The sequence below is a fragment of the Pituophis catenifer genome, unplaced genomic scaffold, assembly GCF_029215685.1.
Source record: "Pituophis catenifer annectens isolate HBS135680 unplaced genomic scaffold, rPitCat1.0.hap2 SCAF_10, whole genome shotgun sequence".
In the NCBI taxonomy this organism is placed as follows: Eukaryota; Metazoa; Chordata; class Lepidosauria; order Squamata; family Colubridae; genus Pituophis; species Pituophis catenifer.
This window is the reverse complement of record NW_027256890.1, coordinates 8,063,426-8,204,745: the sequence shown is the minus strand read 5'-3', so window position 1 is coordinate 8,204,745 and position 141,320 is coordinate 8,063,426. Positions and strand designations below refer to the sequence as shown.

At 44.3% G+C, this 141,320-nt stretch overlaps 4 protein-coding genes across 5 annotated transcripts; 3 read left to right on the top strand and 1 right to left on the bottom strand.

Annotated features, from left to right (window-relative positions):
• Positions 1–6,911: 6,911 nt before the first annotated feature.
• On the top strand, positions 6,912–30,441 carry DGCR8 (DGCR8 microprocessor complex subunit). Its single transcript, XM_070950356.1, is given in 15 exon segments — positions 6,912–7,079; positions 10,804–11,849; positions 13,575–13,734; positions 14,510–14,652; positions 16,605–16,887; positions 18,176–18,373; positions 19,152–19,253; positions 20,457–20,555; positions 23,629–23,711; positions 24,084–24,184; positions 26,626–26,732; positions 27,259–27,386; positions 28,150–28,191; positions 28,193–28,264; positions 30,312–30,441. Coding segments are annotated over 14 exon segments (2,337 nt in total). The 5' UTR covers positions 6,912–7,079; positions 10,804–11,114; the 3' UTR covers positions 30,396–30,441.
• Positions 30,442–36,453: 6,012 nt separating this feature from the next.
• Positions 36,454–52,667, bottom strand: TRMT2A (tRNA methyltransferase 2 homolog A). Its single transcript, XM_070951585.1, has 12 exons — positions 52,499–52,667; positions 49,803–50,399; positions 48,989–49,097; positions 47,022–47,203; positions 44,700–44,814; positions 43,607–43,722; positions 42,495–42,606; positions 41,521–41,643; positions 40,792–40,867; positions 40,258–40,374; positions 38,598–38,694; positions 36,454–37,107 (listed from the first exon to the last, which is right to left on the bottom strand). Exons 2-12 carry the CDS (start codon positions 50,384–50,386, stop codon positions 36,753–36,755), a joined length of 1,986 nt encoding a protein of 661 aa, XP_070807686.1. The 5' UTR covers positions 50,387–50,399; positions 52,499–52,667; the 3' UTR covers positions 36,454–36,752.
• A 149-nt stretch (positions 52,668–52,816) lies between these two features.
• On the top strand, positions 52,817–63,850 carry RANBP1 (RAN binding protein 1). 2 transcript variants are annotated; one of them, XM_070951587.1, is made up of 6 exons: positions 52,817–53,218; positions 55,364–55,500; positions 56,423–56,580; positions 56,934–57,062; positions 59,535–59,600; positions 60,981–63,850. In XM_070951587.1, the coding sequence occupies exons 1-6, from the start codon at positions 53,204–53,206 to the stop codon at positions 61,100–61,102; spliced, it is 627 nt and encodes a 208-aa protein (XP_070807688.1). In that variant the 5' UTR covers positions 52,817–53,203; the 3' UTR covers positions 61,103–63,850. The 2 variants fall into 2 exon arrangements, with proteins under 2 accessions (XP_070807688.1, XP_070807687.1); XM_070951586.1 differs by having other exon boundaries at positions 52,819–53,218; positions 60,978–63,850.
• A 4,766-nt stretch (positions 63,851–68,616) lies between these two features.
• On the top strand, positions 68,617–137,138 carry ZDHHC8 (zinc finger DHHC-type palmitoyltransferase 8). Its single transcript, XM_070950761.1, has 11 exons — positions 68,617–68,986; positions 115,317–115,438; positions 120,219–120,376; positions 123,740–123,912; positions 124,050–124,152; positions 125,658–125,749; positions 128,000–128,132; positions 130,150–130,255; positions 130,970–131,079; positions 132,311–133,347; positions 135,241–137,138. Exons 1-11 carry the CDS (start codon positions 68,883–68,885, stop codon positions 135,425–135,427), a joined length of 2,325 nt encoding a protein of 774 aa, XP_070806862.1. The 5' UTR covers positions 68,617–68,882; the 3' UTR covers positions 135,428–137,138.
• The last annotated feature ends 4,182 nt before the right edge of the window (positions 137,139–141,320 follow it).

Below are 141,320 nucleotides of genomic sequence, written 5' to 3'. Positions count from 1 at the left end.
ACGTATGTCCGAGGGGGGAACCTTTACCTAATTATTTGGAGTGCCATATAGGCCCTTTTCAACAGATGTATATAAACTGTGCAGTTGGCTTTTAGCTGTCTGGCACCTTTTATTTATTCTCGTGCTTCCCCTGCTTACTTCTAAATGACAGCTCCCATGTTGGCCCAGCATGAGGTTGTTTGATCAATTGTTTTCAAATGTATAATTGATCCGCCTAAAACACTGCCAAAGAATTCTCCATGCGGGCATTCCTTTTAAATTGTTTAAAAGAACTGAGCCTTGGGCTCACCGTTCAAGATGAAAACGAAGGGAGGTCATAAGAGCATTAAGAGATACAGCCCAGGGAAAAGTTTTATCATCTGAGAGTGTGTGGTGTGCTTTTTTTTTCCTTCCTCCATTTGTGTGTGTCTGTGTGTGCGCTGTGTGTTGTGGAGCTAGGCAAAAGAGCAAGATTGAAGCTGGCAAAATGGGGGGGAAAAAAAACCCACAATCACGGATGGCTTGAGATTTGATGCTCCTTTCCTTGTAGGCCTTGAAAATCAGGGTCACCCAGTAGTAAGGTGAACGTTTGAAGTAGGTAAAAGACAATTTTTAAGTTTCATTTATTCGCATTGGAAGCATCGCGATTAAAATAAGGCATGCTATATCACAGAAAAAATACCAAATAACAAGATTAAAAAAAAAACCAAAAAGGTGCAAGTTAAATGCATCTCGCCCAGAGGTGAAGACGTACAGGTAGTCCTCGACTTAGAACAGTTCATTTAGTGACCATTCAAAGATACAATGCTCCCCCAAAAAAGTGACTTACAACCATTTTTTCACACTTAAGAACCCTTGCAGGTGTCCCCCACGGTCCTGTGGTCGAAATTCAGGTGCTTGGTCGTAAAAATGGGGCAAAATTCACTGGACAAATGTCTCACTTAGCGTCAACAATGGGGGAGTGTCAATTGAGGTCATAAGACGAGGACAACCTGCATTCACAGAGGAAGAAATAACAACTTATTATCTTTGGAGATAAACCTGCCTTCCCCAAAAATAAGCCCACCGGTCTGAATGTAACACGCAACCATCACCTCAAGACCTCGTAGCCTTCGACTAACCCCCCCTTTCCTACAGGTAGTCCTCGACTTATAACAGTTCATTTAATGACTAGTCCGAGTTACAACAGCAGTGACTTTTTCACACGACCGTTGCAGCCTCTCCAAGGTCCGGTGATCAAAACTGAGACTGACTCATATTTATGACGGCTGCGGTGTCCTGGGGTCACGTGATCCCCTTTTGCGACCAACGTCCATGGGGAAGCCAGATTCACTTAGCGACCTGTGTTACTAACTTTAACAACTGCAAGCGAATCCCTTAAAAAGATTTGTGGCAAGAAAAGTCATAAAATGAGGCAAAACCCACTTAACAAATGTCTCGCTTAACAATATAATTTGGGGGGGGGGCGGGGGGCGTCCATTGTGATCATAAGTCGAGGACTACCTGTACAGTTCAGATGGTGTGGAATGATGCCCCTCTTCACTGGCCCATTTGAACGGGGAAATTATAAACAATTACAATTATGCCTTAAATTAATTAAAATCAGCCGGAAGTTTTAAATTTCTACCTTTTGTAACTGAGGAACAAGGGAAATCACTGACCGGAATAGGTTGCTTCATTCATTCTTTCTTGCCCACCCACCCCTCTCCCTCTATCAAAATATTTTTTCTGGCATTGCTAAATAAATATTCCAGATATCCTTTTCTGGATTCTGAACATACCGATGAGGGCAACACAACTTGTCTGGTTGTGTTGCATTCTTGCAGTTGAATTAACAGACCAGACATTATTTAAAAATTAGTTGGAAAATGGCTCTAACATCAGCCGAGTCCTTCTTTGTCTAATCCTGGGTTTGTTGAAGGAACCACACATGGAATCGCAGAGTTTGCTAAGGGATGAACTAGGTTTTACAAGTCATAATGACACCCCAGCCAAGGCTAAATAAGAATTTGTGTGATGGGCAAATCTCATCTGTCTTCTTTAACAGATTAACAGAGTTGGAAGGGACCTTGTAGGTCATCTAGTCCAACCCCCCAAGCAGGTGATCCTACACCAACAAATGGCAGTCCAGTCTCTTCTTGAAACCCTCCAGTGATGAAGCTCCCACAACTTCTGAAGGCAACATCTGTTTCATCAGAAGTTGATTGTTCTGTCAGAGAATGTCTCATTTCCAAGTTGAATCTCTCCTTGTTCAGTTTCCATCCATTCCTTGTCTGGCCTCAGGTGCTTTGGAAAACAGCTTGACCCCCTTCCTCCTCTCTGTGGCAGCCCCTCAAATATTGGACCACTGCTTTCATGTCTCCCCTGGTCCTTCTCTTCACTAGACTAGCCATGCCCAGTTCCTGCAACCGTTCATCGTATGTTTTAGCCTCCAGTCCCCTCATCATCCCGGTTGCTCTTCTCTGCACTGTTTCTATAGTCTCAATATCTTTTTTATAGTGTGGTGACCAAAACTGGATGCAGTACTCTAGGTGTGGTCTCACTAAAGCTTTATTGAGTGGTATTAGTACACCCCCCCCCCCGATCTTGATTGTATCCCTCTGTTAATGCAATTTAGGATTGCATTGGCTTTTTTGGCTGCCGCCGCACACTGCTGCCTCATATTTATCTGGCTGTCCACTAAGACTCCAAGGTCCCTCTCACGGTTAAGTGGGAAGATGTGGAGAGCTAAATCCTGGCTTGTTCGGAAAGGATGTAACTCTGTAGCACTCCATGGCACGGGGTTATGAGTAAAAAGTCTTGATGCTACCTCACATTCAGAAACCAAAGCAAATAAAACCACCTCTCCTTGGTGGTACAAGTGTTCAATCCTAAAATAAACTTCAGGAGAGCTAATTTTTGAGGGTTTTTAGAATGTGAGGGACAATTCAGATATTTTAGGGAACACCCCCCAAATCTGCAATCTGGCTTGGTTCACTCCAGAGGTGAAATGTTACCGTTTCGGATCAGTTCATGTGAACCGGTAGTAAAAAATACTACCAGGTCAGGCGAACCGGTAGTAAAAAATGCTACCAGTTCGGGAGAAACAGGTAGTAAAAAATGCTACCAGTTCGGCTGGGTGACGATCAGCTGGGTGACGATCAGCTGTGACGTGTGATTTATATTAGCTAGAAACATCAGATTTTCTGCTTTTTAGCTAATCTAAATCATGTGGCACAGCGGATTCCCCACCCCCCATCGCTATTCTACTTACCTTTGCAGACTCGGAAGGCTTCAAAATGTTCCTTTTTTAGCGCTGCACGGGTGCACCTCAGGCGCACATGCGCTCGCAAAGCGCGCACTTGGTAGCAAACTCACAGAACCAGTAGTAGCAGACTTCAGAGGATTCCCCGCTGGTTCACTCAAGTACAAACTACAGGTTGGAGTCTGGCGCGCGATTTATTTAGGGACGCCAATTGACACACGTAGCCAGGGAAATAACGTTTGAGATAATTTTTTGTACTACATGTAAAAATGGCAGCCGACTTAAGTGTTACCTGGAATACAGGTAATCCTCGATTTACAAAAATTCTCATAGCAACTGTTTGAAGTTACAAAAGCGCTAAGGCGACTTACGACCTGTTCCCATGCTTATGAATATCCCGGCGCATCTCCACAATCATGTCATCAAAATTGAGCACCGTTGGTGACTTTCCCAGGCAGCTTCGAACAAGCAAAGTCAATGGAAGGGGAAGCCGGATTTGCTTAACCGCTACACTGATTCGCTTAACAACAGTGGGGACAAAAAAAAAAAAAGGTCATAAAATCAGGCGCCACTCACTGAACAGCCTCCTTGCTTAGCGACAAGACATTTTGCTCTGAATTTGTTGTAAACCGAGAACTACCTGTGCGCTGCCTATTGGAGAGGCTTTTGAGGAATTTTTGCTAAAAGGGTAGTTTAGCCTTTAAACTCAGTTTAATTTAAACTGAAATTTTGGGGTTGCTCAGGGTCACCAAAATATGACTTTTTTAAAAAAAACAAAAACAAAAAAAAATTTCCACTCCTTTTTGAAGCTTGTTTGATATTGTCACATTCGCCTGTATGCAAATGTAGCCAATAAACCGATTGATAACTTGCTGCTGTTGTTGCATTAATTAATTCGCCTGAAGGATCATTGGCTGGGTCTGAGCCAGTGGTGGGGTGCTACCGGTTCCCATCGGATCGGGCAAACCTGTAGCGGTGGTGGCAGGCTCCGCCCACCTGCCAGAAGCACCGCGCGTCCGCGTATGAGCGAACCGGTAGCGACGGGATTTGGAACCCACCCCTGGTCTGAGCAGAGGTGGGTTTCGAAGATTTTTACCACTGATTCGCCCCATGGGCACAGAGTTGCTTCATGCATGCACCTTCCACGCATGTGCCCGCCTCGAAAACATGGTTAAATAGGGACAGGTGGGCAAGCCCACCCACAATCTCCACTATCTTCGGGCGAACCGGTACGAACCGGCTGAATACCACCACTGGGTCTGAATTTTTCTACTCTCCCATGAAGCAGGTTCCCCAGCCATCTTTCCGTTGATGGAAAACTATTCATCATCCAGAGCTAAAGAAGCTTCTTGGATGAGAAGTGAAACATCTCCAAAGAAAAACCAAGAAGTCCCAGTTTTCTCTTGAAAGAGCACCTTTGGGACAACCTGGAATCTGATTAGCCTAACTTTTCCCATCTCAGTTGCTTTCCTGGCTGGCTGCAGACCTCTGATTTCCTTCCAAGGTAACGGATCACAAAGCTTGATAGATTTGATACCCTTTGAGTGTGTCATCTCCACCTCTACAACTGTCTGGTTTGGCTCTGCAACCCAACAAGAGAGGCACAGACTTCAGAGGATCATTAGAACTGCAGAAAAAACCATGGCTACCAACCTGCCTTCCATGGAGGACCTGTATCCTGCACGAGTCAAAAAAAGGGCTGTGAAAATATCTACAGACCCCTCGCATCCTGGACATAAACTGTTTTAACTCCTACCCTCAAAACGACACTATAGAGCACTGCACACCAGCACAACTAGACACATGAACAGCTTTTTCCTGAAAAAAAATATTGATGCCCCTTCCTCCCAGCAGCCAAGCTATTTTTAATAAAACAAAATAAACAAGCAGTTATTTCACCTTATAATGTGATTAAGAAGCCAGATCAGTCTTGTAAACGCCTGTTTGCCTGCTGCTATTCAGCATACATCGGGTTCCAAGGAGGTGACGGATAAGAGATTTCATATCCACCGGTGGAAACCTTTAGACTCTCTAGCATTAATTTTACTACGGAGGCAGTGTTTGAAAATAAAAAGGGGGAAATAGGTCCTATCCGGGGAGGAACCAGGCTCCTTGTCAAAATGAAAATGAAAATGAAAATTAATTTTCATTCACCGCCTCTTATTTTTGGTTCTAGTGTATGAGAAGTTAACCACCATTATTAGGCTGTGGTGGCGCAGTGGTTAGAATGCAGTATTGCAGGCTAATTCTGCCCACCGCCAGCAGTTCCATCCTAACTGGCTCAAGGTTGACTCAGCCTTCCATCCTTCCAAGGTGGGTAAAATGAGGACCCAGATTGTTGAGGGGAAAGAGACTGACTCTGTAAACCGCTTAGAGAGGGCTGTAAAAGCACTGTGAAGCAGGATATAAGTCTGAGGGCTATTGTTATTGTTCTTCCTTTTCCTCTTCCTTCCTTCCGATTGACTCAGCCTTCCATCCTTCTGAATTCAGTAAAATAAGGACCCAGATTGTTGGGGGCAAGAGGCTGACTCTGTAAACCACTTAGAGAGGGTTGGAAAGCACTGTGAAGCGGTATATAAGTCTAAAATGCTATTGCATAAGTGCACCAACATGCCTACCGTCCCTGTCCTAGGATTCCTTTTTACTCTTACTCTTTTCATGTATTTATTCATTTATTTATTGGTTTGATTTATATGCCACCCTTCTCCAGAGACTCAGGGCGGCTCACAATAATAAAAACCAATTTATTTATTGGCTCGATTTATATGCCACCCTTCTCCAGAGACTCAAGGCGGCTTACAATAATAAAAACACAATAATAAAACCAATTTATTTATTGGTTCTATTTATATGCCGCCCTTTCTCCAGAGACTCAAGGCGGCTTACAATGCGTTAAGCAATAGCCTTCATACTTTTTGTATATACCTGCTTGGTAAGGCTTTCGCCCCCCCCCCAAGCGGTGTTCTTTTTTATACAAAGTCAACTTATTGCCCCCCCACAATCCGGGTCCTCATTTTACCTACCTCGGAAGGATGGAAGGCTGAGTCAACCTTGAGCCTGGTGAGATTTGAACTTGCAGTAATTGCAGGCAGCTGGTGCTACTTAACAGCACTTTAGTCTGCTGCGCCACCAAGGCTCCTTCAAATTATGTTTGTACTTTTACCTGTTATCTTACATATGCTTGACAAAATAAAAATAAATAAATAAATAGCTCAGTATTGGCAATGCTTTTTCACTCCCATCTGCTCCATTCTAGTGATCTGCTCATATTTTCAGTAATCCCAGGGTTGGAGTGTTCCAACTGGACGGATTCATACGTGCATCCTTGCACACTTCATATCTCTTGATGATGATGATGATGATGATTTATGAAAGACTGGCTTCCTATTGGCGTGTCAGCTGTTTTCCAGGGCTTGACCGACAGCCGTAAGGCCCACCCCCTTTCCTCTTGCGTTTCTTAGTCGCCCCTACTACCAACTTCTTCGGGCCCCGCCCTCCCGCCGCTCCTATTGGCCGCTCTTCCCCGTCCGTGGCTTTTATTGGCGGCGGCGCGCGCACGGAGGCCGCCGCGTCTCCGCGGGCCCAATGAGGGAGAAGCGCGCGAGGCCGCTCCTCGACAGCCGATTGGCCGGGAGGCGGGGAAAGGGGCCGGGCCGCTTCTCTGCGGCGGCGTGAGGAGACGTTTAAAGATGGCGGCGTCCGCGCGAAGGCGGCTTCACTGAGGCGGAGAGAAAAAAACCGCGGCTTGAGGAGGCGAGAAGGCGGCCGCTTTCCTTCCCTCACACGCCGGTTCGGAGCTAGGCGGACGCGGAAGAGACCCCAGAGGAGCAGCTGAGACCGGGCGGGCATGGCTCAGGTGGGTGCCTCCGTTTAGAGGAGGGGGCTGCCCGCCGGAGCCTCTTTGACTAGGCCCCGTGGCCCTTGGTAGGCCGAGAAGCAGTGATTTCCCCCTCTTCCTCGTTTGATTGACGGCTGGGGGGCGGGCTCAATGGCCACGTGACCTGCCCCAGACTCTTACGCCCCTCCCCCTAATTGGGAGAGGGGGACGAAAACTTGGGGTGTATTATTATTTTTACTACTACTACTACTATTACTATTATTACTATTACTATTATCTTTATTAAATATGAAACTCAGTCAACAACATTCAAAAATGCATCTCAAATACCATTATTACTAGTTATTATTAGTTATTTATTTGTCAAACACATAAGATAACAGATATAAGTATAAACATGATTATGAATACAAGATAAGGATATGAGTAAATTCTATGAGATCTTTAAATGCTTTAGGTGTATGGGGAGGTGAGGAGGGGGGTTAAACCTCTTCTTTCCTTTTTAGGGCCACAACTGTATAAGATTGGTGGGCTTGGCCCAAAAGTCACCCCACGGTCTGCAGGGTTCCAAGAGGTTTTGAGGAGTCCCCATCCAGGATAGCACTTCCTGGTCAAAATGGACCTCTGGGAGGGTGGGGGATACAGCTGCCTTCCTGGTTTTGTTTGGGGGGGGGACCTTCTTTCAGGGGTGGGTCAGATGAAAGATAACTGGAGGTTGATTGTTTATTTTTATAGAATAGAATAGAATATAGAATTGAATTGAATTGAATTCTTCATTGGCCAAGTATGATTGGACACACAAGGAATTTGTCTTTGGTGTATATGCTCTCAGTGTACATAAAAAGTAAAAAAAGATACATTCATCAAGAATCGTAAGGTACAACACTCAATGATAGTACAAATAAGTACAAATAGGGTACAAATAAGCAATCAAATCATACTAGAAACAATATAAATCGTAAGGATACAGCAACAAGTTACAGTCTTGCAGTCCTAAGTGGGAGGAGATGGGTGATGGGAACAATGAGAAGATTAATAGTAGTGCAGATTTAGTGAATAGTTTGACAGTGTTGAGGGAATTATTTGTTTAGCAGAGTGATGGCATTCGGGGAAAAAACTGTTCTTGTGTCTAGTTGTTCAGGTGTGCAATGCTCTATAGCCTCGTTTTGAGAGTAGGAGTTGAAACAGTTTATATTTTTATTTTGTAAGATTTATCGCCTGCCCATCTTACCCTGGGTAGCACACAATCTTATTTGTACAGGGGGTCCTCGACTTACGACGGTTCATTTAGTGACCAAAGCAAAAACGACACTGAGAAAAGTGATTTATGACCATTTTTCGCACTTAAGACCATTGCAGCATCCTGTGTTCATGTTATTTACTTGACAACACTCATTTATTTGCCGGTTGCATGGTCCCTGGGATCATGTGATACCCTTATGTGACCTCCTGTAGAGCAAAGTCACTGGGGAAACCAGATTCACTTAACAACCATGTTACTAATTTAACAACTGCAAGTGATCCACTTAACAAATGTGGCAAGGAAAATCATAAAATGGGGCAAAAGTCGCTTAACAAATTTCTCATTTACCAATTTTGGGCCCAATTGTGGCCGTAAGTTGAGGACTACCTGCATTGCTCTCCACCCTTCTGTATATATGTATTAAATTTATTGGTGTTTGTGCTTTTCTCCCGGATTCCTTGTAATTGGGGTTAAATCATGGTGCATGACATTAATGGAGTCATTGCAAGATTCTCATAAAAGATGGGAAGGGAAATTGATTTTTTCTCATCACCTCAACTGTACAATTAGTGTCTGAGTCCTGGAAAGAGGAGACACCTCTGTCCAATAAAAATCAGACCTCAAAGGGTGTGGCACCATTTTCTCCTTTGGAGCTGTAGGCATTCTAATTTTTTTTTTCTAATTTTTATTTTCATTTTATTAAATGAAAAGATACAACATCAAGAAATTAGTACATGAGGGCACTGCAATCCGGTTTAGAATACAGGGTCTCATGATGGGGCATTATGCTTATCTTTATTCTAGGCTAGCCAAATTGTAAATAAGTCATTTCCAGTTTATTTAGATCATGGCACATGATACATGGACTTGCAATACATATTAACATTTCCCCTAGATTAAAATAAAATAAAATATGAATGTTACAAAGATCTGTATTCAAATACCAATCTAAGCCATCAATCTAAGCCATGGAAGCACAGCAGCATTTATATGAAAAAAATCAGATATTGAACTGGTCTATGTCTTCCTGTGTATTGATGTTCAGCAACCCATTTGGCTTTCCATTGGGAATGGATTTTAAATTATGACATTGATTTCCAGTGTTTATCTGATTTTGCAAAAGTAGCAGCAAGCAAAAATTTAGGAAAGGGAAATATTGCACGCATGATAGAAATGATTTTATGTGACGTGAACAATGCAATGAAAAATGACTGAGAAATAAGGATGAGTGTAGTAGTTGAAGGCATCAGCCTGGAAACTGGAAGACTTGAGTTTTACCATGCCTAAGGCACAAGGCCAGCTGGGTAACCTTGGGCCAGTCACTTTCTCTAGTCTCATGGAAGAAAGCAATGGCAAATGACTTGCCAAGAAAAATGCAGGGAGTTGCCCAGGCAGTATTTGAGAATTGAACACAATTGAGCAAAAGGAAAAAAAAAAGCTAGTACAATACATTTCTAGTAGCTGCAGAGCAATGTCTGTGTGAGTAATTCGTAGAAAAAGCACAAGCTTTTTCAGTCGTGTAAAATTCTTTGCCTTTCAAAGAGAGCGGTCCTTTTTGTTTTTGTTTCTATAGTTCAGTGATGCTTTTTTTGGGAGCATGCCAGGTAACCTAGTTCAGTTCTGACTGTTTTTTCTTTTATCAAAGCAGACAGCCTGTTTAAGCAAGTGACAACTTTGTGGCAACAAAGTTTACAGATTTATTCTGACAAATTTTAACTTGGTTCAGCTTGCTTTCATATATCTGCTTTTCAACCCAATCAGCTGGGCATCATTACACATTTGATCAAGTGGGTGTTGCTTCATAACAATGTATCATCTTGCACTAAATTTTTTATTGAATACAATCTGAAATAAATCTAACGTACTTGTTCATCTATTTGCTTCTATCTAGCTGTTCCACTCCTTTGAATTCTCAAAGGAGGCTTATCAAAGTTGAAGATGGCATTTCCCTGAAAGACCATCATCCTTGCCTGCCACATGTAACTGTCACTCCAGACCTTGTAAATATTATAGTTAAAATGAAACTTATGGAAGCTGTACTTATGCATGAAATGAAAACAAGTCCTCATAACCATACTCCGTACATCACCATAGTTTTACCAAGGATGTGTTGACTATAATCCATTGTTAACTTAGAACTAGGAACTTCAAGAGAAATGAAACATTTCATTTTGCTTTTTAGCCATAAGTCAATAAAAGAAATGCAGATAATCCTCGACTTATAAACACAATTGAGCCCAAAATTTCTGTTGCTAAGTGAGACAGTTGTGAGAATTTTCCCCATTTCACAACTTTTCTTGCCATAGTTGTTAAATGAATCACTGCAGTTATTAAGTTAGTAACACGGTTGTTAAGAGAATCGGAATTTCAGTGCCGTTGTAACTTTCACTAAACAAACTGTTGTTAAGTAGAGGACTACCTGTATGTTATTCTCAGGATTGGGTAATTGGACTGTACTTCCTAATATGAGCGATTGACAGTTGACATTTTTCTTTGCAGGCTGAAAGAAGTCAAGAAGATCTACGACAGCCAACGGAAGAAGCTCTTAACTCGGACATCAGCTATTTAAGCTGAATGCATTGTGATTTCCAGTAATTGAGACAGTGATTCTGAAAGCTGTCCACATTAATGAAAAGAGCAATGTAGTCAGCTTAACTGAATCATCAGTGTTGCCTTTTGAGTAAAGCACGACCAATCCTCTCTGGAGGGATTTCTGCATGTGAGGATCATAGATTCCTACAACCCTTTTGTTTAAAACTTGGTGGGTTTATTATTTCTTTTTCCCCTTCCCCTTTGGGTAAGTTTTAGCGATGGAGAATTGTGAAAACACACCTCCCCTTCCAAAAGAGCCAGCCAGCACTGAAGTGAACATGGAGAACCCTTCTTGTCCCCCACCACTGCCTCCCAACGAACAGCCTCCACCACCTCCCCTGCAAACGTCCAGTGACGCAGAGGTAATGGACGTTAGCTCTGGTGGTGATGGACAGTCAGATACCCCTGCTGGGGACGCCCACGCTGGCAACGGGACGCAGCTCCTCACCAAGGGATCTTCATGCTACCAAAGTCGTCTTATCATAGATCCGTATAGCGACCAAAGCCCAAGAACTGCTCGCCACGCGCCCTCGGTTAGGAAGTTCATTCCCGATCTTAAGTTGCTTAAGGATGTAAAGATTAGTGTTAACTTTACAGAGAGCTGCAAAAGTAAAGACAGAAAAGTGCTATACACTGGAGCTGAGCCAGATTATGAGGCAGGGGCAGATTTAGGGATTCGCGGTGTCAATGGGGATGTGCATGCTTGCCCTCTCGGTGGGGGTAGTAGTGGCGGCCTGGCAGCTCAGGTAGCCGGCGAAAAGGAGGAGACCAAGGATGAGGACAATGGGGTAGATCAGGAAAAGCGAGTGGAATATGCAGTGTTGGATGATTTAGAAGATTTTACAGACAATTTGATGGAAATAGATGAAGAAGGAGGAGGAGGAGGGTTTGCATCTAAGGCGATCGTTCAGCAAGACAAAGTGGACGAAGAAACCTTGCACTATTCTTACGAGGTAACTAGAATTTTTTTGTTGTTGTTTTTGCAGAGTTTGGGTTCAGGAAGGAAATTGCAAATATAGGAGCATTTTTGCAGCATTTATATTAACTGGGCAGGGGGATGAGGTAAAGGAAGAAAATCTTGGTGGGACAAAATTTGGGCTTGAGGCTTAATTGTAGAGAAGATACAGATAGTCCTCAACGTACGACCACAATTGAGCCCAAAATTTCTGTTGAGACATTTTGAGACAACTGTTAAAAGTGAGTTTTGCGACCTTTCTTGTCACAGTTGTTAATAATAATAATAATAATAATAATAATAATAATAATAATAATAATAATAATAATAATAATAATAATTTTATTTCTATACCGCCCTTCTCCTGAAGGACTCAGGGCGGTGTACAGCCAATTTAAAAACACAGGACACAACAATAATTAAAAATTAAAATAATTAAATAGATTTGGCCGATTTAAAACCCCAAAAATTTAAAATACCCCAATTTAAAATTATTATGTTGATAGCCCTGCCTGGCGGAACAACAGGGTCTTCAGTGCGCAGCGAAACACCCGGAGGTCAGAGATCTTACGTATTTCCGGGGGCAATTCATTCCACAGGGCTGGGGCTCCCACAGAGAAGGCCCTCCCCCTGGGTGTTGCCAGCCGACATAACTTGGCTGATGGCACCCTGAGGAGACCCTCTCTGTGGGAACGGACTGGTCGGTGGGAGGCTATTGGTGGCAGAAGACAGTCTCGAAGGTACCCGGGTCCTATGCCATGGAGCGCTTTGAAGGTGGTAACCAACACCTTGAATCGCACCCGGAAAACCACTGGGAGCCAGTGCAGCTCGCGCAGGAGGGGTGTCACGCGGGCACAATGAGTTGCGCCCATAACCACCCGCGCGGCCGCATTCTGGACCAGTTGGAGCCTCCGAGTGCTCTTCAAGGGGAGCCCCATGTAGAGAGCATTACAATAGTCCAGCCGGGAGGTTAAGTGAATCACTGCAGTTGTTCTGTTAGTAGCCCGGCTGTTAAGTGAATCTGGCTTTGCCATTGACTTTGCTTGTCGGAGGGTCGCAAAAGGGGGAAATCACATGACCCTGGGACACTGCAACGGTCATAAATATGAACCAGTTGTCAAGTGTCGGAATTTTGACCAGGTGACCATGGGGATGCTGAAATGGTCATAAGCGTGAAAAACAATCATAAGTTGCTTTTTTCAGTGCTGTTGTGACTTCAAATGATCACTAGACAAATGGTTGTAAGTCAAGGACTGACCTGTAGTTCTTGGTTGGCAACCATTTTCGGTCACAAGGAAGATGAAAAAAGTAACTTAACAACCAAGATTCTCACAATTAGCGCCTTCACAGGTCTGGAAAGCAAAGGAAAGCTGAAGGAAGATCATAAGCCAAGTTGCAGATTCAATATCTGCTTCACTTAACTACTGAGTTGTCTGTCCCTTAACTTAGTACCAGCTTCACTTAACCACTGAGTTGTCTGTCCCAGTTGTGGTTGCTAAATGAGGACTATCAGTAGAGCTCATCAAAGTAGCTGCATTAAAAAATCACCAAATCTTCCTGAATTATTACAGAGCTACTGAGCTACTTACCGCTGCTTGAAACCTGCCACTTTGATACAATCTGAGTCACTTGGGCAATTTATAGGTCTCTGCAGCCGTACCTGTCTTCCCAGTTAGTGAGGAGAATATGGGGCGTGGTATCTACCTGACAGTATGTTTTTCAGGATGAATTTGATAATGACGTGGACGCTCTGCTGGAAGAGGGCCTTTGCGTTCCCAAAAAAAGGAGGATGGATGAGAAATACGCAGGGGAAAGCGACCATCAGTCGGACGGAGAAACCACCGTACAGCCCATGATGACCAAAATAAAAACTGTTCTTAAAAGTAAGCTGTTGCAACTAATCACGCACCTAGTTGCCTTGACCAGCTCAGTTTCTCTTAAGAGGCTGGCTCTCTTCCTGTACACATCTAGCCCAGAACAACTTTCATTTCTCTGAGGGAGATGGGCGGTTAAGGAGTGTGAAAAATAAATAATACATTTTGGGCCACACACACAAGAAAACACCAGAGTTGTTTCGGGTGCGAGCAAAACCACTTGGCTCATGCAGTTTTTATTTTACAGGTAGAACAATTGACCCATGGAGGATTTTCCACACACCCTTAACTGTCTTAGCCATTTTCTCTAAAACGGGGGTTTCCAACCGTGGCAACTTTACGACTTGTGGACTTCAACTCCCAGAATTCCTCAGCCAGTCGTGCCTGGTGGGGAATTCTGGTGAGTTAAAGTTATCAAGATTGGAGAGTCCCGTTTTGGAGAAAAAGAATAGAATGGAATGGAATGGAATGGAATAGAATAGAATAGAATTTTTTATTGGCCAAGTGTGATTGGACACACAAGGAATTTGTCTTGGTGGATATGCTTTCAGTGTACATAAAAGATACGTTCATCAAGAATCATAAGGTACAACACTGAATGATAGTCATAGGGTAGAAATAAGCAATCAGGAAACAAGTGTTGATAAATTTCAACTTCAACCTCAAGCTTCCGGCTAGTTTGATGGTTTAACCAGGAAGACGGGAGGCACTTACTGTATGTTTCAAAATAACTATTGAATGATTTGGGCACTAAGCAGTGCCTCAGTGTGCTTCTCTTTCCCAGGTCGTGGTCGCCCACCTACAGAACCGTTGCCTGATGGATGGATCATGACATTCCACAACTCAGGCATCCCAGTGTACCTCCACAGAGAGTCTCGTGTGGTCACCTGGTCCAGACCTTATTTCTTGGGAACAGGAAGCATCAGGGTAATAATGTCTTTGGGTTTCATTCTTTTAGAAATATGAATAGGCGTTAGGCATTCTTGTAATTATTAGAAGCGTGGCTGACTGTCACTGAATTTCATTCTGTAAAATCCGATTTCATCTTATTTAAGACATGAGCTACTATAGGTATTCCTCGACTTATAACCGTTCATTTATCCCAAAGGTGCTTTTTCTCAAGAGGCAACTGGACCTTTCTTGTTTTTAAAGACGTTTTGCTTCTCATCCAAGAAGCTTCTTCGGCTCTGACTGGATGGTGGGGAATGGAAGGATTTTATACTCTTTGCAGAGAGCTGGTCATTTGCACTGTTTTTGAAAGTTGTTGAGACCCCTTGGAAGGTCTTGAAAAAGCACCTTTGGGATAATTATGATCTGGATGACTGAGAATCTCCATAGAAACTGTTCACTGAAGGACTGTGAAGTTACAATAGCTCTGAAAAACGTGATTAACAAATCGTTCCTTAAACTTCAATAGGGGAAGATGGATTCACTTAACAACCTCCTGTTTCACTTAACAACTGCCTGCCTTCTTAACTATGGAAATTCAGGTCTCAGTTGTGATCATAAGTCGGTGACTATCTGCATGTTGGTGAGCCAAGCTAATTATGAAACTCAAGCATCACTCAGAATAATATGAAAAAAAATTGCCTTCCTGCCCTTTGACTAAAAGATCTATTTTGAATTGTGGTTACGTTCCAAAATAAAAATTGCTTTATAGGTTACTTAACACTAAAAGCTTGACTCGTTAATAAATTAGAGGATCAATATTTTCTTATTGATCACCTTTCCTTAAACATTACGCATAACTGATTTATAGAGTTCTCTTCCGCAAGAGGGAGTGAGGGCCTCTAGCTGAAATTAAGCCAAAGAGCATAGAATGCTGTTTACCGTATTGTTCGGAGTATAAGACACACTTTCTCCCTCCCTAAAAGAGGGTGAAAATTTGGGTGCGTCTTATACACTGAATGTAGCCCCGCCAACCAGCTGGCCCCCACCCTTTGACCTCTACCTCCCAGCAATTTACCTCCTTACAGCAAACAGCCACTTTCAGCTTCAGCACAGCCTGATTAGCACAAGCAGCTGATTGTCCATTGGATCAGCCTCTCGGCCCTCAGCTGTTTCAGGCTACAGGGATTGCCATAGCCTATTGCCGTGTGGGACTCCACGGTTTGCTGCAAGGAGGTAAATTGCTGGGAGGCAGATTTTTTTTTTCTTGTGCTAATCAGGCTGTGCTGAAAATGAAAATAAAACTAAAGCAGGCTGCTTGCTGTTTGCTGCAAGGAGGCAAATTGCTGGGAGGCAGAGGCAGATTTTTTTTTTCTTGTTTTCCTCCCCAAAAAAGGTAGGTGCGTCTTATAGTCCAGAATATCTTATACTGCAAAAAATATGGTAGTTCTTGGATACGTTTCTGCTATTTTAGCCTTCTTGGAGGCATCTGGCTGCAGTGAAAAGTGAGAATCTAAAGCAGATGGAAATACGGTCCTCTCCAATTCTTTTACGGGGAAACATTGATAAGAGAAAAGTTGAGAACTTATGAGCACCCTATGTACAACGGTAATATATGATGGATGGCTTTGACTTTAAAAATTACTGAAAATACATTGGAGCAATTAGGTACACTTTCCGTTTTGATACTTCCAAGGTGCATTTTTTAAATTCATTGCTTCTCACAAGATTTTTCTTCTGATAGTACAGAAAATAAGTAACTTAAAAGGGTGTAAGTTGCTAGAGAGCCTGGTGATTTTCTAACAAGCATATAAAAACACTTGTACAAAGCCTGTTGCATTTGACTTCCCTGTTTTGCTTTGTATAACAACGCTGATTCTCAGAGATCTGAAGCATTGCTGGTAAAGACGGGGGCACTATATATGAGGGAATTTATACATTGGTTTTGTTGCCCTGCTCTCTCACCTTTGAACTTGCAAACTGTGTTGCAGAAACACGACCCTCCTCTGAGTAGCATTCCTTGTTTGCATTATAAAAAAATGAAAGACAACGAGGAAAGGGAACAAAGCAATGACATCACCCCAAACAGGGAGGTTTCCCCTGTAAAGCTGACGGAAAAATCCCTGGAACTGGATTGTCAAACGGAGGAGCCAGACTCTACGGCAGCCGATTCCGGAACGTTGGATGAGAAAGATCCGTCTGGGGGAGATGCAGCCCAAGGAGCTTTGGGACAAGTGAAGGCCAAAGTCGAAGTGTGCAAAGATGAATCAATAGGTGAGGACCTGTCGTTTTATCTTTCCGAGGTGGGCCACATCCCGCCAACTCAAATTAGGCATCAGTGTTTCTTCTTCAGTCAACCAGAGATCTTGGCTGTTGCTTGGGTACATTAAGTGTCACTTTAATGTACATTATAAGTAGAACAAGAAGCAATGGATGGAAGCATATCAAAGAGAGCTCCAAACCTAGAAGTAGGGAGAGATTTTCGGACAGCGAGAACAATTAATCAGTGGAACGACTTGCCTGCAGAAATTGTGAGTGTTCTGTTAGGAGACCGGACAGCCACTTGTCCAGAATGGTATAGGACAGGGGTCAGCAACCCGCGGCTCTGGAGCTACATGTGGCTCTTTCATCCCTTTGCTGCGGCTCCCTGTCTCTGCCCCAATTTTGAGAGGAGCTTCCAGTTAGGGGGGGTGAAAGCAAGGCGCACCAGGAAGAGACTCTATGGCAAGGGGCAGGTTTTCCAGTCACAATTGATAGTTAGGACAGGTAGAGGAAAAAGGATGTCGCGCTAGGTGGAGACTCTATGGTGGGGGGAATCGGACTTCCGGTCGGCTCCAGAATTGAATGGGGCGCTTCCGGTTAAGACCTTTGTGGTTCTTTGAGCTTTTAAGGTTACCGACCCCTGGTATTGGATCTCCTGCTTAAACAGAGTGTTGGACTAGATCACCGGTGTCAAACTCGATTTCATTGAGGGACGCATCAAGGTTGTGTTTGACCTTGGGGGGCATGGTGGGTGTGGCCAGGTGGGGCGTGGCCACCTCAACATCAATTGTGTCGGGGCACCTGTGGTGACCTGAGCACTCAGCCAGCAAAAATGGGTTCCCGAGCTCCGTTTTCGGCTGTGACGGCCTCCTGCAACCCTCTGCCAGTGAAAGTGGAGCTCGGGAGGGCTGCCTTCAGCCCTCGCAAGCTCCATTTTTGCTGGCAGAAGCAACGCAGGCGGGTCCTTCGCTATTTCCATGGTAGCCCCGGGGGCCAGATCTAAGCGCTCCGCGGGCGAGATCCAGCCCCTAGGCCTTGAGTTTGACACCCCTGGACTTGGTCCCTTCTAACTCAATTACTCTGTTTTCTTTTTTGTTTAACTGCTTGTTTGCGGCTGTGATGCAAAGAGACGTAAGCACAATTCTTTCTCAGATAGTTCCATCTACAGGTAGTCCTTGACTTAGACTGCATTACGATCATAAGCCCTGAGGTCCGTAAATCAGGTCACTCCCCTAACTGACCCAGTTGCGCTCTCAGTTGGAAGCAGCACGGCATGGTGACGGTTGCTTTGTTCCCTTAGATATTGAGGATTTCCGACACTATCTGGAAAAATGTTTCGATTTCGAGCAAGTCACGGTGAAGAAGTTCCGAACATGGGCGGAGAGGCGGCAGTTCAACCGGGAGATGAAGAGGAAGCAGGCAGAGTCTGAGAGGCCCATTTTGCCAGCCAATCAGAAACTCATTACGTTGTCTGTCCAAGATGCGCCCACAAAGAAAGGTAAGATGGTTGTCAGAATTGTGAAGTAATTTAAAGCCCTGAGAATTAGCCAAAGTTCTACGTGGAACTGATTTTATTTGTTTGTCCTTCCAAGTTTTGTCTTCCATTCAAAGTTATCTCCCCAGATATACTTACAACTCAGGTGTACCAGCCACTTTAGGCAATTTGCGGCATCCCACAGTCACGTGACCCCTTTGTACAATGTTTTTTTTTTGCCAGAAAAATAACATTTACATTGTGAGGTTTTTTTGGGGGGGGGGTCAAAAATGCCCCATAAGAAACAGTTGGTTTGCTGTTGGTGACTGCCATGCTTGCTTAACGACCACTGCAAAAACAAAAAAAAAAGTTGTAAAGTCCGGTTGGAATCATGATGACCCACTCTGCGACCGTCATGACTTACGGAGAGACCCCATTGTGGTCATCAGTGGAGGACTACCTACACCGAGTGTTGGCAATCCTGGAAAATGCTGGTTTTATTTTCGACTCATTGTTAGGATAGTACCGCTGCACGTACTATGGGATTGGTATTTATTCTGTGGGGCTTCTTAATGAAAGCCGTTCTCATCCTCTAGCTCAGTGTTTCTCAACCTTGGTAGCTTGAAGATGGGTGGACTTCAACTCCCAGAATTCTCCCAGCCAGCAGCGCTGGCTGGGGGACTCTGGGAGTTGAAGTCCACCCATCTTCAAGCTTCCAAGGTTGAGAAACACTGCTCTAGCTGTTACTAGTGAACATTTCAGAGATTCAAAGCCGCATCTGTGCGATGTTCTTCTTTTCCAGAGTTTGTTATTAATCCCAATGGGAAGTCTGAAGTTTGTATCCTTCATGAATATATGCAACGAGTGCTGAAAGTACGGCCTGTTTACAATTTCTTTGAATGTGGTAAGTCTTCTAATATTTATCTAAAGGAATGATTCTAAGGGACAATTACCAGGAGTGCTGCAGTAGATCTAAAGATCTAAGGTTGAGCTGTGTTTCAGGATCCAATCTGGGTCGTTCACCAGGACCAGAGGTTTAGTCTTCTGAGCTTTCAGACTCGTGCTGAAGCTCATCTTCAAGGAACTTCTCTGTACCGGAATGTGTGCTTTGGGCTATTCTATATTCTAAGACGCTGAGCTTTTCGATCGAAAGGTCGGCAGTTCAGCGGTTCGAATCCCTAGTGCCGCGTAATGGGGTGAGTTCCTGTGACTTGTCCCAGCTTCTGCCAACTTAGCAGTTCGAAAGCATGTAAAAAAATGCAAGTAGAAAAATAGGGACCACCTTTGGTGGGAAGGGAACAGCATTCTGTGCGCCTTTGGCATTGAGTCCTGCTGGCCACATGACCATGGAGACATCTTCGGACAGCGCTGGCTCTTCGGCTTTGAAACGGAGATGAGCACCGCCCCATAGAGTCGGGACCGGCTAACACATACGTGCGAGGGGAACCTTTACCTTTATGTGTAGTATTTATGTGGTGCCTGGTTGTATGTGGCCTGTTTTTTGGGTGTTGTTGGCCGGCTATTAAGTCGTTGGCTGTTGTTTCCTCAGCTCCTAAGCATCTAATAATCTGGTGGGAAATCAGCAATCCTGTTGATTGATTTCCCAGGCTTCAAAAATTTCCCTGGCTATTTTTGTCCCTGCTCGGCCAACAATCTTAATAACAATACTATGCATAGAATAGCCCAAAGCACACATTCTGGTAGAGAGAAGTTCCCTGAGGATGTGGCTCCAGCACGAGTCCGAAAGCTCAGAAGACTAAACCTGTGGTCCCGGTGACTGATCCAGATTGGATCCTGAAACATTATCCCGGGACACGTATATATTCACCTTCATTCTTGAGCTATGTTTGTTTGGGTTTTTCTGGAAAACTATAAAACCTCCCGTTCTTCCAAATATATTTACATTCAAGAATGTTAACACGATGCACAGTGGAGGTGGAATAAAGAAACGGTAACATGGTTCGATATAAAGGAAACAATCATGGCTTGTTCTTTAACTGAATAGCTTTTGTAAATCGCCAAGTATGCTAAACACCAGTCTCTCGGTCTTCTTGACAGGGTGAGATGGGACTTCAGATATTTTGATTTTTCTCTCCTCTCTTTAAAGAGAACCCAAGTGAGCCTTTTGGAGCATCAGTTATTATTGATGGAGTGACTTACGGAGCAGGGACTGCCAGTAGCAAAAAACTTGCCAAGAATAAAGCTGGTAAGTACAGCTATCTAGATCAGAGCTCCACAACGTTTCTGGCTTTGCAGGCTGGTGTGGGGAGGGAGAGGATGCTCACAGGTTGGGGACCCCTGATCTAGATCTATGGAGGATTAGTGGAGTCAAGAAAATTAGCATGTTTGTAATGTTAGTAATTTAAAATATAAAATGAATAAAAAAATTTAAAAAAAAAAAAGAAAATTAGCATTCTCAGCAAATGGGTGCATCAATTCTGATTCTACATGCAATTTGTGCTCTCATCAGTGTTTGCTGGGCTATCATAGAGAAATTGACAAGGGTGATTGAAATCCAAATCACACGAAGTGTTAATACCACTTTATAATGCCTTGGTAAAGCCACACTTGGAATACTGCATTCAGTTTTGGTCGCCACGATGTAAAAAAGGTGTTGAGACTCTAGAAAGAGTGCAGAGAAGAGCAACAAAGGTGATTAGGGGACTGGAGGCTAAAACATATGAAGAACGGTTGCAGGAACTGAGTATGTCTAGTTTGATGAAGAGAAGGACTAGGGGAGACATGATAGCAGTCTTCCAATATCTCAGGGGCTGCCCCAAAGAAGTCAAGCTATTCTCCAAAGTATCTGAGGGTAGGACAAGAAGGAACGGGTGGAAACTCATCAAGGAGAGAAGCAACCTAGAACTAAGGAGACATTTCCTGACAGTGAGAACAATTAATAAGTGGAACAACTTGCCTGCAGAAGTTGTGGATGCTCCAACACTGGAAGTTTTTAAGAAGATGTTGGATAAAGTGTCTGAAATGGTGTAGGGTTTCCTGCCTAAGCAGGGAGTTAAACTAGAAGACCTCCAAGGTCCCTCCCAACTCTGTTATTCTATTTTATTCTATTCTATTTTATTCTATTTTATTCTAAATGCAGTGCAGGTAGTCCTCAACTTACAACCGTTCATTTAGTGGCTGTTCAAAGTTACAATCGCACTGAAAAAAAGTGACTTATAGCTGTTTTCTCCACTTAGCGACTGTTGCAGCATCTCCATGGTCACCTGATCAAAATTCAGAAGCTTGGTGATTGTGGTGTTCTGGGGGGGGGTCACGTGACCCCCTTTTGCGACTTTCTGACAAGCAAAGTCAATAGCGAAGCCAGATTCACTTAACAGCCGTGTTAACTAAGTTCACAGCTGCAGTGGTTCACTTAACAATGGTGGAAAGAAAGGACATAAAATGGAGCAAAATTTGCTTAACAACTGTCTCACTTAGCAACAGAAATGTTGGGTTCAAAGGTGGCCGTAACACGAGGACTGCCTGTACCACTTTCTCTAAAGGGCTAAATTCTGGTTTGTTTGTTTTTTACTTGTTCCATTCAAGATTGTGATTTCAGATGAAAAGAACCCAAATGTTGCTTGCTGTTTAAATCTCTGTGATTTAAGTGATTCAAGTAATACTGCAATTTGCAGCAAGACAGTGTGCCACTTAAGCAGTTCCATTCTGAGATTCGCAGTCTGTCTGGGTAGCAACTAAGGGAAGGATTGTTCTGCCATTAGCGTGCATAGAATTGGCAGTAGAGCTGAGAGAATTTAGCACAGATATATCTGGGATTTAATGGGACGCAGTGGCTCAGTGGCTAAGATGCTGAGCTTGTCGATCGATAGGTCGGCGGTTCGAATCCCTAGCACCGTGTAATGGGGTGAGCTCCCGTAACTTGTCCCAGCTTCTGCCAACCTAGCAGTTTGAAAGCATGTAAAAAATGCAAGTAGAAAAATAGGGACCACCTTTGGTGGGAAGGTAACAGCGTTCTCTGCACCTTTGGAGTTTAGTCATGCTGGCCACATGACCACGGAGATGTCTTTGGACAGTGCTGGCTCTTCGGCTTTCAAACGGAAATGAGCACTGCCCCCTAGAGTCGGGAACGACTAGCACATATGTGCAATCCCTTTATCTGGGATTTATTTTCCACAGGCTTTCCCCTCAAAAGATGGATTATGCAGTATGGGAGAAATGGTATGAATGGATAGATAATAGAAATAAGGAATGGAAATGTACATAAAGGTACAGAATGTTTAGAAATAGAATGTATATAATGTACTGAATATTGGTTCTAGTTGTATGAATAATATCAGATCTGTTAAATATGTAATAGAGATATGTAAAGAGAAAAAATGCAATTAAAAAAAAAAGATGTTTCTGCAACTTCACCACCCAGAGCCCCCTCTCTGAGAGAGAAGGGCAGTTAACGAAATACAACATACAAATAATAAATAAACTTCCCAACTTGGAAACCTTTTCACCATACTAAAAACAAAGGAAAATGGGTCTGAAAGGCGAAAGCAGAGCAGTATGCTCAGTCCCTTAATTGGGTAGACCAGGTTGTCCGGATAAAAAGCAATATTTTCCCTGGTGTAGCCAACAAAGTGAGGAGAGCCCATGGCTTAGAGGTTAATACATGTACCTACTGTATTTTTTGGAGTATAAGATGCACCTTAGTTTTTGGGGAGGAAAATAAGAAGAAAGCTGATTGGCAGGTGGATCAGCCTCCTGAAATACCCCCAATCAGCTGTTCCCAGAGGTGAATTTTAGCAACAGGTTCCTTGGTGGTGAGCTCTGTGCCTTGCTTTTTTTTTTTTTTTTTTTTTTTTGCTTTTTTTTCTGCTTCTGAAACTCCATTTCAGAAAAAAACTTTTTTTCCTGCCTCCAAAAGCCTCCAAAACAGAGCTTCAGAAAAAAAGCCTCTGAAGCTCTGTTTGGGGGCTTCTTTCCTGAAGTTTCGTTTCTGATGCTTTTTTCAGCCTCTGAAACCTTGAGAAGCTGGGTGGGGCTACATTCAGAGTATAAGACACACCCAGATTTTCACCCTCTTTTTTGGGGGGAAAAAGGTGCATCTTATACTCCAAAAAATACGTTAATATGCAAGCAGCCCGGGATTCGAATCCCAGAAAGGGTATGACTAGCTGACGAGAGCTAAATAGCTTGAAATAGGTCTATACTAGTCTCCCTTTATTTCTTTGTCGGTAAAACATAAATTCGACGAATTGTTCGATGCATGTTGGCATTCTTGACAAAATGCACACGTGGTTTTCACTCCTAGTCTCTTTTTTTTCCAGCCCGAGCTACTTTGGAAATCCTCATCCCTGATTTTGTGAAGCAAACCTCTGAGGAGAAGCCCAAAGATAGTGAGGAATTAGAGGTACGTTCACAGCTGAGTCTTCACATGTTAAATTCCTTTAAGCCTTCAGCTTCTTTGCTTTAGATTAGTAACCCTCATCATAAATGATATCATTTGTCCTTTGACTCCTTCTGTCAGTGGAAAGAGTTACCGTATTTTTCGGAGTATAAAACACACCTTTTCTTCCCAACTCATGGTTCCCAATCCCAGCTCCTAGCAAAATCGGTGCGAAGCCAAACAGTTCCTTTGTTCTGCTGTTTATTTTGTTCTCTTATATGTTTCCTTGTTAGTTTATCTCTTAATACTGCAACCACAGAACGACGAGAGACCTCCCTGCAAAGCTTAAAAAGTCCTTTCTACTGTTAAGTGACTGTTTTACCTATTTTGTTGTAGTATTTTAACCATATCAGTATCGAGGATTCACGGGTGTACGAACTGACCAGTAAAGCTGGACTCCTGTCTCCATATCAGATCCTTCACGAGTGCCTTAAAAGGTGAGTTTTTGCATGGCTTACGTGATCTATCCTTTGAGGAAGGCTTCATTCTTTTTATGGAATAGCCCCGTCTGTTCTTTTTTCTCTCTTTAATCTGGGAGAACCTAGAAATGGTTCCTAAAACCTGATGACTGCTTTAGGAATTAGTCTGCCTGGGACGTGGCTGTCGCGTTCTTAACTGCGTTCCCTGCGTGAACATGATTGCCTGCCAGTGTGCGGTTTTAAAAGACATGCTGGTACTGGTGCAGGGAGGTTGGAAAATGGCTATTTCCTATACCCGCGACGGCGAACCTGTGGCACGCGTGCCACAACTGGCACACAGAGCCCTCTCTGCGGGCACGTGAGCCGTCGCCCAGCTCAGCTCCACCGCACATGCAGGAGACGCGCACGCATGCGCTGGGGTGCGCGAGAGTGTGCCCCCCCCCCCAACGGCCCGTTTTTGGTCCTAGGAGACTGCAGGTGTTTCAAGTAGTTTTAATCAAAATGCAGTTAAAATGCTATACAAGCCATCGAGAATATAAACAGATACATACAACAGGAACAGGAGGTGCCTCACAGGAGCAAATAGAGGTAAATCCTAGAGAGGCAGGAAATGCAACACAAAACAATGGAGATGAATGCTAAACAGGAATAAAGCTGCATGGAAGGCAGACATAACACCTGTAATGGCAGGGAGGCCTACTAGGCCCAAAACGGGGCGGGGGAGGGGGGGTCGTGTGCACATGCACGAGGGGGCCCTGCATTGCATTATGGGGTGCCAGCACGTACATGCGCTTTCGGCACACAACAACAAAAAAGTTAGCCATTACTGTCCTATACAGATGGTCTTTGTCTTAACTGTTCATTTAGTGACCTTCAAAGTTACAGCGGCACTGAAAAAAGTGGTTTATTATGGTTTTTCACACTTATGACCATTGCAGCATCCCCATGGTCACATGATCAAAATTCAAATGCTTGGCAATGGACTTGTATTTATAACGGTTGCACTGGCCCGGGGTCACGTCACCTTTTGCGAACCTCTGACAGGCAGGCAGTGGGAAAGCCAGCCACTTAACAATTGTGATTCAACTTAACACCTGTGGCAAGAAAGGTCATGAAATGGGGCAAAGTTCACTTAACAACGGTCTTGTTTAGCAACAAAGTTTGGGCTCAATGGTGGTTGTAAGTCGGGGACTTCCTGTACATTTTGCTCACAATGTATGGTGGGATCCTTGTTGCTTTCTGAGCTTGGTAGTTTTCTTCAACTGATGATGTTCCCTAGTTTGGTAATGAAACGTCGGCAAAAAAGCCACCAAGGACCTCACAGTTCAACCCTGAGATCCAAATATTAGCTTTTGTTGGTATCACACCATATTGCATGTCCAGTTGGGATTCAGTGTGGGATGCTGTCCCTTCTTATGGCTGAAACTCATAATTATTAGAAATATCTGTTATATTTAGAGCGGACATCCAAGAAATAGACAGATGGAGATTTAAAAGAAGAATTTGGGAGGCAAGTCAAAAAAAAAAGCATAGCAATTAAAACTATTGAAGCGGACAAGAGATGATGGATAGATGATTTTTAATTATTGTTGTTCTGATTAGCCTTTCCCTCTTCCCCTCTTTCTTTTAAAGCATAGCAATTAAACTATGAAGCGGGCAAGAGATGATGGATGAATGACTCCTTTCTTTTTTGTTGTTACTGTATTGAGTTGCTTCTACCCCATCCCTCTCTCTATTCTTTTTTTTCTTTAGGCAGGTGTCATGATTAGAAGTAAGACAGGAAAGAAGGAAGTTTTGTAATAAAGGGTGACATGAAGGGTGACATAAAAGCTAGAATAAGTGATAGAAATAAGGGGAATATTACTGTATACATTTTTATTTTATAAAATGAAAGTAAGTGAGAAAATGTGGAATAATTGAATAATGATAGACTGTAACTCAACATAGATGTGTATTGTTATTAGAAATACATAATAGAATAGAATATAGAACAGAACAGAACAGAATAGATTTTTTTATTGGCCAAGTGTGATTGGACACACAAGGAATTTGTCTTAGTGCATACGCTCTCTGTACATAAAAGAAAAGGTAAATTGATTAATGATTATGTTTAATCTGATCAGTTTCATTTGTATTGGAATGTATGGCGCCCAGGTGTCACACTGTTTGCACATTGATTTGACATTTTTATAAAAAATAAAAAACGGAGAAATATCTTTTATAGATGGGGGCTAGGCAGACTCCAGAACTGGGATAATTTGCTTACCATATGCAGTAAAAACCAGTAACATTTTTGTCCTTTGAAAATTATGAACACTGTTTTAGCTGAAGGTTATTTTATGTTGGCATCCAGATTTGATGCAAACATTTTTTTAAAAAAATTGACATTTTTAATCAATAAACCCAGACTTTTTAAACCCTGAGAACTTCTAACTAACAGTATTTAATTTGTCCTTCAGAAATCATGGCATGGGTGATACATCCATAAAATTTGAAGTGATTCCTGGCAAAAATCAGAAGAGTGAATATGTTATGACTTGTGGGAAGCATACTGTGCGGGGGTGGTGTAAGTATAACAGTTACTAAGAAAATCTATGGAATATGTGTTTATTAGATTTATTGCCACTTTCCGTCCGGTGGTGTTGGTTTTCTTATTTAACCAGTCAGAATTTCCTATAAACTGATCTCTTAATGATAAGACACTATCATTTTAGTTACGTTTTTAAATCAAAAACAGAAGTTATTTATATTTGAGTACATCTGTATCAATGCTGGAACTGCAATGTTTTGTAATATTTTGAATATGAGTTTGTAATGACAAGAAGAACATCATTTTGGCTACATAACTTAAATGCTTTCCCTATCCTGTACACCCATAATTGTTAAGGACCGAAGTTGATAATTTAATTGGTAGCCATTCCCTTAAAAATTGCAAATTTCATATATATAATGTACAAACCATTCTCCATCGTAGAATCATCTTCTTTAAAAGTATGATCCCTCGAGGCAGCGGTTTTTCCTCCAACTTCTGTGTCCAGCTCCTAAAAGTTTACTGTATGAGTGTGATGTTTAAACTTGCCTTGATTTTTCAGGTAAGAACAAAAGAGTTGGAAAGCAACTGGCTTCCCAGAAAATTCTTCAGCTGCTTCACCCACATGTGAAAAACTGGGGTTCTTTATTGCGCATGTACGGCAGAGAAAGCAGTAAGATGGTTAAACAGGTAAAGCATTTTTATGTTCTGCCTGGCCTCCGGATTAAATAAGGAGATTCTATTGAAAGATGTCAAATTATCTCTTGTCCAGGATTACCGTATTTTTCGGACTATAAGATGCTCCGAAGTGTAAGACACACCTAGCTTTTGGGGAGGAAAACAAGAAAAAAAAAATTTGCCTCTGCCTCCCAGCAATTTGCCTCCTTGCAGCAAACAGCGTGGTCAGCTTCAGCACAGCCTGATTTAGCACAAGCAGCTGATTGGCGGTTGGATCTGCCTCCTGGAATACCTCCTATCAGCTGTTCCAGGCTGCAGGGATTGGTGCTGCCACCTATCACCGACGGGGCATAAAAGGAACAGAGGCCGAAAATGAGGCGCACGGAGGCGGCAATAGGTGACGGTGGTGATGGATAGCGGCAATCCCCGCAGCCTGGAAAAGCTGATAGGCGGTATTCTGGGAGGCAGATCCAACCGCCAATCAGCTGCTCGTGCTAAATCAGGCTGTGCTGAAGCTGAGCAGGCTGTTTGCTGTTTGCTGCAAGGAGGTAAATTGCTACGGGGCAGAGGCCGAAGGGTGGGGGCGGGGGGGCGGGGCTTCAGTAACATTTGCTGTATAAGATGCCCAGACATTTCCACCCACTTTTTGGGGGGGAGGAAAGTGCGTCTTATACTCCGAAAAGTACAGTAATTGCTTATACTGAATTCAGAGGGTTTTTTAAAAAATAGGGTTTAAAAGGACCATATTAAAACCCTTTAATTTCCTTTTGGGTAGGAAACCTCCGACAAAAGCGTGATAGAACTTCAGCAGTATGCCAAAAAAAAACAAGCCCAATCTGCACATTCTGAACAAGTTACAAGAGGAAATGAGAAAATTAGCACAAGAAAGGGTGAGTAGCGTCTTGGTAAGCTCCCTGGCTGCTTTCACCATACAGGACAGGTTTATGGTTCTGCTTAATTCATGAGTCTCCTGATTCTTAAAACATGAAGGTATTTAGAAAGTCCTTAAGTAAAGCTTTTTTTATTAGATTTTTTGTTGTTGTTGTTGTTATTTTCTAGAATATATTACTAGGACTGCTAAGAATTTCACAGGATTTATTGTTTTCACAAAGTATGATAACCAGGCTGGTCTTTGTCCTTATATGAAACGGTAACCATAGGAACATAGGAATTCTCCCTTTAAGATGCGCTTATTTTAAAACACCACTTTCCTCCTTCCCATACAAACCCAAGCCGAGTTCTCCAACTCGGATGTGAACAAAAACAAAATTCTGACAGTATCGAGAGCAGCCAGACTCCTTTTCACAAGCAGCCAGTTCATCCATGTCCCTTTAGGCAACCTTTGTTTTCAAGATAAAGTTGTTACAATTTCTGTTTTAAATTTACCTAGCAACTTGCGCCGTTGGCTCCTGAGGTTAGAATGTTGGGCTGACGGATGAGCAACCTCACGTTTGAGACCCGTTGCTGCTGTAGGGCGGGTTGAACCCCTGTCACATGCTCTTGGCTCCCACCCACTCAGCAGAGTGAAAGTGGGTGACCACAAATAGAATAGAATAACAGAGTTGGAAAGAACCTTGGAAGTCTTCTAGTCCTGATTAGGCAGGATACCCTACGCCACTTCAGACAAATAGTTATCCAACCTCTTCTTAAAAACTTCCAGTGTTGGAGCATTCACAACTTCTGGAGGCAACTTCTGTTCCACTGATCAATTGTTCTCACTGTTAGGAAACTTCTCCTTAGTTCTAGGTTGCTTCTCTCCTTGATTAGTTTCCATCCATTGCTGCTTGTCCTGCCCTCAAGTGCTTTGGAGAAGAGCTTGACTCCCTCTTCTTTGGGGCAGCCCCTGAGATATTGGAACATTGCTAGCATATCACCCCTAATCCAGGGGTGAAATGCTCCCTGTTCGGGCCGGATTGGGCGATCCAGTGGCGATCGTGGCAGGTGGTTCGGAGAACTGGTAGCGATGGCGGTGCGAGGCTCCGCCCACCTGCCCGGGTGTCGTTACTTCCTGCGTTTAAAAGGTTTTTTTTAAAAAGGCTCTGACGATCGCGCGCCACAGCTGTGATCATCGGAGCCTTTTTTTTACCTTTTAAAAGCATTTTTTGCAACCTATTTGCCCCAATAAGTTGTTAAAAAAAATGCTTTAAAAAAGAGAAAAAAAGTTGATCACGGCCACCCAGTCACATTACCCCCTCCCACCCACCAAGCCACACCCACAGAACCGGTAGTAACAAATTTTACCTTTCACCACTGCCCTAATCTTTCTTTTCATCAGACTAATATAGATTAATAAATAGATTAGTGGGTACCATTTCAGTGGGCAACTTCACAGGTATGCGAAAGGAGACCCCTACTGGGCACCCCCCACCAATCAATGGTGATGTCACCGGCAAATCCTTTCACCACAGAAGCACTTCGATGTTTCCGATAAGGAAGTATTAAGTAGGATAACCTGGAGCAAAATCAAGATATTAGTGTTCTGTTCAGGGAACGTTTGAAAGTTGGCATCCAGCGAGGATGAAGGATATGTATAATTATGTATATATGTCTTCTTAAGTTTTTGCGGGTGTGTATATGCAAAAAATTAAAATCTCGGGTGTTTTCCCACGTCATGTTAAATAAGTTAGTTAAAATGTTTAAAATTCTGGTTAAAATCTTAGCTTAAAATCTTCTAAAAATCCTTACAGAGCACTCTGCAAGGTCCTTTAAAACCTTAGCTAAAATCCTCCCAGTACCTTAAAAGTTCTTCTTATAGCAACGTTTCGACAGGCTCACAACCCTGTCATCTTCAGGCTCTTATCTAGTTAAGAAGCTGTGGGTGTGTTGCGAGGTCGGAGCTGTCGCTTTTCTATGTTTGCTGCTGCTGACGTATGCTGGTTAGCCTGTAACTCTATATATGTGTATGTATATATATATATATTTTTTTAATATTTCTAGGAGGAAACACGAAAGAAACCCAAGATCACAATTATAGAGTCTGCTCAGCCTGGCAGTGAGCCTCTCTGTACTGTGGATGTGTAATGAGAGAGATTCGGAATTGGAGCAATAAAACAAGTGGCGAAAGTTAGGAATGGTTTTCATGTTTTACTTTGTCAACGGTTTGAAGGAGAAATGGGTTTGCTTTGGGGGAAACAACCTAACCGTCAAAGCTGCTTCAAACGTGCATTGTGTGTTTGCATTAGGGTTGATAATGCTAAGTTTTGTGTGTACTTCTCGAGATGTTGTTATTCAAGGGGGGCCCAAAAATCTACCCGGCCATACGTTTATAGAGAAGCAGAAAGCAGGGTTGTTCGCCTGGGCAAACTCACTCCCCATCCTTCCCAAAAGCTTAAGGATTAAATGCAGAACGTTCATTTTAAAGAGTGGAACCAATGTGTAACCCAGCATCGCTCGTCGTGCTTTTAGGAACACGACAGGCGCTTGTTTTCTGAAAGGGTTTCTTGTGTTTCTGCACAAAAGAATTAAGCGCTCATCGCACCCTTTTGACAGCTGCATTGAAGGAAAGACACACAAATGTGTGTCGCTTTATGCCCTGCTGAGGTTAGGCCAGTTAGGATTGCTTCTCAGTGAATTTTCGCAGACTTGGGATTTTTTAGCATGGATCCAGTGATGATCAGAGAACTAATTGCAAACAGCTCTGAGGTTTCCATGCTTTTCATTGTTCCATTTAAAAACAAAGACGAACATAGGAAGCTGAGATTGTAAGGTATGTTTCGGTTTCTCTTAGATGTAAACAACAAAACTTTGGCATAAAGGTGAGCCAAGCATTGCACTACTCTGCAGCTTAGTAGGGCTCATAACCATGTTTTACCAGTTTTAACTGTGAATGTAAGCAGCAGTGTTCAGTAAGGTTGCATATTTTATCATGTCAGTTAAAATTGCAACGCCTAGCATTTATTCCCCGCCAGGAAAATCACTCAATTTCTTTCAAGTTGGGGGGGGGGGTTGTTTGTTGTTTTTTTTTAATGTTGACTGCCTTTTTTGTTTTTATTGTCTGTTTAGTACTTGCAAATCTGGCTTTGGGAACTATTTGAATGTAAAGTGAAATACATCAGAGATGTATCTCGAAAAAGACCGAAGTAAATTCTGTTGTTGAAGTAAAGAATATGAAGGTGTAAACATTTTCTGCTTAAGACAAACCCTGTTTGGTTCATGGTTATGGAAGGTTTGAGAAGCAAAAAGTACTGTGAAATCCATACCATTTGATGATTCCCCCCATCCCCCAATAAATATGGAGATTCTCAATCATCCAGGTCAGGGGTCTCCAAAGCTGGCTGAGGAATTCTGGGAGTTGAAGTCCACAAGTCTTAAAGTTGCCACGGTTGGAGACCCCCGATCCAGGTCATCTTGTCCCCAAAGGTGCTTTTTCAAAAGGCAACTGGACTTTGTTCTTGAAGACATTTCGCTTCTCGTCCAAGAAGCTTCTTTAGTTCTGACTGAATGCTGGAGGATGGAATGACTCTCAGAGGGAGTGCTAACCACCAGATGACTGCAAGAAAATATAAATCCATCCATTCTCCAAACGTTCCGTCAGAACTGAAGAATGAGAAGCGAAACGTCTTCAAAGTCCAGGAGCCTTTTGAAAAAGCACTTTTGGGATATCTCCCCCCCACCCCCCCAATAAGATTCTCCCAAAAAAACTAAAAGGAAGGATTGGTGATCCAATATCCCATCGCCAAACTTGCATAAGCAATGGATACCTGGTTTCACGACTCCTTGATGTTCCTTAAAAGCAAGCAATGCTAGCAACCTTTTCATGCTCATGAACAACATGACTTGCATCCAAGGGGCTGCTAATCTGAAATGCAGAAAAGCACCAGTATCTCAAAATATATACTGTTCCCCCCAAAATAAGACATCCCCTGATAATAAGCCCAATCGGGCTTTTGAGCGCATGGCAATAAGGCCAAGTGCTTATTTCAGGGTTCAAAAAAAATATAAGAACAGGGTCTTATTTTCGGGGAAACACACACACACACACACACACACACACATATTTATTACCATGTTCTGTATTTGCTCGCTCAGCTTCTTGTCACTCGCCATGACCGTTTACCACGTTCATGGCTGGTTGCACACAGTAATCTTTGAATCAGGATCCAATCTAGGTTGGTCACCAAGACCAGAGATTTTGTCTTTTGAGCTTTCTGACTCATGCTGGAGTCCATCTTTCAATATTTGAAACCTCTGAATAAAACGTTGCATAATAGCATTTATCTCTGCAGGAGGCAGATTGCTTCAGTTGGAAGCTTGTTCCAACAGAAATCTTGGTAGGAATAAAAAAAAAAAAATCCAATTGCGTAACTGTTAAAACACACTTGATATTTGCAGGTATTTCTGGGGCCCTCAGATGACATTTTAGCCCTGTAGAATTTTATCCCATTTATTTCCCTCCCCAAGTCACAATTTGCCACAGAATGAAGCATGACATTTAAGTGTCTGATTTCTGTTCTTCAAACAGCCAATTTCTCATTTTTTATCCTAGTATTAAAAACACCACCGATCCAAGGGGAAGTTGGATATTTTTTTTCTATGCAAGATTTCTTACTTGGGCAGGGAAATTGCTTTCTTTCCCCAAATTTAGAATGTTTTGGTTTTTTTTGCAGGTCCTCTTTAGAATATCATAGTTGCCTCTTTTCCAGAAGCATTTTTGCTAACGTCGAGTGTATTTGGTTTTGGCCTTACCTGTGACCACTGCCTTTAAAAACATCTAGATGTGTCATTGTAAACCAAAGGCTAGTATAAGAACATTATGCATTACAGGCAGTCCTCAATTTACGACCACAATTGAGCCCCAAATTTCTGTGGTTAAGTGAAACATTTGTCAAGTGAGTTTTGCCTCATTTTACGATCTTTCTCACAGCGGTTGTTAAGTGAATCATTGCCTTTGGTAAGTTAGTCGCTTAGGCAACCTTAAACACTCAAAGAGCCATTTGGACCCGTTTCCCACAGAAAAGAAAACACCGGGAGCCACAAAACCCTTCCCGTGCCTGACTATTTCTTGAGCGGCCACAAAACTAGCATATGTAGTCGAATTAAACGTTCTGTTTTCTTCTGAAACTTTTCCTTTCTTGGATTTATCCATGGTTGGCCTACCGGGGGTTGAAAAGCTCAATAAATCGCGTGCCGGTGGGTGTTGCATATTGATGGTTGTGACACATATTTTGAGTGACAGGGAGCCGCAGCAGAGGGGTAAAAGAGCCACATGCGGCTCTAGAGCCGCAGGTTGCTGACCCCTGGCTTAGGCTAAGTGAATCTGGCTTCTCCATTGACTTTGCTTGCGAGAAAGTCGTAAAAGATGATCACATGACCTCATGGGGAAAAAAAAAGCAACGGTCATAAGTCTAATATAAATTTATTTAAATGTATATGCTGCCCTGAGTCTCCGGAGAGGGGCGGCATATAAATTTAATAAATTAAATAAATAAATGTAATAAATAAATAAATATGAACCGGTTGCCAAGCGTGTGAACTTTGGTTACATGATCATGGGGATGCTGGAAAGGTAAGTGTGAAAAACGGTCATCAAGTCACATTTTTCAGTGCTCTTTGGACGGTCACGAAATGAACCATTGTAAGTCAAGGACTACCTATATTTTAACAAGTGTCTTCGGCAAGACATTTCAACCGTGCGCAATAACAGCTGGGACAAACCCCCTTCTCGTTGTCATTCCTGTGAAGTGTTTCTCGTCCTTGCCGGTGTTTTACTATAGTTTGCGACATGTAAACAGTCTTATTATATGCCGCAAAACACAAGCTATTGTGAGCCACCGTCACATCCATTCATTCCAGCTTCTGCATGAATCCCTATGCAGTCTGATAAGATATTCAGAACTTTCTCACAGTTCCTTGATAAACTTGTGGTTTTTTTCTAATCAAATCACTTGGGATTTCAGTTTTGGCAAGGCCTTAAAATTATTAAAATCCTCAGGGACGCGGTGGCTCGGCAGCTAAGACGCTGAGCTTGTCGATTAGAAGTTCAGCGGTTCGAACCCCTAGCGCGCCACATAACGGAGTGAGCTCCCGTTACTTGTCCCAGCTTCTGCCAACCTAGCAATTCGAAAGCACGTAAAAAATGCAAGTAGAAAAATAGGAACCACTTTGGCGGGAAGGTAACAGCACTCCGTGCACCTTCAGTGTTTAGTCATGCCGGCCACATGACCACGGAGATGTCTTCGGACAGCGCTGGCTCTTCGGCTTAGAAAGGGAGACGAGCGGCGGAAACGACTAGCACACGTGCGGGGGAACCTTTACCTTTAAAATTATAGCTGTTTCTCTTTCTTCCCTCTTCCCCCATCTCCTTTTAACCCTCATTAAATCAGTGTATTTCTCTGGATGGGCCTGTTTTTCATTGCACCGTCCTTCAAGAAAATAACTTGCTTTTTATTCTTTCCTTGAGAAATGTGGGAAAACTCTCGAAATGATTGTAATTGAAAAATCAGATGCTATCCATTTATAACGCCAATAAAATTTCAAGTCCGGTTCCTTGGATTCTTAACTGCTGCGAACAAATCTGTGTTCTAACATTGCTCGTACTTACAGAAGTATTTCACTCTAGCTCTTTTTCCATCGTATATACTAATCTATTCTTGGTGATGGTGAAAACTGAAATAATTTCTGTCTGCCAGTGGAAGTGTTCCAAATTTTAAGCTGGCCTGTCTGTCAGTCCTATGGAACCATTTGCAGTGATTAATTGCAATATTGTATTTTGAAAATGAATGTGACCCAACTCAATGTTAACCGGGTGCTGTATGAATTGTATAAGTTGAGTAATACAAGTGGTTGGCTGGTTCCCTTTATAAAGTCTTATTCTTTGAGCCTCTGTGTTACGACTTTTGCGTCACTTGTATGTTTCCCCCAATTATTAGTTTTCAGCAATAAAAGTTTGATATTACATATAAAAAAAAATTCATTATCTGCTACTGCTAATCATAATTTCTCAGGCTGTCAGACCCACCCCAGTCTGATCCCTTAGGGAAGAAAAACCCTCGACTCCCATTTGGTTGAAGTGAACCAAATGTTTTACTAGTTGCAGTAAAGTCAGGTGGAATCTGAGTTTCCCACACAATCAATACCGAACGATTTCCTTCAGTCCCGTCTTCCTCCCCATGACCAGTCCAAATCCAGCCAATGCGATGCCGCTGGGATGTTTTGGGAACGCTGAGGTGTTTGGGCTAGTAATTTTCCAGAATCGGGGCAAAAGGCCTTGAAAAACCAGTTCCACCTTGATCTGCTTTCTTAGCTGTGATCTTCTCAAATTTCCATACACAAATGCATGCAGTTTTATTGCCCGTCTGTGTGTCCCTCTCTCTCCTAGTCCAGGGGTCCCCAAGCTTGGCAACTTTAAGACTTGTGGACTTCAACATAGCTGGCTGGAGAATTCTGAGAGTTGAAGTCCACAAGTCTTAAAGCTGCCAAGTTTGAAGACCTCTGCCCTAGTCCTTTGATGGCAGGGCGCCAGCGTGGCACCAAGCCGAAGATTGTGGCTTGGTGCTCTTGTACCAAGAGAAGCGGCTTTGAATCATGCAGCCCAATTTTCTAGGGAGGGTGATGTGATTGGCAGAGGAAATATCTTTCCACCTGCATGTGAGTGAAGAGAGTTAAAAGTATATGTTTTTAGGGCAGGAGGGGGAATCCTCTTAAAACAGTGGTTCTCGTAAGCGGGCGCCTGGGAGACGACAGGGGATCTTGTGAAGGCTTGAAAAATGTTATTTAACTCTTTTAAGTCTTGGGGGTCCATGGTCACAAAAGGTATTTAAAGGGGCTCTTGAGGTGAAGCAAAGGATCAGGACCACTGTCTTAAAACGTTTCCCGTTTTCTAAGTCTCCTGGAGGTGCTGTCTTTTTGAGGTTCTTTAAACCACATTAAATAAAACTAGGAGAGTCAGCATTTAACCAAGTAGAACTTAGTACACACAGTTCTTGACTTGCAACCATGTCGCAAGGTCACTCGCTTTGCAGCCATATGATGAGTGTAACGGGCATTACGGTTGTACATCAAGGATTTACCTGGATTGTGGCAAATACAACTTTGATCGTATGTTAGGCACAAAGAAAGTTTATAAACACAAATGCACCCAATGGCTTTAATTCGTTTAGTACGCAGGACTCTCATCCCGTTCGCTCCATGATTTCAAAAATACACCATTACAAAAAAAAAAAAAAAAAAAAAAAAAGTACAGTCTGAAATTGTATCTTCAGGCCTTTGCTTCCAACAGTCCCCCTTAAACTATTGACATACTTCAAACTTGGTACTTTTTCAAAATTTAAGCAGAAGCTGGCTGGGTAATGAAAGGAAGGGGAGGGGAAGTGGCCAATCTTTTTAAGATCGGGAAGTAAAACACAGGTCCTTTCTGTGCTGGGTGGGCCACAAGAATTACTAACTGGGACTTCCCATCGCTGTTCTCGGGAGGGAGTCTGTGGTGTCAGCCTCGAGAGAAGTTGTTTCTGGGGACTTCACATCTGGAATCTCCATCGATTTCACACCCGGAGTCTCCACCGATCCCGCATCCGGAATCTCCGCCGATCTCACATCCGGAGTCTCCACTGATCTCCCATCTGGAATCTCTGCTGAGCCCGCAGGGGCGTTACTTGCTTTGCTGTTTGGATACTCGATTCTTTCGAAGAAGAAAAGCATCTCGCAGTGCATGGTGTGGGGAAAAAGATCTACCGCCGTTGCTTTGATAACCCGGAAGGGGCTGCCCTTCACGCGGTGAGAAGGCGCTCGGCAAAGGCTACGGGAGAGAGGAAACACAGTATGAATCTTCATCCTTTTATTTGATGACTTGAGGCTGCTTCTTTCACTTGTGGCCCCACCCCCACCCCACATCGCTGGGTGGACTGGTTTCAATTCTGTCCATCTGGAGGGGCGGGGGGGGGGGTAATGTGAATCAGTAATTCGCTCATAGCAACCTTCATAGGCGAAGGAACAGCCCAAATTAGGCTTTCGGGGGAAAAAGATTAATATTTGTAGACTCCCAACCTATACGGTCCTGAAAGCCCCCTCTGCCTTTGGGCAGGTTTCCCCATTGCTGTGGGTAGTTGCCCTAGGGCAGGGATGTCAAACTCAATTTGATTGAGGGCCACATTGGGGTTGTGTTTGACTTCAGGAGGCCATGGCCGGGGATGTATGCCCAACCCTCTCCCAGCTAAAACGGAGCCTGGGGGAATGCAAACAGCCTGCCTGGGCTCCATTTTCAGCCACAACGGCCTCCTGGAGCCCTCTGCCACCTTAAACAGAGCTTGGGGGGCTGCGCACGGCCTCCCTGAGTTCCGTTTTTACTGGCAGAGGGCTGCAGGAGGCCGTTGTGGCTGAAAAAGACTGAGAGGGCCACGCACGGCCCCTCCCGATCTCCATTTTCGCTGGCAGAGGCATCGTGGGCCGGTCCTTTATTGTTTCCAGGGTGGCCAGATCTAAGCACCCCGCGAGCAGAATACGGAGCCTGCGGGCTTTGAGTTTGATACCCCTGCCCTAGGGCCTCCGGGGAACAAGGGCTGTTTTTGATATTGGATTGGCCTGTGGAAGGGATAGACCTGTGATGGTGAACCTATGGCACGCGTGCCAGAGGTGGCACGCAGAGCCCTCTCTGGGCACGTGCGCGCCATTGCCTGCTGCTCTTCTGGTTTTCACCTGGTCTTTGTGGGTGCTGGAATGCCGGAAAATAGCCTGAAAATGGCCCGAACACACCTTGAAAACTGCCCAGAAAATGGTCAAAAACAGCCAAAGAACAGGCATGCGCATCTTTGGGTTTCCACTGCTCCAACCCACGCAAAGACCAGCACTGGGGTGCCGGAGCGCCAGAAATCCGAAGACCAGCTGGCCAGTGTGCGCATATGCTCTGGCCAGCTGCTTTTTTAAGTTTCTGGCACACACACGCACGCATGTTCCAGTTTGGGCACTCTGTGCCGAAAAGGTTTGCCATCACTGGGATGGACCATAATCTGCCACTCTGGTCCAATTCGGGTTGGCAGATGTGGTCGGTGTTAGTCTGGGGTATCCATCATGGCCTGTTCGCCTTGGGAAAGAGATCCTTCTGGACATAAAGACGGCCGATGACGTAGCCCACAATTTCATTTAGCCACACAAGCCCCTTCGCCTCATCAACGCCCCCTATTTGGGGGGGGAGGGGGGCTTGACTAGGTTGGAAAACACGCAGAAGAGCCCTTCATCCTGCAGTGGATAGACAGCGGCTAAAATGACGGAAATGATGATTTGTAGACTCACTCCACAAAGTTGTTCATAGCAGCTCGAGGGTTGCAGGAGACGTAAAGTAGCTTTTTCAAGTGCTCGGCTTTTCGGATGGCGAGGATTACTTTGGAATCTAGAAAATTACACCGTTGGATAAACATCAGGCTGTTTTAGCTGCCGCCACAACTCTGAAGAAAAGGCAGGTTTTTTTATCCCCCCGTCAAGAGAAAAGGCAACAATGCAAATAAAACGACAGTTAATGCCAAACGAGGGAATGTTAAAACTCCACCGTTAAGAAAGAAAAGTAGGAAAGAGCAGACGGTAATTCTACAGATCCTTTTCACCAGGAAAACGAAGGCTTAACTTCGTTCAAAGTTACCCTAACTCGCTTTGCCAGCATCTCCCTATTCATCCCCCAAACTCAAAAAGGCAAATTTGGCATTCCCCCGCCCTCCCAAAAGTAGTAAGGGGCAAATTAGAAGACCGTTTACCGATCAGACAGAGCAGAAAACTGGCAGAGTGGCTAAATAACCTACAAGCAAAGAAGCGGTTGCTTCTCAGACACAATCCCTTTTTGTCTTGCCGCACCACGTTTTCATGCACCGTTGTGTGAATTTAAAATTCTACTTCCGTGATGGCGAAGCTATGGCACGCAGAGCCCTCTCTCTGGGCACAACACCCGCCAGCCAGCCCAGCTTCACCGCGCATGCGTGCATGCCACCTGCCGGCCAGCTGGTCTTCGGGTCTCTGCCGCGTATGCACAGGGCCTTCCTCGATCTCCGCAGTTTCTCCCCCCAGCGTGCGCTAGCTTTCTCTAACATTTTTGCCGCCTGTGCCTTCCTCAATCTCCACAGGTTCCACCCTCCACGGCAGAAATGCAGGAGAAACTGAGGAGATTGGGGAAGGCATGGGTGGCAGAAATGCAGGAGAACGAATCTGGAAGCCAAAACAGGGTGGGGGGGGGGCATGCACCATGGGCGCATGCGTGGGGGTGTTCTGCCCCAGCTACGGACCCCAAAGAACACAGCACACACAGTCTGTTCAAACCTTAATTTACTAAATAAACCAGTCTGTGGAACAACAGCTGTTAATTAACTGCATTAACAGCCGCCAAGAATTCAAAGAATAACTGAAAGCTTACTGTGGTTGGCAGAATGCCCAGAAGCAATTTGCAGGAAGCTGATAAGACAAGACACGAAGGTATGTGAACAAAGTTGTTCCCTGCAAATTGCTTCAGTCGGCATTCCTCCTTAAATAGGCTAAGGGAGTGGCCAATTAGCCCCAAGCCTTACTCTTGAGGAGACCTCCTCCTGAGGAGCCACTTCTGCCTTTTGGCAGCTCTGCGCACCCGTGCATCGAGAAGAGGGTCCTCCTCTTCTTCCTCTTCATCCATGGAAGCTTCTGGAGGTTCTGAAGGCCCTGGCTGAATCCCCACCTCTGGCACCACATCTTCTCCAGCCTCCTCATTGTCTGACTTGAGCGCCAGCTGAACAGGCTGCTGGCGCAGCACCACATCAGCCTCCTCGCTGTCTGAATCAGCTACTAGCTGCACAGGTCGTGTACGGGGGCGCTTGCATTGCATTTTGGAGATTGGGGCACGCGCATGTGCATTTTGGGCACTCGGCACCAAAAACGTTAACTATCACTGTTCTACTTAAATACGGCCCTGTGGCTCCCCCCCCCACTCCCCACTTACGTAAACCTGCTCGTGGGGGATCCACAATTGTAACTGTGTTGTGTAGCGCTAACGTGTTCACGAGGTGAGGAACAAGCTCTTCAGCTTTCCCACAGTGGAATTCAACATTCATCAACCCTGAAAGGGGAGCAAAAAAAAAAAAAGAACACATTTATATTAAGGTCTTAAAATCAGAAATATAGTAATACCCACGCCACAATTCCTCATCTGCAGTTGGAAATCTACAGTTTGTGTACCGCAATGGTTCCCAACCTTTTTCTTCACCACAGATCCCTTTAAATACCTTTTGTGACCACGGGGCATGGCCACGGACCCCCAAGACTCAACTCAAGATTTAAATAACATTTTTCCAAGCCTTCCTGAGCCCCGTGACAACATCATGGATCCTGTGCGAGGGTCTCCATGGACCACAGGCTGAAAATCACTGGTGCATTGTACCTAAGAACCGAATGCTATTCTCGCATTTGGTTCTGCTAGAAATCTTCGGAGTTGACGAAAGTGAGCAAGAGGTTTCGACATTTATTATATTTTTACCATTCAGCTGAGCGTTTGCTTTGGCATCTTCAACCGCTTCTTGGCAGAGTTCGACTCCGATAACTTTCTTCACTTTCTACACGATAAAAAAAAAAAAAAGCAATAACCGGTTAACTCTTTGCTGGGTATGAGCATAACGATGGCAAAAAAAAAAAAAAAAAGTTAGCAGAATCGGGTACGGCTCACTTCACAACTGCCTGGCTTAGCATTGACAGTTCCAGTCCTGATTGTGGTCGTAAATCTAGGCCAGCGGTCGGCAACCTTAAACACTCGAAGAGCCACAAAAGTCCTAACCGGAAGCCCCCCGTTCAGCGGTGAAATCCACTTACCTTCACTACCGGTTTGGGAATGGGAGCGCGCACGCTTCTTCTGCGCATGCGCAGAAGGTCAAAACAGGACATAATGATGTCCCAGTGGGTGCTACCGGTGCTACCAGTTCGTGCGAGCTGGATAGATCCGGCTGGATTTCACCACTGCCCCAGTTCAATTCTGGAGCCGACCGGAAGTCCGGTTCCCTCCTATAGAGTCTCCTCCTAGCGTGGCATCCTTTTTTCTCTGCAGACCGGCGACAGGGAGCCACAGCAGAGGGATGAAAAGAGCCACATGTGGCTCCAGAGCTGCGGGTTGCCTACTCCTGGTCTAGGCCTACATACTAAGCGGGGGGAGAGGGGCTGTGGTGTTCCTGCTCCCCCTTCCCCGTGGAAATAAGAAGCCAACCTGTTCCTTCACCTGTGCAAGAGATATGCCAATTGATCCAGTTCCACAGCAAACATCCAGCACCGTGGTTTCCTGGTTGATGTCGGCCCAATCCTGAATGGTTGAATACAGAACTTCGGCTGCCTTCGTGTTCACCTGTGGAGTCCAACATTATTCTTGCTATTAACTCATCTAACAAGCAGGGAAGAAGCCACTGGCAAAAATCTCAACGGGTTGAAGTCAGTTTGACTTGCCGGAATATCGAATTAAAAGTTACAGTGAAAAACTTAATACAGCTTTGCATATTGAAAAGCATAAAAGCCGCATTTGGACTCTAGGGGGAAAGAAGGAAACGACAGGACTTTTACAAGAAAGTCACAATTTCTTTTTATCTCCGCCACCCACCAACACAAGTATAAAATGAGAATAGAATAGAATGAGTTGGAAAGGACCTTGGAGGTCTTCTAGTCCAACCCCCTGCTTAGGCAGGAAACCCTACACCACTTCAGACAAATGGTTATCCAATATCTTCTTATAAACTTCCAGTGTTGGAGCATTCACAACTTCTGGAGGCAAGTTGTTCCACTGATTAATTGTTCTAACCGTCAGGAAATTTCTCCTTAGTTCTAAATTGCTTCTCTCCTTGATTAGTTTCCACCCACTGCTTCTTGTCCACTAGCACTCTAGATTTATTTTACTTACTGACATCATTTAATAGCTAGCGAGAAGAATGGAGGGCCCTTAAAATGCAGATCGCTGAATGCCGATCAATGCAAATCTCTTTATTTCAATTCTTCCTTTAAATCAGCTCGTATAATTTCACCCTTTAAAGTTTTAATGTACTGGGAGGTTGACAGTTAATTCCGACAAATTCTTGTCCTCTTTTCTTTGGGGTGGGGGGGAGAGACTAGGAAAATGGGCAGCTCCTCCCTTTTCCTAAAAATTTACTTCAAAAAACCATCCATTAATCCCAACTGCAAATCCAGCACAACATCGTGAAAAATTACCTGGAAAAAAGCATGGGGCGAAATCCGGAATTTTAACCCCAGAAGATCTTCCTGTATGTACTTATCACCAGCGATGTTGTTCAAAATTAAATCTTCCCGATTCGGTGATTTTCTGGAGAGGGAAGAAGCAGGAAAAAAGGGTTTTTTGGGACGGCCATCCTTGCATCCGCAAATCATATTCAACTATGAAGATCACGGATAAAACAAATCAGGGCCAGAAAACGGTTCTAAGCTGATGCTTGAACTTATTAATGCAATGATTCTTCAGCTGCCATATTATAACAGCACAATTAAGTCATCACAAATAATGTTCACATATTAATGAAATGGAAGAGCTTAAAATGTTCCCATTTTATTGGGCGATGGCTATTTAGCAACGCTCCCAAGGGACTAATAGACAAACCAGGAAGCAAAAATTCCACTAGTTAACATTTCATTCTAATCTATTTCCAGCCCCTCCTGACAGTAACTAATTACTCTGACAGTAAAGCAGGGGTGAAATGCTCCTGGTTCGGACCGGATCGCCTGATCCGGTAGCGATGGAGGCGGGTGGTTTGGAGAACTGGTAGCAAAAATTCCTGCCCCCACTCCCCCATTGCCCAGCTGAGCCACGCAATCATCAGAGGCTTTTGCCTCTGATGATCGCGCGACTCAGCTGGGATCATCAGAGGCTAAAAAAAAAAAAAAAGCTTCTGCGATCAGGCAACTCAGCTGGGATCATCAGAGGCTATTAAAAGCATTTTTTTTTACAACCTCTTCAGCCAGAGGTTGTAGAAAAAATGGTTTTAAAAGTAAATAAAAAAAAGTTGGCCACGCCCACTCAGTCATATTAACCCCCCCAACAAGCCACGCCCACAGAACCGGTAGTAACAAATTTTACATTTCACCACTGCAATAAAATAAATAAAAATTATTCTTGGATCTTGGGGGGGAAAACAGGTTGGGTTGCCCTCAGTCTACAGTCTTTTTTTTTAATGAACCTTGACATTTTTCACTAAATGCTTAGCATTTTGAACATTTAGCTGTATTTTATAGCAGTTTATAGTTTCTCCCTTGTAGGGAGGGATGGCCTCCCATGTCCGACAACCCTGAAAAATATCTTTTGTCGTTACCTCTGGCCTTCTTCTACAAAATATAAAGATGTTATGCCGCTGCCTTTCCCGGGACCTTCTGTGAAGTACTTAGCCATAGAGGATTGCAATGTAGCACGTTCTTCTTTGCTTAATTTCTACAGATTCCCCCCAAAAAAAGCACAAAAAAAACAACTCAGAAAGATGCTGAGATGTCTTAAAACAGCACAGCAGGCTTCAAAGAAAATGAAGAAAAATGAAGATAACATCTGAAGCAGAGCTGACATTTTTAGATTAGATTAGAATAGAATAGAATTCTTGTTTATATTTCTGAATCTTATTTCAATTTCTAAAACTTCCCTACCTTTTGTTATTACTTCATATAATATTCATTAAATCTTTAATTATTACTTCATCAAATTTAAATCTTTATCTCTAATCTTAAAAATATACCAATTTAACAATTAAACAGAGTTCTTAATTCAAATAATGCAACGTAATACAATTCCCAATTATTTCCCTAAATTCTGTCTATTTATCAATACCTAAAAGCCAATTAAATACGTCTTATTTAATTAAATCATAATCCTATATCGTTTCAATTTTCTTTTCTTTTTTGCTTAGATAAATGTATTATTGAAAATATTCAAATTATTACAATTGTTATAGGTATTTAAACGATATCCCAATTATTATAGCCATCAATTTTCTCAAATAATACCATCCAACATCTTAATAAAAATTAAGGAAGATAGAAATGAGAGAAGAATATGTTACAGATACTTAGAATTGAAATATGGATTGAAGCTAAAATTTTTGAAAATTAGATTATGTAAAAAGAAAATATATTAATGGACATAATGAGAATAGAATTCTTTGTTGGCCAAGTGTGGTTGGACACACAAGGAATTTGTCTTTGGTGCATAGGCTCTCCGTGTACCTAAAAAGATACATTAGTTAAGAATCATAAGGTATAACACTTAATGATAGTCATAGGCTACAAATGAGCAATCAAATCATGCGAGGTAAAATTTCTCTGAGGAAACCATGCGGTCAATCCAAGAACAATTAGCAGTTTCCTGAGACATCAAAAAAGCTGCCAAAAAGATGATAGAAAACAAATTTTTATCATTACCTGTGGGTTAAAATAGGCAATTGCCATGACGTGGCCATTCGAGCTAGTACGAACTGTGAGCTGTTTCCAGTGTCCTTCGTAGGTTTCTGGGCTATAAACGCCGTAGGAGGTTGACCTGTAATTTACAAATCCTTAATTACTAAATCAGGACATTGTAAGGGCAACTGTTGATAGGGAGCTGCCCAGCATCCCATGTAAGATGAAGAGCTGGCTGTATAAATACCGATAGAAGAGATTTTTTTGTAGTTCAGAGTTGAATTGTGGGGTCCTTGGGGCTCTCTGAGCTTGGTGGTTTTCTTGCAGATGTTTCATAACCCTATTAGGTAACATCTTCAGTGCTGTGCAGGGCAAGCCACTGTATATAAACTGAGAGCAAGTCACTGTATATATAAAGAGAGCAAACTCCACGCCTTTTTTGCACTGATCAGTGGTGAAATCCACTTACCTTCGCTACCAGTTCGCGCGCTCGCTCATCTTCTGTGCATGTGCAGATGGGTGGGCGGAGCTTCCTGGCACTACTGGTTCGGCGACTTGGATAGAACGGGGGGGGGGGGGGGAGGATTTCACCACTGGCACTGATGATGTTACCTAGTTGGGTAATGAAATGTCTTCAAGCAAACGACCAAGTTCAGAGAGCACCAAAGACTCCATGGCTGTATAAATGTTTTTTTTTTTTTTGAAAAAAAAAATCTTTGTTAATTCTGGAAAGAGGAGAAATGAGACATTGGCTGGTTGAAGACCTTAATAAAAAATAATTTCCATCCATTATTCTTTGTCTGGCCTTCGGGTACTTTGGAAAATAAATTGACCCCCTCCTCTCTGTGGCAGCCCCTCAAATATTGGAAGACTTGCTATCATGTCTCCCCTGGTCCTTCTCTTCTCTTCACTAGATTAGCCATGCCCAGTTCCTGCAATTGTTCATCTTATGTTTTAGCCTCCAGTCCCCTCATCATCTTTGTTGCTCTTCTTTGCACTCTTTCTAGAGTCTCAACATCTTTTTCATAGTGTGGGGACCAAAACTGGATGCAGTATTTCTAGGTGTGGTCTTACTTCTACAGAGGAACTATTGAGTCTGTCATCTGCACCTCTATAACTGTCTGGTTTGGTTCTGCAACCCAACAAGACAGACACGGACTTCAGAGGATAAGTAGAACTGCAGAAAAAACCATGGCTACCAACCTGCCTTCCATGGAGGACCTGTATACTGCATGAGTCAAAAAGAGGGCTGTGAAAATATCTACAGACCCCTCGCATCCTGGACATCAACTCTTTCAACTCCTACCCTCAAAACGACGCTATAGAGCACTGCACACTAGAACAACTAGACACAAGGACAGTTTTTTCCCGAATGCCATCACTCTGCTCAACAAATAATTCCCTCAACACTGTCAAGCTATTCACTAAGTCTGCATTACTATTAATCTTCTCATTGTTCCTATCACCCATCTCCTTCCACTTATGACTGTATACCCGAACTTTTTTGCTTGCATCCTTACAATTTATATTGTTTCCTAGTATGATTTGATTGCTTATTTGTACCCTATGACTATCATTAAGTGCTGTACCTTATGATTCTTGATGAATGTATCTTGTCTTTTTATGTACACTGAGACCATATGCACCAAAGACAAATTCCTTGTGTGTCCAATCACACTTGGCCAAGAAAGAATTCTAATATAATTCTAATCTAATCTAAGCCTTCATAGAGTGGTATTAGTACCTCATGTGATCTTGATTGAATATCTCTGTTAATGCAATTTAGGATTGCATTGACTTTTTTAGCTTCCACTGCACAATATTGGCTCATATTTAATTGGTTTGTCCACTAAGACTCCAAGATCCCTCTCACAGTCACTGCTATTAAGCCTGGTTTCACCCAGTCTATATGTGCGCTTTGTTTTTTGTTTTTTGTTTAAATTTGATTTATATGCTGGCCTTCTCCGGAGACTCTTGCGTTAAGCAATAGCCTTCATACTTTTGTATATTTTATACAAAGTCAGCTTATTGCCCCCACAAACTGGGTCCTCATTTCACCTACCTTAGAAAGGATGGAAGGCTGAGTCAACCTTGAGCCTTGGAGAGATTCGAACCAGCAGTAAATTGCAGGCAGCTGTGTTAATAACAGGGTGCGTAGACCACTGTACTATCAAGGCTTTCTTGCCTAAAGTGTAAGATTTTACTTTTCTCTACGCTGAATTTCGTTTTTTGACAATGTATACAAACTATATTTGTCTATCGTGCAAGAGCCAAAGTTGGAGAAACAAAGTAGAAACCTCAGGTAGAAGAAACATTCTGAAAACTCATTAACAGCAGACGGCTCACCGTATGTAGTCCTGGAATGCCCTGGCCACCATTTTTGCCTCCGTGGGAACGTGGATGGTCTCAAAGGGTTCCACAACAGCGCAGGAACCCCCCTTGTATTTGCCCAGCCGGAAGCCGACCGTTTTATCGTCTTGATTTGGGCCTAAGCCAATCAAAAATTCACATTTGTTGCGGTACTCGGTCTAAATGCAAAGCAAGGCAACATTCAGAACAGAGCCATCAGGGACAAGGCAGGTTGCCCGGGGTGGTACAAAACGAATGCGAGGAGCGACAATCACAACCATCATGAGAATACAGGCAGTCCTTGGACTTAAGGTAAGGTAAAGGCAAAGGTTCCCCTTGCACATACGTGCTAGTCATTCCTGACTTTAGGGGGTGGTGCTCATCTCCATTTCAAAGCCGAAGAGCCAGCGCTGTCCGAAGACGTCTCCGTGGTCATGTGGCCGGCATGACTCAACGCCAAAGGCGCACGGAACGCTGTTCCCTTCCCACCAAAGGTGGTCCCTATTTTTACTACTTGCATTTTTTTTAATGTGCTTTCGAACTGCTAGGTTGGCAGAAGCTGGGACAAGTCACGGGAGCTCCCCCCGTTACGCGGCACTAGGGATTCGAACCGCTGAACTGCCGACCTTTCGATCGACAAGCTCAGCGTCTTAGCTACTGAGCCACCGCGTCCCCTAAGCAAGAATCTCTATAAACTGGCTAATGCGGAGATATTTCTGGGCCACTTCAAGGCTTAGCCACTGGGCCAACGAATCCCCTTCCTTGGACTTAACAACTGTCCATTGAGCCTGGAATTACGGTCGTTAAAATCATGCCGGTTTGTCATTTCACGACCAACCCAACGTTACCATCTTTTATATGGAGGTCGTTAAGGGAACCACCCTGGCTGTGAGGGGAATTACAGAGAAGCTTTGAGAGACTAAATTGAAACAAGCCTGGAGAGCAGACCAGTGCTAAAATCTAAAACCCGAGCTACAAGTACCTTATTTTTCGGACTATACGAACCCCCACAAAAATGGGCCGAAAAAAGCCCCCAAATGAGGTGAAAAAGCCCTCAAAACAGACCAAAAAAGCCTCAAAACAGGCCGAAAAAAGCCTCACAAAAGGTCTGAAAAAGTCCAGAAAAAGTATTGAAAACAGGCTGAAAAAAGCCTGGAAAACGGGCGGAGGAAAGCCCCCAAAACAGGCCAAAAAAACTGGAAAAGGCCCAAAAAAATGGCCCCAAAAAAAGGTAGGCCCAAAACATTTTTTTGTTGTTTTTCTCTTCTAAATTTAGATGCATCTGATAGTCCGGAAAATACAGTATTTTCTCTTATTTCAGGATAATATGGTATATATGATGCTCATTATTCATGCAAAAACAACACACACACACCCCCTACTTTTATCATGTTTTCCTATGTACAGGTAGTCCTCGACTTACGATCACGATGGAGGCCAAGATTTGTGTTGCCAACCGAGACATTTGTGAAGTGAGCTTTGCCCCGTTTTATGACCTTCCTCGCCACAGTTGTTAAGTGAATCACTTAAGTAGTGGTTAAGTTAGTCACACGGTTTTTAAGAGTGATTTCTGGCTTCCCCCATGGACTTTGCTTGTCAGAAGGTCGCAAAAAGGGGATCCCAGGACCCCCGAGACTCTGCAATGGACATAAATATGAATTTATGAATTTTGCTCACCTGCAGCCATGGGGAATGCTGCAACGGTTGTAAGTCACAAGTCTCTTTTTTCAGTGCCGTGGTAACATCGAGCGGTCACTAAATGAACGGTTGTAACTCGAGGACTACCCGTACTACGGTCACTAAACGACCGGCCCTAAGTTAAGGACTACCTGTATCCATTCAACCCTTTACGCGTCTTAGCAACTACTCAGTGCGAAGACCAAGACTGAGTAGTTACGTCCTGCGCTTTGCTTCCTCTGACTTTGATGAAACGGGTATCGCGCGAAACTCCTGGTATGCATGACCTGTAATGGGGATGGCTTCACTCCCTCCAAGGGACAACAAAGCCCATCGTGCTTCTCCTTTTGCAGGAACAACCATGGGAGCAGCGCTCGGTTGTTGTTTCCCATGTCCCTGAAATCAAAAAGTTAAAAAAAAAAAGAAGTTTATTAGAGATAAGAAAACGACTAAACCAAAATCAGGGCCCTGTATTCTGCCCCAGCTACGGACCCCAAAGAACGCAGCACATACAAAGTCTGTACAAAACTTAATTTACTAAAATAACTCAGACTTTTTCAAACAAAGGCTGTTAATAAACTTTCTTAACAGCCTACAAGAAATCCAAAGATAAACTAATCACAATCTTAGTAAGGTTGGCAGAAAGCCCAGAAGCAATTTGCAGAGAATCCAGACGCGAAGGAGAATGAACTAAAGTTGTTCCCTACAAATTGCTTCAGTCGGCGTTCCTCCTTAAATAGGCTAAGGAAGTGGCCAATTAGCCCCAAGCCTTTCTCTTGAGGAGACCTCCTCCTGAGGAGCCACTCCTGCCTTTTGGCAGCTCTGCACGCCCGTGCATCGAGAAGAGACTCCTCCTCTTCGTCCTCTTCACATAAGGGAGCTTCTGGAGGTTCTGAAGGCCCTGGCTGAATCCCCGCCTCTGGCACCACATCTTCTCCAGCCTCCTCATTGTCTGACTAACTGCTGGCGCTCCTAAAAAAGGCATCTTTTGAGTTCGCTTCAGAGGGTTTGTCATGTTTGGGGAGCTGGGTCAGAACATGGAGAAGTTCAGCAGGATCAGATATCTACCAGGGGAATGAAGCTTCCAGAAAATCAAATTACCTGGTCAGTTTCGCCAACACTTCTTCACACTGCTTCCTCTTCTTCACCAGCTGGTCTTCGTAGGGCATGGCCCACAAAGGAGTCACCACATCCGCTATCTGCTTGCTCAGAGGCTCCTCCTCGCCGTCTTTGGATGAAGCCGGACGCTTGGCTGACAACTCTTCGGCGCCTTCCTCTCTCTTCCTCTTCTTCAAAATGGGATCCGCTTTTGGTTTGGCCAAGCGGACGCTCAGGTTCCGGTTCTTCCACCGGACCCCATGGAGAACTTTCATCGCTTTGTCCCTTTCTTCCTCGCTCTTGAAGGTGACGAAAGCAAAAGTCTGTTTCCCCATCAGTTTTATCTTATGCGGGTTAAGTCCGTATTTGGCAAGGAATTTCTTGACTTCGTTAAAGCCGATGTATCTGGGGAGATTCTGAAGTTCTACCTTGTAGATTTCCGAAGTGAACAAGTCCTTTTTAATGTACCTGTACATGTTGGAAGTATCTGAAGGGTTCTCCGTATTTGTTTCTTTGGTTTGGATCGTCGACTCCGGAGTGGTACATTTTGGATCCACCGAGCGCACGCAATCCTCGTTTTCTTCCATTATTTCAGCCTCTCTGTAAAGAAAAATTAACAGATTTGACTCCCTCACAGCACTAAACCCTGAACCAAATCACAAGGGAGATCATTTGAGGCAGGGGTGCTATTCAGCAGGTTCTGACAGGTTCTGGAGAACCGGTAGCGGAAATTTTGAGCAGTTCGGAGAACCAGCAAATACCACCTCTGGCTGGCCCCAGGAGTGGGGAGGGAATGGAGATTTTGCAGAGATGTTCCCCTGCCATGCCCACCAAGCCATGCCCACAGAACCAGTAGGGAAAATTTTTGAATTTCACCCGATTTGAGGGTAAAACTAATTGTCTTCAGAAAACGTAATAAACCACAATTAAACTGGCAAGGATTAACAGAGAATCTTTGTGACTCTTAGCCAGAGTTATGTAATAAAAATCAGCTTTAAAATAACTACAAGACATGGAGTGGCTCAGCAGCTGTACTCTATCATCATCATCATTTAACAATCCCATAATCCCTTGCGGCGGTAGTCTGGGTAACTGAATGGAGCTGAGAGTTTACTGGCCGGATGCCTTTCCTGTTACCAATGCGGAGTTTTGTTCAGCAGATATATTCTCATGGTGCCCAGAGAGAGAAATACCTGCCTCTACCTAGGACAGTGATGGTTAACCTTTTCAGCACCAAGTACCGAAACTGAAGTGTACACACACACACGCCGGAGCACTGAAACCCGGAAGAGAGCAGCTGTCTGGCACGCATGCGTGTGACGGAACCCGGAAGAGCAGCTGGCGACGGCTATAGGTTCGCCATCACGGGCCTAGGATCAAAATCCCGGCTCATGATTGTGAGGCAAGAGTTCCACCTCTAGGCCACTGCACCACTCTTAGCAGCTGTACTCTATGTGAAGTATTAAAGAAACAGGAGACAACTTTAACAAACTTATCCTAGCAAAGCATTAACCAGATAACCAGCAAAAACACAAGAAAGCAGAAGCTGAGGGTTGATCCAGAAAGATCTAAGAACATAGACTCACAGGGTTGGAAGGGATCTCGGAGGTCTTCTAGTCCAACCCCTCATATCATCCCAGTCCAATGGTTAACCAGTCTATTTTTGAAAAGCTGGGAAAGTGAGTTGTTGTTAACGCCCAGCTTCAACTACAATTGGCTGGGTTGGGTTGGGTTGGGTAGGGTAGGATTTTTTATTGGCCAACTGATTGGACACACAAGGGATTTGTCTTTGGTGCATATGCTCTCAGTGTACATAAAAGATACTGTGAAGTTTCCGAAAGATGCCCTAATTAATTCATGAGCCATGAGCCGAACTTCAAAAGAAATACAGTCATTTATTAGGAGCACCATTTCGGCAATATTCGGATGCAGTCAGAACTAATCCCACGTAGATTTACATTCCCCTATGACCCTGTCTCTCCCCTCCTTTCTGGCCATGTCATAAATCACATTCTCCAATTAACCCCTTTGGCTGGCTGTGAAATCCAACACCCTCCTTCTGATTGCGGTCAGGAAGAATGTATGGAATGCACTTCAGTTAGGGAAATCAATCGGCTCTATCACTTCTCCCTCCCTCCTGCTCATGGCAACTTGAAAGCTTTGCAAGTTGACAGATACCTTCACCAAGAATCATAAGGTACAACACTTAATGATAGTCATAGGGTACAAATAAGCAATCAGGAAACAATATCAATAGTAAGGATACAAGCAACAAACTTATTAGTTTTGTGCTATTTCTGGGTGTCATTTTGAAAAAAAGTTTTTGATTCCTATTGAAATGCTGGCTGGAGAATTCTGGGAATTGAAGTCCATCTTAAAAGTTCCCAAAGTTGAGAAACCAATAGGGTTCTTGAGCAGGAAAGGCGAGGGGGGGGGGGGCTCAAGGAATACAATTGAACAAGTTGTTTTTCCATGGGGAGGGGGAGGGGCTTAAAACTACATCTCCCAGAACTCCCTGCGCAGAGTCTTCCAATTTAGCGCCCTCTAACCGAGCCTCCTACAAGCGGGGGCATTCCTGCATTTGCAATCCATCGACATCCGGAGGGCGCCAGGCTGGGGAAGGTTGCAGGGGCGGCCCTATGTTGGGCCAGAAGGCCAAGGAGCTCCCCCACACTCCCTGCGTGGAACTTTCCACTCACCTCACCGGCCGCCGGGCCCACTAGGCGAGCGGCCCGGAAAGACCCAACTCGAATAGCGCAGGCGCAGAAACGAGGGCGGGGCTTCTAAAGAGGACCGGGCCGGCATGACGCCGCGTGCGCAACGTCGCTCTGCCTAGCTTCGGCTTTTTGGGTTGGTTGGTTTTTTTTTCCCCCCTGGGGGGAAAGAAAAAAAAAATCCCCGTATGTGCATTCGTGCGCACGCGCGTGCGTTAGGGTGAGCGTGCCCCACCTCCACGCAGCGTCGAGTTGAGGGCGGGGGGCTTCGCGCGGGGGCCGACGGGAAGGAGGGCGGGAAGCGCGCGCGCGGCGTGAGGCCTCCCCGCGCTCTAATAAGACCCCGCCGTTCCTCTCCTTTTCCTCCCCCCCCACTAACCACCCCACGCGAGAAAGTTCGTTCCTCACCCGCGGGAGAACGGCGATAAAGAAACCGGGCCCCGCTTGGCTTTATATAGAACAAAGCCATCGAGGTTAGGTAGGCCCAGGCTTTTTTTTTTTTTGTAAAAAAAAAAAAAATTCCCGTCAGCCCTTGCGGCGGCGGCAGCAGCGCGGTGGGCGTGTCCGCAGCGTCGTGTGGGCGGAGCCAAAGGCGGCGCAGCGACGGAGCTCGCGGCGGGAGAGGGCAGCGGAGGCGGGAAGCCGCACGGCGACGGGGAGCGAGCCCAACGGGGGAGCGGCAGCCCCACCATGGCCGAGACGAAGGTGAGGTGAAAGCCGAAAGAAGCGGAAGGCGGAGCCGCTGAGGAGGGAGGGGGGGAGCGGAATCTACGCCGTCGCCGCCGCTGCTAGGCCCCTCAGGCGCGGGGCGGCCTCCCCTCACGGACCTCAAATGGGGGGGCTCGGTCTCCCCCCCCACTTAATCTTCTCTCCCCCCCATCGAATCTTATTACCCCCCACCTCCCGGGAGGCTTCCTACCGCGAGCGCCGCCTGGGACTTCATTTCCCAGCATTCCTTGCCTTTGCCGGCTACGGCCGGGCCTTCGGGGAGTTGTAGTTTCCCGGCGGGTCCTGCGGCCTCGTGCTTTGCTCCTCCCTCCCTCCCTTCTGGAGCGGCCCACTGGCCCCGCGGGGAAGGGGGGGGAATGGGGGAAACGGCGGGAAGGGTCCGGATCGCGCCCCTCCCCCTCCCCCCAAAAAGCCCTGGGTGGTCTTTTAGTTGCCCCCCCCCCGTGGCTTGTGGGCGGGTTTGTGTGTTAATTTTTGGCATTCCGAAGCCTGCCCCTCCCCCACAAAATTCCCGCCAGCCAGCCCCCCCCCCCTTCCGAGAAGAATGGCCTCTTCCCTACGAGGGTCTGTCTTCCCCTGGCTGGATATCAAGGCAAACCATCCCTGACCCCCCCCTCCAAAAAAAAAAAAAGTGATGCCCGCCTATTGTTTTCTGCCAGGAATCCCCTTCCATGCATGACCCCAATAATTATTGTTATTTATTAAATTGGTGATTATTAAATTTTCTTTTTTTTAAAAAAATAAATACAAGTTTTTTATTTATTTTTAAGCAAACAAGTAGATCCTTAATCATTCAGCGTTTGAACATCTTGAGTACATATTTTGTGTCTTCTACTCCCTCCTCCCATCATTTACTAAATTTTCATGGCGCTCATTTCCCCCCCAAGAGGTGATGCTGCCCCCACACACACATACACACACACATAACAAGGGTCCAAATTTCGTACAACTACTCCTCTCCTGGTGCATTTTTTTAAAAAAGAATATTAAATTTCTATGCCTGTCTTAAACTTTTGCAGACATTCTTGTGGCTTCCTAGGTTCGCCAGTGTTTTGGACTCAAGATCCCTTTTGCCTTAAAAAAATGATGGGGGAAGCTTCGGTTGATCTGGGTTACATCTATGGAGGTTTTATGTGTTGGAAATTTAAACTGACAAAGCATTAAACGTATTTATTTGGCTTCGTGAACAGCAGGAAAATGGTCGTGGTGGGGGGGGCCCTCAGGCCACCCATTGAGATCTGCTGGGCTAAACAAACAGCAGTGATTCCCTTAAATCAGGGGTTTTCAGGTTTCCAGGATTGAAAATGTTTAAGAAAGCAGCAGGTGTCTTTGGGCCTTCAGACTTTGATAAAACCAGATTGCTGTAAAAAAAAAATTGCAATGTGTGAAAGTCACTGGGCATCATTATTTGTTTCAAGGTTGTATTTTTCCTCGAGTACAAAATAAAGTGCAGAGAAGGTTCAATTTTGGAGAAGGAAAACCTTCAGGTTTTAAAGTCCTCATTTATATAGTAGCCATCAAATTCCAATTAATCTGTTCTCATTCTTGGTTTTACAAACCAAATACAAGGGAATGCACAATTAGTTTATACTTTTATTTCTCTGCTGACCACTGCCAAAGACTCCTGGATAGAACCTCAGCTTTTTGTGACAGTTAGCATCCTTTTATTGATGTTTTTATATACTCCTTTTACAAATCTGTGGGGTGGTTATTCCTTGGAGGAGGGAGAATGTTCACCAGCCGATTAGGGTATATTTTTAATAGGGTTGGATGTCAATTGAGCACCATATATACCTATATTTAGAGGTGTTGCAATCTGGCACTGGTTTTTTTCTGAAGTTTAGAAAGTGATAAGGTACCTAAAAACATTCTAAAGTTTAGAAAGTGATAATAATATAACTAAAAACGTAATTTGGAGATTTCTGAACTTTGTTCTTTTGCAGTTCTGTTGACTCCCACAAAAAACTGCTGCTGCCGTTTTCAGAATGAAATAGGATTAAGTTAGCTTTCTAATGAAAGGCAGACAGGTGTGCTTATAAGACTGTCTACCTTAATTTTCTGAAATGATCTTCTCTAATAAGCCTGTGATGCATTTCAAGCTTTTTTCCTCTAACACTGCAGGATGCACACGAGGAGCATGACTCAGCAACTGACAATGCAGATGATTCTAACCACGACCCGCAGTTTGAGCCCATCGTTTCTCTTCCTGAGCAAGAGATCAAAACTCTGGAGGAAGATGAGGAGGAGGTTTTCAAAATGTAAGCTCAAGCTGAAGCTTTCTGCAATTAAATTAGCAGACTCACTGTCTTAACTTTCAGGAAATAAACTTTCCAGGTGTGAAACTGAAGTCCCAATTCTGTGGGAAATGTGATTGTGTGACAGGCTTAATTTTTTAACAAAATGAGTTGTTTAGATTCAGTGATGGAACTCTAGGACAGGAGTCCCCATCCTGTGGGCCGCAGACCACTAGTGGTCTGTGAGGGGTTTGCAAGCACACATGCATGCCACACGCACAAATGGAGCTGCATGCTTCCTGGCTGCTCACGCAGAACCTTTCCCCCCTGGCTGGAAACGTTGGGCTCGAGGACAGTAAAGTAGATGGAGTTAGCAGACATGACAAAATTGATTCTCTAAATTAAAGAATTTACCTAGTTTTGTTTCTACTTGGAAACCACTTCTGGACTTTCTGCTCAAAACGGATGAAAATGAAAATTTGAATTTAGGTTTTGATGATTAAAACGATTTTGTAATTGATAGAAGTAACTCTTAAAGTTCTGAAATTTAAAAGGTCAGTGTATTATTTTTTTAGTCTGCTGCACTGAAGAAAGTCAGAAATCATTACTTTTTTGCATGTTTCTCTCTCCTTTTCTTATTTTCCTAACTTTTGTTTCATCTATATTTTATCTCATCATGACATAAGCTTAATTTAAAAAGTGTTTGAACTCCATTGTACCTGACTGAAACTGACTTAGCCATCCCAAAAGTAAATTTTAAAGACATTTTATTTCAAAGGTGTTTCTCTAGAGGGTTTTATCAAACTATCACTTTCAGGTTTGTGTTGTCTGTTGAAGAAAATTAGTTATCTTAGTGATGCTAAAAGATCCTAATTCAGTATAATCTCTGGCATATTTGTTGCCATTAATTCCTCTTTTTTTGTTTGCATTTTATTTTTTCATGAAGGCGAGCAAAACTTTTCCGATTTGCATCAGAAAATGACCTTCCAGAATGGAAAGAACGTGGCACTGGGGATGTAAAACTCCTGAAGCACAAAGATAAGGGGACCATCCGACTCTTAATGAGGAGAGATAAGACTCTTAAAATCTGTGCAAACCATTACAGTATGTAATTTAGTATTCTTCTAATTAAGTTTGCTGTATATGTTGGTATTGTAACAACAAACTCTTTCAAATTAATAGCTTTGTTCGGCAACGATTGTAGAAAACTATGCAGGGCCCAATTACTGTATTTGGAGTTATAAGTTGGACTGTTAGAAACTGAATAACAGTGATAACATTATGAAATATATTCAACAATATTTTAAATATGGATATAGACAATCGGACAGTCGTTCTTTTCTAGACAGACTTTTTGATCTTCCTTACTGGTTCTTCACAGCTTTATAATATTGCTTGATCGTTTGTATTATCTTGCTGTATTACCTGTGCCTAACTCCTCCCCTCCCTCATTTTAGTCACACCTGTAATGGAGTTGAAGCCCAACGCGGGGAGTGACCGGGCCTGGGTGTGGAACACACATGCTGATTTTGCAGATGAGAGTCCTAAACCAGAGCTTCTGGCAATTCGGTTTTTAAATGCAGAAAGTAAGTTCCTTGTTTTGGAGAAATTGGACTTTTTAAAAAAGTGGTCTTCCTCTCCTTGTGGTTTAAGGAATGATGGGAAAACCTCACACACTGTTCCATGAAATCTGTTCAAGGTGCCAGGAGAGGAGACTCAAATTTTTAAACCAGAAAGGCATCCAGTGTATTAGAGGGCTGTTCTGCAGGAAGCCAAATCCTCGTCCTGATAAACCCCTTTTATTTAATTGACAGTGAATTCCTCTCCACAAAGTCTTTCCTCTCCCACAGTCTTCCAAGATAGTTCACAATCACCGACCTTTATCAGCCCTGGAGTGTGACCAGGCCGATATCTTTCAGACGCCGCAATACTTGGCAAGAATGCAGGAATGATCTAACTGTCTCCTGCAAACTCTACTCCCCTTTCGCTCCTCTTTTATTCCCTCTGGGAGGGGCCCTTCATCGTCCACCTGTGGCCTTACTCCTGAGTCAACCCTTGTTCTTTAGCTGTTCCCTTCGTCTGGCAATTCCGCACACTGGGAACAGGCTCCAGCTGTTCATCTGCCTCACTGACGTCTGACTCCAAAGGCAATTGATAACTGGCATCTGGCCTTGGCCTCATCTCTACCTCCGATGCAGAGCCCTCGTCAGAGCCTTCCCCAGACTCCAGGACTGGCCCATGTTCCTTCCCAACCTCCTCACTGTCTGGCTCTGCTGGCCATTAGCGGGCCACAACAAGGGTTATCAATGGTGTGATGCATAGGTAGTTGTTGACTTACGATCACAATTGTCCCCAAAATTTCTGTTGCTAAAAAAACCCAGTTGTTCAGTGTGCTTTGCCCCATTTTACAACCTTTCTTGCCACAGTTGTTAAGTGAATCGCTGCAGTTAAGTTAGTAACACGATCGTTAAGTCAATCTGGCTTCCCCATTGACTTTGCTCGTCAGAAGGTGGCAAAAGTGACCACATGACTCCAGAAATGCAGACACAGGTTAACAGTTGGGAGGGACCTGGTAGGTCATCCAGTCCAACCCCACCGCCCAAGCAGGAGACCCTGCACCATTTCTGACAAATGGCAGTCCAGTCTCTTCTCGAAAGCTTCCAATGATGAAACTCCCACAACTTCTGAAGGCAAGCTGGAGAAAACTGCAACCGTCATAAATACATGCCCGTTGCCAAGTGTCCAAATTTGGATACTGTGACCACGGTACAATGGTCGTAAGTGTGAAAAAATGGTCATAAGTCACTTTTTCCACTGCCGTTGTAACTTTGGTCACCAAAAGACTGGTTGTATGTTGAGGATTACCTGTATCTCCGAAATTTGCAAAAGGATGAAGCAAATACGGATTCAGAGAGAGATTTCCTGGGCCTCAGCCTGTGAAGTTACAAAGCTTTCTCCTGCTGAATGAATTACAGGTAGTCCTTGACTTACCTTGACTTTATTTAATGGCTGTTGTTAAAGTTACAACATCACTGAAAAAGGTGACTTATGACCGCTGTTCACACTTAACAACCACTGCAGCATCTCTATGATCATGGGATCAAAATTTGGATTTTTGGCAGCTGGTTCATATTTATGACGGTCACAGTGCCCCAGTCAGTGGGGAAACCAAATTCACTTAACTGTGTTACTAATTTATCAGCTGCAGTGGTTCACTGAAGAAAAGTCGTACGATGGAGCAAAATTCACTTAACTGTCCCACTTAGCAACATAAATGTTGGGCTCAATTGTGTTCCAGTTGATGGAACAGAAGTTGCCTTCAGAAGTTGTGGGAGCTTGAGACTTTTAAGAAGAGATTAGACTGCCGTTTGTCCGAAATGGTGTAGGGCAGTGATGGCTAGCCTTTTTGCCATCGCGTGCCACAAACGGGAGTGCGGGGTGGTCACACGGGTACGTGCCCACACCCATAATTCTATGTGCCCTGCCCCCCCACAACCCCCCCCTGCTCCTCTCGCTTTTAGCATGTGATGGCCTGGTGGGCCCGGTAGGCCTGTTTTTTTGCCCTCCCCAGGTTCCAGAGGCTTTCTAGGAGCCTGGGGAGGGCAAAAACAGTCTTCCCCACCACTCCGGAGGCCAGAAACACTTCCGGTGGGCCCAGAAGACCCAAAGCGCATGCGTGCTGGAGCTGAGCTAAGGCAACGCTCGCGTGCCCACCAATATGGCTCAGCGTGCCACCTGTGGCATGGGTGCCATAGGTTCGCCATCACGGGTGTAGGGTCTCCTGCTTGGGCGGGGGGTTGGACTAGATGTCCTTCAAGGTCCCTTCCAACTCTGTTAATCTGTAAGGTTGATCTTACCCTTGTTTTAACCCTTTGCTCTGAGACTTAATTTTTCCATCGGAAAGGCAACAGGGCTTCTAAAAGGTGAAATTTGGCTGAAATCGTATCCACTGCATGCGAATCTTAGCCTGTGGTCTGGTGAAGCACATGCTTTCCTAGGTGTTTCGAGTTGCTTAAATCCACTGCAGCTTGACCTGTAATTTTGCTTCTTTCAAACAGATGCACAGAAATTCAAGGCAAAATTCGAAGAATGTAAGAGTGAAGTTGATAAAAAGGGAAAGAAAGGTAAGATGTTTGTATTTGCTTGCTTCTGAAAAAAAGGAATATTGTCCTTCAAGAGATCTGAAGCATTTCTGCAGAAATCCCTAACCAGACAAACAAGTAGGGAAGAGATTAAAATCTGCACCACATATTTTATAGAAGTGTGTAAGATGTGTATAGACTTCGTATGTGTTACCTAGAGCAGGCCTGAGAATTGTGCATTCCATTGAAGGGAGATAATTTCTCTCTCTCCTTGCTTGGCCTGCCATTTAATATTCATTTTGTGCCAATTCTTGATTTTGCTTCTTTATTTTTCCTTATTGGAAAAGAAATAATAGAACCCTGTTGTCCTTAATCATCCATTCTTTCACATTTAGTCGTAGGAAATACATTCAGGATTTGTCTTGGGGAATATCCGTCCTTAATGTCAATTGTCTTTTATTATTGTTAGCTCAACTTTATAAAAATATTCCAGTATCATTTAACCAAAATGGAATAAAAAAAAATCAGTGGGCTGCTATTCAACATGGTACAAGTAGTCCTTGACTTACAACCTGTCCTCACACTTGCAACCATTGCAGCATCCTCACAGTCACATGATCAAAATCCAGGCACTTGGCAACTAATGTGTATGAGTGTCCTGGGATCACATAATCAATGTTTGCAACTTTTTTAGCCGGTTTCCAACAAAGACATATTTCCTTAACGATTAAAGCAGGCGGTCATAAAATTGGGTGCGATTCAATTAACTTCCTTATAATGGAAGAATTATAGTCATAAGTCAAGGAATACCTGTGTCTATGAAATCAGGTACCTTTAGCTTTAATGGACAGAATGATTTTCCATCTGGTCGAATATGGTAGGAAACTGAAGCAATTGTTTTGAGACTTGAGAGCCTTACAAATGAAACAATATTTTTGTGTTTTTATTAATTCCGAGGTGTTGAGGCCCACAGTATTCTGGTCAATAGGTTTTCCATTTTCATCTGTATCGGCAGGCTCACTCTGCGCGTGACTACAATAGTTACAGTGCTTTTTAAGTCTGCTAGAGTAGCAGTCCAGAATAAAACGAACATTTCCTTCCTTGTGGATTTCTGTTCCAGTTGTCTTGGCACATCACATTTAATTCTTGAACAGATTTTTAACTCTTAAAACTTGTGAAAATGCTACGCTTTTAAGCAATTCTTAGATATTCAGGCAAAGCAAATTGGAAAATGTATATATTTGAACCACATTAGCAAAAGGTTCTCGTGTTATGTTCAGTTTTTGGCGTATCTCTATATCTGCAGTTCAAACTCATTCGTGCATTTAATACAAAGACATTGTTTTCCTGCCGCATTCCATAACCTTGTTTCCAGCTAATGCCTATTAAATGCTAATGGTCTACACCGACATTTTTTAGCAGAAACAGACAAAAACGATAGCGCTGATAAAATTGCTGAAAAATTAGAAGACCTTTCTGTAAAGGACGAGTGCAAAGAATCGGAGAAGAAAGAAGACAAGGAAAAGACTGAAGAAAAGCAATAAATCATTTTGGGCCTTGTGTTTTTCTTAATTTTTTTTTTCTTTTCTTTTTTTTTCTTAATTTTTACAAGGGACTTTATAAAGAACTGTATTCTAATGTTTGTTTTTTTTTCTAAGCTTTTGCCCTTTTGGAAGAATTCTCCAGGAAAAAAAAAAAAAAAGATCCATTCCCCAGTCATGAAAATGTACTGTGCTAAAACTCACTTTTCCATAGTGGAAATACTTATTTATAGTCATCCAGGAGAGAGAACAAATAAAGCTTTGGAAACGGTATGAAAAAGGACAGGGTTTTCTATATACACTTCATGTGTGGCTGCCCTTGTGACCTTGGGTTATATGTTTTGGGTGCCTATTTTAGGTGAGGTGTAGTGTAACTGAATTCTACTGATTGGAGGGGAAAAAAAGAGTAACAAAGATGTTTTCTGATGCATTTGTGGCTGAATGTTGTAATGACTGAAAGGAGAAATGTTATGCTAAAGTTCCTTTTCTTGTAATTGAGGTTTGAGTGACCTTAAGTGTTCTTGCGCAGATTTATTAGGAGAAAAACGGCATGTCCCTTAGAATCTAATGTCATCCCACAATGGCCTATGACGTATTTCAAAATATTGCTGTTTCTTTTGGTTATCCTTGGCAAGCCAGAAAGGCGGAAATAATATCTTTTTTAATTATTATCAAAAGCGGGAGATGTCCAGCGAATGCGATTTTTTTTTTAAAAGCTGTTTTGAAGGCCTTTCTCCTCTCTCCCCCCCCCCCCCCCCCCCGAAGAGCAAAAATCTTTCTTTGCAAATCTGGACAGGCTCTTCTGTGTAAAAAAGGGGGCAGAAAGTCCAGTTCCTTCTGTATAACAATTTTCAGTATAAACTCCCATGTAGGTATGAAGACAAGTAATAACATTTTCTGTTGCTTTGCTGTCTCGATTATAGCGTTTTCATAGTGTGTTCTGGGGAAACGGGGTGGGGTGGGGTGGGATTCACCTTTTTTTAAGATAACTTTTTGGTTGTGAGAAAAAATAATCACCTTTCTTACTTAACGCCACCGGGGGTGTGGTGGGGAAGCACTGATGTCTGCATTTGCATCCGTTAGTCGACATGATTCCCTCATTTGACAATAAACTTTTGGGTAACAAACGTTTTCGTTGTGGGCTCCCTCCTCATTGTCACTGATACTTCAAAGAATATCCTGTTTAAGATTCACAGCCCAAGGACACCCCTAAGAGACCAAAAATGTTCTGTATGATGAGCTTCTGCATCTGTAACCGTGGGCTACGCTCACCCAACCTAGTATGTTGTCGCTTTTCCATCCTCGTGGCAAAATGGATTAATAATTGGTGTTTGGAAATGGGGTGGGGGGGAGAGAGAGTTTTTTTTTACTTATAACTCAGGCTTTCTCGGTGTGTGTATGTTCTGTAAGCTGTATTCCCTCCTTGGCCCATTTCTCTTGACGGTAGAAATCTCCCCCCAAAAGTAACACAGGTGGTCTGTCCTGCATATAAGTTGAGAGTGCCTGGTCTAGCTTCTTTCAAAAGATTCAAGTTCTCCATGTCAGCTTATTCTGGTGTTCCTCAACCGTGGCCGCTTTCATGAAGATGTGCGGACTTCAGCTCCCAGAATTCCCCAGCCAACCTATGGAATTCTGGGAGTTGAAGTCCACACATCTTCCGTGTTGCCAAACGTTGGTTTACATGCTCGCATTGAGAGAGTGGCTATAAAACATTCCTTTTCTCTTGTTTAAAACAACATGCACAGTCGTCTTGTCATTACTTTAATTAAAAGCTTTTGTTCAATTAACAGCAGAACTGTTTGAACTCTTCCATGATCTTTTTCTGGAATGTTTTAAGTATTTCCTTGATAGTCTGTCTCTCCCTCCCCCCAATCATCATTACATTTTTATGGATGTATTAGTTTCTTCCTGTAGTATTGTAATTTTTTTTATTTTTTATTTTTTTTGCGTTATTATACTTTGACTAAGGCATGACTGCAGGTAGGGAGATGCAGAAATACCTCAACCAGTCCTACAGACCTGTCAGTATACCCAACAGTAAAAGTAAAAAGGGCATTCCTTGAACGATTATTTTTCCAGACCGAAATCACTATAAATGATTTTATCAAAAAAGAGGCACTGTTCACCCGGCTAACTTTGAAATAAATTTAATCTTCATCTTTTTGTTTTGCTTAATTCTTGTAATGTAAATGGCCTGTGTGTGTGTGTGTGATGGGGTGGGGGGAGGAAGCTACAATTTGGTGTGTTGTGTTTTTGGTTCTTAGAACCGTCGATCTCTATGGTCTCAGGATAACTTGTGCGTGTAAACTTGATCTGCCCTTTGAGCTATTTAACGACTGTATTGTAATTTCTGGGACATAAAAAGTGAATGATGTGCAAAGAAGGGAAGAGCACCTGTTGAATGTGACTCTTTAGTGCAGCTCCTCATCTGTCACTTTGGGTTGGGATGGGGGGGACGGGGAGAAAGGGAACAATTGCATCCATTGTTGCTGTGTGTAAATGTGTACTATGCAGGTTGCCTGTTCTGTTCGCTCCCTTTGTAAAATGCAAAGCTTGTATGTGCTTTTTCCAAGGCCTCTTCTCCTTGCAATTTTTTTTTTAATGGTGGAAACATGTTCTGAAAGAGAAACGAAGCCATACCGACAGGATTTATATAGTGTTTGTTTAACTTTATATATTAAAACAAAACGATGTTTCAACGATGCTGTGTAAAAGAAACCAGGAGTATAAAGTAAGATGCTACAAAAGAAATACGTGCCATCTTATTTTTAATTGGAAATCGGATTGGTGTCTTGAGTTACTGCAGGTTGAAGCTTATTAAATCAATACCCTGGAATGCACTGCAGCAAACTTCTGTTTCTCACAGTCGGCCGCTTGGCTTGTACGAGTAAATAAATAAAGCTGCAGTTTTTTATCATTTGCACTTCTGCAACCCTGTCTAGGGAGCCAGTTTGGAATACAGGTAGTCCTCGACCTACGACCACGATTGAGCCTAAACGTTTACATTGCTAAGTGACACAGTTTAAGTTTTACCCCGCAACCGTCATAAATATGAGTCAATTGCCAAGCCTCTGAATTTGAATCCCAGGGATGCTGCAGCGGTCGTAAGCGTGAAAAACAGTCATAAGTCCCCTTTTTCAGTGGTGTCGTAACTTTGGTCACTAAATTAACTTGTAATTCGAGGACTACGTGTAGCACTAGGAACCAGGAGGTTGTGAGTTCTAGTTCTGCTTAAGGCATGAAACTGACTGCGTGACCTTGGGGCCAGTCCCTTTCTCTCGAGGAAGGAGAAAATCCTTGCCAAGAAAACTAGGGACATGTCCAGGCAGTTGCCAGCAGTTAATACACAAACACACACACACAAACCTTTCTAGGACATTTTTGCCGCCTTAGCAGGATTCCTGAAACGAATTTGAAGAATGGCTCAATATTGTGCACAATAATAGCAAAATAATGCTAATGGATGGGTTGTAAATTGCCTAAACTGCATTGCAACATAAATACAATACATAGACATTAGTAAAGTTGGGGTGGATCAGTTGGATTTATTCCCTAAATCGTAACCACGTAAGCTATTTGAAGCTGTTATGAATAATTCATCTCTTTGCATTGTAACGAAAGCAAATTTGGACAATAAAGGCTACAAGGTCCTTGGTAAAAAAAAATCTGAGTGCCTGCAAGATACGCACATTAGCCTTTCCACTAAAAACCTGAAGATAATATATATATGACCGTTTCTGATAAAACAGGTGAAAACAAAATATTAAGGGGTCTGATAAAGCGTGCGCAGTTGCATCAATATGATTTTGCGATAATGTTCACTGCAAGCTGTGTTTTCTACAGTAACTTTGTACAGTATTGTACAACTTCATGCTGTATTGGCAACCGAGTTTGCCAAGCACCTTTACTGCTTAATCCCAGAGACGGCGTGTTGGAGCAACAAAGCAGATCTGAAGAAGAGTATGACATTGAGAACGTGGTTTTATTAGCTGGCTACCTCAGCTTTTGAAGATAATACAGCCAAACCTTAAACTCGGTCCCCCATCATCTCCAGAGGAAGAACATTCCTAGCTCTTGGTGGCAAGATTATCAATCAGATTTATTTGCGGCCTGTCTCACCATGGGCTACTCAACAACCATAAAAAATGAAATAAAAAGGAAGCTAGATAGGTAAAGATAGTATGATAGATAAAGATGCTCCAGAGGACAATTGTCTTGCTCAATAAGGTCCGGTAGCCCTGATGATATCTAGTTTGGAAATGAAACTTCTGCAAGAAAACCACCAAACTTGGCGCCAAGGACTCTACAGTCGTCCTTTACAAACCCTCCTCCCTACCAGCACTGATGATGTTACCTAGTTGGTTAATAAAACGTCTGCCAGAAAACCACCAAGCTCGGAGACCACCAACGGCCCCAGGTAAGTTGATAAGGTTAGATCGCACGTACATGTCTAACTTGAGGAAAAGACCCACCGAGTTGGCAATACTGCTTTGATACCGTTACGTAGAAGTTAACCCAACTTTTAAACTTACGAAATCAATTAGATGGACGAGGGCGAGAACCTTCATCGCCTAGCTAAGCCCCAACCGGTGATGATGCATGTCAGAGTGAATCATTTAAAGAGGCAAGCCAAAGACCTTGAATTCACACTTGAATCATGGTGATGATATCATCTTGGCAAGCTTCACCATCTCCCATCATCTTGGAAGCTTTCGGACTTCCCCCATCTACTCGGACTTCCTGCTACTCTTTAAGTATTGAATTGACCCTGATCTGGCTTAACTTCTAAACCCAGTGAAAGTCACCCCAGGGCCTTCAGGCCTGTGTGTATGTATGTGTGTGTGTACGTACACTTGGAAGATTGGCAGGTTACCTCAAAAAGAGTGGCAGGGATGGGAATTTAAGGGATCCAGTTAGGACAACTGCAGTTTCAATCTCCCTCCCCCCCCCCACTTTTCCCCAGAGTTTTTGCCTGAAATCTGCTTAGAAGGCCTTTGCATACTTCGAATAAGTATGTAACAAACAAAATGCATATGTTTATAATTGGCCGAAGGATAAAATGGATATTACTCAAGATGCCGGTATTGGAAAGCTGTAAAAATGTAACTTTTAAGATTTTAAAGATGTAAATGTCGAATAAACATACTTTTAAAATATATATATATAAAAAAATAAACCCTTTTTACTAGTGATTTAAATCGTGATTTAAATCAACTTGATTTAAATCAAATCCACCCTGACTGAAAGGCTATTTTTTAAATTAGTACCGGTAATACAGAGCCTGTTTCATCAGTGCTGTTCTCAAGTCCTGCTATTTTATCAATAAACATTTAAATATTAATAAATATGTATTTATTTATATATTTTAAAAAAAGAAGGCCTTTGCAATCAAATTGAGGTGGGGACATTAATCCGACCCCTGCCCTTCACTCCATCAGGTTTGTTCCTGCACACTAGACAAAAAGTCATCTCCAAAGCAAAGCGCCAGCTGTTGCATCACGGGTGCAAAATTGCGCGTGGATTATGCAACGGGCCTGGTAGCTCAACAGACTAAAAGCATTGTGATTAATACCAGCTGTCTGCAATTACTGTAAGTTCAAATCTCACCAGGCTCAAGGTTGACTCAGCCTTCCATCCTTTCTAAGGTAGGTTAAATGAGGACCCAGTTTGTGGGGGCAATAAGCTGACTTTGTATAAATATACAAAAGAATGAAGGCTATTGCTTAGCGCATTGTAAGCCGCCCTGAGTCTCCGGAGAAGGGCGGCATATAAATCAAATTTTTTAAAAAAGCGAACACATCTGTACGTGTTGTAGGCAGACCCATCTGGGAGACAAGTTTGGGAAGGCAGTGGTGGCAACCTGCCACTTCTGGAACTTGCTCACCATGGCTTTTTTCTCCCTAACTTCCTGCCAACGGCAATCGAAAAGGACTTTGAAACCTGACGTGGTCCACAGGTTGTCTTCCTGCGGGCAGATTTCGGGCAAATGACCACGCTGAAACATAAAGCAAGGTTCAACTTTCCAACTCCGTCCGTGAAGGGGAAAAAAAAACAACCTCCAATTGTGCTCCAAACAGGATGCATTGCAGTATTTTGCAACAATGGTTAGAATGGATGCAAAAAAAAAAAAATCAAAACAAAACAAAAAATCTGTTTTTGCTTATGGGTGCACTGGAATCCTTCACATTTCTGTCTGGGCTAATTAAAGGCAGGTGCCTGTTTTGGTTCCCACCCTATTCTGTGGCACACAACCAGAAAGACAGCGTGGACAGAAGGCCCATTCTGAAACTGCAGCCCTGAGCAGAAATGGCCCTCACTTCCTTTGCAACCCCTTGCAGCTAAAGGTGGGAGAAATTAAGGTAATCGTAAAATTCACCTGTTTATTAATCCTGGCTGACTACTTAATGCAAGCTGAACTCTGTTGCTAGGTCCGCCTGGGTTCTGTAGATAATTTGGTCGTGCTATTTATATATCAACATTTATGTAATACACAAGGTAATTCGCACCCTGTGCATACACCCACAAAAAACCCTAAATCGAGCAATCTGCTACCCCCCCCACCCCGTTTTTTCCCCTGGAATTGTCAAGCTGAAGCCAAAGGGTGTCAACCATAAAATAGAGAAATAACATTTTTTCAGAGTACATGAAGAAAAACAGGAGAAAGGTTTAAATGCAAGGCCAAGAGAGAGGGTTTTTTTTCACACCTGATCCAAAGTGTTCATTCTTCTCCCCTTATGGCGCTCAACAATTGTGGGAGTTGTAATACCCCACCCATGGAAAACACAAAAATGTGGGGGTTTGTTTTGGGAGGAGGCTTGTTGACTGTATAAAAAGCTGAGATGGAGCAACGTAGCATCAAATAATGTTAAGGTCTCAAGTTCTCCAGAATCCCCCCTCTTTGGAGCAAGCTGGATCTGGTGTGGAGCTGTTATGTTCCTCTTCCTTTTTCTTCTTTGATTCATTCTTGGCCCTTCGGACTTCACCCACTTGGAAGGCCGTCCACATCCCAAGGGGAAATCTTCTCCTTCACCCTCCCAAAAACTTCTCCCACGGCCAGCGGGGCGAAGAAATCGGTAACCCTTTCTGCCTTCTCCTCCATCCTCCTCCTCCTCCTTTCCATCTGCTGGATCTCTCCTTCGCTCTGCCTCTGCGCCTCCCCCGGGTGGCAGTTCGGTTGCAAAGATGCGATGGGATCTTGAAGGATCTCGTCTGGAGAAGAAGAAGAAGAAGAAAATGGAATCCGCTGCAGCTCAGCCGCAAGAGAGCAGGCCTTCAGAGCCAGGAGGTTGAGGAGGCATCTGATGAGCTTCAGGCGTTTCCTTTTTTTCCTCTCTATGGCTGCTTCCTAAATCTGTTTCCAGCACCATCATCTCCATCTCTCTCTCTCTCTCTCTGCAGTGCTACCTTAAGGGGTTGGTTGACATCAGCCAAGTGGGATGGCTTATGTGGGTTGAGTTTCCTGTGCAAAAGAGGTCAGCTGTTATCCATCCCTTTTCCCCCTCCCTCCTCTCTCTCTCTCTCCCTCCCCCTTTCTGTCTCAATTTCCCCCCTTTTTTCTTTCCTCCTCTTCCTACCCCTTTTTCCCTCCCCTCGCTTGATCTCGCTGCAGTGCAAGACCTTCATCTCGGGGGCTTCCCCCACGCCCTAGTCCTCTCTCCCCCCCCTTCTCTCTTTCTCTTTCTCTCTCTCTCTCTCTTTCTCTCTCTCTCTCTGGCTCTCTCTCTGGCTCCCCAGTGCCTCTCGGATACTCTGGATTAACGCACAGTGATGTATAATCCACAGAATGCCCAGCAGTATCGGAAAAAGATTTAAACCGACAAAATACATCCCCGTCTCTACCGCAGCCGCCTTATTAGTGGGGTCAACTTCGCTCTTTTTCGTCTTCACGTAAGTCCAATGCAGCTCTTTTCTCTCTCTCTCTCTCTCTCTCTTTTCCTCTTCCCTCCATCCACCCTTCCTTTAAAATATATCTATATATAACAAGGACCTATGGAGGTTTCTAACCCTCTAGGACATGGGACCGGTGAGGTGCCAGCACCACCGGATTGCTCCAGGGGAGGAAGATTTTTTAAAAAAAGAAAGAAATATATATATATATATATATTGGCTGAGAATACGGTGCAGGTTTCTCTCTCGGGACTGATGCTATTTGGGAAGAGGGTGGGGAAGATTTTCTGACTTTGTAAGGCTTCTCCGGCACGTACATCCTTTCTCATTGAGAATGATTTTGCTGGCCTTTTAAAAAAAAACAAAAACAAAACTGAATTATTGCGGTCAATTTTTTTTCACCCATCCACAGCTTTTCGTTTGGGGTGTGGTGGTGGTGGGGGGGGGGGGTAAAGAAGGGTGTTTGAGCTGTGTTATTTTAAGTAAACAACCTTCTGGGAAGTGGGGAAGCTTGGACGCAGTTGAGCCGCAAAATGAAATCTTGGGTTCCTTAGGCTGTGCCAGCCTGATCAGCAGGCCTTCGAGCCAAAAAAAGGCACCCAGATTTTGTTTATTTTCCCCATTCCCCATTCCCCATTCCCCATTCCCCATTCCAGCCTCCCCTCCCCCATTTCCCACCCCCCTCCCCTGTCTTCGTTCTACCCCATCCTTTTGCAACAAATTTCTGGTTAAGTTGGGGAGGAAATCCTTTAGGAGACCCCCCGGGTGGTAATTGGGGAGGGGGAGGAGAATTTTTCCAGGATCTGGAGGCACAAAACAGCTGGCAGAGCTGTTTCTCCCCGACTCATCATTATTATCAGCCATCACCATTTTAACGGTGGAGAAGTTTAGTTCTGCTTTGGAAATCCACCACCTCCCCAATGGTTTCCCCATCCCCCTCCCCACTTTCCCATCTGGGTTTCAAAGTTGGACTCTTAACAAAAAAAAAGAAAGAAAGATGCAGCCATGAGTTGGCTTGGCACGAAAACGAAGGATTCGCTTTGTAATTTTTGATTTTTGCAAAACGTTTTGAGTTGGAAACTTCCATTTTAGCAGCGTTTTTGAGCTGCTTTAGATTTGTTGATAAGTCCTGCAACGTTCCTCGTGAAACGATTACGTTCGTATATAAACTCTGAAGGCCAGGTCTTCAAAATGGACTGAGATTAATATGTGTGTGTAATGTATGTATAATATGTGTGTGTGTGTGTGTATATATATATATATACTCGTTATTGTGTGCCAGTGTGTTCACAGGAAAAAAGTGACAATAAAGGTTATCTTATAATTCTAAGGGGAGATTAGTGTGCGCCTCTCTCTCCCTCTCTCTTTATCTCTCTCTCTCTGTATCTCTCTCTCTCTCTCTCTCTCTAAATCTCTTTCTATATATATATCTTCTGTGTGTGTGTGTGTATCTTTCTCTGTATCTCTCTCTATCTCTGTATGTCTCTCTGTGTATGTATCTTTCTCTGTCTCTGTCTCTCTGTCTCTATGTCTGTCTCTGTATCTTTCTCTCTCTCTGTGTATCTCTCTGTCTCTGTGTATCTTTCTCTCTATATATATCTCTGGCTCTCTCTCTTTCTCTGTCTCTCTGTGTGTGTGTGTATCTCTCTCTCTGTATCTCTCTGCCTCTCTTTATATCTGTCTCTCTGTGTATCTCTGTATCTCTCTCTCTCTCTCTCTCTCTCTCTCTCTCTCTCTCTCTCTGTATCTCTCTCTCTGTATTTCTCTTTGTGTGATGCTCTTCATTTTCTTCTGATATTTTATTTTTACTTGGTTTGGAGTGGAAATGTTTGTTTGTTTGTTTGTTTGTTTGTTTGTTTGTTTTCTCGATTTGGACTGGGCTGTATCTTTGTGGATATATTTGTGGACCGATTTCCAATGCCTTTTTGAAGCCCTTGTAACTTGATCCTAAAATGGCATGTCAGCTAGAAAGATAAATGCTGGCTATCTCCGCTCCTCTAATGGGTTATTAGCCTGTTTGTGTCTAGCAGAAATGGCCTAGATTTGTCCTGGACGGCAATGATGGAAGGGGAAGTGTCGTTGAAGGACTCGGCCAGGCTTGGTGGAGGAAGTGAAGGATGGGGGGAACAAGCAATGGAAAGAATGTTCTCTCTTCTTTAGCATCCCCTTGCTCAGGTGTACTGCCTCACCTCCACTCCGATTTTCAGTCATAGAACAGTAAGGGGGGGAAGAAAGGATGTTTAGTAGATTTAAGCTTCTGTGTCAGGATAATAATAATAAAAAAAATCCCCAAGAGGTTGTTCATGAAATGTTGTCTCTAGGATTTTTTTCCTACTTGCTTTTTTAATCGAGTTTTCTTTCTCTTTCTTTCTTTCTTTCTTTCTTTCTTTCTTTCTTTCTTTCTTTCTTTCTTTCTTTCTTTCTTTCCTTCCTTCCTCCCTTCCTCCCTTCTTTCTCTCTCTCTCTCCCTCCCACTTTCTCTCTGCCTCTCTTCTTTCTTTCTTTCTTTCTTTCTTTCTTTCTTTCTTTCTTTCTTTCTTTCTTTCGTCTGTCTCTCTACCTTTCTGTTTGTGTTTCTGTCTCTCTCTCTCCATTTTCTCTTTCCTTTGTTCCTTCTTCCCTCCCTCCCTCCCTCCTTCCTTCCTTCCTTTCTCTCTTTCTTTCTCTCTGTATCTCTACTTTTCTGTCTGTGTTTGTCTCTCCATCTTCTCTTTCCTTTGTTCCTTCTTCCCTCCCCTCCCTCCCTCCCTCCCTCCCTCCTTTCTTTCTTTCTTTCTTTCTTTCTTTCTCTCTCTCTGTCTGTCTTTCTCTACTTTTCTGTCTGTCTGTCTTTCTGTCTCTCTCTCCATCTTCTCTTTCCTTTGTTCCTTTTTCCCTCCCTCCCTCCCTCCCTCTCTCTCCCCCCCTTTCTTTCTGTCTGTCTGTCTTTCTGTCTCTATCTCCTCCCTCCCTCCCTCTTGTTTCCTTTTCCTTTAAATGGCTGGTTGATTTGTTTCTGAGTTAATTGCATACTTCACTTTCGCTGAAACCTATTGTCCCAGCTCTTTAAAATAAAAGTAATACATATTTTTACAGGAATGAATAAGCTATCTGAACCAAAAGCAATAGTTTGCAACTTGCAAAATAGTAGCCAAGTTACATGTTTGTTTGTCCTCCCTTCCCATGGGGGAAAAAAAACATTTAAGACCTGTGTTTATTTTAAAAACGTGAGGGCTAATATTTATGCACAACTTACTTTTTATCTACTTTTTAGTTAAAACAGTTATCCTTGCTCCAAATATGATTTCTCTATGGGCCTTCTCAATATTCCTTGGGGATCTGTTTTGTCAATGTTTTCCTACAAGATTCTTTTCGTGGTCGAGATCTCTGTTGCGTGGATCTAATCATGCTTCTGAGTTGTACAAGAGTAGATTTAGGGTTTGGTATATGCCTCAATTATTTTACGGGGACTGTTTGAATGGTGGTTTGTGCTTTGTTTATTGACATTTAATCAGAGGTGGGTTTCAGCAGGTTCTGACCAGTTCTGGAGAACCGGTAGTGGAAATTTTTATCAACGAGTGTATTTCACAGGTTTTCCAGCTCCTCCTCTGATGATGATGGTGGGGAATTTCTCTATTTTTCTTCTATTTATTTTATCCTACTTACACTGACCCTCAAGAGGCAGGGAGGGATTATTGTAGAAGATCTGTTTTGTCCCATTTGGGACTCAACCGATATAGGTAGCCAGATGTTCTTCAGAGGGAACTCCACTCATGGATCTGGAGACCTCCTGGTGCCAATCCACCATCTCAGATGGAGCCCGTGTCTTCAATTACTTTCCAACTGTGTGTTTGTTTATTTAATCTATATCCTGCTTTTATTAGTTTTATAAAATAACTCAAGGGGGCGAACATATCTAATATTCCTTCCTCCTATTTTCCCCACAACCACACCTGTGAAGTAGGTTTTGGCTGAGGATAGACGGACTGGCCCAAAAGTCACCCAGCCAGCTTTCATGTCCAAGGTGGAAACTAGAACTCACTGTCACCTGGTGATTGGCCTAAAGTCCCTGTAGTACAGTGGACTAAAGCACTGTTATTAACATTCAGCTGTCTGCAATTACTGCAAGTTCGAATCTCACCAGGCTCAAGGTTGACTCAGCCTTCCATCCTTTCAAAGGTAGGTGAAATGAGGACCCAGATTGTGGGGGCAATAAGCTGACTTTGTATAAATATACAAAAGTATGAAGGCTATTGCTTAAGGCATTGTAAACCACCCTGAGTCTCCAGAGAAGGGCGGCATATAAATTAAAGCAAAAAAAAAAAAAAAGTCACCCAGTTAGCTTACATACCTAAGGCAGGACAAACTCGTCATCACCTGGTGATTGATTTAAAGTCACCCAACCAGCTAAGGTAGAACTAGAACTCACTATCACCTGGTGATTGGCCCAAGGTCACCCAGTCAGCTTTCGTGCTTAAGACAGAATTAAAAATCACCATCTCCTGGTGATTGGTCTAAAGTCACCCAGCCAGCTAAGGTAGAACTACAACTCACCATCACCTGGCAATTGGTCTAAAAGTCACCCAGCCAGCTAAGGTGGAACTACAACTCACCATCACCTGGCGATTGGTCTAAAAGTCACCCAGCCAGCTTTCATGCCTGAAGCAGGGCTAAAACTCACCGTCCCCCATCTCCTAGCTTGGTGCCTTAACCACTAGACCAAACTATGGATGTGAAGACTGTGAAAGAACTCAGAAAGGAGCTCAAATCAACATCCTATGTACACCCTCCCCCCAATTTCGATGCCTAGGAGACCACCAGGAGAATGACAATGCTGGCTTCTCTCTACAGACCCCACCAGCCCTCTTCCCCCCCAAAAAATAAATAACTAAATTTAGGAGAACTATTCCTGACATTAGCTCCAGCTGCGGTAGAAGCATAATTTATCCCGTTGGCGACTTCTCGTCCAGCTACCTAACCAGAGACCGAGGTTTCCACGGTGGGCCAAAATAGCAGGCTGACGATCAAAGGGGAAGGGTCAAAATTCTCAAAGCCTCCTCCTCTCCACCCCCCCCCCACCCCACCCTCCCACCCCGGTCGCTGCCTCTTTACTCCTCAATGGTTGTTTTTTTCCCCCCTCCATTCCCTGCATTCAAAGCTGTCTTCTCTGGTATGCTGGACCACGCTCGTTCAACTATATTGGGAATATTCCATTTATAAATAGAAGGAGCCATTTATATGAAAAATTCTCTCCAGCGCAGATTCTTCCTCCTTTTCTTTCTGCCAAACCATGCAGTCCTCCAGTGCCAGAGAAGGGGAAGCTAAAAAAAATCCTTAAAAAGCAAGCAAATTTTGCCTTTTGGCCCGGTGATAAATCCGCTGTTTTATTTGCCCGCAGAGATTGATTTTAACCTGTCTTCTTTGGTCTGTCTCATCAGGACATTTCCCCCTTTATTTGCAAGACGTTTATCGCCCCTCCCCCAGTAAAGAAATTACTCCCAAAGCTTCACCAGAATAGAATAGAATAGAATAGAATAGAATAGAATAGAATAGAATAGAATAGAATAGAATAGAATAGAATAGAATAGAATAGAATAGAATAGAATAGAATAGAATAGAATAACAAGAGTTGGAAAGGACCTTGGAGGTCTTCTAGTCCGACCCCCTGCTTAGGCAGGAAACCTTACATCACTTCATACAAATGGTTATCCAGCATCTTCTTAAAAACTTCCAGTGTTGGAGCATTCACAACTTCTGGAGGCAAGTTGTTCCACTGGTTAATTGTTCTGTCATTTAACCTTCTCCTTAGTTCTAAGTTGCTTCTCTCCTTGATTTGTTTCCACCCGTTGCTTCTTGTTCTGCCTTCAGGTGCTTTGGAGAATAGCTTGACTCCCTCTTCTTTGGGGCAGCCCCTGAGATATTGGAACACAGCTATCATGTCTCCCCTAGTCTTCTTTTCATTAAACTAGACATACCCAGTTCCTGCAACCGTTCTTCATGATCTCCTTGATGATAGTACCAGGGTTAAAAATGATGCAAACTCTGTTTTTCCATCTTTGGGGGTGGAGGGATGTTCTGTAACCGTATATTTTAATATTTTTCTCCCCCTGTGTAAGGTAGGCAACCATATCAGGCTTAAGCATTTCGGCTTGGAAATTAAGCCTGTTTTATTTTTCCCAAGCAGCTAAGATGTACTAATGCATAAATTCTATGTTTACCAACTTAGAAGCAAGCCAAGTCTGCATTGAGAGATGGTCAAAAGGGTTTTTAAAAATGGCAGCCGAAATGATGCCATTAAAGCTGTTGTGTCTATACAAACTAGATAGCAATAGCCCTTAGACTTATATACCGCTTCATAGTGCTTTTACAGCCCTCTCTAAGCAGTTTGTAGAGTCAGCACATCAACCCCAACAATCTGGGTCCTCATTTTACCCACCTTGGAAGGATGGAAGGCTAAAGTCAACCTTGAGTCGGTCAGGATCGAACTCCTGGCAGTGGGCAGAGTCAGCCTGCAATACTGCATTCTAACCACTGGGAAGGAAGGAAGGAAGGAAGGAAGGAAGGAAGGAAGGAAGGAAGGAAGGAAGGAAGGAAGGACAATAGCAATAGCACTTAGATTTATATACCGCTTCACAGTGCTTTTACAGCCCGCTCTAAGCAGTTTACAGAGTCAGCACATCACCCCCAACAATCTGGGTCCTCATTTTACCCACCTCGGAAGGAAGGCTGGAAGGCTGAGTCAACCTTGTGCCTGGTGAGATTCGAACTGCCAAATCGCAGCAGCCGGCAGTCAGCTGAAGTAGCCTGCAGTCCTGCACTCTAACCACTGCGTCACCGTGGCTCTTTATTCATTGCTTTGTGTTGGCTTTTTTGACCGTACCCTGTCCTCTTAACTGTGTGTTCCAGCAGCGGCACAACAGGCCAAACAAGAAGTGCAAGTATTAGATACCGTCAGTTCGGTCTAGTGGTTAAGGCATCAGGCTAGAAAACAGGACATGGTGAGTTCTAGTTCTGCTTTAGGAGCCAGCTGGGTGACTTTGGGCCAGTCGCCAGGAGACAGTGAGTTATAGTCCTGATTTAGGCATTAAAGCCTGCTAGGTGATTTTGGTCCAATCACAAGGAGATGGTGAATTCTAGTCCCCACCTTAGGCATGAAAGTTGGCTGGGAGACTTTGGGCCAATCACCGGGAGAGAGTGAGTTATAGTCCTGACTTAGGCATGAAAGTTGGCTGGGAGATTTTGGGCCAGTCTCTCTCTTTTAGCCCACCTCACCTCACAGGGTTGTTGTTTTGGTGAAAATAGGAGGAAGGACATGGATTAGATATGTTTGCCACCTTGAATTATTCCTAAAAATAATGAAGGGGGGATTTAAATTAAAAAAAAAAAGGAATAGCAATGCAATTTAACAACCCACCAAAGGATGATGCAGCTTTCCCCTGCTGTTGTACCGGTATATGTACGAAGAGACATTGAGAGATTTGCAAATTCAACTTCATTGCTACATATTTATCCAATCATCTTCACCGAATGGAATATTGAGATTCTTAAGTAGTCTCCTAACCATGAGATGACATAATCTTGATCTCTGTAGAATTGAAGGACAGGTCATTCCTTTTATAATTTACAGTTGATATGTGAGGGTTATTATATCTGAGCTGTACCCAACTTTGTACCCACATTTTTTATATTGTGGCAGAATTGCACATTTGCTGATCTTACCTGGACTGATTGTAAACGGATCTGCAGCCTAAGATGGATCTAAGAAGAATCTACTTCTTTGCAGCTTCCCATTTTGTAATGGTATATAGGGGAATGATCTTAAAAGACCAGGCGAAGAGATGCTGCCTAGGGAATGGTCAGATAAGAGGCAGAGAGCCCACAGCTGCATAATGGGTGGGGAAAGAGACTCAGAAGGGACCCTCCCTAGTTTCTTGGGATGTAAAAGAGAGGGCTGTAATACTATGTGAGAAAAACCTTGGGAGCTGGGGAGATGAGATGCTGCCTAGGGAATTATTAGATAATGGACAGCATAGCCCTCAGCTTCCTAATGGGTGGAGAAAGAGAGTCAAGAAGGGACCCTCCTAGTTTCTCGGGCTGTAAAGGAGACGGCTATAATGGCAGGTGGGAAAGACCTTGGGAGTTGGGGCAGAAAAAGAGAGGAGAGAGGCTGCCTAGGGAGCAGTCCGATAAGAGACAGCATAGCCCACAGCTACATAATGGGTGGAGAAAGAGACTCAAGAAGGGACCCTCCCTAGTGTCTAAGGATATAAAGGAGACGGTGAGAGATCTGTACTTTCAGACTTGCAAGATTCTGTTAATGTAGCCTTAGAGTAAATTAAATTTAGCTCATTTGGTATGTTCCCTATCTTGCAAAGGCTGACCAATCTGACCTTGTGATTTTCCCTGCTCAAGAGCCGTCCCCTTTCATCAGGTGGATCTGAAATTGCCCTTGCATGGAAAGGTTGCTTTCCCAAGAAGTAACATTTGCTCTCTTGATCTGCTTTCTGGTGGGTATTTACAGCAGTTGCCAGTTCTTTTTGAAACTAATTAGCAGCGCTTCTAATTAAGTTAGGCCCTGTAATTGAAATTACAGAGTGCTGTGTCAACAGAACATCCAGAGTTTACAAAACCCAAGCTCATCAGAAAGATCTTTATCTTTAGACTGTGTAAGTTTTAAAACAGTGGCTGTTCGTTAACACAATCCCTAATAAAGTTTAAAAAAAAAAAAAAAAGCTTGGCTGATTCACAAAATCTCCTTTTCCTTCCATGACCTGAAATAGCACACTCCAGGAAAAAAAATTATCACTGTATACTGGCTTACGGCTCTCAGCATGTTTTTTAATCTCTACACCAGTGTTTCTCAACCTTGGTAGCTTGAAGATGGGTGGACTTCAACTCCCAGAATCCCCCAGCCAGCAGCGCTGGCTGGGGGATTCTGGGAGTTGAAGTCCACCCATCTTCAAGCTTCCAAGGCTGAGAAACACTGCTCTACACCTTTTGTTGTACTGGCTGGAATTTCTAAAAATGGCAGTCTGACAATTCTTAAGGAATAGAGATGCTCTTTCTTTCTCAGGGGCACAGACCCTTCTGGACCGGACCACTTCAGTTTGGAAGAGGGGGCTCTAACCTTGAGCCGCATTCAGGGTTGGGCTCCTGGGGGGTTCGCAGGGGTTCGGGAGAACCTCTAGCTAAGATTCTGTGCAGTTCGGAGAACCCCCAAATCCCACTCCTGGCTGGCGCTCCTCCCAGGAGTCCCCATGCGGCCCGTTTTGGATGCAAGTAAGTGCAGGGCACATCCGGAGACTCAGGGAAGGAGAAAAATGGGCCTACTGGAAGTTCAGGAAGGCCAGAAACGGGCCCATTTCCAGAGGTCCTCCGGAACCTGGGGAGACCATTTTCACTCAAGAAAAGCCTCCGGAGCCTTGGGAGGACAGAAAGCCCGCCCCCTGCTGTGGTGCAGGAGGCTGAATAGGCCACGCCCACCATGGCCACACCCACCATGGCCATGCCCACCCAGCAACCGGGCAGAGAACCCCTTGCTAAAATTTTTGAAGCCCAACCCTGGTCACATTGTACAAAAAGGGCAGCTTAAGATGAGCAGAAAATATGAGAAAAGATGTCGAGAGGCCAAAGAGATCACACTTGGAATACAGCATCCAGTTTTGGTCGCCACGATATAAAAAAAGATGTGGAGATTCTAGAAAGGGTGCAGAGAAGAGCAACCAAGAGGATTAGGGGACTGGAGGCTAAAACATGCGAAGGACGGTTGCAGGAACTGGGCATGGCTAGTTTAATGAAAAGAAGGACCAGGGGAGACAAGATAGCAATCTTCCAATATCTCAGGGGCTGCCCCAAAGAAGAGGGAGTCAAGCTCTTCTCCAAAGCACCTGAGAGCAGCACAAGAAGCAAAGGATGGAAATTAATCAAAGAGAGAAGCAACCTAGAACTAAGGAGTTTTCTTGATAGTGAGAACAATCAGTGAAATGACTTGCCTTCAGAAGTTGTGGGTTCTCCATCACTGGAGGCTTTTAAGAAGAGACTGGACTGCCATTTGTCTGAAATAATATAGAGTTTCCTGCTTGAACAGTGGGCTGGACTAAAAGACCCCCAAGGTTCCTTCCAACTCTGTTATTCTGTTATTGCCATCCAACCAACAATATATTTCTTTGTTGGTTTTTTTCTTTCAATCGAGACAAAGGCAACCGATAGGTTGATCTTGTAGCCTTGAAGTGGCCCAGAAATATCTCCGCATTAGCCAGTTTATAGAGATTCTTGCTTAGGGGACGTGGTGGCTCAGTAGCTAAGACGCTGAACTTGTCGATCGAAAGGTTGGCAGTTCAGCGGTTCGAATCCCTAGCGCCGCGTAACGGGGTGAGCTCCCGTGACTTGCCCCAGCTTCTGCCAACCTAGCAGTTCGAAAGCACGTAAAAAAAAAATGGAAGTAGAAAAAATAGGGATCACCTTTGGTGGGAGGGCAACTGCGTTCCGTGCACCTTTGGTGTTGAGTCATGTTGGCCACATGATCACGGAGGCGTCTTCGGACAGCGCTGGCTCTACGGCTTTGAAACAGAGATGAGCACCGCCCCCTAGAGTCAGGAACAACTAGCACATATGTGCGAGGAGAACCTTTACCTTTAGAGATGTTTGCTTCTCAACAACAAACTGCCTCCCTCCCCAATGGTTGGGATTGAGCTGATCTGACCAAAAATGATTCCCTGGTGAGATTTCTTCTTCATTTCCTGCAGGTGTAGACTTGACTGGTGTTTCTGGTCCTGTTTGCTAACCACCAAAGTAATGATTAGTGTAGATTAAGCCACCAAAAGGCCATGATTAGAACAGCCATTCATCCTCCAGCTTTTTCCAGCTGTTGGCTTAAAGGTTTAAGACAGGAGTCTGCAACCTTAAACACTCAAAGAGCCATTTGGAACCATTTCCCACAGAAAAGAAAACACCGGGAGCCACAAAACCCTTCCCTGTGCCTGACTATTTCTTGAGCGGCCACAAAACTAGCCTATGTAGTTGAATGAAACGTTCTTCTGAAACTTTTTTTTTCTTGGATTTATCCATGGTTGGCCTACCGGGGGTTGAAAAGCTCAATAATCACGTGCTGGCGGGTATCGTACATTGGCGGTTGTGACACATATTTTGAGTGACAGGAGAGCCGCAGCAGAGGGGTGAAAGAGCCACATGCAGCTCCAGAGCCACAGGTTGCCAATCCCTGGTTTAAGAACACTTTAATGCTGGCTTGTTTAAACATGAATCGGTCTCCTTCTGCTGGGGCCGATTTGATTTTGCTGAAGATTCTTGTCTGTCACTTTCTCACAAGCTTCCGCATCGCATCTTCAAGAGGATGGCTCTCAAGATCTGGACTTTTGTAATCTCTCCAAATCCGTCCATGGATTTCTTTTTTCACCCAAAGGATTCCTCTGTCACAACACGAAGATAACACTGGGTTTTAAGTAGCACGAAATAAGGTTTTAGTGGTTGGTTTGTTGGGAGAATAAAAACAAACGGCGGCCAGTGATTTCGGATTTTGCGAGAGGAAATTTGAAGGGTTAGTACAGGATGGATGCGGCATTTACAGCCAGCGACTATCGCTGGCAGGCACAAATCCTAAGGGTTTGATTGTATTTGTGTGGCACAACCGAAGTGCCATTCGCATCTGGATGACGCGAACAAAGTATGGAAGGATTTCCTGTTTGGAAAAAAAATGGCTCATTTTTTTTTTTTAAAAAAACTGCCTTTTGCAACAGACTGTAATTCTTCACAATTTTTGCAGCACTAGATATTGTATGATAGACCTGGAAAGTTGGCCATAGCAGCACAAACTTTAGGGGTAGAGCAGAGCAGAGCAGAGCAGAGTAGAGTAGAGAATGGGAGAGGGAGAAGGAGAAGGAGAAGGGAAAGAAGGAGAAAAGTGAGAGAAGTAGAAGCAGAGGAAGGAAAAAATAGAATAAGAATGGAATGGAATGGAATGGAATGGAATAGAATAGAATAGAATAGAATAGAATAAGAATGGAATGGAATGGAATGGAATGGAATAGAATAGAATAGAATAGAATAGAATAGAATAGAATAGAATAGAATAGAATAGAATAGAATAGAATAGAATAGAATCTTTATTGTCACTTTAAATGTACACTAATCAGCATACATTAAAATGAAATTTCATTGCATTTGGTTCTCAAAAGATAAAAGATAAACATGATGCCTACACACACATACAACACATATATGACACAGAGAAACATCACAGTCTAGTTCAGAAGTATACATATACATGGCGGAAAAGTTCTGCTTGATTGTTTTTGATGGAGAGCTGAAACAAGCACAAGGGGGGGAGAGTTGGAAGGAACCTTGGAGGTCTTCTAATCCAACCCCCTGCTCAAGTAGAAGACCCTATACCCGTGATGGCATGGGTGCCACAGGTGGCACGCAGAGCCATATCTCTGGGCACGCGAGCCGATGCCCTAGCACAGCTCCAGCGCGTATGCGTGCCTCGGCCAGCTGATTTTCAGCTGGCCCCGCCCATGCCGCCCCTCCCCTCCCAGAAGTCTCCACGCAACCCGTTTTGGATGCCAGGTAAGTACAGGGCTCGCTCAGAGGCTCTGTGAGGACGTTTTTGGCCTCCAGAGGGCCCCCGGGGGAGTAGGGGAGGCTGTTTTCGTCCTCCCCAGGCTCCAAGAAAGCTTCTGGAGCCTGGGGAGGGTGAAAAACAGACCTACCAGATCCACCAGTAACCTTTTTGCCATCGCGTGCCAAAAGCGGGGAGAGCGCGGGGCGCAGGGGGCACTGAATTATGGGTGTGGGCATGCGGCGTGCAACCCCCCACGCTCCCCCCACTTTTGGCACGCAACGGCAAAAAGGTTAGTCGTCACTGCTTTATACCATTTTAGACAAGTGACTGTCCAGTCTCTTTTTAAAAACCTCCAGTGTTGAAGCATCCACATGTTCCGGAGGCAACTTCTGTTCCACTGATTAATAGTTCGCCCTGTTAGGAAATTCCTTCTTAGTTCTACAGGTTGCTTCTCTCCTTGATTGGTTTCCCACCCAAGTTTTCCATCCAGGCATGTCGGATGTGTGTTACTTCCTCGAGTTGTCAATGACCATAAAGGTGCAATATAAATAAATAAATGTAAACTTCCCCAAGTAGCTAATCCCTCTTAAATTCCTCCATCCCAACCTTTCCTTTTTTCTCTGACCCGAAAGTTGCAGCATCACACAACTTTGAATGTGGCATGGAATTGATTCACAGGATCTACACGCATGATTTGCCACGACGGTCAAGCTGCACTTAACTTTCCTTCAAAGGCTTCTATCCGTTTGTGGAGTTGCATCCCCTGAGTTGTAAAAATTATATGTAATTATCCCCTGACTGACATCATCGCTGGGAGCTTCATTGCAGCTCAGCCGGAGGGAAAAAAAAACACCTTAGGTCAGATTCTACACCCAGAAATAAGGGTGATATATCATTTAAAAAAAGATTTGATATTTATTCTTGGTGGTGGCAAGGATGAAGGATGACACTCAAAGTTTCCTTCAATAAGTGGAGGGATGTATCACTGGCAAAATCTTCAAGCTTTAAATCTTAAAACTGTATAAAGAACTTTTTTATGGTTTTATGGAAGTTGGGCTGGCATGTTGGAATTGACTTTCCTCTGAGCAGGAGAATGAAGCAAAAGAAGTAATGAGATCCTAAACCTATTTTAGATGTTTATAAAAACTTACCTTCCACTATCACTTCCTTCCTTCCTTCCTTCCTTCCTTCCTTCCTCCCTTCCTCCCTCCACTCCTCCCTTCCTCCATCCCTCCCTCCACTTCTTCCTTCCTCCCTCCCTCCTCCACTCCTCCCTCCCTCCCTCCGTCCCTCCACTCCTCCCTCCCGCCACTCTTTCCTTCCTCCCTTCCTCCACTTCTTCCTACCTCTCTCCCTCCTCCACTCCTCCGTCCTTCCACTCCTCCCTCCCTCCACTCCTCCCTCCCTCCCTCCACTCCTCCCTCCCTCCACTCCTTCCTTCCTTCCTTCCACCCTCCCTCTGTTTTTCTGTACCTCCCTCCCTCCCTCCCTCCCTCCCTCCTGCCATTTTTGTATTTGCTGCTGCTTTCCACGGGATATAGTTTAAGGCTACGCTTCATTTATTTGGATAACACTAATGTAGTGGAAGTAATTTTAGATAAAAGCCATGTTTTAATGGGCCTGTAAAATTTCCAACTGTAATTAGAGACATCCCAAGATCTTTCCAGCAGATAGACATTGCAATTTCCTCATTTTTTTACATGTATAGAAAGTAATACTACTAAGTACATTTCTCACAGCATTTGTGAACCCAGCTTTAAATAATTAAGAATTAGATATGGGGCTAGTTAGCCCATCCATCTCCATCTATTTCCTTATTCACAATTGCCTCTATTCAAAGAATGGACACAGCACGTACGATTAATATTACTAACGCAAAAGATGTATTTTTAGCTGGGTTAGCTATAAACAGGCTATGCTATGCTATGCTAAGCCCTAAGACTTAACTATGATTAAGTCAGTGAAACAGGCAGGGGTGGGATTAAAAATTTTTAGCAACCAGTTCTCTGCCCAGTTGCTGGGTGGACGTGGCCATGGTGGGCGTGGCCTGCACTGTGGCAGGGGGTGTCTGTTTTTGCCCTCCCCAGGCTCCGGATGCTTTCCTCGAGCCTCCGGGAGGATGAAAACAGCCTTCCCCGGGCTCCGGAGGTTCTCCAGAGTTGGATTCACAGGATGGTTGAGCAGGGGGTTGGATTAGAAGACCTCCAAGGTCCCTTCCAACTCAGAATTGGTATTCAGCAGGTTCTGCCCAGTTCTGGAGAACCGGTAGTGGAAATTTTGAATAATAAATACTACCTCTGACTGCCCCCCCCCCATCTATTCTCTGCTTCCCGAGTCCCAGCTGATCGGGAGGAAATGGGGATTTTGCAGTAACCTCCCCCTGGAGTGGGGAGGGAATGGAGATTTTACAGTATCCTTCCTCTGCCATGTCCGCCAAGCCATGCCTACAGAACCGGTAGTAAAGAAATTTGAATCCCACCACTGTTCCAACTGTGTTGCTCTGTTATTCTCAGTAAGAGTTGCTAACCGAGTGGCTAAAAGGATTAAGTTTCTCCCCGCTTCAAGGAGATATTTTCTTGATTATTTCATTCTGAGCATCAATGAGATCTGAAGACTACAGAAAGAGTACAAGAGGCAAGACCAAAAACAGTGGATGGAGGTGCTTATGAAGGAGAGAAGCAACCTAGAACTAAGGAGAAATTTTCTGTCAATTAATTAGTGGAACAAAGTTGTAAATGCTCCAACACTGGAAGTTTTTAAGGAGATGTTGGATAACCATTTGTCCAGAATGGTATAGGGCAGGGGTCAGCAACCTGCGGCTCTGGAGCCTCATGTGGCTCTTTCACCCCTTTGCTGCGGCTCCCTGTCATTCAAAATATGTGTCACAACCGCCAATCTGTGGCACCCGCCGGCCTGCAATTTATTGAGCTTTTCAACTCCCGGTAGGCCAACCATGGAGAAATCCAAGAAAAGAAAAGTTTCAGAAGAAAACAGAACGTTTAATTCAACTACCTATGCTAGTTTTGTGGCCGCTCAAGAAATAGTCAGGCACGGGAAGGGTTTTGTGGCTCCCGGTGTTTTCTTTTCTGTGGGAAATGGGTCCAAATGGCTCTTTGAGAGTGTAAGGTTGCAGACCCCTGGCATAGGGTCTCCTGCTTAAGCAGGGGGCTGGACTAGAAGACCTCCAAAGTCCCTTCCAACCCGGTTATGCTGTATCCTGTATCCCATTCACTAGAAATATCAACCAGGATTAGGTGAAATATTTAAGCCAAGGGTCACGTTAGGAATTTTGAGAAGACAATTGTGAGCGTTCTCACAAGATGGTCACCATGGGGAGAGGTCAGCCTGTCGATTCCCATGATAGGCACGGTGATCTCTCAAACATTTACAAAGGAGTTGAAAAACTGGCGTTTCCTTCTTTTTTTGAGTCTGCTTTCCTTCATTCCAGCTTGACTTTGCTTGCTTTCTGAAATAGAGGAAAAGCTTCCGAGCTGAGACGATGCAGATTTTAGAAAAAGGTGAAGGACTTGAATTATAATAGCGATGTTGGGCCTCTATGGCAATGGAAGCTGGTTAGTTTCAAGGATCTTCTCAGGTAGAAAAGCAAATGCCTGATTTCATTTTTTTTTTTCTAAACTAGAAAGGAAATGTGTAATTCTCCCTGCAGCTGGATCGTTGCCTCCGCGACATTTGAAAACGAAGCTCCAAACAGCATCGTCCCCCCCCCCCACACACTCCTCCTTTTCCTTTCATTAGCTAAATGAAGGGCTTTGAAATCAGGATGGAATTTGGCTATTAATAAAGCAGGTTATGTTCCTCACAAAATTAGCCATTACCACGCAGATCACTTTCAAAGCCCAGGCGAGCTCCATCCAGTTGAGTTACAACTTATATCCCTGAACATTTTTTTAATCTATTTTTATATTTCTCTGAACTCCAGTGAGTCAGAGACTAAATTATATAAGTTCCCTCCAAAGATTCTAGATAAAAAATTTCCTTCCTTCTTTCCTTCCTTCCTTCCTTCCTTCCTTCCTTCCTTCCCTCCCTCCCTCCCCCGCTCCCTCCCTCCCTCTTTCTTTCTTTCTTTCTCTTTCCCTTCCTTCCTTCCTTCCTTCCTTCCTTCCTTCCCTCCATCCCTCCCCCTCCCTCTTTCTTTCTTTCTTTCTTTCTTTCTTTCTTTCTTTCTTTCTTTCTTTCTTTCTTTCTTTCCCCTCCCTCCCTTCCTTCCCTCCCTCCCCCCCTCCCACTTTCTTTCTTTCTTTCCCTTCCTTCCTTCTTTGTTTTCTTTCTTTCTTCCTCCTTTTCTCCCTCCCCCCTCCCTCCCTCCCTTCCTTCCTTTCTTTCTTTTATCTTTCTCTCCCTTCCTTCCTTCCTTCCTTCCTTCCTTCCTCCTTCTTTCTTTCTTTCTTTCTTTCTTTCTTTCTTCTTTTTTTCCCTTCCTTCCTTCTTTCTTTCTTCCTTCTTCCTTCCTTCCCTCCCGCCTTCCTTTTCTTTCTTTCTTTCTTTCTTTCTTTCTTTCTTTCTTTCTTTCTTTCTTTCTTTCTTTCTTTCTTTCTTTCTTTCTTTCTCTCTCTCTCTCTCTCCCCTTCCTTCCTTCCTTCCTTCCTTCCTTCCTTCCTTCCTTTCTCAATCCATTTCTTTAAGCTGAGATGCCTCCTACCTACATGTGTGCTTTGAGTGACAGACCATATCTGTAAATAGCAGAGATACTGAGATAGCCACACTTGGCATCAGCAAGGCGTTCATACCATAGAGGCCATGACATTTGTCTCCTCAAGGTACCAAAGTGACAGAAAAATGTCTTGTTAGTCAGTTTGTCATCACTCTGACGGCTCCTCTGGTGACCGAAGGATGAGTTACAGTCTGCGCAGCTCCTGGAAGTTTTGATTTCCAAAACAGCTTTAGGGTATGCTTTCCCTGTCCAGTTGCATCCAATTCTAAGGCACGGTGCTCATCTCCGTTTCTTGGCCCAGGAAGCCAGTGTTGTCCGAAGACAATTTCAGTGGTCATGCATGGCCACCATGGCTCTATGTTAAAAGTGCACGGAACACTGCTACCTTCCCACCAAAGTGGTACCTATTTATCTACTCACAGTTGCATGCTTCTGAACTGCTAGGTGAGCTGGAGCAGGGAACGGGAGCGCACCCCGTCACAAAGCACTCGGAACTCAAACTGGGGCTGTTTCCAGCTGACAAAGTCAGGTAATCCTCGGCTTACAACTGTCTGTTTATTGACCGTTTGCAGTTACAACGTCACTGAAAAAAGTGACTGGAGACTTATCCTCGCACTTAACGACCATCACAGCATTCCTATGATCATGGGATCAAAATCTGAGCACTTGGCGACCACTTGGCATGTATGTTGCCGTGTCCTGAGATCACGTGATCATTGTTTGTGACCTTCCCTTCTTGGCTTCCAACAAGCAAAGTTAATGGGGGAAGCTGGATTTGCTTAACAGCCACATGATCCAGTTAATAACCGCTGCGATTGCCTTAACAACCATTGCAAAAAAAAAAGGGGGCGGAGACATAAAATCGGGCGCAACTCACTTAAGGACCACCTTGCTTAGCAAAGGAAATTCTCGTTCCCGATTGTGGTCATAAGTCGAGGACCAGCTGTCCTAGAAATTTAAACAATAGGTCCAGAGAGAAGGGTGCTTAAGAAAATGAAGCGTTTAGGACTTGGTGATGGTTTCCAACGGCTTCCTTTGACACAGCTGATGTTCCACCAGCTGTGGGTTTTATTGCACAAAGTACATTCTCAGCAACTAAGAGAGAAACCACACAGCCATAATTGTACAGGGCACACAGCAATCTGCTGACCTCACCTCTTCAGATGTGAAACAACGCTTGTGAATTCATCATCCCACGAAACGCCAATTCATCCCCTTCGCTAGAACCGCTGGAGAGATTAAGAACAAACAGATCAAGCCGTTTCTCTCCCTTTCTTCTGCCCCAGCTACGGACCCCAAAGAACGCAGCACACATAAAGTCTGTACAAACCTTAGTTTACTAAATTAAATCAGTCTTTTTCAAACAAAGGCTGTTAATTAACTTTCTTAACAGCCTACAAGAATCCAAAGAATAAATAATCGTAATCTTACTACGATTGGCAGAAAACCCAGAAGCAATTTGCAGGAAACTGATAAGAGAACTAAGATCAGGACGCGAAGGAGAGTGAATGAAGTTGTTCCCTGCAAATTGCCTCAGTCGTCGTCCTTCCTTAAATAGGCTAAGGGAGTGGCCAATTAGCCCCAAACTTTACTCTCGAGGAGATCTCCTCCTGAGGAGCCACTCCTGCCTTTTGGCACCTCTGCGCGCCCGTGCATCGAGAAGAGGCTCCTTTTCTTCGTCCTCTTCACTTAAGGGAGCTTCTGGAGGTTCTGAAGGCCCTGGCTGAATCCTCACCTCTGGCACCACATCTTCTCCAGCCTCCTCATTGTCCGACTCGAGTGCCAGCTGCACAGGCTGCTGGCGCAGCACCACACCAGCCTCCTCACTGTTGGAATCAGCTACCAGCTGCACAGGCCACTGATGGGCCACAACACCCTTCGTCTAAAAAAATAAAATAGAATAGTATGCGGGTTTGTGAATTTCAGACCCCTTAAATCAGGGCTCTTCCAAATTTGGCAACATTAAGATCTGTGGACTTCAATTCCCAGAATTCCCTAGCTGGCTGAAGCATTCTGGGAGTTGAAGTCCACAAGTCTTACAAGTTGCCAAGTTTGAAGACCCTTGCCTTAGATATAGAATTCTTTATTGGCCAAGCGCGATTGGTTGGACACACAAGGAATATGTCTTCAGTGCATAAGCTCTCAGTGTACATCAAAGATATAAGTGATAAATCATGATCATAGTCATCATAAAAACCATGTTTCCCCGAAAATAAGACCTTGTCTTCAGTGGTGAAATCCAAATTTTTTTACTACTGGTTCTGTGGGCGTGGCTTGGTGGGTGTGTGAGGCTTGGTAGGCATGGCTTGATGGTCGTGGTAGGGGAAGGATACTGCAAAATCTCCATTCCCCTCCCCACTCCAGGGAAGGATGCTGCAAAATCCCCATTCTCTCCCCACTCCTGCAGGAAGGATATTGCAAAATCTCCATTCCCACCCCAATCTGGGGCCAGCCAGAGGTGATATTTGCCAGTTCTCCGAACTACTCAAAATGTCCACTACCGGTTCTCCGAACTGCTCAAAATTTCCGCTACGGGTTCTCCAGAATCTGTCAGAACCTGCTGGATTTCACCCCTGCCTATCTTATATTTTTTTTGAACCCTGAAATAAAGCGCTTGGCCTTATTGCCATGCGCTCAAAAGTCCGATTGGGCTTATTTATTGATTGCTTGATTGATTGATTTATATGCCGCCTTGGCGAGATTCGAACCTGCAGTAATTGCAGGCAGCTGGTCTTAATAACAGGGTGATTTAGACCACTGTACTACCAAGGCTCTTTAACCAAGGCTCTTTAGCTGACTTTAACCAGGAAGCTGCAAATGCTGCTTGGGGAAACAAAGAACATTCTGTTTTTCAAACAAAAAGGGTTGCAGAGATCAAGTACTTAATGCTGGCTTTAGTTTCCCCCGGGATGAATGCAACACACACACACACACACACACAAACACAGACACAAAGACAAATGGAGTAGAATAGAATAGAATTCTTTATTGGCCAAGTGTGATTGGACACACAAGGAATTTGTCTTTGGTGCATGTGCTCTCAGTGTACATAAAAAGACAAGATACATTCGTCAAGAATCATAAGGTACAACACTTAGTGACAGTCGTAGGGTACAAATATGCAAGGAAGAAAACTTTTGAGCCATTCATTCAGGATTCTGAGAAGATTTTGATAAGAGCCATGGTGGCGCAGTGGTTAGAGTGCAGTTTTAGTTTCCAGTCCCCTATTAATCTATCTGAAATGGTACACGATTTCCTACTTGAGTAAGGGGTTGGATTAGAAGACAACTCTGCCAACTCTGTTATTCAACTGGTCGTAAATCAAGAATTACCTGTAGTCTGAGAATATATCGGTGTCCAGCAACTTCCTAAATTCACATCTTCTCAAAACCTCCCTTATAAAACCTGACGTCTTTCCCCTTCCCTGCTTTACTGTACTTATCTCAGCCATTCCAGATTTCCTTCTGCCAACAAAGTATACCACCTTATCACAAAGAAAACAAAGCCAAAAAAAGGGAAGATATAATGGTAGCCAGAAGGTCTTCAGATGTAGCTGATAAGCTTACCAAAAGAGGCATCCAACTGCTAAAATCTTTACAAGGTAGATAAAAAAAAAAGGCTCCGTCCATCTGAATGCTGGCTTGATATATATATATATATATATAAAGTGTTCTGTGATCAATTCATGTCCAGCCGCTCTAAAAGATTAATCCACAAGGCCGAAGCCGAAGCTACCCATAAATCTAATCTCTAGTCATAACAACTGGGGACAAACTGTAAGGAGATAACTGTAACGCACTGTTTTGTGTTTTTTCAAGCAGAAGATAACAATACAGCATCGTGTTCTTTTTTCCGATTATTTTCAAGAACATTGTTTTTGGGCTTCTTTGTTCTTCCTTCACATTTGTATGCAAAAAATAAAAATAAAATAAAAAATCTCGGGTTAGCATTTTCTTAATTTCCTTATTTTGGATCGAGTGGTTTGGGGCCACGATGTAGATGGATAGGAGGGTTTCAAATGAAAGAACAACACATAGATCTGGATTTTTAAATTCCCAAACTCAATTGCAGTAGCAGGAGGAGGAGGAGGAGGAGGAGGAGTAGAAGAGGAAGGGGAAGAAGAAGAGGAAGAAGAAGGGGGAGGAGGAAGAAGAAAATGAAAAGAGGGAGGAGGAGGAGGAAGAAGAAGAGGAGAAAGAAGAAGAAGAGGGAGGAGAAGGAGGAAAAAGAAGACGAAGAGGGGAAGGAGGAAGAGGAAGAAGAAGAAGAAAAGGGGAAGGAGGAAGAGGAAGAAGAAGAGGGGGAGGAGGAAGAAGAAGAAGGAGGAGGAAGAAGAGGAGGAAGAAGAAGAGGGGGAGGAGGAGGAAGAAGACAACGGGTAAGAGGAGGAGGAAGAGGAAGAAGAAGAAGAAGAGGGGGAGGAGGAGAAGGAGGAAGAGGAGGAAGAAAAAGAAGAAGATGACGAAGAAGAGAATGTACTGTGCCCCTGTGATCAAAATTTGTGTCTCATAGTTATGATGGTCGCTGTGTCCCAGCCGGGGTCATATAATCCCCATTTGCCAGCTTTTGACAAGCAAAGTCAATGGGGCGGGAGCCGGATTCACTTAACAACCATGCAGTGACTTCACAGTTGCAGTGATTCACTCAATCACTCTGGCAAGATAGGTCGTAAAACGGGGCAGAACTGACATAACAAGTGTCTCGCTGAGCAACTGAAATGCTGGGCTCAGTTGTGGTCGTAAGTCGAGGACTATCTGTGTTGTTATTATTTTTTTACATTTTTCGGAATTCTATCTACCTTGGATAGGAAGTGACGTTTTTTGCTGTCCCCAGCCTCCAGAGACTCCTAGAGAGGCTTTAGCAGAAGCAAAATTATTATCTTTTTAGTAAGGTTTGAATCATTAGCGAGTGTTCAAGCAGATGTCTGCTAGATCTGGAAGTCAGGGTTCCAAGTAATACATCCATAGCAGTCCAAACCCCGAGGCAAGTAGATTCCTCAAAGGATAGCTTTATTGGAAAGATCATATTGGCACAGATCTGGTGAAAACCGACTCTGGAGGCTTCCCGCGGTTTTCACCTAGTTAAAAGAGAAAGTTTTTCCACAATCCCAAATGATCAGTCACATGGTCCAATCAAGACGCTGCCTGGTTGTCAGGTGACCTCCCTCTTCCTTCCACAGCCCAGGTGTGAGAATGTCCTTGGTTCTCAAGAGAAAGTATTTTGTTTTGGCTACACAAATCCCTCTAATCTCTAATCCCCCCTCCCTCTCCCTCAACTCCAGTGTGGCAACGCTGAGGCTCCAATAGCTTCAGCTTCAGGGTTGATACTAGAGACATTTGACTCAGGACCCTAAAATGGCATCCTTTTCTTTCACAAAGAAATTTAAACAAAAATATTAAAATCTCAGGACGTTACCAGATCTTCAGAAGAGTTCAGCTCCCTTGCGAGATCCCTCATGAGCTTTGGCTATTTTAAATGGGAAACTTTTTTTTAAAAAAAAAAGGCAATTAATATAATAACCGCGTCATAAGTACATGTTCTGCCCCAGCTACGGACCCCAAAGAATGCAGCACACACAAAATCTATACAAAGCTTATTTTACTCAAATAACTCAGTCTTTTTCAACCAAAGGCTGTTAATAAACTTCCTTAACAGCCTACAAGCATTCTAAGATAAGGTCTTACTAGGGTTGGCAGAAAGCCCAGAAGCAATTTTGTAGAGAATCCAGACACGAAGGAGAGTGAACTAAAGTTGTTCCCTACAGCTTGCTGCAATCGGCGTTCCTCCTTAAATAGGCTAAGGGAGTGCCCAATTAGCCCCAAGGCTTACTCTCGAGGAGACCTCCTCCTGAGGAGCCACTCCTGCCTTTTGGCAGCTCTGCGCGCCCGTGCATCGAGAAGAGGCTCCTCCTCTTCGTCCTCTTCACTTAAAGGAGCTTCTGGAGGTTCTGAAGGCCCTGGCTGAATCCCCGCCTCTGGCACCACATCTTCTCCAGCCTCCTCACTGTCTGACTCGAGCGCCAACTGCACAGGCTGCTGGCGCAGCACCACACCAGCCTCCTCGTTGTCGGAATCAGCTACAATCCGCACAGGCTGCTGACGGGCCACAACAATACATTATATTTTTTGAGCCCTCTTGACAACGAGTGTGAAATCACTCAGGGGTTGCTTGAAAAGATGGGGCCGCTCCTGCTGTCAGTCAAACTCAGCCTCATAATTCTCCTCAGGAAGTTGAGTTTGCCCCGTCGTGTTCAGTATCGTGCCATCTCTCCACCCTCCTTCCCTCCTTGGCAAGCTCTTGGTTGCCTTAGCGGCCCACCATATTTATATAAATATGTTTCCAGCCAGGGTGCTTAGCTGCAAATTAGCTTTCATTATTTACACAGTGCTTTGGCACATCCTGGCTGGCCGAGCAGGGCTCAATTAAGCAAACATAAACAGTTTCTGGTCTCCTAAAGAGCTTCGGTTGGCTCTTCTTGGAGAAGGAGAACAGCTGCTACAATGGCTTTCCAACCCCTTGTAAGGAAGGCATCCTTCAGCTTTCCTAGCCTCTTGAGAAGGCGGCCGTCTTGAAGGAGCATCGTCACCTTCTCCTGAGGTCTCATCTTCAATGTTTTGAAATTCGGTGAGGATGACAGCTTGTGTGTTCTTCAAAACACAAGGTGGCCTCCGTATGCATTCATCCCTGCGCGTGCGTTGCGTAGTGCGTTGCGAGGCTGTGTGATAGTTGTAAGGGTAAGGGATGCCAGGCACAAAAGGATCAGATTCATATAGTGTAAGTTGCAGTTCAGAAGGCCGATTGCTCAAATTGGTACGCAAGAATCTAGGCGACTAAAATTCTGTAATAAATTGGCACCGAGTCAATGGGATTCAAGAGGAGTTGGGATTGCACCGTTTGGGTTCTTCTCATTTTCTCTACAACCCCCGTTTATTGGTAGCATTATTATGATTATTACACTCTGTTCATTTGCATGGACATTGAGAGCTTCTGCACCGGAGACAAATTCCGTCTAACACACGTCTAATCACACTAGGCCAAACAAATCTTCTCTTCTCTTCTCTTCTCTTCTCTTCTCTTCTCTTCTCTTCTCTTCTCTTCTCTTCTCTTCTCTTCTCTTCTCTTCTCTTCTCTTCTCTTCTCTTCTCTCCTCTCCTCTCCTCTCCTCTCCTCTTCTCTTCTTCTCTCCTCTCCTCTTCTCTCCTCTCCCCTCCCTTTCCCTCCCCTCCCCTTTTTCTTCCCTTCCCTTCCCTTTTCTCTCCTCTCCTCTCCTCTCCTCTCCTCTCCCCTCCCCTCCCCTCCCCTCCCCTCCCCTTTTTTCTTCCCTTCCCTTCCCTCTTCTCTTCTCTTCTCTTCTCTTCTCTTCTCTTCCCTTCCCTTCCCTTCCCTTCCCTTCCCTTCCCTTCCCTTCTCCTCTCCTCTCCTCTCCTCTCCTCTCCTCTCCTCTCCTCTCCTCTCCTCTCCCCTCCCCTCCCCTCCTCTCCCTTTCCCTCCCCTCCCCTTTTTTCTTCTCTTCCCTCTTCTCTTCTCTTCTCTTCTCTTCTCTTCTCTTCTCTTCTCTTCTCTTCTCTCCTCTCCTCTCCTCTTCTCTTCTTCTCTCCTCTCCTCTTCTCTCCTCTCCCCTCCCTTTCCCTCCCCTCCCCTTTTTCTTCCCTTCCCTTCCCTTTTCTCTTCTCTTCTCTCCTCTCCTCTCCTCTTCTCTCCTCTCCTCTCCTCTCCTCTCCTCTCCTCTCCCCTCCCCTCCCCTCCCCTCCCCTCCCCTTTTTTCTTCCCTTCCCTTCCCTCTTCTCTTCTCTTCTCTTCTCTTCTCTTCTCTTCTCTTCCCTTCCCTTCCCTTCCCTTCCCTTCCCTTCCCTTCCCTTCTCCTCTCCTCTCCTCTCCTCTCCTCTCCTCTCCTCTCCTCTCCTCTCCTCTCCTCTCCTCTCCTCTCCTCTCCTCTCCCCTCCCCTCCCCTCCCCTCCTCTCCCTTTCCCTCCCCTCCCCTTTTTTCTTCTCTTCCCTCTTCTCTTCTCTTCTCTTCTCTTCTCTTCTCTTCTCTTCTCCATTCCCACCCCACTCCAGGGGAAGGATACTGCAAAATCTCCATTCCCACCCCACTCCAGAGGAAGGATATTACAAAATCTCCATTCCCACCCCACTCTGGGGCCAGCCAAAGGTGGTAATTGCCGGTTCTCCGAACTACTCAAAATTTTTGCTACCGGTTCTCCAGAACCTGCTGGATTTCAAGAGTCCCCACTTCAGAAGGAGGTGATTTTACATACTCCCTGGGGCAAGGAAAAAAAAATTTCATAAAAATTCTCCTTTATAAGTGGAACTCTCTCTCTCTCTTTCTTCAAGAACTGGCTCTTCAAAACAGAATACCAGCCCCAGACAGCCTTCCTGAGAGCCATTACGTTCCGTAGTATGAGTGCTATTTCATACTCTGTATGACACACAGACACACACACAAACACACACACAGACAGACATTTCTGCACAGAAATGATTTCATGGTAGGAAAATGTGCATTTATTGCCATAGTGATTGGAAAAAAAAAACCTCTGCCGTTGTTTTTATTTTGCTATGGAGACCTATAACGGAGCATCCGCTGTCCCATCGATGCCTTCGTTGGAAGCGAATTTGTGGGGCCCAGCTATTGTCCTTGAAACACGTTTCCAGCACACGCGTCACGTTAATTAAGAAGGTGTGTCAGTGCACTTCTGCGGGTCAACAACTTTTTAGGCCATCCTAACACATTCATACACATCATTGTTTTTTTCTTCAGATCCTACATTTGGTCCAGGTGCACGAAACACAGTGTCCGGTGGGATGCCCGGCATTTACGTCAATGCGTGGGGGAGGCTGATCATTGTAGCCAGCCTGGAATTCCCAACTGCATCTAATTACAGATTAACAAGAGTTTGGAAGGGACCTTGTAGGTCATCTAGTCCAACCTGGCCCCAGAGAGGGGTGAGAATGAAAGATTTTGCAATATCCTTCCCCCAGGAGTGGGGAGGGAATGGGGATTTTGCAGTATCCTTCCCCTGGAGTGGGGTGGGAATGGAGATTTTGCAGTATCCTTCCCCTGGAGTGGGGTGGGAAGGGAATGGAGATTTTGCAGTATCCTTCCCCTGGAGTGGGGTGGGAATGGAGATTTTGCAGTATCCTTCCCCTGGAGTGGGGAGGGAATGGGGATTTTGCAGTATCCTTCCCCTGCCATGCCCACCAAGCCACGCCCACAGAACCGGTAGTAAAAAAAAATTGAATTTCACAACTGCCCTACCCCGTTTTTGACAGATGGCAGTCCAGTCTGTTCTTGAAAGCTTCTAGTGGATGAAGCTCCCACAACTTCTGAATTCTAATTTATTTATTTATTGGTTCGATTTATATGCCGCCCTTCTCCGGAGACTCAGGATGGCTTACAATGCGTTAAGCAATAGCCTTCATACTTTAGTATATACCTGCTTAGTAGGGCTTTGCCCCCCCCCCAAGCGATGTTCTTTTTTATATAAAGTCAGCTTATTGCCCCCACAATCCGGGTCCTCATTTTACCTACCTCGGAAGGATGGAAGGCTGAGTCAACCTTGAGCCTGGTGAGATTTGAACTTGCAGTAATTGCAGGCAGCTGGTGTTACTTAACAGCACATTAGTCTGCTGCGCCACCAAGGCTCTTGCCCAATATTCTAATGATTCTAAAACTAAGAGGAGGCTAAAACATACAAAGAGCGGTTGCAGGAATTGGGTATGTCTAGTCTAATGAAGAGAAGGATTGGGGTGACATGACAGCAGAGTTCTAATATTTGAGGGGCTCCTACAAAGACGAGGAGGTCAAACTATTTTCCAAAGCACGTGAAGGCAAGACATGAAACAACGGATGGAAACTAACCAAGGAGAGAAGCAACCTGGAATTAAGGAGAAACTTCCTAACAGTGAGGACAATTAACCACTGGAACAGCTTGCCACCAGAAGTCGTGGGTGCTTCATCACTGGAGGTTTTTAAGAAGAGATTGGACAGTTATTTGTCGGGAATGAGATATGGTTTCCTGCTCGAACAGGAGGCTGGACTAGAAGACCTCCAAGGTCCCTTCCAACTCCGTTATTCTGTAATCCTTCAATTGAAAAAAAAATAAATCAAGGATATGAACAGAAATTGGGTATTTTGAACAATGGAGGGGGAATCTTCAAAATAGGTCAGTTACTTCTCCTCCAAAGTCCCATCCAACTCCCTAAATTCTGTATTCTGTAAGATATCCTTGAAAGCCAGGCGGAGGTGAAGATTCAATGCAGTAGTCCCGTGATGGCAAAACTATGGCACGGGGGCCCAAAGTGGCACGCGAAGTCATGTCGCCTGGCACGCAAGGCCTTGCATGTTTGTCTTCTGGGTTTCTGGTGCACATATGCGTGCAATGATCAGTTGTCCTTTGTGTGTGCGGCAGTGCCGAAAACCAGTGTGCGTATGTGCACCAGCCAGCTGATTGCCAAGTCGCGTATGCGCGCCAGAACTCGGACATTCAGCTTTTCTGGAGCGTGATCCCTTTGTGCATGCGGCAGTGCCGAAAACTGGCCATGCGCGCCGGCCAGCTGATCATTGGGTGCGCATGCGCGCTAGACCCCGGAAGTTCGGCTTTTCCAAAGTGCGGCCCTGATGAGGGCGCGCATACGCATACCATGTTTCCGCGTTATCTTTTTGGTACTCGGTGCCGAAAAGGTTCGCCATCCCTGCAGTAGCCCCTCTGCGACCGCCCCTCAAAACCTGGGAGTTAGGGGGAACCCCTCGAAAAGATTACCGGTGAAAAGATCTCTCCACCCTCAAAAGCAATTCCTGTCTGCCTGAAAACTGTGTGGAAATGTGATTTTTTTTTACAAAAAAAAAAGCCTGTCTCTTGAGGAAGAAATCTATGTTGATCTTTTTCCTTCAGGCCTCAAAGATCACGTTACATCTCGCGTTTGGTACAAGGGAGATGGGGATGTCTCTGGCTTTGCGAGAGAGAGCCGAGGAGCTGGTTACATGTTGCAAAAGGCATTTTTGAACCACACCTCATCCCGTTCGGCCTTCCCCTTCCCAAACATCCTCCCGCCGGATTTGATGTGTTTCTGTGCTGGCTTCAGCCAAAAAAGAAGAAGAAAGAAAGAAAAAAAAAATAAAAGAAATCGCCCTCGAAAAGTATGGAGATTAAAGGACGAATGGCTCTGAAACGCCATCAGTGCCCGGACCATTGTAAGTCGAGGACAACCGGTGCTTACATCAGGCCCTTCTTGGTGACCGCACAACCATGCGGGGGTCTTCCTAAACCCATAATATGCATCAAACCCCCAACCCAGTGTATAAATACTCCCACCAAATTGCTGGAGGAGTAATTGCCACATCGAAGAAGATGTCTCCGGCGGCCGCGCGTTTCAACAGCAAGCGACTGATCAAGGCCGCAAATATCTTGCCACCTCCTTCCACTTCACACATAAGTCGACAACGTGGAGAAGAAGCATTGGTCTCGCCTGCAAGTCTGCCCATTACCATCCCCCTCGGTCCGTAGATTCATCACAAAGTCCATTAGCAAGTGACACGCCAATTTCTTTCTGCGTTCAGCTCTTGCACGCCTGATAAATGCTTGAAGCACCGGCCTTCACACTTCATCGCAAACTTCATCGCTCAGGACTTACGAGGCTGTGACTTGTCGGATTGATTTTTTATATATATAATATCAGTCCACCCAATCAGTTCACACTCCCACTGGCAGTTAAAAGGAAGAAACAGCTGCGATCACACACATTGCTCCTAGAAGCATGAAGCCGAGAACACCAGCCTGAAGATGACGAATGAGACTTCACCGAAATGTTGCCAAGACACCTCCAATTTTATGCGGGAGAAAACCCGAATAACCAAAGACCTACATACAAACACCCATGAAAACCTCAGAAAACACACACACACACACACACACATATATATATATACAGTCCCTATCGAGATATGCGATACTTTAAGCAGTCAGCCCCATAAAAAGGAGGGATACTGAGCTTGTCGATCGAATGGTTCAAATCCCTAGTGCCGCGTAACAGTTGCCAAGCATCTGAATTTTGATCATGTGACCACGGGGATGCTGCAATGGTCGTAAGTGTGGAAAACGGTCATGAGTCACTTTATTTCAGTTGTAACTTTGGTTTTTTTTTTAATATAAAAAGTTTTTTTATTTTTACGTTTAAACAAACAATACATCATTAATTATTCAGTATGTCATCTGAGTACATATTATTATGTCATCATATTCCTCCTTTACCCTCATGTTCTTGCTACATTTCTATCTTACTTTTACATTTTAATTTAATTTATTACAACATTTTTTCCAAATCTCTTGTGTTTATATTAATTTTTATTATATCTCATCTCTATCCATTGATAGAATTGCCCCCATATCCTCTAATGCTCCGATTCTTCTTTTCCCTTAATTGCCAATGTTAATCTATTCATTCCAATATTTTCTTAATTACTTCTCCCTCTATAGGGATTTTCTCTGCTTTCCAATTTTGTGCAAATACTACCCTCACTGCAGTTATTACGTGTATAATCAGATATATATTTTCTTTACTATACTTCTCCGGTAAGATACCCAATAGGATCAGTTTGTTGTGGCTCCGTTGCCTGAGCCTGGGCTATCGACAGATGCAGACTCTGAGAGTGAGGAAGAGGAGTTGGCAAGGCCTCCCTCGCCAGGACCCTCCTCTCTGGCAATTCCTCCGGAGGACACCGAAGGCCAAAAGATAGGCTCAGAGCCAAGCACGTCCCCTTAGCCACAGGTGGACAGCGACGAAGGAGATAAGTGCTGGCTGGACCCTCGCCAGAGGCACAGGGAGAAGCGTGCGCAGCAGAGGGGAAGGCGTGCCAGAGATTAGTTGAGTCACTGGACCACATCCCACAGGGTATAAATGTGGGTGTGGTGGCCGGTTCAGTTTGTGACGAGCAAAAACTAGAAATAATCCATGATCTCTGCGTTACTGGACTTTGCCTGCTTTATCGGACTGCATTTGGATTAATACTTGTATTGTTGAAAACTCTGCCTGTTTTATCGGAATGCTGGCAGTCTAATCTTTGTTTTGTGTGAGTAAAGTCTGAATTGGCAGCTAGCCACTGGGTTGCTGCCAGCTTTATTTTCAAAAAATTTTGTCGTGTGGCTTATTAACTCTGGGCCGTCTGTGGGGGTGCGTGAGTGGAACGGGGACAGAACACAGTTCAGGTTTTAAATCAATATGCTGTTGTATTATTTCCTCTAACCATGTTCGAATTTTTACCCAATAGTTTCTCGTTTCTGGACATGTCCACCACATATGATAATACAATCTGATGGCATTTCCAACATTTAGCTGATTTATCTTTAAACAAAGTGCCATTGTAACTTTCAACTGTCACTAAATGAACCGAGGACTACCTGTATTCTAATTAAAAACCTTTTCTCCAGGATAGCTAGCCAGACTTTTACTCAGCACTAACTTTGGATGGTTTCAAATCCTTGAAACATTTAGCTGAATACAGGGAATCCTTGAGTTAACAACCATTCATTTAGTGGCCAGTCAATGTTACAATGGCACTGTGGCTCACACCCGGTCCTCACGCTTATGACCTGAACAGCTCAGACCTCACCAAATTGTGATGAAAATAAAAGCACATGGGGAAACAACTTTAAAAACACTGTGAAAGCAAGCGAAAAATTTTTTTTGATACAGTCGACAATAGAACAATGAATATCAAAACAGTGAAAACAACCGAAACAAATTAATATATACCAAACGCAAGGCCAGCTGCTTGCACTGTTGCCACAGTGCTCCCTTCTGCATAATTACCTGAATCATAATTAGTAATTTAGTCATTGTGTAATTAATCTATTACAGTGAAAGGCACGCTTGTAGACAAAACTTAAAGCGTCTTTGTAATTTATGCAAAATGCAAGGATTCGTCTCTTAGGGACTCGACGCCTTACTAAGGAGAGAGAGAATAAGAATAACAGAGTTGGAAGGGACCTTGGAGGTCTTCTAGTCCAACCCCCTGCTTAGGCAGGAAACCCTGCACCACTTCAGACAAAGGGTTATCCAACATCTTCTTAAAAACTTCCAGTGTTGGGGCATTCACAACTTCTGCAGGCAAGTTGTTCCACTTATTAATTGTTCTAGCTGTCAGGAAATTTCTCCTTAGTTCTAAGTTGCTTCTCTCCTTGATTTGTTTCCACCCATTGCTTCTTGTTCTGCCTTCAGGTGCTTTGGAGAATAGCTTGACTCCCTCTTCTTCGGGGCAGCCCCTGAGATATTGGAAGACTGCTATCATGTCTCCCCTAGTCCTTCTTTTCATTAAACTAGACATACCCAGTTCCTGCAACCGTTCTTCATATCTTTTAACCTGCAGTCCCCTAATCATCTTTCTTGTTCTTCTCTGCACTCTTTCTAGAGTCTCAAACATCTTTTTTACATTGTGGCAACCAAAACTGGATGCAATATTCCAAGTGTGGCCTTACCAAGGCCTTATAAAGTGGTATTAACACTTCAGGTGATCTTGATTCTATCCCTCTGTTGATGCAGCCTAGAACTGTGTTGGCCTTTTTGGCAGCTACTGTACATGGCTGGCTCCTATTTAAATGGTTGTCCGCTAGGACTCCAAGATCCCTCTCGCAGTTACTACTATTGAGCAAGGTACTATCTATACTGTACCTGTGCATTTGGTTTTTCTTGCCTAAATGTAGAACCTTCCTTTTTTCACCGTTGAATGACCACAGTTAAACCCCAAATTTCCATTGCTAAGGAAGATAATGAGCTGAGTTTTCACCTCGCTTTACTACCTTCGTTACGTGAATCCCTGCAGCTGTTTTAAGTTAGTCCCATGGCCATTCAGTGAATCAGGCCTTCCCTCTTGACTTCGTTTGTCGGAAGGTCGCAAAAAGGAGATCACAGGACCCCGGGACACCCTGCAACTGTCATAAATGTGAGTCAGTTCCCAAGTGTCTGAATTTTGACCAAGTGGACGTGAGCAGTGGTGAAATCCTACCGGTTCACACCGGTTCGGGGGAACCGGTAGTAAAAAAAAGCTACCCGAATTGGTATTTCCGACGATCAGCTGTGCCGCATGATTTATATTCGCTAGAAAGCAGCAAATCCTTTCTAACAAATCTAAATAGCGCGGCACATGTTTCCCCTCCCCCTCGCTGTTCTACTTACCTTGTTAAATGTTCTTTTTTCACGTGAAGCGCACATTTGGTGTGCATTGTGCATGCGCACACATGCAGCGTGCGTTTGGCGTGCACCGCACATGCCCGGGCAGCGAAGTTGTGGCAAACCGCGGAGGATTTCACCCATGGTCCTAAGTCGCTTTTTTTCAGTGCCGTTGTAACTTCAAACGGTCACTAAACGAATGGTTGTATGTCCAGGACTACTTGTTACTATAGATACAACAGGACATGAATGCACAGTTTACGTGTTCACCTCCGTGCCTTTTGGCTCGCAAGAGTCTTTACTCCAAGCGAACGTTGCAGCTGCTTCCGTAATTTCATTAAATGCACCATGACAGTTTGATCCCGGTCCCTGTTTATCTGGAAGTCCCATTGTTTTCACGGTTTAAGACCGCAGCCAAAAATCACACCGAAGTTTCTTAACGCCTTTAAAACCCCAAAGCGGGGGCGGGGGGGTAGAGGAAAGGAAAGGAATGGTGTGTTGTAACGGAAGCTTCACACTTGGCTTAGACACCTGAAGTTAGACTCATAAAATAGCCTGCTACGCTAGGCTTTGCTCAATCCCGGTTTCGTGGTTAAACCACCACTTGTTGGGGTTCCCCAACATGCATACCAGGCTGGAGAAAAGAGATTAATTGGCCTAGAAAGATGGACGACAACCTCGGCTATAAAAACTAGGGTTGGTTTTAAATACAGTAGCATGTATATTTATGAAGACAAGTGTCTCTTTTCTGTGAAGTCCAATGTCTTTGTGTTTCTTTTTTTGTTAACAATACAGCATGAGTTATCATTCCCATCTCCTTTCCTTTCCTTCCTTTCCTTTCCTTCCTTCCTTCCTTCCTTCCTTTCCCTCCCCTCCTTCCCTTCCCTTCCCTTCCCTTCCCTTCCCTTCCCTCCTTCTCTTCCCTTCCCTTCCCTTTCCTTTCCTTTCCTTTCCTTTCCTTTCCTTTCCTTTCCTTTCCTTCCCTTTCTTTCATTCCCTTCCCTTCCCTTCCCCTCGCTTCCCTTCCCTCCTTCTCTTCCCTTCCCTTCCCTTCCCTTCCCTTTCCTTTCCTTTCCTTTCCTTCCCTTTCTTTCCTTCCCTTCCCTTCCCTTCCCTCTTTCCCTTCCCTTCCTTTCCCTTCCTTCCCTTCCCTTCCCTTTCCTCCTTCCCTTCCCTTCCCTTTCCTCTCTGTCTCTCTTTCCTTCCTTCCTTCCTCTCTTTCTCTCTCTCTCTCTTTCTCTCTTTCACTATTCTTCCTTTCTCCCCTTCCCCTTTCTCCCCTTCCCTTCCTTTCCTCTCCAATTTCTGGTGTTCAACCATGGAAGTATAAATCAGATCCAAACCTGCTTAGCCTTTTGAGATCAGCCAAGGTCAGATAGAGGCTGCCATTTAATTAGGTGGATAATTATTATTAGATTATGGCATTAGTGCATTGAGGAGCACTAAATTCTCTCTCTCTCCCTCTGTCCTTCCCTCCCTCCCTCCCTCCCTCCCTCTCTCTTTCTCTCTTATATTGGATATCCGTATTCAGTACAATTTAATGTCACAGAAGTCCTATGGATTACATGCATTTTATTTTACATAAATCCTGTGAAGGTTTCAGTCTAGCTTTTACAGACTTCAGGTTACGTAGTGATGTGATACGACCAGTGGTGGGTTGGTCCCGGTTTATATCCTGCTCGGGCAAACCGGGTGGGTTCTACTTACCTTTATTACCGGTTTGCAACGGGGCCGCACAGAAGCATTTTGATGACGTTGGGGTTGGTGGGCGAGGCTTCCCGCTGGTTTTACTACTGGTTCTATAGAAACCAGTAGTAAACCGGGACCAACCCACCACTGGCGTGCGTGCTCCCATTTGTGAACCGGTAGCAAAGGTAAATGGATTTCACCCCCGGATGCGACCCTTTTGGGGGACAGTGGGAATCGAGAGGAAAGTAATGTTGCAGTAGCAGAAAAGGTCCTCCTTTTCCTTTTAATCATTGTTTACCCTTCTCCTTTTTCCACTCTATAATTTTTACGTCTGCCTCTCTCCCTTTCCTCATTCTGCACTCTGTGACAATCCCACCTCCTTTCATTTTCTTCAGGAAAACACACACACACACACACACAAACTCCCGGGGCCGACGCCGAACTAAAAATGGCTTTTGAATGAAAAAGGGAAGAGACCAGAACAAGAAATAGTAAAACGGAATAGTAAGAGAAGATGTAGAGAGGATGGTAGGAAAGATAAGATGGCAAGGAGAGGATACTCGGATAAGTAGGAGACAAAATTTATGTATTCATTAATGTATAGTAGAAGATTATTATAGATATATAATATACGACCTAAATGATATGAGAACACAATTCTCCACGTTTTCTGTATTTACTGCTATGCACTACTATGTATCTGGGCTGAAAAAATCACTCATTTATGTTCAATATGTAATTTGCATTTATTTCTTTTTCCATACTATGTAACCGGATGGAGAAAAAATTGTATTACTATAACTTCTTACAATAAAAAAAAAAAAAATAAAAATGGCTTTTGTTGGTTTTCCCAGTGAAGATTTTAATGCAAGGACCCTGGTGCCACCAGGGACTATCTATTAACGAAATTCTCTTTTGACGGACCAGAGGGAGATGCGCTTCATGCCAAAGTCCTCAGCTGGTGGGACCAAATATCGGGACTGGCATTGCTGTATGAAATGTTCTCCAGCTGGGCTCTTGTGCTTGCTTTTGCCAAGTACGTGGCATGTTAGACAACAATTACCGGAGTTAAATAAGAATATTGGCTGGCATCGCGGAGCCTTGTGCCCCCTGACTGTGTCACTAGCAGACCGAATGCTTCACGTGAGAGACGGGTGCAAAGAAACCAGATGGGAAAACAGATCGGTTAGGTAGAGAAAAGTGTGATCTGCTTTCGAATCAGTGTTGATGCTTAGCAACCACTTACCGTGTTCCCCCGAAAATAAGACCCTGTCTTATATTTTTTTTGAACCCTGAAATAAGCGCTTGGCCTTATTGCCATGCGCTCAAAAGCCTGATTGGGCTTATTATCAGGGGAGGTCTTATTTAGGGGAAACAGGGTAGATTTTTCTCCAGGTTGAGCTATCTCCAACTTGGTCCTTCAGGTCTTTCAATGGTGTTCCCATTGCTACCGTAACTGAGTCCATTCATCTGGTTGTCCTCCTATTCCCTCTCCTTCCGCCTTTTCCAGCATTATGGCCTTCATAAGACAATTGGGACTTAGCATCATGTGTCCAAAATATGACTTAGAGCCTGGAGAGGAGAGGAGAGGAGAGGAGAGGAGGAAAGGAAAGGAAAGGAAAGGAAAGGAAAGGAAAGGAAAGGAAAGGAAAGGAAAGGAAAGGAAGAAAAGAAAAGAAAAGAGAAGAAGAAGAAAAGAAAAGAAAAGAAAAGAAAAGAGAAAAGAAGAAAAGAAAAGAAAAGAAAAGAAAAGAAAAGAAAAAAAGAAAAGAAAAAAGAAAGTAAAGAAAAGAAAAGAAAAGAAAAAAGTAAAGAGAAGAAGGGAAGGGAAGGGAAAGGAAGGGAATAGAATAGAATAGAATAGAATAGAATAGAATAGAATAGAATAGAATAGAATAGAATAGAATAGAATAGAATAGAATAGAATAGAATAGCTTCTTTATTGACCAAGCGTGATTGGAGATACAAGGAATTTGTCTTTGGTGCATATGCTCTCAGTGTACATAAAAAGACAAGATAAATTCGTCAAGAATCATAAGGTACAACACTTAATGATCGTCATAGGGTACAAATAAGCAACCGAATCATACTAGGAAACTATCAATATAAATCATAAGGATACAGCAACAAGTTACAGTCGTGCAGTCATAAGTGGGAGGAGATGGGTGATAGGAACGATGAGAAGACTTATAGTAATTCAGACTTAGTGAATAGTTTGACAGTGTTGAGGGAATTTGTTTAGCAGAGTGATGGCGTTCGGGGAAAAAACTGTCCTTGTGTCTAGTTGTTCTGGTGTGCAGTGTTCTATAGCGTCTTTTTGAGGGTAGGAGTTGAAACAGTTGATGTCCAGGATGCGAGGGGTCTGTAGATATTTTCACAGCCCTCTTTTTGACTTGTGCAGTATAGAGATCCTCAATGGAAGGCAGGTTGGTAGCCATTGTTTTTTCTGCAGTTCTAACTATCCTCTGAAGTCTGTGCCTCTCTTGTTGGGTTGCAGAATCAGTTAAAGACAGTTAAAGAGGTGCATTTGACAGACTCAATAATTCCTCTGGTCTTTTGTGCCTAAGTGAGAAGTCTAAATTGTTTTGTCCAGCATTCTGTTTGTTTGTTTTCTTGGCAATCCATAGTATTCTCAGGAATCTTCACAGAATCATAGGGCTGGAAGAGACCTTGGAGGTCCTAGTCCAACCGTCTGCTCAAGGCAGGAGTTCTTATACCATGTCAGACAAGTGGTTCTCCAATCTTTTCTTTTTCTCCCCCCACCCCCAGTTTTAAAAAGTTTTATTACATATACAATATTCCATTTCTAAATAGTGTGTTGCCTGCATACAAATAATTTGAGAGATAATAATCATAATATTTACAATAGTATTCATCACATTGGTATAATAATAATAATAATAATAATAATAATAATAATAATAATAATAATAATAATAATAATTAATAATAGTATTTCCTTATCCATTTTAATAAACCTTCCTTATAAAATTAATCCTTCTCTTATATTCCCATATTTCTAACTTCTGTTTTTATTGGCTAGCCATTGATAAAATGAGTCCCATGTTAAAAAATATTCAGTTTGTTCCTTTTTCTTGATTGTAAGTGTTAATCTATCCATTTCTGCGCATTCTAATTTTTTTAATTACATTTTCCTCTGTAGGGATCTCTTCACTTTTCCATTGTTGTTCAAACGCAATTCTAGAAATTTTGAGCAGTTCGGAGAACCGGCAAATGCCACCGCTGGCTGGCCCCAGAGTGGGGTGGGAATGGGGATTTTGCAGTATCTTTCCCCTGGAGTGGGGTGGGAATGGAGATTTTGCAGTATCCTTCCCCTGGAGTGGGGAGGGAATGGAGATTTTGCAGTATTCTTCCCCTGCCACGCCCACCAAGCCACACCCACCAAGCCACACCACACCACACCACACCACATACCACGCCTACCAAGCCATGCCCACAGAACCGGTAGTAAAAAAATTTGGATTTCACCACTGCCTTTATTATATTTTTTCAGTAGGATGGCCAACAATAATATTTCTGGTTTTAAGTCTGTATCATTTTTTCCAACCATGTGCAGTATGTATTTTTGTCCAATTTTTTTTTTGCCTTTGGGCACGTCCACCACATATGATAATACGAACCTGGTGTCTGATTACATTTCCATCCAGTCTTTTCTTGAGAACCTCCAGTGATGGAGCATCCACAACTCCATCAGGCAAATTGTTCCATGAATTAATCATCCTCTTTGTCAGGAAATTCTTGATTATTTCCAGGTTGCATCCTCCTCATACAACCTTCCACCTATTGCTTTTTGTCTTCTCCAGTTCCCAAATTTCTATCTTGCTTTTTAGATTGTTTTTAGTTCAGGCCTTCTTCGTTCCACAGGATAACCCTGACTAGGTTCAGGAGTCTGCCTTCCCAGCGTCTCTTCCAGTGGTGGGATTCACCGGTTATAACAACCGGTTTGCTTCGCACGCCCTCCGGAGGTCAGAAATGGGCCCATTTCTGGACTTCTGGTACTTCCGGTAGGCTTGTTTTTCACCCTCCCCAGGCTCCAGAGGCTTTCCTGGAGCCTCCAGGAGGGCGAAAACGGCCTCCCCCAGGCACTGGAGGCCCTCTGGAGGCCAGAAACAGGCCCGTTTCCGGACTTCCGGTAGGCCCGTTTTTCGCCCTCCATGCACACCCTGCACTTACTTGGCATCCAAAACGGGCCATGTGGAGACTCCTGGGAGGGGCGGGGTGGAGTGGGTGGGGTCATCCAGTCCTTGGAACAACCGGTTCGGCGAACCAGATTAAAATTAACATCCGGTTTTCCCGAACCGGTCTAAACTGGCTGAATACCACCCCTGGTCTCTTCCATAGCATTTTTTTTTCCAACAAAATAGATTGTTCACAAAAGAGAAGGAAAGGTAGACAAGCAGAAAGGCATAATGTTTCCACCTTTCTCTGTGCAAAGGGAATAAAAATCCAGCCCACTTAGAGAAAAAGGTTGTGTTTACTGTCTGAACCAGATTGTGTTTACAAACTGTTTATTTCCTTGGAAATCAGCCCCCACTGAATACAGAAGAAAATCAGCTGCATATTTGCATATATAGATAAACTTCTTGGGATGACTTTCTTAATCAATATTGAACGCTGGGGAAAACAGCATTGTGCTAAATTACAGGAGCTGGGCTGTGAGCCAGGACACGCTGGGGAAACATAGCTACAGTGGCTTGCAAACCACAGTTTATGACTTAGCAAATTGTGTGAACCAATCTGGGCGCTTTTCAGAAATCATGGTTAAAAAACGATGGTTAGCGGGATTAAGCCAAGTATGAATCCTGTCCCAGTGCCTGCTTCTCAGAAAAATCCCAAACCCATTTTAGGACTTGTTTCTCATGTGTTCTTAGTTGTGTGTTGTGTGAAGCCAAACTGTTATGAACTATGGTTGCAATGAGTGAACTCATCTCATTGCGGTTTAATCAAAAAAGGATGGCTATTTAGAACTATAGATATAAATCTAGAACTGTATTTTAATCACGAGGCACTAAGCCATGATGCTGCTTGCTTGGAACATCGCTCAACATGTTCTATCGATGTGATTAAGAGTATTAATAGTATTTTTTATTTTATTTATTTATTTATTTACTTGTCCTCGCCTTTTCTGACTTTGCTTGTATATGTCTGGCTACAAATTGATCAGAGATCTTGCTGACATGGGGCCGAATTCACAACATCTGTCAACTTGTGGACCACTGCAATTTATTTGGGTTTCACTAACCCAGCGGCTGGATAAAGATCCATGTTAAGAAGGCACATGGGGCATACCCATAATAAAGCATGGATAGGTTTTTTTTAGGAGTGATGGAAAAACAAGGATCAATGGAAGGGTGGCAAAAAGGAAACACACACCCCAGCTCCTCTTCTTTTTTCTGGAATGAAAACAACATGAAAGACAGAAACCATATCATATGAATTTTTCTTCTTCTTCTTCTTCTTCTTCTTCTTCTTCTTCTTCTTCTTCTTCTTCTTCTTCTTCTTCTTCTTCTTCTTCTTCTTCTTCTTCTTCTTCTTCTCCTCCTCCTCCTCCTCCTCCTCCTCCTCCTCCTCCTCCTCCTCTTCTTCTCCTCCTCCTCCTCCTTTTCTTCTCCTCCTCCTCTTCTTCTCCTCCTCCTCCTCCTTCCTCCGCCTTTTTCTTCTTTTTCTCTTCATCCTCCTCCTTCCTCCTCCTTCTTTTCTTCTTCTTCTTCTTCTTCTTCTTCTTCTTCTTCTTCTTCTTCTTCTTCTTCTTCTTCTTCTTCTTCTTCTTCCTTCTCCTCCTCCTCCTCCTCCTCCTCCTCTTCTTCTCCTCCTCCTCCTCCTTTTCTTCTCCTCCTCCTCTTCTTCTCCTCCTCCTCCTCCTTCCTCCGCCTTTTTCTTCTTTTTCTCTTCATCCTCCTCCTTCCTCCTCCTTCTTTTCTTCTTCTTCTTCTTCTTCTTCTTCTTCTTCTTCTTCTTCTTCTTCTTCTTCTTCTTCTTCTTCTTCTTCTTCTCCTCCTCCTCCTCCTCCTCCTCCTTCCTCCTCCTTTTTCTTTTTCTTTTTCTTCTTTCATCTTCTTCTTCTCTTCCTCCTCCTTCTCCTTCCTCCTCCACCTCCTCCTTTTCTTCTTCTTCTCCTCCTCCTTTCCTTTTTCTTCTTCTCCTCCTCCTCCTTCCTCCTTCCTCCTCCTTTTTCTTTTTCTTCTTGTTCTCTTCATCCTCCTTCTCCTTCCTCCTCCTCCTCTTCCTTCTTTTCTTCTTCTTCTTCTTCTCCACCTCCTCCTCCTCCTTCCTCCTCCTCCTCCTTTTTCTTTTTTCTTCTTCTCCTCCTCCTCCTCCTCCTCCTCTTCCCTCCTCCTCTTTTTCTTTCTCCTTCTCCTCCTTCTCCTCCTCCTCCTCCTCCTTTTATTGTATCAGAATGAAAATGTGCCCAGCTCCTTTGTGGTGTGGAGTGTGATGTACGGCAACACAAGCGTCCCTCTAACATGGCAGTTTGTGTAAGCCTAAGTCCTTGTGACTCTGTTCACCGTGTTTGGCAATCCGAGCCGATACCTGTAAGCCCCGTGACGGCCATTCAGCCCATCTACAGGTTTTTTCTCCCCACAGCTTGTCATGCCTAATAGAATCATGGTTGGCAATCAAACACATGTTCCTCCTGTGGTCACTCTCCGGGATGAATAGTGTGACTGTTTGGCGACACCTAAGTAGCTCCTTTGTTTCGCCATGAATCAAAATGCAGCCGCGTTCCCTTGAGTCATGGCTGCAAGCTTTAATTATTTCCACTGAACCTTTGGAAGAAAGGTAGTTTCAATTAAGATTTAACGTCTTTGTTTCCTGCACCAGACCCCAGGAGCAGAAGAAGCTAATAAGCCAGAACCGCTTCTGAAAAGAGAGAGAGAAAGGGAAAAAGAGAGAGAGAAAGAGAGAAAGGGAGAGGGAGAGGGAGAGGGGGGAGGAAGAGAGAGAGATGTATACAACATTATCTTTAATGTTTTGTCCCCTACATCCCCCTGTTTATTAATGCTGCTGGCACATCAATGCTCCTTGCACATGATTTATAATGAAAGGGGGGGAAATGATTAATACCAGGCTAGAGCAATAAACTCAGAGGTGACTACGAGGGAGATCTGAAGGAACATGTGGATTAATCTTGCAACCTTTTGAAGTTGTATGGCTTCTTCCTTCCTTCCTTCCTTCCTTCCTTCCTTCCTTCCTTCCTTCCTTCCTTCCTTCCTTCCTCCCTCTTCTTCCTCCCCTCCCCTCCTTTCCCCTCTGCTTTCCTTCCTTCCTCCCTTCCTCTTCTTCCTTCCTTCTTATTCTTCCTCCCCTCCCCTCTCCTCCTTTCCCATCTGCTTTCCTTCCTTCCTCTCTTCCTCCCTCCCTCTCTTCCTCTTCTTCCTTCCTCTTCTTCCTTCCCTCCCCTCCCCTCTCCTCCTTTGCTTTCCTCCCTCCCTCCCTCTTCTTCCTTCCCTTCCCTTCTCTCCCCTCTCCTCCTTTCCCCTCTGCTTTCCTTCCTTCCTTCCTTCTTCTTCTTCCTTCCCTCCCCTCCCCTCTCCTCCTTTGCTTTCCTCCCTCCCTCCCTCTTCTTCCTTCCCTTCCTTCCCCTCCCCTCTCCTCTTTCCCCTCTGCTTTCCTTCCTTCCTTCCTCTTCTTCCTTCCCTTCCCTCCCCTCTCCTCCTTTGCTTTCCTCCCTCCCTCCCTCTTCTTCCTTCCCTTCCCTTCCTTTCCCTCCCCTCTCCTCCTTTCCCCTCTGCTTTCCTTCCTCTTCTTCCTTCCCTTCCCTCCCCTTCCCTCCCCTCCCCTCTCCTCCTTTGCTTTCCTCCCTCCCTCCCTCTTCTTCCTTCCCTTCCCTTCCCTCCCCTCTCTTCCTTTCCCCTCTGCTTTCCTTCCTTCCTCTTCTTCCTTCCTTCCTTCCTTCAATCCATCCATCCATCCATCTATCTGTCTGTCATCTACTCTCTCTATCTCTCTATCTAATCTGTCATCTACTCTCTTTCTCTCATATCTATCTATCTATCATCTACTCTCTTTCTCTCATCTCTCTCTCTCTCTCTCTCTCTCTCACTTTTATTACTTTTACAAATAACTCAAGGCAGTGAACGTGCGTATACTCCTTTCTCCTCTTTTCCCCACAACAAGAGCCCTGTAAGGCGAGTTGGGCTGAGAGAGAGGGACTGCCCCAAAGTCACCCAGCCGGCTTTCCTTCCTAAGGCAGGACTCGAACTCACTGTTCTCCTGGTGATTGGCTCAAACTTCCCCAGCCGGCTCTCATGCGTAAAGTGGGCCTAGAACTCCCAGGCTCTTGGTGATCGGTCCAAACTCAACCAGCCAGCTTTCACGCCTAAGGAAGGACCAGATGGTCTCCTGCTTTCTAGCCCTGACAAAATCTTGTGCAGGGCTCCTCACAAACATGGATATCAAACCTAGGCTATCCAATATTATTATGAAGTATTAGTGCCGCTTTACAAAACCACACCTGGAATCCTGCAACCAATTTTGGTCACCCTACTACTTAAAAGATGTTGAGACTTTGGAAAAAGGTTCAGAGAAGAGCAACTAAGGTGATCAAAGGCCTGGAGACTAAACCATATGAAGAACGGCTGCAGGTTTTGGGTCTGGCTAGTTTAGAGAAAAGAGAAATTAGGGGTGACAGGATAGTAGAATTCCAGTATTTGAGGGGCTGCCACAAAGAAGAGGGGATCAAATTATTCTCCAAAGCACCAGAGAGCAGGACAAGAAATAATGGTTGGTGAAATCCAAATTTGTTTAGTACCGGTTCTGTGGGCGTGGCTTGGTGGGCATGGCAGGGGAAGGATACTGCAAAATCCCCATTCCCTCCCCACTCCAGGAGAAGGATACTGCAAAATCCCCATTCCCTCCCCACTCTGGGGCCAGCCAGAGGTGGCATTTGCCGGTTCTCCGAATTGCTCAAAATTTCCGCTACCGGTTCTCTAGAACCTGTTAGAATCTGCTGGATTTCACCTCAGATCTGGGGGGTATTTTCCTGGTAGCTACAGACAGGTTTATCATTTAGATTCAAAACACTGAGTTATTATTATTATTATTTTTATTAGAAGAAGAATTGCAGCCAAATAATAGTGCTGACTTCCCGTTTTCGTTTGGAACTGGCTCAGTGCAAAAAGAAAACCCACAATGTGTTTCCTGAGAAGTACAAAGGAAGTTTTTTATGGTGGAACTGGTGCGTCTAATGCACACACACACACACACACACACACACAGAGAGAGAGAGAGAGAGAGAGAGAGAGAGAGAGAGAGAGAGAGAGAGAGACTATTCAAAACTCGGCGAAGAGAAATTAACAGCTCCCCTGTTGTTCTGAAGAATCTTGGTTGATTGCGCCAATCACATTCTCCTCATCGTTTTCGTGAGCAATTGCGTCTCGCATGGCAAGACGTTTCCCCAGAGGGGAAATTTCCAAAGAAATTGAGGATATGGAAGCGACACCTTGAAGTGTGTGATGCGTTATATGGCATGACGTAGATTCATCTCCATAGAGGCCCTTCAGCCACCACTCAGAAGATCTTTGAGGATGTCACGCTGGCTGAAGACTTCAGTTGAGTTGAAGTCCACAAATCTTAAAAGTTGCCCTGGTTGGATACCCCTCTCTATAAAGGTAAAGGTAAAGGTTCCCCTCGCACATATGTGCTAGTCGTTCCCGACTCTAGGGAGCAGTGCTCATCTCCGTTTCAAAGCCGAAGAGCCAGCGCTGTCCGAAGACGTCTCCGTGGTCATGACTCAATGCCAAAGGCGCGCGGAACGCTGTTCCCTTCCCATCAAAGGCGGTCCCTATTTTTCTACTTGCATTTGTTATGTGCTTTCGAACTGCTAGGTTGGCAGAAGCTGGGACAAGTCATGGGAGCTCACCCCGTTTACGCAGCACTGGGGATTCGAACCGCTGAACCGCCGACCTTTCGATCGTCCCTGTACCCCTCTCTATAAGTTGGGGGAAATGACCAGAGAGATATGGATAGGTTCAATCCCATCCAGCCCATGATAACAGAGAGAGAGAAAGGGAGGGACGGAGAGAGAGAGAATGAGAGAGGGAGGGAGGGAGGGAGGTTGGTTGGGCCAAAGGGGCCAGCGTTGCAGACAAAATAGACAACACAGCCTGGCATTTAGTCAACACAGAGGTTGGAAAATTTCCAACGGTGGGAAAGGAAAAGAAAAATATGCCCCCCCGCTCTTGGAAGAACTATTATGCTTTTGTAATCAGGTGTTGGTGACTATGGAGTAGTTGGAAGCTTCTCTCTCCCCACCCCACCCCACCCCAAAAAATCATGGTAAGCCTGATGTTTTGATGAACTTATGAAAATGTAGTTTTACTAGAAGAGAATAGAGTTCAACTCTGGAGTCCTTGGTGCTCTCTGAGCTGGGTGGTTTTCTTGCAGATGTTTCATGACCCAAGTAGGTAACATCATCAGTGCAAGAAAGGAGGAGGGTTTGTGGAGGAGGAGGAGGATAACAACGACAACAACTGGGGTCCTTGTGCTCTCTGAGCTTGGTTATTTCTTGCAGACGTTTTATGACCCAACTAAGTAACATCATCAGTGCTAGAAGGGTGTGGGGTTTAAGGAGGAGGAAGAGGAGGACTGCAGGGTCCTTGGTGCTCTCTGAGCTTGGTGGTTTTCTTGCAGACGTTTCATGACCCAACTAGGTAACATCATCAGTGCTAGAAGAGAGCGGGGCTGAGAGGAGAGGAGACAGATTGTGGGATCCTTGGTGCTCTCTGAGCTTGGCTGATTTCTCGCAGACATTTCATTAGCCAACCAGGTACCATCATCAGTCCTAGCGAGTGTGGGATTTGCTCCCTGTTTATATACAATAGCTTGCCTTGCTGGTGTGGCTGGTTTTCTCCTTGGTAGTTCCTTGATTGGGGTATTGGGTTTTTTGGGGGGGTGTTTTTTGTGCTCATTCTAGGTATTAAGTTACTGTCAGCTTCTATGATTCCAAGAATAAAAAGCTCTCACTTCTCTCAAACGAAGGATTCTAGTCCTTTAATTGATGGAATTACATTTTGCAAAGGGAGATTTACAAAGGTTTTTTTGCACATTCTGAGTTTGAGAGCTTGTAAAAAAAAAAACTAATTTCCAGAAAACAAATTATTACCAGAAACAGCAAAAGGGTGGGGAACCAGGACATCTGGCCGATGCTTATAATTATTCACTGTGTCCTTTATTTAAACTTTGCTATTTATTTTACCCTGCAAAAGCCAATAAGGCGTAGAAGAACCCTCGCTTAAGCATTGTTTCAGAAAGTCTGACCTTTCTGGTGTAGCCACTTGCACAAGGCAAGAACATCAAGAAATAAAAGAAAAGAAATACTTAAGACATTCTGCACAATCCGATCTTGGGCGATTTATTTCTTTTTTTCCCCCTGCGTCTACTACTCCTCTTGCAAAGGTCTATCCTATTCGCTTTTCTTTTTTTTAAAAAAAAAAAATCCCATATCCATGCGATTTTTATGGCTTCACGGTGATCGTTGATTGTGAATCAGGGGTGAAACGCAGCAGGTTCCGACAGGTTCTGCAGAACCAGTAGCGGAAATTTTGAGTAGTTCGGAGAACCGGCAAATACCACTGCTGGCTGGCCCCAGAGTGGGGTGGGAATGGAGATTTTGCAATATCCTTCCCCTGGAGTGGGAAGGAATGGGGATTTTGCAGTATCTTTCCCCTGGAGTGGGGAGGGAATGGATATTTTGCAGTATCCTTCCCCTGGAGTGGGGAGGGAATGGTGATTTTGCAGTATCCTTCCCTTGGAGTGGGGAGGGAATGGAGATTTTGCAATATCCTTCCCCCAGGAGTGGGAAGGAATGGGGATTTTGCAGTATCCTTCCCCTGGAGTGGGGTGGGAATGGAGATTTTGCAGTATCCTTCTCCTGGAGTGGGGAGGGAATGGGGATTTTGCAGTATCCTTCCCTTGGAGTGGGGAGGGAATGGATATTTTGCAATATTCTTTCCCTCGAGTGGGGAGGGAATGGAGATTTTGCAGTATCCTTCCCCTGGAGTGGGGAGGGAATGGGGATTTTGCAGTATCCTTCCCTGGAGTGGGGAGGGAATGGAGATTTTGCAGTATCTTTTCCCTGGAATGGGGTGGGAATGGAGATTTTGCAGTATCTTTCCCCTGGAATGGGGTGGGAATGGAGATTTTTCCCTGCTTTCGGTGGGAAAGTGTTAGCAGTTGTTGCGTTTGACGAATAACATTCTCGTGTCTTTGCCCATGTTTTTGTTCAGGTGCCCGTGGTTGACCAGAGCCATCTCCCCAGCTGTTCCACTCTACAATGGGCTCGTATTCCTGTTTGTGCTTGCAAACTTCAGTATGGCCACGTTTATGGACCCAGGAGTCTTCCCACGAGGTAAATCGGGAATTTCAGAAGGGCGGGAAGGAAGGAAGGAAGGAAGGCCTATCCTACCATTTCTTGTCACAATCCCTTGAAAACGTTGATGACGTTGTAGAAACGTCAGCAGTGCGAAGGAGCAGAATCCGCACGAGAAGGGTCAATGAAACTATTTCATTACTAAAAGCCTACACACGGGAATCTTCTCGACTAACCTGCTAAGAGATTTAGATCAGGATCGACGGCACTCAAGAAAGGTTGAACTTTGTTTGTGGCTACCTGGGGATCCTAGCCAGGGGTGTCAAACTCAAGGCCCAGGGGCCAGATCCGACCTGGAAACAGCGAAGAACCGGCCCGTGATGCCTCTGCCAGTGAAAACGGAGCTCTGGAGGGCTGCGTGCGGCCCTCCTGAGCTCCGTTTTCACTAGCAGAGGGTTGCAGGACGCCATCGCAGCTGAAAACGGAGCTCAAGGGCCTGTTTTTGCTGGCAAAGGACTTGGGCCCCTGACACAAGTGACGTCGAGCTGGCCACACCCACTCTGGCCACACCCACCACAGTGCCCCAAGGTCAAACACAACCCTGATGCGGCCCTCCAATGAAATCAAGTTTGACACCCCTGTTCTAGGCTGAGACCCCACTCCACCTCCAGGTTCTGCCACTCCTTCTTCTATACCCATTTGTCCATTTTTTTGGTGGTTCCGGACAAGGAAATCTTGGCATCAATCCACAGGGGCTCCCCATTAGATATCTCAAGATCCGTGGTGCCCTTGAAGACGTCACCTAAAAGGTCCTTTTGGTGGACGGATAATCACTGAGCATTGGGCCACATTCAGTCCTCTGTCTATGAAGATCCTCAGTCCTCCAGGTCATGGTTGTCCCAAAGGTGCTTTTTTTTCAAGAGGCAACTGGACTTTCTGGTTTTTCTTTGAAGGCGTTTCGCTTCTTCTCCAAGAAGCTGAAGAAGCTTCTTGGATGAGAAGCGAAACCCCTTCAAAGAAAAACCAGAAAGTACAGTTGCCTCTTGGAAAAATCACCTTCGGGACATTCTTTCTCCTCCTTTCTTTGCCCTTTGATCATTTTTTTTTCTGGGTATTTTTCATTAGAGCCCAGGGAATATCAACAGCACTTTTATTACATGAGAAGGTTCAATTAAAGTGATTTATTGCTAAAGGCCTACGCACAGGAATCTTCTCAATTAAGTTGCTAAGATTTAAATAAAGGTCAACGGTACTCAAGACGTTTGGACTTACATTTGCTTGTGGCTACGTAGCAGGGGTGTGAAATGCTCCTGGTTTGGACCGGATCGCCCGATCCGGTAGCGATGGAGGCGGGTGGTTCGGAGAACCGGTAGCAAAAATCCCTGCCCCCCCCCCATGCCCAGCTGAGCCGCACAATCATCAGAGGCGCTTTTTTTTTAATTTTTAAAAGCATTTTTTCTACAACCTCTTCGGGCAAAAAATGCTTTTAAAAGTAAAAAAAAAAAAAAGCCTCTGATGATCGCGCGGCTCAGCTGGGATCCTTAAAAGCTTTTAAAAGAAAAAAACCTTTTTTTTTTCTTTTAAATGCCTCTGATGATCCCAGCTGAGTTGCCTCTGCTGATCAGGCAACTCAGCTGGGATCGTCAGAGCCTTTTGAAAGCATTTTTAACCACCTCTTCACCGAAGAGGTTGTAAAAAAAATGGTTTTAAAAGAAAAAAAAATTGGCCACGCCCACCCAGTCACATTACCCCTCCCACCAAGCCACGCCCACAGAACCGGTAGTAACAAATTTTAGATTTCACCACTGCTATGTAGGGATTCTAGGCGGATCCCTCTTTTCACTCCGCCCCTCACGTTCTGCCATCCCACCTCCTGCAGTCTGTCTTGATGAATTGATTAAATTTTGAGGAGAGGAGAAATGATTAATCCTTCTGGAAATAAATAACAACAATAAATGCAGGCAGAGGAATAAATTAGATGCCTTTCAGGTCATTTATCTGTGGCACTACTTCACAACAGGGATGCCTGTGAATAGAAGGGACATTAGGAATTGTAAGAGACCTGCATCAGAATCCCCAGCCAGCTACAGGTAGTCCTTGACTTACAACAGTTCATTCAGTGACCCTTCGAAGTTTCAACGGCACTGAAAAAAGTGACTTATGACCATTTTCCAGACTTACAACCATTGCGGCATCCCCGTGGCCACGTGATCCAAATTCAGACACTTGACAAACTGGCTCATATTTATCATCTCCATTTAACAATGCCATCATCCCTTGCAGGGGGGGAGTCTGGGCAACTGAATGGAGGTAGCAGTGTGTTTTAATGGCCGGATGCCAGTGGTGGGTTCCTCCCGGTTTGGTCCGGTTCGGCCGAGCCGGTAGCGGTGACAATATGACGTCACCAAACCGGTTCTCCCCCCCCGCCCTCCCACCCACCCACCCACGTTATTCTTACCTTTCATTTGGTCCCACCCCCAATCTGTTGCTGCCTCCTGAGTCCCAGCTGATGACTAGAGGGAAAAAAAACTGTTTAAACTCTTGCCGCGGGGCTTCAAAGGGCCGTCCTACAGCTGATCAGTGTTAAAAGCAAACAAATGAGTCGGGTCGTAAGTGCGAGGACTGGTCGTAAGTGCGAGGACCTTCCAGAAATGATTCTGACCAGCTAGCCATGCCCACCTAGTCACATGACCTCCAAGCCACACCCACAAAATAAGCCAAGCCCACAGAACCGGTAGTAAAAAAATTTAGAACCCACCCCTGCCGGATGCCCTTCCTTTCGCCAGGGCAGAGTTTTGTTCGGCAGGTATATTCGCAGTGTGCCCAGAAAGAGAAATATCTGCCTCTACGTAGGATCGAACTCACAGCCTCCTGATTGTGAAGCGAGAGCGCCACCTCGAGGCCACCGCACCGCTCCAACTGACTCATATTCATGACGGTTGCAATGTCCTGGGGTCACGTGATCCCTTTTTGCAAACGTCTGGTGAGCAAAGTCCTCGAGGAAGCCAGATTCCCTTAACAGCCCAGTTACTAACTTAACCACTGCAGTGATTAAGCTTAAAAGCAGTGGCAAGTGGCAAGAAAGGTCGTAAAATGGAGCATAATTCACAAAATTAGCAACAGAACCTTTTTTTAATGAGTTGTGGTCGTAGGTCGAGGACTAGTTGGATATGTCCTTTTTGAAGGCACTTCTCATGGAAAACCTGCCATCTGGTTGTCTGTCCACACTCCGCTGCGTCTCTGGGCCCTCGAAACTTATTTTGTGACTTTAATAAGTCTCTAGATTTCCTAACCTCCTCCTGGTTCGTACACGGCAGCTTCGTACATGCTCGGGTTCTGAATATGCTATTCATCCCCTTGGATGCTTCTGTTGTTATTTTGCCATTTGTAATTGCTGGGGCCAATGACTCAGAGCCTTGTCAGCTGCGTGGGGGTGTTTGGAGCATGCTCTGCTGGCGTTTTGGATTGGCAGATGTACACGTAAGCAGTCTTGGCAAGTTTGAGTTGGGAATACGCTTTTCACAGGAACAGGGCCCATTGTACTCCAAGGGTGATCTGGCTGAAGAAATATGACCTCTGTGTCTGGCTTCCCACGACCGGAAGGTTAAAAAATGACCAACTGGAACTAGAGGTGGGCTGTTAGGGGGGGGGTTCGCCGGGGTTCAGGAGAACCTCTAGCCAGTGGTAGGATTCAAGTAATTTAACAACTGGTTCTCCCAAAGTGGTACGAACCGGCTGAATCCCACCACTGCCTCTAGCTAAGATTCTATGCAGTTCGGAGAACCCCCAAATCCTACTCTGGCTGGCTCAGCCCACCCTGCCCCGCCCCTCCCAGGAGTCCCCACGCGGCCCGTTTTGGATGCAGCTAAGTGCAGGGCGCATGCGGAGGCTCGGGGAGGGCGAAAAACAGGCCCACCGGAAGTTCGGGAAGTCCGTTTCCGGCCTCTAGAGGGCCTCCGGAGACTGGGAGGCCGTTTTTGTCCTCCCGGAGGCTCAAGGAAAACCTCCAGAGCTTAGAGCAAAAATGCCCTCCCTCCCCCCCCCCCCCCGTGGTGCAGGAGGCCAACTACGCCACGCCCATCCTGGCCACACCCACCCAGCAACTGGGCAGAGAACCCCTTGCTAAAATTTTTGAAGCCCACCCCTGACTGGAACATAATTGGACCACCGTGCAACCATCTGGGTACATCCAAGGATATTGATGGTTAGAGATTGGAGGCAGATGAAAAAAACTATACTAGTCCTCGGGTTACAACCGTTCATTTAGTGACTGTTTGAACTGAAAAAAAGTGACTGTAAAATTTAAAGGGAAGGGAGCAACACAAACAGATCGTAAAGTGGGTGTGTGGGATTCACTTAACAACCGTGTGGCTAACTGAACAAGTCGCAGCGATTCGCTGCACAGCTGTGCCCAGAAAGGTTATAAAATGGGGCAAAACCAGGGGTGAAATCCAGCAGGTTCTGACAGGTTCTGGAGAACCGGTAGCGGAAATTTTGAGTAGTTTGGAGAACCAGCAAATACCATCTCTGGCTGGCCCCAGAGTGGGGAAGGAACAGAGATTTTGCAATATCCTTCCCCCAGGAGTGGGGAGGGAATGGGGATTTTGCAGTATCCTTCCCCTGCCACGCCCACCAAGCCACGCCCACAGAACCGGTAGTAAAAAAAAATTGGATTTCACCACTGGGCAAAACTCACCGAAGACGTGTCTCACTTAGCAACGTAAATTTGGGACTGTTGTAAAGTTGAGGACTGCCTGAACTGAGAACGTTGTTGTGTCTCATCAAACCGTTTCTTTTGTGTCGTCCGATCCCCGAGCAGCCGACGAAGACGAGGATAAAGATGACGACTTCCGAGCGCCACTCTATAAGAACGTGGAGATCAAAGGCATCCAAGTTCGGATGAAATGGTGTGCCACCTGCCACTTCTACCGCCCTCCTCGTTGCTCCCACTGCAGCGTTTGCGACAACTGCGTTGAGGTAAGGACACGCGTGACTTTCCTTCACGGACAGAGTTGTCGCTGGCTGTGGAAATATATAACTAAACACGATCCCTTGAGTATTGTTTAAAAGGCGATTTGGCTTGTACAGTAGTGGCCAAAATTGTGGGAACCTTTTGGGAAAAGTGTATTTTCTAAAACTAGCTAATAACACCACTTTTTTGGGGGGGGGGAATAGTACCATAAAATGATATATCCATGGAAAGATCATTTAATCAAGAATGTAATGCAATAACTTTTATGAAGGATTTGCTATTAGAATAGCAGTTACGGTATAAAGAAAAAAAGGGAAACACGTAGAAAAAAATGCGATATACAAAAATGATCACCATAGAAAAAATGAGATATACAAAAATGATCCCCATGTCAGTTAATCCTTCGTTGGGTAACCTTTAGCATAAATGACGGCCTTACAACATCTTCCCATGGAGTGAACCAAGTCTCTGAGTTCTGTAGCTGTTCTAATGTGAAACCAAGATTGAAGGATGGCTTCTATTAACTGGGTTTGATTGCTGGGTCGCTTCTGACTAACAAGTTTCTTTAGTCGGCTCCATAGATTTTCAATTGGGTGAAGGTCTGGGCTATTCCCAGGCCATTCCGGCAGTGGAATAGGATGATCTTGAAGCTCCCCCCCCCAAAAAAGTGGTGTTATTAGGCATCAAACCTCAAAAATACACTTCCCAAAAGGTTTCCACAATTTTGGCCACCACTGTGATTGTGCATCTGATGCCCTTGACAAAGAGACTCAAAGCAACCATTTATTGCCGATTGGTGTTGCTCTCATGCGTTTTTATATCATCGCGAGTGTGCCCGGAGTTAGCTGTCTAAGTGAGATGCCATTGTGAGATGGGTGGATGGTCATATAAAACCAAATAAAGAAATGAACAAGGAGGAATAAGAATAGCCTTCATTGTGTCAGACAGAGTAACAGAGTTGGAAGGGACCTTGTAGGTCATCTAGTCCAACCCCCCACCCAAGCAAGAGACCCTGCACCATTTCTGACCGATGGCAGTCCAGTCTCTTCTTGAAAGCTTCCAATGATGAAACTCCCACAGCTTCCAAAGGCAACTTCTGTACCATCGGTTGATTGTTCTCACTGTCAGAAAATTCCTCCTTATTTCCAGGTTGAATCTCTCCTTGATCAGTTTCCATCCATTATTCCTTGTCTGGCGTTGACCCCCTCCTCTCTGTGGCAGCCCCTCAAATATCGGAAGACTTGCTATCCTATCTCCCCTGGTCCTTCTCTTCACTAGACTAGCCAGGCCCAGTTCCTGCAACCGTTCTTCATGTTTTAGTCTCCAGGCCTTTGATCAGATAGATTAACAGAAATGGAAGGGACCTTGTAGGTCATCTACTCCAACAACCCAACCCAAACGGGAGACCCTACACCATTTCTGACAGATGGCAGTCCAGTCTCTTCTTGAAAGCCTCCAGGGATGAAGCTCCCACAGCTTCTGAAGGCAACTTCTGATCCATCGGTTGATTGCTCTCACTGTCAGAAAATTCCTCCTTATTTCTAAGTTGAATCTCTCCTCGGTCAGTTTCCATCCATTGTTCCACGTCTGGCCTTCGGGTGCTTTGGAAAATAGCTTGACCCCCTTCCTCCTCTCTGTGGCTGCCCCTCAAATACTGGAACACTGCTATCCTGTCTCCCCTGGTCCTTCTCTTCACCAGACTAGCCATGCCCAGTTCCTGCAACTGTTCATTGTATGTTTTCACCTCCATTCCCCTAAGCATCTTGGTTGCTCTTCTCTTCTCTACAGTTTGCCCGAACCAGTAGCCCGAATCAGTAGCCTTTATTAGTACCGGTTCGGGCGAATTGGTCTGAACCGGTAGCATTTCACCACTTACCACTGATGTCTCTTCCAGCTCTATGATTCTATGTTCTGTGTTAAATTAGATGCCTTAATTACACTCGCCGGATATTTAAGCAACCAAACAAAGTGAAACTAATATAATCCTGGTTGCAAATGCGACCAATATCTTATTCTTAAGCGAGGAGGTACTTCTTTCCGTTTTCTACATCTGGCTGGCAGCTTCTAAGTTTCTTTCCCCTTTGCGAGACGATTTTGACCAACTTGGCAGGAGAACAAAGTCTTTTAAAATCATTTTCTCTGACGTCGTCGGTTGTGCAGTTTAAAAACAGGAGATGAGAATCAAACTCCAGGCAGAGAAATTCATTAAAAGGAGTCAGCCAGAGCAGAACTGTAAAATGCACTCCTCTTCATTAGAGAGATGGCTGGGGTGAAGGTTAGCGAGGAGAATTTATTGGCTGAGAAGACAATCGGATTTTATGTCATGGCAGTAGAAGTGTTTTACGGAGCAGGAGGTTTATTATCAGGAAATCCTCTTTGTCACACATATATCCCTTAAATGTGCGCGCTCTCTCACTCTCTCTCTCACACACACACACACACACACTTACATAGTAACCGCCACTGGGAAGTAAGAAGCATTGAGAAACTAAAGGCAGGAGGAAGGAGAAAAGGAGAGGGGGTGGGAAATCTTAATTCGCTCTGATTTAAGCTACAGTAGTGGTCAAAATTGTGGAAACCTTTTAGGAAAAGTGTATTTTCTAAAACTAGCTAATGACACCACTTTTTTTGGAGAGTAGTACCATAAAATTATATATCGATTAAAAGATAATTTAATCAAGAATTTAATGCAATCACTTTTAGGAAAGATTTGCTATTAGAATAGCTGTTACAGTATAAAGAAGAAAAGTGAAACACGGAGAAAAAAAACGAGATATACAAAAATTATCACCGTAGAAAAAACGAGATATACAAAAATTATCACGATAGAAAAAACGAGATATACAAAAATGATCACCATAGAAAAAATGAGATATACAAAAATGATCACAATAGAAAAAATGAGATATACAAAAATGATCACCGTAGAAAAAACGAGATATACAAAAATGATGACCATAGAAAAAACGAGATATACAAAAATGATCACCGTAGAAAAAACAAGATATACAAAAATGATCACCGTAGAAAAAACGAGATATACAAAAATGATCCCCATGTCAGTTAATCCTTAGTTGGGTAACCTTTAGCGTGAATTATAGCCTTACAGCATCTTCCCATGGAGTGAACCAAGTCTTTGAGTTCTGCAGCTTGTGAAACCAAGATTGAAGGATGGCTTCTATTAACTGGGTTTTATTGCTGGGTCGTTTCTGACTTGCTCAGAAGTATCTCTATGTGTCTTTCCCGGTTCTTGGAGGCCTGACAGGTTGATAGGGTTGTTGTGATTGTTATTATTACGTTTCCCATTATTCCTGTGTACGCCAAGTTACGCCTGCATTATTACCCTCTCTCTCCTGTTGTCTCACCAGGATTTTGATCATCACTGCCCTTGGGTTAATAACTGTATCGGAAGACGAAACTACCGCTATTTTTTCCTTTTCTTGCTGTCTTTAAGTGCCCACATGGTCGGCGTGTTCACCTTCGGGCTTATCTATGTCTTACATCACGCTGAAAAAGTGGGTGTGGCCCACACCGCCGTCACGTATCCTCCTTTTGGGGTCCTCTTTGGGTTCAACCCGGCCAGACGGGTCTCGGGCCAACACGAAAGGGATTCTTTCTACCGTACTCCAGTGCCCACGGCACAATAATTTGCAGGGTTTCCTTAATGTCAGCATCCAGAATGACAGTCATGTGTATCGCTGGGCTCTTCTTCATCCCAGTTATTGGCTTGACTGCTTTCCACATTGTTTTGGTGGCCCGAGGACGCACAACCAATGAGCAGGTAAGAGGGCTTTTCGATCTATCCTCTTACTTTACTCCTGGGATCATTTGCTAATCCTTGCCCCACCAGAGCAGTTGAGCATACACATAGTCCTCAAAGTACGACCACAATTGATTAAAAACCATGGGCTGTCGGTGTGTTACTTATGGGTAGTCCTTGAGTTACGACCACAACGGAGCCCAAAATTCCTGTGGCTAATTGAAACATTTGTGAAGCGAGTTTCGGAGGAGGAAGAGGAGAAGAAGAAGAAAGAAGAAGAAGAAAAAGAAGGAGAAGGAGGAGGAGAAGGAGAAGAAGAAGAAGGAGGAGGAGGAGGAGGAGGAGGAAAGAAGGAGGAGGAGGGGAAAAGAAGGAGGAGGAGGAGGAAGAAGGAGGATGAAAAGAAGAAGAAAGGAGGAGGAGGAAGAGGAGAAGAAGAAGAAAGAAGAAGAAAAAGAAGGAGGAGGAGGAGGAGAAGAAGAAGAAGAAGGAGGAGGAGGGGAAAAGAAGGAGGAGGAGGAGGAAGAAGGAGGATGAAAAGAAGAAGAAAGGAGGAGGAGGAAGAGGAGAAGAAGAAGAAAGAAGAAGAAAAAGAAGGCGGAGGAGGAGGAGAAGGAGAAGAAGAAGAAGAAGAAAAGGAGGAAGAAGAGGAAGGAGAAGGAGGATGAAGAGAAGAAGAAGAAAGGAGGAGGAGGAAGAGGAGATGAAGAAGAAGAAGGAAGAAGAAGAAGAAGAAGAAAGGGAGGAAGAGAAGGAGGAAGGAGAAGGAGGATGAAGAGAAGAAGAAGAAAGGAGGAGGAGGAGGAGGAGAAGCAGCAGCATAACCGGGGTATCAGACTTCCAGGTGGACCAGAGAGGAAATAAAATAAGATCAGCTAGTTTTCTTTTATTATAAAGCTAACTGATAGAATCTTGCAAATCTGAAAGTACAGGTAGCCCTTGATGTACAACAGAGTTCGTTTAGTAACCATTCGAAGTTACAACGGCACCGAAAAAGTGACCTAGGACCGTTTTTTTTTTACCATTGCAACCACTGCAACATCCCCGTGCTCACATGATCAAGATTCACATGAGCGTTGGTGTGTCCCGTGGGTCACGCGATCCCCTTTTGCGACCTCCTGACAAGCAAAGTCTACGGGGAAGCCAGATTCGCTTGACAACCGTGTGACCCACTTAACAAATGCAGCCATTCGCTTAACAACTGTAGCAAGAAAAGTCGTGACATGGGTCAGAACTCACTGAACAACTGTCTCGCTTAACCATAGAAATTTTGGGCTCAATTGTGGTCATAAGTCCAGAACTACCTGTACAATCCTCCCCCCCCCGCTCTCTTTTACAGCCCAAGAAACTAGGGAGGGTCCCCTCTGAATCTCTTGCCCCCTCCACTACCTAGCTGTGGGCTATGCTGCCTCTTATCTGACTGTTCCATAGGCAGCATCTCACCTCCACCTCCCAAGGCCTTTCTCCACTTCCCAATGGTAGGTTCCTTTCCTTTTTCAAACTGCCTTCCTTGTTTTTAATTCCAGGTGACGGGTAAGTTCCGTGGAGGAGTCAATCCTTTTACTCAAGGATGCTGTGGGAACGTGGAACATGTCCTTTGCAGCCCCCTGGCTCCTAGGTGAGATCTAAGGAGAAGCACAGAAGATGGTTCATTAACCAATGCTGGGTTTGTGGGGATGACAGCTTGGGGACTGGACCAGCTGGTCTTCACTGATCTATTGATTATATATTTTGAATCTGTACAAATGATAGATGCAGCTGTTAACCTCTGCCTTGGGCACCTTGGTGTGTTAACAGAACAGAACGGAACGGAATGGAATGGAATGGAATGGAATGGAATGGAATGGAATGGAATGGAATGGAATGGAATGGAATAGAATAGAATAGAATAGAATAGAATAGAATAGAATAGAATAGAATAGAATAGAAAATATAGAATGGAATGGAATGGAAGAATGGAATGGAAGGGAAGGGAAGAGAAGAGAAGAGAAGAGAAGAGAAGAGAAGAGAAGAGAAGAGAAGAGAAGAGAAGAGAATATGAATAGAAAATATGGAATGGAATGGAATGGAATGGAATAAATAGAATAGAATAGAATAGAATAGAATAGAATAGAATAGAATAGAATAGAATAGAATAGAATAGAATAGAAAATATGGAATAGAATAGAATAGAATAGAATAGAATAGAATAGAATAGAATAGAATAGAATAGAATATGAATAGAAAATATGGAATGGAATGGAATGGAATGGAATAAATAGAATAGAATAGAATAGAATAGAATAGAATAGAATAGAATAGAATAGAATAGAATAGAATAGAATAGAATAATAGAAAATATGGAATGGAATGGAATGGAATGGAATAGAATAGAATAGAATAGAATAGAATAGAATAGAATAGAATAGAATAGAATAGAATAGAATAGAAAATATGGAATGGAATGGAATAGAATAGAATAGAATAGAATAGAATAGAATAGAATAGAATAGAATAGAATAGAATAGAATAGAATAGAATAGAATAGAAAATATGGAATGGAATGGAATGGAATGGAATGGAATGGAATGGAATAGAATAGAATAGAATAGAATAGAATAGAATAGAATAGAATAGAATAGAATAGAATAGAAAATATGGAATGGAATGGAATGGAATAGAATAGAATAGAATAGAATAGAATAGAATAGAATAGAATAGAATAGAAAATATGGAATGGAATGGAATGGAATGGAATGGAATGGAATGGAATAGAATAGAATAGAATAGAATAGAATAGAATAGAATAGAATAGAATAGAATAGAATAGAATAGAATAGAAAATATGGAATGGAATGGAATGGAATGGAATGGAATAGAATAGAATAGAATAGAATAGAATAGAATAGAATAGAATAGAATAGAATAGAATAGAATAGAATAGAAAATATGGAATGGAATGGAATGGAATGGAATGGAATGGAATGGAATAACTTTCTTGTCACTTTGAATGTAGACTAATCGGCATACATTAAAATGAAATTTTGTTGCATGCAGCTCTCAAAGGGTCATCCCCTCCAATATACACTACATGAACGTGACAAAATAAATAAATAAATACAAAGTTATGTATGTATACCCACATATATTATATGACACAGAGGAACAACACAGTCTAGTTTGGATGTATACATGTACATGACGAGAAAAACGAATCCTGCGAGTTTAGCAAACGGAGGGCCTAGGGAACAAATCTGTTGCAGAATCTGGTAGTCCTGCTAGAAATACTTTGAAACCTTCTCCCAGATGGGAGCGACAGAAACAGACCCTGAAGTGGTTGTGTGGGGTCTCTAATCATGCTTTGAGCTCTAAGAACATAGAGCTTATAAACAGTATCCTGAATAACAGGAAGCAAGCTTCCTGTAATCTTCTCCACTGTCCTTACCACTCTCTGTATGGACTTTCTATCTGAGGCATTGCTGCAACCAAACCAAACCAAACATTGATGCAGTTTGTTAAAACGCTCTCAATCGTTCGTCGGTAATAAGTGGCCAGGACAGAAGGAGAAAGATGTGCTTTCCTGATCCAACGCAGGAAATGCAGACGCTACTATCACATGACTTCATCACCCGCAAAGCCTTTGTCTGTGGCCTTTCACACCAAAATGGCGTTCCTTCAGATGATCCCGCCTTGTAGATGATTAGTTGCGCTGGTATATATTTTTATTTCTTTAGAAGCACTCTTAACTTCCACTCTTAGTTGCTCATTAGTTGTTCCTTTGTGTAAGCCACCTGCAGACCTTCACACTGAGTCCTTGAGGGTCTGCAGCACTCATGAGGCGGTATCTTCTAATGAAAAGCGTACTTTTCAAGATCCCATGATCTTGCAGGTACATTGTGGATCCCAAGAAGAAAGAGATGGTAAGCGTGAAGCCCCCTTTCCTGAGGCCGGATCTAAAGGAGCGACAGATCACCGTCAAAATAAGTGACAACGGGGTTCAAGCCAACCTCAACCAGAGCAAGGTGAAGCATTCCTTATGAGCTATCTTTTACCTGGGATCCATCCATATAGAGATCTGTTTCCATGTTTTCCTGGTGAAAGAGTTCCATAAGACTTAGCTACGTTGGGCTGAATTCATAAAACATGCTTTTTAAACCCTAGGGGTTAATTAATTTGTACTAGCTGGGTTTGTACAACATGTTAAGCCAAAGCCAGACAAGCTAAGTTATGATCTAGCACCGTGATGGCAAACCTATGGCACGCGTGCCACAGGTGGCACGCGGAACCATATCTGTGGGCACGCGAGTGTTGCCCTAGCTCAGCTCCAGCGCACATGCGCATGCAGGCCAGCTGATTTTTGAGCCTTCCAGGCCCACTGGAAGTCGGGAAATGGGCCGTTTCCGGCCTCCGGAGGGCCTTCAGGGGAGTTGGGGAAGGCTGTTTTTGCCCTCCCCAGGCTCCTAGAAAGGCTCTGGAGCCTGGGGAGGTGAAAAATGGGCCTTCCGGTCCCACTGTGCCATCGCGTTCTAATAACAGGGAGAGTGCGGGGGGTCGCACACACATGCACGGTGGGGCGGGGTGCACCGAATTCTGGGTGTGGGCACATGCACGTGCGACACCCCTGCGCTCCCCCCGCTTTTGGCACGCGATGGCAAAAAGGTTAGCTATCACTGATTTAGCATGATAGGTGAATCCGGTCCATCTAGGCTGAAATCAGAGTTGATCATTTATTTCAGGTTTCAATCCCTGCAAAGCAAAAATTCTAGGTGCTGGATTGGTGTATTTCTTTACATTTATTTGTTTGTATTCTGCCTGCCTTATTTTTTATAAATAACTCAAGGTGGCCAACATATATAACACTCCTTCCTCCTCCTATGTTCCCCACAACAATAACCCTGTGAGGTCAGGCAGGTTGAGAGAGAGGGATTGGGCCAAGGTCACCTAACCAGCTTTCATGCCTAAGGCGGGACTAGAACTCCCAGTCTCCCGGTGATTGGCCTAAAGTCACCCAGTTGGCTTTCATGCCTAAGGCGGGACTAGAACTCCCAGTCTCCCGGTGATTGGCGCAAAGTCACCCAGTTGGCTTTCATGCCTAAGGTGAAACTAGAATTCCCAGTCTCCCGGTGATTGGCCCAAAGTCACCCAGCCGTCTTCCATGCCTAAGGCAGGATTAGAACTCATGCTCTGCTTTCTTGCCTGATGCCTTACCCAGTAGACCAAACGGGCTCTTAGCCAAGCTTCTTAGACTTCACTAAGCAGTCATTTGCTTAACCATGGTTTGTTGAACAAGTCTCACCTGGATGGGTTCAGCAACATATTAAGCCATAAACCAGAATGAAAACACAGTGGCTGTTTTCATACTCTGGCTAAGCTCAAATTGAACCAACAATGCTGCAGTTTAACACAATGTGTGAAGACCGCTGTTATCCTGCAGTGTGTAGAGCAGGGGTGAAATGCTCCCTGTTCGGACTGGATTCCCTGATCCGGTAGCGATGGCGGTGGTTGGTTTGGAGAATCGGTAGCAAAAATCCCTGCCCCCCCCCCCATGCCCAGCTGAGATGTGCGATCATCAGAGGCTTTTTAAAAAAAAAAATTTAAAAGCATTTTTTCTACCACCTCTTCGGCCGAAAAAATGCTTTTAAAAGTTAAAAAAAAAGCCTCTGATGATCACGCGGCTCAGCTGGGATCATCAGAGGCTTTTAAAAGCATTTTTTTCTACAACCTAGAAAATGCTTTTAAAGGCCTCTGACGATCCCAGCTGAGTTGCCTAATTGTTGGAGGCTTTTAAAAGCATTTTTTTTTACAACCTCTTCGGCCGAAGAGCTTGTAGAAAAAATGCTTTTAAAAGTAAAAAAAAAAAGTTGGCCATGCCCATTCAGTCACATTGCCCCCCACCAAACCACGTCCACAGAACCGTAACAAATTTTACATTTCACCACTGGTGTAGAGACATATTTCGGGGGGGGGGGGAGATGCATGATTTAAGGGTTAGAATAGACCGCTCGGCAACGCTTAACTATGTTTTGCGATTGTTTTCAGTCTAAAATTAGCCTAGAAGCGCTGGACGAAAATACCATGGATATACAGCCTCCGCTTCCACCCAAAGGGGATTCCAGTAAATACAGCGAACTGGGAAGCACGGAAGGTACAATATTTGATCTTTTCTTTTTTTTTTTTAAATCAACTGAACGTATGGAATTTCTCTCTTTTAAAACCTTCTTTCTGGTGAAAAATCTCATGACTGGTTTAACCCGTAATGCAGAAACTCTTGGATTCATAGAAACTAAGCCATAGTTAGTTGAACTACGGTTTACTGACTAAGCCATCATTCACTGGGTCCATATAACACCCTAAGCCAGGAGTCAGCAACCTGCGGCTCTGGAGCCGCATGTGGCTCTTTCACCCCTCTGCTGTGGCTCCCTGTCACTCAAAATATGTGTCACAACCATCAATGTGCGACACCCACCGGCACGCAATTTATTGAGCTTTTCAACCCCCGGTAGGCCAACCATGGATAAATCCAAGAAAAGAAAAGTTTCAGAAGAAAACAGAACGTTTAATTCGACTACATATGCTAGTTTTGTGGCCGCTCAAGAAATAGTCAGGCACGGGAAGGGTTTTGTGGCTCCCGGTGTTTTCTTTTCTGTGGGAAACGGGTCTAAATGGCTCTTTGAGTGTTTAAGGCTGCAGACCCCTGCCCTAAGCTGTAAACTAAGATTTGAAAAATTCAGTAGCTGGATTTACATAGTGTGCTAAGCCTTAAGCAAGCCATTTATATTATAGGTGATGTGAAACTCAATCATGGTTTGGGCGTGCCATAAGCCATGGCTTGTTTTCTTTTTCTTCTTTTTTTTTCCAGAGAGCAGCCTTTCTCCCAAACTGATGAGCCCACCCACACCGGCCATGTACAAATATCGCCCTGCTTTCAGCAACAACTCTAAGGTCCACTATCATGGAACATCTGAGCAGGTAAGATGGCATAGTTGCAGGCTGAATCTCAGGTTTGACCCGATGAAACAAAGTGTCCAACTTCAAACTGTCTTGAAATATGTTCTGTCTATGTAATTGCCTTTTCCTTGGGTCAAAATAAAAATTACGGTGGAATGATAGCAGATCGAACAGTGTTTCTCAGCCAGGTCTTTACTTAATGTGTCTGAAAAAGATGTTGTGCTGTGTGTTTTTGTGTTGTGTTGTGTTGTGTTGTGTTGTCTTGTCTTGTCTTGTCTTGTCTTGTCTTGTGCTTGTGCTTGCGCTGCGCTACGCTACGCTACGCTACGTTATGTTACGTTACGTTACGTTACGTTACGTTACGTTACGTTATGTTATGTTATGGTTATTACTCCTTTTCCTCTCCAGAAGCAAACCTTCAACCATCGTTCTTTGTCATTTTCAGCAATGAGGCCACAGCACCAATGAAAAGGCCATTTTAAGAAAGCTCTGTAATGGCTCATTAATCTTTTTCCAGGGATTTGTTCCTTGAATGAGAGAGCGAGAGATACAGAAAGAAAGAGAGAGGCAGAGAGACAAACAGAGAGAGGGAGACACAGACAGACAGAGAAAGAGAGAGAGAGAGAAAGAGATACAGAAAGACAGACAGAAAGAGAAAGAGAGACAGAGAGACAATCAGAGACACCCACAGACACACAGAGACAAATAGAGAGAGACACAGAGAGAGAGACACAGAGAGAGAGACAAACAGAGAGAGAGAAATAGACAGAGAAGAAAAGACAGACACATAGAAAGAGAGACAAAAGAGGGAAAGAGAGAGAAAAACAGATACACAGAGAGAGACAAAAGAGAGACAGACAGACACACACACACACACACACACACACACAGAGGCAAGAGAGAGAGACAGAGACAGAGAGACAAACGGAGAGAGGGAGAAAGAAATAAGTTGCTTCCACTGATGTTGTGGTATGTGGGAATGATCTGGGAATACAGGAGAAGATAGGTTGCCTAAGGAATAATCAGAGATGACATAGCCTGCAGCTACATAAAGGGCAAAGGCAGAAACTCAGAAAGGATCATCTCTAGCTTATCAGGCTAAAAAAGAGACAGCAGGAGATTTGTACTTTCAGACTTGCAAGATTCTGCTAAGGTAGCCTTACAATAAAGTCAAATTAGGTTATGTTTCCTGTCTGGTTAACCCACGAGAGCCGATAGCAGCTCCATCTGACCCTTTCTTCTTTTCTCCCAGATCTCCCTCCAGGAAGGACTCAGGCAGAGCTCCCTGGCCGACGACAATGACAGCAGCCTGGATTATCAATCCGAGCCGAGCATGGAGCTCCCCAACTATCGGAAGAGTTCCCTTCACAAGACCTATCAGTCTTCTCCACTCCAAGCCGATTCTTTCGCCGCCAACTCCAGATCCCTCAGTCTGAAAACGGGTGGCCGGAGAGGCCCCGAGAAACTGCCCCTCCATCCCATGAAATCCGAAGGGGCGACCTCAACCCCCTACAAAAGCATCTTCGCCCCCAATTCTCTCTCCAACAGGAACGGGAGCTTATCCTACGACAGTTTGCTCAACCCCATTTCCCCAGCCGGAAAGCGGTGCATCGCGCACGCCGCGGTAGGCTCCGTCGGATACCACTCGCCATATTTGTCTGCCAAAATGTGCCATCTGCGGGGAAGGGAACTCCAGCGCCCGTCTCCCCAGACCTTTAGCCCCGGGCAGGGTGGGCCGACCCCGCACCCGCGAGACCCCTCCCCAGTCCGCTACGACAACCTGTCGAAAACCATTATGGCGTCCATCCAAGAAAGGAAGGAGATGGAGGAGAGAGAGAAGCTCCTGCACTCTCACCCAGACTCCGTGTTTGCAGATTCGGGGGTGTATGACACCCCGAGTTCTTACAGCCTTCAGCAAGTCAGCCTGCTCTCGGACGATCCCCGTAGCTTAGTCTTGAGATACGGCTCCAGAGACAATTTAATGCCCCACAGCAGCTTCAGCGCACGCAATCCGGCTTTACAGACGTCTGTTTCTTCCCTCTCCAGCGCCATGACCCGAGTGTCAAGGACTTCCACACCTTCTCTCCAAGCAGACCTAGCCAATAACAACATCCAAGCCCATCAGGCACTACAGGGCAGGATGAGCAACGGCTCCTACAAATCGCCAAGCCACCAAGTTCCTTCGTCTCCCGGTGGGATCCCCCGGTCTCCCTCCTACGGGGCTCCAAAATCCGTCTCCTTCGTTAACACGATGGAGCTAACAGAAGCCCAGTCCATAGGCCCTGCAAGGTATGGAGAGTTTTAGCATGGCTGCAGTTGTGTGTGAGAAAACCGGGTGCAGAGTTCCACCTGTGGATCATTTTTTAACATTTCTGGATGGTTTTCAGCCAATGGGAGAAGGTCTCAAAAAATGTATATGTGCACTTATTAAATTACCTGGAAATGAGAGTTAAGTCAAGACTAGATTATAAACTAGTTTGTTACTCAGAAATAGGATGTAATTCCCTGGACTCATCCAATATTTAAGAGTATCACACTAGAAAGCACACTGCACATAAAGTAACTTAAGGCTGGCTAGTAGACGTAAGTATGAAGTTTCAGATTTCAGCACTTAGATCCAATGAGGATGTGAAATGGGTTGCATAATTATATATATTTCTTAAATAGAAGAGTAGATTTTAACATTTGGGGTCCTTGGTCCTTTCTGAGCTTGGTGGTTTTCTTGCAGACATTTCATAACCAAACTAGGTAACGTCATCAGTGCTAGGAGGGGGTGGGGGTTGTGGAATGGAGGAAGAGGTGGACAAGGAGGAGGAGGGCGGCTGTGGAGTCCTTGGTGCTTTCTGAGCTTGGTGGTCAACTTGCAGATGTTAAACTCACAATTTGGAATCCCAATCTGTCAACATGACATACAAAACCCAGCATGGCCTAACTATACTATAATATCCATAATATCAATCCTTAAACTGTGGGGCCCATAGTCATTAAATACTTAAATGCAAAAGAGTAGTAATGCAAAACGATTTGCTATTTTACTGTGTTTCCCCCCAAAATAAGACCCAACTGGAAAATAAGCCCTAGCATGATTTTTCCGGATGCTCGTAATATAAGCCCTATCCCCAAAATAAGCCCCAGTTAAGATTGTCAGCCAGATGGATGCATTTAGTACCGTATTTCCCTGAAAATAAGACCTAACTGGAAAATAAGCCCTAATGCCTCTTTTGGAGCAAAAATTAATATAAGACCTGTTCTTTCGTTTTTTAAAAAAAATTATTAAACATTTTTTAAAAACAAAAAGAAAGTTTTAACACCTTTTCTGTTTCAACAGTTTCTCATCAGTCAATAATTTCATACTTATACATTTTTTCCTCCCTTATTTCTACTATATCTTTTATACATATACTTCTATATATATAAGACCTGTTCTTATTTTCAGGGAAACATGCTAGTTGTGTAAAATTGCTATGATGGATTAATCGCATAGTTTTGACAAATCCCCGGTGCTGCTGCGCAAAATCTAGCCACTTTTGATATGGGATTTTAAATTGGAAATGCCGATGATTTAATTTATTTTAGTTTTTTCTGAACTTTTGTACTATATGTGTTTTAAGTTTGGCTGTCCACCGCCCTGAGTCCCCCTGGGGAGAAGGGCGGTATACAAGTTGAAAAAAATAAATAAATAAAATAAACTTGCGCTAACAACCGCAAGTGATTTGCAAAACACCCATAGCAACAAAAAAAAAAGACTCACAAAACTGGGTGTGATTACTTAACAGCTGCTTTGCAGAAATTCCAGTTTCAATTGGGATTGCAAGTCAAGGACTACCGTGTTTCCCCGAAAATAAGACCCTTTTTTTTTTGAACCCCGAAATAAGCGGTTGGCCTTATTTTCGGGGAGGTCTTATTATTTTGGGGCCTGTGGAGCAAGACGGGGCTCCTCTTTCCGTCTTACCTGATTTCCAGCTCTGTTTCCCTAAGCCTAACCAGAGGAAATGGTGGGGACCGGCTGGTTAAATATTTTCAGGAGGGCTTTTTTTCGGAGGGGGGGCTTATTTTAGTGCTTGCACTGAAAATCCCAATTAGGCTTATTATCAGAGGATGTCTTATTTTCGGGGAAACATGGTACCTGTATAAAATCCCTTGTTTTCTGCCTACTAACTTTGGATCTTCTCTTTCTTCCAGCCACAGGGAGGACGTCCCGCTGAAGAGCCCTCACAGTAAAATCAATGGACAGCCAAAGGGTCTTTCCAGAGTCGAGTGTCGAATAGGCTCAACTTCTAGTGTCCAAGCTCCTGTGAGTCCAGCTAGACACTCAAACGTTAAGAAAGTCTCTGGGGTGGGCGGAACAACTTACGAAATTTCAGTGTAAACAAAACGAGAAGAGTAAGAATATGGGAGAAAGAAGACACCCCCTGCAAGTCCATCTGTGGAGCTACATACACTGTGAAGATCCAACAGGAACAGAAGGAGGAAACCAACTGAGGGTATCTGCTCTGTATTACTTCATGGCTGGACTTATGATTCCCCACCCCCAACCATTTTGAAAAGGCAACATGGAGGTCCTCCTCTGCTGGCCAAGGCCAGCTGTAGGCTTATCCTTCAAAGGATGATGCACTTGGCACAGCTCATTGGATACTTCCTGGACAAACTGACCCGTCTACCACCGACAATGTCTGCTATGTCAAACAATGGTAAAAAACCATTGTGCATTTGTCTTTGTCCATCCCATCCTGTCCTTAGACCTTTTGTTTTCTCCTCTACCCCTGCTTCAAGTCTCCAGGCTGGCCAAGATGAAGAATTGATGGAACTCATGAGGAAAAGGAGATGGAACTCATGAGGAAGAAGTTATGGAACTCATGAGGAAGAAGTTATGGAACTCATGAGGAAGAAGTTATGGAACTCATGAGGAAGAGGAGATGGAACTCATGAGGAAGAGTTGATGGAAGTCATGAGGAAGAAGTGATGGAGCTCATGAGGAAGAGTTGATGGAATTCATGAGGGAGAGGAGATGGAACTCATGAGGGAAAGGACATGGAACTCATGAGGAAGAAGTGATGGAACACAATAAGTTTCTGGTTTTGTCTTCTCAGCCCATATGTGATCTATACAAATCTCAGAAGTCTTGCGTTTGAGGCAAGCAAGTGCTACCTAATTTATAGTCTTCTGGGTCCTCAACCATTTCCTTACCTGTGGTGGTCTTCTTAATAAATTTCAGGGGTGGCCGAAGGGAATCAGGTTTGCGCATCCATGCTTTGGGCCAGACATACATCTTCCTCCTGTTAGGATGAGTGGGGAATTCATACGCATACACTCATGAGAAACCTAATCTACCGAAGGAAGGTTGATGGACACCACTAGACCTCCGAGTCATGTTCAGTCTCTTAGACGCCATCCTTTGGGCCAAGAATTGGGACGATTTTCTAGCCATCTTCTTACCATCTGCTGAAACATCTGAAAACTATAATGCTCCCATGAAGAGTTGCGCAAATAAGGGACTTCCATCCCCCCCCCCTTTGGACAATTCTAGGTGGATTTTCAAATATTACCAGTAACCCTGTCCTTCTTTTGAAGGGAAAAAAAATCAAAATATTTGAGAAGGTAACTTACGATTTTAAAACAGCCATACTCCTTCCAACTCTCCTGCTCCTGGGGGCTGTGAAACGGTGTTAAATTGTCTTGCACTGGTGCAGCAGCGTGTATAATCTCGACGCAAGGTATTTCTTTTGATCTGTTGAAATTTCGCGATGTGTGTCCGTGTGTATGCGTGCGCATGTGTGATTGTGTGTGCCAATCAGCTGAACGCACGTCTGCAGGAGACACGTTGGTGGCCTGTTTGACAGATGGACAAACGGAATATCCAGGGAGACAGCAAGACCTCTGGTCGCTAGATTTAAGAGCCGATCCGAAAGAGAACTTGAGAAAGAAAAGTGCTCTACAAAAACTGTTTACAAAAATTCTAAATATTTCTCCTCGAAAGTTAGAAAGTCTTCCCTTCGTCGTTCTGCCTCTCCCCTTCGGTGTAAATTAATCTCATATTTCAGTTTAGAAAACAAGCAGAAAATAGAAGTAGTATATTTAGAATGCCGATACTTAACATAATGGCCTTAAATAATTATATATATATATATCAAATTTATATTTCGGTGATAAAGAAATAAGAAATATAAATTTGGTATAAAATGGTTTGTCGTGAATGCGACTGCTTGAGGGCTCCTGGATTGGAGATGAAAGGCGAAAGGGATGCAGTATGCTCCCTCCCACATGCTGGGGTAGACCAGGTGCCTCGGATCACGGTGTTAAAAATGTTGTGGGTTTGGGGCAGTGGTGGGATCCTCTCGGTTTAACAACTGGGTCGGTGATCGCGCGCTTCGCTGCGCGTGCGTGCGCAGTTTGAAGAAATCTTAACTTCCGCGTTAAGGAGAAACACAGATGAGGCGCGGCAATCTGTTCTGCTGCGCGAATCAGCTGAGAAGATAAAGGTAGGAAAATAGCGCAGGCGGGTGGGTGGGCGGGCCCATCTGATCGTAGGGATGAACCGGTTCGCTCCCAGCTGATCGTCGGAGCTACCGATTCTCCCGAACCGGTCTGAACCGGTAGAATCCCATCCCTGGTTTGGGGTTTGTTTGGTTTTTTTGCCCTTTTTTGCCAAATTTGGTGTGTGTGTGTGTGTGTGTGTGTGTGTGTGTGTGGCACGGAAGAGCTAGGAGGGCAGGGAGGGAATGGATCCCTTAGTGCAAATGTTGTCGTTACAATCACTTGGACATGAGTTGCGGTTTATTCTGGAAAAAGGGAAAATGTTCTCCTGTGAGAAGCAGATCAGGGTACCAAATGCGTTACGACTCTTTCCTCCATGCCAAGCAAAACGAAACTGCATTTTTAAGAAGTGGGAATTGTAGATCTTTCTCCAATCGATTCTGACCAGCACTGACTCTCCAGCATAAATTATTTCGCATTTCATCCTCAAAATGTTTACCTGTAGTCCTCAACTTACAACAGTTCTTTTAGTGTCCGTTGAAAGTTAACAACGGCACTGAAAAAAGCAGCATGCCCATTTTTTTCACACTTATGACCATTGTAGCATCCCCAGGGTTCACGTGGCTAAAATTCAGACACTCAGCAACTGACTTGTATTTATGACGGTTGCAGTTTCCTGGATCATGTGGTCCCGTTTTGCAACCTTCGGGTGAACAAAATCAACAGGGGAAGGCAGATTTATTTCACCCACCCTGTTCCTAACTTAACAACGGCAGTGAGTCGCTTAACAACTGTGGCAAAGAAAGGTCGTAAAATGGGGGTAAAACTCACAACTGTCTCGCATAGCGACAAAGGTTTGGGGTTCAGCCATGGCCGTATGTCGAGGACTGTCTGTAGTTACACGGAGTAAAAACCAACCAACATGCATTCCAAATTCCCCGGTTAATATCAACCAACGCCGTCACCAAAATTATAACTTCACCACTCCAAGGATGCAGGGGTGGTATACGTTTACCCTCGCTACCGGTTCGCAAATGTGAGAGCCTTCCGCGCATGCGCAGAGGGTCAAAAACGGGATGTGATGATGTCCGGATGGGTGGGCGGAGTCTCCCGCAGCCGCCGCTACCAGTTTACCCAAACCGGATAGAACCACCACTGTAGGGATGGCGCTCCAAGGTGATTAAAACAGAATTAAAACAGGAAATTCTAGTGAAGATATATTTCAGGTTCACCTTTTGGATTTATGTTTAAATTCATTTTGGGTTCATTTTGGATTTTGCAAGCTCGGTGTTTTAGTTTGCTTCCTAGATTTACGGTAAGCTTCCCAACGGTGGGAGGTGTTTCTCCCATTCATCCATTGTTGTGTGGTTTGGTTGTAACGAGTTCTCCAGAGAGCTCATGAAGCCCCTAAATGGGTTTCACTTCCCTTCTTGAGCAGTGAGGCACATCCATTCTTTTCCTGCGTCCGTGATAAATCTGTGGCATTTGATGTTTTCATCCAGGGGATTAAAAACTTAACTGAAAGACCATGGAGTCCTTGGTTCTCTCGGAGCTTGGCTGTTTTATGCAGACTTTTCATTACCTTGCTAGGTAACATCATCAGTGCTAGAAGGGAGTGGAGTGCGAGGAGTGGAGGAGAAGAAAGGCTGTGAGGTCCCTGATGCTGTCTGAATTTGTCTGTTTTCTCGCAGACATTTCATTACCCAACGAGGTAACATCAACAGTGTTAAAAGGGAGTGGGGGTTGGAGAAAGGAGGAGGAGGAGGAGGAGGAGGAGGAGGAAGAAGAAGAGGAGGAGGAGGACTGTAGGGTCCTTGGTGCTCTCTGAGCTTGGCTATTTTCTTGCAGACCTTTCATTACCCAACTAGGTAATGTTATCAGTGCTAGAAAGGAGTGGGCATGGGAATGACCTTAGAAATCCAGGAAAGGTATAGACACACATCCAAATGCTCAGATTACGTTGTTCCTTATATATCCTGGGTATCTGCAAGGTAGAGTTAAAAGCAAGCCATGTTCAGGCAAAGTGCATAAAAATAGCAAGAGCTTTGAACGGCATGATTGTGGCCACCATCTTGAATTTTTTGGACTGTGCTCTACAGACACCTCTGGATGATACAGTAGTCCGAATGGACATAGGCATCCCCCAAAGAAAAGGAGATGAACAGATCTGTATGGTTTGAAGCGATTAGTACTGGAACCGTGATGGTGAACCTATGGCACGCGTGCCCAAAGTGGACCCACCCGTTCCTCTTCTGGGTTTCTGGCACGCATGCGCGCGCAACAATCAGCTGGACTTTTTGCATGCAGCATTGCTGGAAACTGGAAGAGCTGGTCTTCTGTTTTTCTGCATGAGCATGCGTGCTGGCCAGCTGATCGTTGCGGGTTACATGCACGCCATAAACCCGGACGCGTAGCTGGCTGAAACCGGAAGTTGAGTAGCTGAAACCGGAAGTTCATTTTTCAGGTGCGCGCAGGCGCCCTGGGCAGCTCCTCTTCCGGGTTGCAGCCCAGACGAGCGCACTCGGTGCCAAAAAGGTTCGCCATCACTGTTCTAGAAGAATGCAAGGATAGTAGGATGTTGACTTGCATTTCAGCTTTGGAACAAGTGGCCACATTAAAAAAGATTTGGTTGGATGGGATTCTGATGTTAAGATGAAGAAAGATGTCCTTTCAATCTGGAGGTTTGGCATCCATCTATGGTCTGGCTTCTTGGGGGGAGGGAAACATAAGAGGTAGAATTTTTAAAGCAATGCCCTAAGCTTTGGTGCTGTGTCGTCATCCAAGCTTGATTTAGTATCTTGTACATCTTGTTGTTGTTAGTTGCGAAGTCGTGTCTGACCCATCGCGACCCCATGGGCAACGTTCCTCCAGGCCTTCCTGTCCTCTACCATCCCCCGGAGTCCATTGAAGCTCACTCCGATTGCTTCAGTGACTCCATCCAGCCACCTCCTTCTCTGCCGTCCCCTTCTTCTTTTGCCCTCCATCTTTCCCAGCATGAGGCTCTTCTCCAGGGAGTCCTTCCTTCTCATTAGGTGGCCAAAGTATTTGAGTTTCCTCTTCAGGATCTGGCCTTCTAAAGAGCAGTCAGGGTTGATCTCCTCTAGGACTGACCGGTTGGATGGCCTTGCAGTCCAAGGGACTCACAGGAGTCTTCTCCAGCACCAGAGTTCAAAGGCCTCCATTCTTTGGCCTTCTCAGCCTTTCTTATGGTCCAACTTTCACAGCCAGACATTGCAACCGGGAAAACCATCGCCTTGACTATACGCACTTTTGTTGGCAGGGTGATGTCTCTGCTTTTTAGTAAACTATCTAGATTTGCCATAGCTTTCCTCCCCAGGAGCAAGCGTCTTTTAATTTCTTGGCTGCAGTCCCCATCTGCGGTGATCTTGGAGCCCAGGAAAATAAAATCTGTCACTACCTCCGTTTCTTCCTCATCTATTTGCCAGGAATTGAGAGGACCCTTGTACATCTAAACGGCTTCTATCCAGACTTAGCTAGAAGTTGCCTACTTCCTTGGGAAGCGATGTTAGCTAGCCTCTAAATCTGACCGAAAATATTTTGCAGGAACAAGATGGCGCCTACTCCTCCCATTCCGGGTGCAAAGTCAGTTCCATTTTTTCTTTGGTGCTATCAACAGGTCTGTGGAGATTCTTAGTCATCCGGGTCATGGTTGTCCCAAAAGTGCTTTTCCAAAAGGCAACTGGACTTTCTTGGGTTTTTTTTCCCCCTTGAAAGCGTTTCACTTCTCATCCAAGAAACTTCTTCAGTTCTGACTGAATCAGTGGTGG

Coding starts and splice junctions, on each gene's coding strand:
- ZDHHC8 (XM_070950761.1), top strand. CDS start 68,883: ATGCCCAGCAGTATCGGAAAAAGATTTAAACCGACAAAATACATCCCC. Junction 124,153..125,657: donor GACGCACAACCAATGAGCAG/GTAAGAGGGCTT, acceptor TTTTAATTCCAG/GTGACGGGTAAGTTCCGTGG. Junction 128,133..130,149: donor CCAACCTCAACCAGAGCAAG/GTGAAGCATTCC, acceptor GATTGTTTTCAG/TCTAAAATTAGCCTAGAAGC.
- RANBP1 (XM_070951586.1), top strand. Junction 56,581..56,933: donor AATCTGTGCAAACCATTACA/GTATGTAATTTA, acceptor CCCTCATTTTAG/TCACACCTGTAATGGAGTTG. Junction 59,601..60,977: donor TGATAAAAAGGGAAAGAAAG/GTAAGATGTTTG, acceptor GACATTTTTTAG/CAGAAACAGACAAAAACGAT.
- TRMT2A (XM_070951585.1), bottom strand. CDS start 50,386: ATGGAAGAAAACGAGGATTGCGTGCGCTCGGTGGATCCAAAATGTACC. Junction 49,098..49,802: donor GTGTTGGCGAAACTGACCAG/GTAATTTGATTT, acceptor TTTTGATTTCAG/GGACATGGGAAACAACAACC. Junction 38,695..40,257: donor TCCCCCACGAGCAGGTTTAC/GTAAGTGGGGAG, acceptor GTAATTTTCTAG/ATTCCAAAGTAATCCTCGCC.